The 121,896-nt window shown below is 32.9% G+C and overlaps 2 protein-coding genes and 1 long non-coding RNA gene across 4 annotated transcripts in view; all 3 read left to right on the top strand.

Annotated features, from left to right (window-relative positions):
* LOC145738837 (uncharacterized) overlaps positions 1–2,407 on the top strand; it is a 14,699-nt gene extending 12,292 nt beyond the window's left edge. Inside the window, exon 3 of the mRNA XM_081993927.1 lies at positions 1,780–2,407. Within this exon, the coding sequence (XP_081850053.1) occupies positions 1,780–1,781 (2 nt within the window). The 3' untranslated portion in view covers positions 1,782–2,407. The remainder of the gene's footprint in view (positions 1–1,779) is intronic.
* A 9,682-nt stretch (positions 2,408–12,089) lies between these two features.
* On the top strand, positions 12,090–109,037 carry Slip1 (SLo interacting protein 1). 2 transcript variants are annotated; one of them, XM_081993925.1, is made up of 8 exons: positions 12,091–12,311; positions 91,599–91,826; positions 102,640–102,807; positions 105,238–105,336; positions 105,445–106,106; positions 107,112–107,466; positions 107,520–107,711; positions 107,760–109,037. In XM_081993925.1, the coding sequence occupies exons 1-8, from the start codon at positions 12,291–12,293 to the stop codon at positions 108,066–108,068; spliced, it is 2,034 nt and encodes a 677-aa protein (XP_081850051.1). In that variant the 5' UTR covers positions 12,091–12,290; the 3' UTR covers positions 108,069–109,037. The 2 variants fall into 2 exon arrangements, with proteins under 2 accessions (XP_081850052.1, XP_081850051.1); XM_081993926.1 differs by lacking the exon at positions 105,238–105,336 and having other exon boundaries at positions 12,090–12,311.
* Positions 109,038–111,055: 2,018 nt separating this feature from the next.
* LOC145739150 (uncharacterized) lies at positions 111,056–111,938 on the top strand. The gene is made up of 2 exons (XR_014180906.1): positions 111,056–111,237; positions 111,644–111,938. It is a non-coding gene; the product is annotated as an uncharacterized LOC145739150 (long non-coding RNA).
* The last annotated feature ends 9,958 nt before the right edge of the window (positions 111,939–121,896 follow it).

The raw sequence follows: 121,896 nt of genomic DNA on the forward strand, positions 1-121,896 counted from the left end.
TGGACAGGCTGTATTTCGCTTATTAAGTTTCAACTGTCAACAGATTCGTTTTGGAAACAAAGCTGTATGAAGCATTTGTGAATAATGTGAACATCTGACTTTTTCATTTGAGCATTTTGTTCAAAAAAACTAGGGCAGGAAAATATATGAGGTGGATTTCAGCTACTATAGGAAAAGTGAGTTTCAAAATCGTAACACATCTCACTCTCTTTGAATTCAAATCTTCCATCTAACAAAAGATGTTTTTCCAGTTACAAAAGGCGCACCGGAAGTGAAAAATGCTTTGCGATTATCGGGCACGAGAATAAAACTGTTTTCGGCAAGCCACTTGTTCTAATGACAGTCAAAAAAACGAACAAAAGTTTGAGTCAGTTATTATTTTTGTAATGGGGGAATCAGGACAGTTATCAGATGATTCAATTACACAACTATAATTTAGTCACCTTTCACGTGAAAACTATTTATATCACTAACTTCCAAAGATGATGGATTGGCCGCTTATTATTTATAGCATTGACAGAACAGTATATTAAGAACTAAAGCAAATACCGCATTTTTGAGTGGGTGCCAAGCCAAATTGCGGGGTTGATATTGATTTTTCCGAAACACTCTCGTAAACAGTAAACTCCACTGATTAGGCAATAGGCATTCTGATTACCGAGTGTCAATATTTAAGTTGAAGCATGCTGCTGCATTGATAAACAGGACGCATATATCTTGTTTGCTGAAGATCGGTTAATATGGATGTGGTGGACTATTTAAATGGGGGGACGTTTATTTTAGGTGTTAATGTTTACACCTAATAATTGCCGTTAACAAATTGTATTATACGTCAATTGAAATCTGGCCTGCAATACTTATGAAATAGGGTTTTAAGTACCAATATAAAATTTAAACATGTACAACAAGCATTTAATATAGACACCTTTGTCTTAAGCCAATTTGCCCTAATTGGAGTTATTTTAAAAGTTCGCATAAGGACCCAAACTTTGCGTATTAATTACGGTAATGCCATACCTAAAATTACCAAAGTTTCAAATCTAATTAGCACTTAAAGTTGGTAAACCCGCAAGATTTGGATAAAACTACACGAAGCAGCATCCTAGAAACGCTATGTTTATTTCGATCGGTTAAAATTCTAGACTGGTACTAAAGAAGAAATGCTATTTTTATTGCAAAAACCAGACCCTGGAAATTGAATTAAATCAGACGCGCATTGAAAGCAGTCTCTTCGAAATAAAAACATAAATTTCCGAAATATTACATCGATTTGTAAAACAAACCCCACGTATTTCTTAAATGAAGCAATTTAGAAAAGAAAAAATTACAGAGCGCAAGCTGGAAGTTAGGGAAATTAGGGTTTATGCAAGACTATTTAGTTCGATTTGGTGTAACAAACACTCAGGGTTACGGTAATATAAATTAGCAAATATGTAACCATAACAATATAGTAAACCTACTGGCAGGAAGGGGGGAAAATATCTGTTAGCCAGCCAGAAATACGGCTGCGACTCATTAATATTGCTGTCGGATAATTCTGATAGCGAGTCCACGATTAATGAACGAACTTAAAAACAAAAATGCAAAAATTTATTTGCTCCAGTTCTGGGGGTGTACATTATCATTATTAGACATGCCCAAACGTCAGCTAACTCAGACAATACTTGTTACAAATTATCATACTTTGAACAATGTTTTACATGAAGTAAGTTTGGCAAATTTAGATTATGTTACTATGTTAACTGCAATTCATCAAAATGATATTAGCTTTGTTTTCAGGATCCAGTATTACTACAATACAATTAGTTCTAACCAGAAGCTGCCATCAGAGCCACTAAACATCGACCACTAGTTTTACATACACATTTATAGAATACTTTATACTGAGTGATTTTTTAACTCAGTGTCAGGCAGAGGAAAGATTAGGTCAGTTTAAAAAATAAACTTAGGTTGAGAGTTGAGTTATTTAAAGAACTTCAAGGAGTTTAAAGTTTCATATTTTTTAAACATCAAATGGGAAAGTTAAAAAAATCACAGAAATTTCTCAAAATGTCAAGAAGTTTTCAAACTAAAATTTCCTGACGATTTCTTATACCAGCAGCAGCGATGATGGCAACAAATTGACATTTCTTGCTACAATGACAACAGGCAAAACCAATGGTTCTCACCTTTTGTTCTAAACGAATATTATAAAATTGGTATCTTATGCAGAAAACCAAAAAAGTCCTCTAGTTCTTTAAATAATTGAAATCGTTACCAGCCTGTTTGACGCTAAAAAATCACTCTCTAAAATGGAAATTAGATTTAATTTGTGCTTTTCAACGACTGATTGATTATTCAGACATTTTTAAGTTATACTTAAAAATTTGGCTAGAGAAGATTTTGTAAAGTAAATAATTAAAATCTGGTTTTGTTTTTGTTTGTGAGACTTATAGTCCATTTAAAAACTAGGAGGAGTGATGAAAATCCCTAGATTTGATTTGTGAGTTGGAGTGACAATGACATAAGTTATGATCTAAAAATCACATGACATCATAATTTTAAAATCACATGGTGGTCACGTGACTTTTGAATTTTTGGATCCAAAATCACTCTTAGAAAACGGCTATGATTTCTGCTGTGTAAATCATACCGCCAACTGACCAATCACATTCGATCATTATTGCCAACCAAATTCATATTCACTCCTTCCAGTTTTTAAATAGACTATAGGGCGCCACCTGTGCTACCTTACAAAGGCCGTAAGTTTTTTGAGACACTCTGAAACTCTGAAACTCCAAATTAAAAATACTTATTTAATAATTAATTAATATACTTATTAAAAATGCTGTAACGTATTTTCTTTAAAAAGCGGTTTTTGAGATATTTGTATCTAAAAAAATGGCGTTAAGAACTAAAATAACTGTATGAGTAGTTATAGTCGAGATAATTTTGCAACATTTGTTAAATATATTTTTATTCAAAATTTTAATTGCTGAAATCTCATATTGACTGTTGTTGTATACTAGAAAAAAGTTTCTATTTTAGTTTTTAGTGGTTTAAATTATAAACATGACGCCAATTTTGTAAATCCAAATATCTAAGTTAGTAAATAAGAATTTTTAATTTAGAGTTAAATACAAAGTGTCTCAAAGGTTTTTTGGGGTTTTAAATATGTGTAAGGTATCACAGGTACTTTACAATAAAAATGTATTCTGATTTTAATTATTTATCCTAATAGCTAAATCTTCAAGCTAAATTGCCATTTACTACAGTTAACTGCAGTAAACTTTTTAGGTGTATATTTTCATGGAGATCGAATTGACAGAAAAATTGTTTCTTCTTATTCAAAAAATTCGATGAGCATTCATCTAGATTGGTACAAAACAGGGTTGTTTAAGGTGTCTACACTATTTACGCTCAAACATATATCTAATAAAAAATGTATTGTTAATGAATTTAAAAATATATATAATAAAAAAATAATGCATTAATTATTACTAACCAAACCAAACATAAAATAAAATCAAATAAAAATATTTTTCAAAGCCAAAGCCTCAAGGGGACATCTTTATCATTACCTTTTAGTATGTCATACAGAATATCTCATCATGTCAAACACCTGCGGAAGGTCAAAATAATACGATTTGTTTACAAAAGTATTTTTTATTAATGGGCTTATTATTAGAGAGTATCGGGGCTAAAAGAAGCCTGGAATAAACCGAATTGAAAATCTTTTTGTAAAGCATTTTTGTAATATCGTCTTACTGTAGATTAAACTTTGGAAGAATCACTATTTTCTACTAAAAACATTAATTTTGTATATTCTTAATATCGCGATATTAGTCTGAAAGTAGATTAATTACACCAATGTATAGACAAAATTGTTTGCAAAGTTCTTCTTAGTACTTTGAAAATCAATAAAAAACCAAATAGTAGGTTTATTCATAGAGCTGAGAGTTAACTGTTTTACTTTTGTACTTTATTACTAAAGTTAAGTTATTTTTTAACAAAAATAAAGTTATTTTTATTGCTATACTATTTGGATTACTTGAAAGCGAAATAAATGTTTTAAACTGTTTACTTACATTCCGCTTTAAACTGCATACATTTTGCTCATTTTTAGAGCCTCGGCTCAGAACTCCTAGACTCCAAACACGTAGTATAGTGATCGAAAGCCATCGTTATTTTGCCTTCTGAAATTCCAATCATGTATTCCTTCGAAAGCTGCTGTGCTGCTTTGATGTTGCCACAAATTGCAGCAAAGTTAATTTAGGTAAGTTGCTGTAATATTTATCTTTAAACCGTCGATTTACAAGTGATGCAAGTAGTAAATTTGCTGCATATTGCTAGTCACTAAAAAATTACAGTGTATACAGATTCAATTCTGTATAGTAAGTTTAAATGGATATCGGACTTGCAAATTCTTTAGAAACTTTCTTTTTACGATTTTTTTCCCGCAACTGGTTAACGGTTAATGGAGATTTACGCCGAAGGCATTAAATTGTGCCCGTATCCCTATAGGTGTTTAGAGAAAAATATATTGGAAAAGGTTTAGTAAGAACAACTTTTACAGTCCGAATTTAAAGCCTTTCAGAGTTACACGTTGAAAAACCTGAAACTTTAATATTTAACCTGCCCAAAGTGCTTGTAACCTTATGTAATTTCTTAAAGCTTTATCCGCTGATTATGTTTGTCATTGCCAGTAATTACAGTATAAAAGATATAGGTGAAAGCGTGAACAGGAATAATCAGCATTGCAAGCAGCTCAATTATTCGCTCTCTGACCCAGTTAATATATATATTTTACGAACAGACTTTTTTACTAATAGGTTTTCTTAGTTGCAGTCAATCATAAACAATTGGACTTTCAATAACGTCGTCTTTGTCACAACTCGACGCTTAATGTACGTTCCCCAGTATCCTGTAAGTATGGCGCAAGGCAATTATGAGAGAATCCCTTTTAGCAATGCCTATAGAATGCAAAACCAAGGTTAAAAGAACAAAAGCTACTTTGTACTTTTACAATATCAAAGCTGCGTACAATACTTTATCTCAAGCACTGCCACTCCAAAGTGAATAATTAGAAAATGTTCTTACATTTTGCGGAACACTGCTCTTCATTTCATACACGTTTCTGCAGGTTTATATTTATTGTTAGAACATGTCAGTACACTAACAATATAAATGTAAACAAAGGGTAAATCTATGCAAATCACCTGTGATGTATCGACTCAATAAATGTCAATGAATCATAATATTTTTTGAAATGTTTTCTCGATATAGTGTGGGGAGCTAATCTCTAACAACCGGCGAGTTCTTATCAGAGTTCATTCTAATGACCTAATTTATTCACCCATAACATTGCTAATTCAAGCAACAAAAAAAATAACTCTTTGTTGAAAACAGCCCTCTATTTTCAGTCCCATTGCCTTCCTTAGTGTTCCATTTAAAGGTTTTACCACTTTTACTCGGTTTTACGATAAAGTCGACAGATAGTAAGTAGTGTCTGATAAGAACAAGCCTGATCTCCTTGTTGCGGAAAGATTTTATTACAGACGCACTCAAAATGACACCGATTTCCACAAGGGGTTGCTCGATATACTCTGCTTGTGGATTTAATTGAAAGTCGAAAATTTAATTCACAAGATCGTTACGATTACATAGTTAATATCTCTCCAATCTCGCCTCCAACCTGAATCTAAATGAGACAGTATTCGCAGTGGACCTATTAAGTTGCAAGTTTTGTTCAAACCTGAAACGTACCACTCGCGAAATTTAAATTAGGATTTTGTCGTTTAGGTTGTTCTATTCAGTTTGCAGTAGGATTTTATGAGGGATTGATAATTGATACCTCTACAGAGATTTCGAGTTTTTGCCTTCCAAAGTTTTTAGTTCAAGTTTTCCTACTCACTTAGTAACTCATGTCATCATACTGTGTAGTAATTCACATCATCATTTTGCTTTGACAGTCACACAGATTGAGGAAATTTTGACAGTTTTGACGTTTGTGACAGCTGTATCACTAGATAAGAACATTATTTATTTAGGCAGTCATGTGACAACTGTCAAAATATTTGTTAAACAGCTAGAAACCACGTCTTGTCTCGAATACCGTAACGATACTGTTGTAAGCTGTGGCTCGTGCAAATTATAGCTCAGATTGAGCAAATTTTGACAGGTTCGACGTTTGTGACAGCTGTTACATTATACTAGAACATTATTTGCTTACAGTCGTGTGACAACTGTCAAACAGCTAGAAACCACGTCTTGTCTCAGGTCTCGAATAACGTTAGAAAACTGTTCAAAACTGTGGCTTGTGCAGGTTATAACTCAGAATGAGCAAATTTTGACAGTTTTGACGTTTATAACAGCTGTCACATTATACTAGACCATTATTTGTTTAGATAGTCACGTGACAACTGTCAAAATAAGTGTCAAACAGGTAAAAATTACAGCTTGGCTTGAATAAAGTAAGAAAACTGTTCTAAGCTGTAGCTTGTGCAGGTTATAGCTCAGATTGAGCAAATTTTGACAGTTTTCACGTTTGTGACAGCTGTCACATTATACTAGACCATTATTTGTTTAGATAGTCACGTGACAACTGTCAAAATAAGTGTCAAACAGGTAGAAATTACAGCTTGGCTTGAATAAAGTAAGAAAACTGTTCTAAGCTGTAGCTTGTGCAGGTTATAGCTCAGATTGAGCAAATTTTCACAGTTTTTTTTTTCACACACAGTTTTCACGTTTGTGACAGCTGTCACATTATATTAGAACATTATTTGTTTAGACAGTCACGTGACATTTCTCAAAATGATTGTCAAACAGGTAGAAATTACAGGTTGGCTCGAATAAAGTAAGAAAACTGTTCTAAGCTGTGGCTTGTGCAAATTATAGCTCAAATTGAGCAAATTTTGACAGTTTTCATGTTTGTGACAGCTGTCACATTATATTAGAATATTATTTGTTTAGACAGTCACGTGAATAATAATTGTCAAACAGCTAGAAATTGCGGCTTGTCTCGAATAAAGTAAGAAAATTGTTCTAAGCTGTGGCTTGTGCAGGTTATAGCTCAGATTAAGCAAATTTTGACAGTTTTGGCATTTGTGGCAGTTGTCACGTTATACTAAAACACCATTAATTTAGACAATATATTGTCAAACAGCTATAAAACACATCTTGCCTCAAATATACCGTAAGAAAACTGTTCTAAACTGTGATTCTTACAGACTCTAGCGCAGAACACAGACTGACCAAATTTTGATACAATATTCTAAATTCAAAGAAAAAATTTATATTCTAGTTCAGCTGAATAAGAGTAATAAGTAATTTTTAATTTATGTCCAAATGCCAAAAATAATTTCCTAAAAGAATTAAAGAAGCCTGAACATATGATTACTTACTGATTAATGAATCACAATGTTTTTATAATTTAATTCGAAATATTTACTAAACTAATTTGCAATAATGTTTGATATAATTTTTTGTTTGTTAAATAAACAATTATTATACTTTTTTTAAATTCTGGTAATATTTTCTCTTAAGTTGTTACGCATCAAAGTAAATTATTACTGTTTCGTGTGCATTTGAAGACACACAAAGGAAAGGCAAAACCGGTCAATATGTCCACAAATTATCAACCCTAAAATACTTGAGTCGGTGAGTACCATGGAATAATTCGGTAAGATAACAGTTTTCTTGAAACATTTTTGTGACCTGAAGATAACTTAAATAATGGTTGAAAGGATGGGTGAAAAATGGTTTATTTACCATTTTACCTATCCACGAGTTATGGTCAAATTGAAACAGTTGCAATATATTAAAATGATAACAAACAGAAACATCGGACATTCAAAATTAGTTACAAGATTCTCGTCCAGTTTTTGAGATTTATATACATACTATACTACGTCAAAATCCACTAATTTGAAGAAGGTCAAAAAATGCTATTTTTACGCTTTTACAAAATTAAACACTGTTTACATTCAATACTTCTTTTCTGGATTAAGGTCTCTTCCTTTCTTTCCTCCAAAATATTCTCCGCACAAGCCCATTTTAGCTTATTTTCGTTGATTTCCTCGTTTATCTTTCAATCAGCATCGTTTTTTACTACTAAATCTCTCTACTTTGGTTCTCCATGTCTATTCCATATTCCAAAAACTGCCAGTTTAGCCACTGGCCTACTATTTTATTATAGTTGGATGGTTTTATTTATGTTTCAGTAAGAATTTGTAATGTAAGGATTATATTATTTTTTGACCAATCAGACAATAACTAGTTTGTAGGTTAGTACAAGTTATATTAGCAATTCAATTTACACATATTTTACTAAATTAAACTGTCATTCCTGGTTTAATAAAGATCGATAACAGTAAGAAATTTTTGAATACACATGAAATATGACCTCAAACTCGAACTTGAAAATACCAACATTATAGTGGTATCAACAATTAGCGTCTCATATATTTACAATTGCTGACCTTTCAAGATATATTTTATTGTGGTTTAAACAAATAAAAGCTTATGACAACAAGTCTGACAAAACAATACTGTATTCTTTAATTAGTTGCAACAACAAAACTATTTCAGGTGAACTGCTGTTCTTCCAAAACTTAACTGCTTAGAAATTCGGTGACATATGAATTCTAAAAACAATCGTTACCAACAGTGTTTCCAAAAAATTGATTTAAAAGATAATCATAAACTTTCACAAACCTAAAGTAACCTTGTTGAAATTTTCCGTGAAACCTAAAATTTAGTTTTTCCCTTTTTCACCAGTTAAGATAGGAAAAAAGTAAATGTGCATGTCTGAATCGTTAAAACCGAACATTACGTAACATTCAGCTAATAAGGAGCTTTTGTTTCCCACTAGACTGGCTGTTGCAAAAGCTCGCACGGTCTTAATTCTACTTCATTTTCTTGTGGTTCAACTTTAGTTTTTGTTAGTTTAGTTTATAGAGTAACGGCAAGAGAAATGGATACCATTAAGAAAACTTCTGAGGAGACTATTTTGAAGTTCGGATACTTTTCCAAATACTGTATTGGTGTACGAGGCGGTGCTGAATTACAAGCAGTTTAAATTGTCAAGTTTTGTCGTGTTTTAATGCAATAGAGAGTAGAGAGTATCAACAGAAGTTGTGAAGAATACCAACTTTGCCTTCATCTACTACTGCAATTATGAATTGCTTTAATATGCTCAATTGTAAGCTTTGTAAACTTTGAAGTCAGTTGCAGTTTCATTTACTAAACAATTTAGCATAAGGATTACAAAGATAAAGTTTGGAACATTACCTACTTAGAGTTAAAAAAGTTACCTCTATACTGTACTCATAACATTGAGAAATTGGAAATTTTTGCAATATTGCCTAAGGATCATGTTTTTAAATATTAATTTGTTACCAGATTTTGGTAGCGTAGCCAGACTGACATTTTTCCAATTTATTACCAAATGTTTCCAATATTGCCAAAATGACATCTTTCACAATTTATGACTGAACTTTTAATAACTCAGTTATTTAACAGACACTGATCAAAAAACAGTTTCAAGGGCTACAAATTGATATACATTCATGAAAATTTTATTTACCAGAATTTTATCCAATAATAGTTCAATAACTGCTTTTTGACGTTCACACTTGATAACAAAGATTTTCACAACAATGAAAATTTTACTTTTCACCTAAAAGACACAAATCATTTGAAAAACTAAGCATTTCAAATTTAAAACTGTAAGAAAACTGTGTTACACTGTAATTCTTGCTAGGCAATCACGTGACCATAGTCAAAATAACTGTTATAAAGCTCAGAAACACGTTTTGTATCGAATTCTGCAAGAAAACTTTTATAAATCCTGATTTTTGCAACTTTTGAGCACAGTTTGACAGTCAGAGATAAAAATTATTGTTTTAAGCACATTTTTGGAATTGTCATTAAATTTCCTATCCAATAACCTAAAAACACTACAAAATTTAGGACAATTTTTTTGTGGGAAAATGCACCAAAATTTTGTCCAAATGAAGGTTTTTCATCGCCTACTATACCGACCGCCGCATGAATTGAGAAGTGGTTTTTAGTAAATATTTCAAAAACGGTTAGAAAACTACAAGAGTGCAGAATTGTTCCTAATAGACCACTAAACCAAACTACGTAACGGTTGAACTTCAATACAGTTGCCTGTATACAGGGTGTGCACAAATTTGTTAGTGGATCATTCTTTTTGCTCACCCTGTACACAATTTTTTAGATACATTTTTTTGCTCTACACCACTGAAAAGAGCAGTTCAAGACGAATTTTTTGAGTGGTTGAACCACCCCGAACTTCCAAAAATAACCAAGCTACAGGGTGTTAAAGTTTTGAACTAATTTTCGGTAAAAAGTGCATCAAAGTAGTTGTTGGAAAATATCTCGAAAACGGGTAGATTTACAAAAAAAAACACTTTAGAAACTCCAAAGTTCTTCTCAAACAGTCGAAAGCCTTGCAAAACAGTCTAGAAGTTTCCAAAAGCTTTTAGAACGCTTTAAAGGCTTCCAAATGATCTTCAATTAAATTTCAAGACAGTCTAAAACCTTCCATATGCTTCCAAAGCAGTTTAAAAGCTTCCATAAGTTTCTAGAACCGTCTACAAGGTTTCAAATTCCTTAAAAGCAGTCCAGAACCTTAAATGCTTCTAAAGTAGTCTAAAAAGATTTCAAAACACTACAGAATCTTTAAAGTGCTTCTAAAACAGTCTCAGGAAGCCTTTCAAAACAATCTAGAAGCTTCCAAAAGCTTTTAGAACAGTCTAAAAGATTCCAAATGCTCTTCAACTAGTCTAGATGCTCCCAAAAGATATCAAAACAGTCTAAGCGTGTAAGAATTTCCAAATGCCTCTAAAGCATCCCAGAACTTTCAATATGCCCTTAAGACTGTCCAAATGCACCTTAAGTAGTTCAAAAACATTTTTCAAATTAGCCATTAAATATGGTCATTAACACAGACAAAACCAAATGTCTCGTATCATCAAAATAGCCAACAAGATGCAGACTGGAGATTGACCAGTAAATTGTAGAACAAGTAAATCAGTTCAAATACTTAGGAGCTGAGATAACAAGGTATGGAAATCTACAGAATGAAGTCAGAGAACAAACTATGAATATCAGAATGCCTGAGATATATAGTGTGGACAAACAAATACTTTAACATAAACAGTAAAATAAGAGTATAGAAATCGACAATCAGACCTGTCATAATGTATGCAGCCGAAACAAGACCAGACACATTGAAAACATTACAAATGAAGAAGTATACACGGAAAAACACTACAAGTCCTTAGACAACAGAGCGAGATACAGGACATGGAAGGTGGGTAGGACAGAGAAGAAAATACTGGAATAAACACGTAAACAGAATGGAAGACAACAGACTGGTAAAAATTGCAAAAACAAACAATCCTGTCGAGAAGCTGGAAGACGCTGAAAAGAGAGCTGGACATCAACGTCCGAAGAGGCATAATAGGATGGATGATACCTATATGGACATCCATATTAGAAAAAGAGAAGAAGAAGAAGCGCTTTTTGTCACGATTTTAGTGCTTTTTAATGCGGACTCTAATTATAACCATTTCTTAAGTTCTGATTATGATTATGTTTATCTAATAAACAATGGATGCTGTAAAAAATGCAAAGCAAACACCAAAGCTTTGAGGTGTTGTCTCTCGGAAATAAAGAACATTTCCATAATTATTTGTTTAAAGTAAACTACGTTTATAAGTCCTTTTGTCGTGTGTGTTAAAAATTCTCCAAGCTCATAAAATATCCGCATATGAATGACCCTGCATTGTTTTTGGTACACTTTTAGAACTGCATGTAAATGTATGTCTAACGGTTAAGTTCATTATCAGTAGTTAATGCGTTTTCTAAAAATTTCACAGGCGCAAGTTTTCATGACTTGAAAAGTTGGATGCAAGGAAAAATTGTTAGCAACGGGTGAATAAGAATCGGTTGATAAAAGTTGAAAAGTGAGATGACATAAGTTCCAAGTATAATGATAGTTCTTGTGATGTACGGGCACATGCCGAACGAATGCGTCCCCCAAAAGCTCAACTTTGTGCTTGCCTTGTCAGTACAGACCTGAAGACTACTCAGTCTCGTTGTGGCGGCCAAAAGCTTTAGATAGCGGAGCTAAAACGCTCAAAGCGGAACCGTATTTCGCGTTACGGCGCGGAAACTTCCGAACAAAGCTTTATTTGAAAGCACTAGCGAGCTTTTAAACAAATAATTTGTGTACTTTTTCGCTGTTGCAGTCAAATCCATCGGCTGCTATTAGTGTATACATGGATTTTATTATACTTAAGGTAAGTTTTAACTTTTAAACTTCTGGTGCGACCTTTTGGCATTCGGTTTTTTTTTGAGCTTTTTAGTGTGCTTGTACGGTAAATCTGGCATAGTGGATTCAGCAAAATACACAACGCGTGGTTGTGTCTATCTCGAAAAGGTTATTTACTCCTTAACAGCGTCATGCTGCACTTACAATCCGGTCGGTATCAATTTGACGCCAAAAACAGATCTTGCACTGCCGCATCATAAAGCAAATGTTTTTCTTCTATTAAAATACACTCGGCTCATTTAGATATAGATCATGGGTGGCCTTCCTATATTTTATCCACACTTGGATCTTTAAGAGGTATAGGCTACAGTGGTATCATGTTTTAATGTATGAAAGAATAACAAAACATACTCTAGGTCTAAAATAACGCTAGCTAAACAATTATTTTCCAGGGCAATGCGATATTCGTGTAAAACAATTTCAACTACAGTAGTAATTTGGTTTTTATCGTTTCACGTTTTTTTTTAATTTAAAATTATAGTGCAGTGTTAAACAGAGTGTGCATGCACTCATGCAAAACGTCTTTTTTATGTGAGTTAAGAACAAATCTTTGTAGTGGAAAAAATACAATTTAAATGGGGTCCGCCTAAAAGAAATTAAACTATTGGATAAACATCAACGAGACAAATGTAGTCAGTGTTTTAGCTGGAACCTGGCGTGTGTTTATTGTGCTATATTTATTTTGGTAGCGGGCATGTTCAGTATTCACCAAGAAGACATGTTCAATTTGTTTAATCTACGAGTTAGATGAAAAGTCGATGTCTTTTTAATGTTAGTTTTCCGCGGTGTGAGTAAACTTGTACTTAGCACTCACACATTTTTCGATGTAGTTATTATTATGTAAATTGCATGCACACAAAACGAATATATTGCACCTAATGGAGAATTACATGCCCCAATTAAAGAGCAATTTATATCATCACGTTTCCAAATTGTTTTGCGTTAAATCATCCCCAGCTATCCCGCATAACTTTTCTACAAAATATAATCGCCAATTAATTTATCTAACAATGGGAAACAACTATTGTGATGCCGCATATTTGATATGCAACGCGGCTTGCCCATATTTAATTGAATGGTTTTATTGCCTTCGTGTACATGCCCGTGACAGTAAAGGCACTAAAATTCCGAAACATGACCGTAAACTCCCCTTGACAAAATCTACCTGCCCGACAATAAATTTTTCAAAATACCTCAAGTAAAATGTGCAGGGTAATGGCACAATTTACATAACCAAACAATTCAATAAACGCGTTTCGACAAGCCGAAAAATGCCGACATCTTTGAGAGCATTTTACCAACACATTCTCTCACCTCTTTGCATTTCCACGATCCATTATTTCACAGGCCCAAAACAAAGTCGTAAATTATCGGGAAAGTGCAAAAAAATTAAAAAGTCTATCAAAAATGCGACACAAGAAATTGCCGCTAAGATTTATGGCTTCCTGTATGCTCCTTGCATTTTTTACCTACTTGCTTTTTTTTAAATTGTTGAACATGCTCTTTTATACAGGGTGGTTCAAATTGATTGTTAGGATAATTCAGGAGTGTAGTCGAAAAGTGTTGAAAAATGCTCCCTAGCGGAGATAGAGCACCTTAAAGGTGAGCCACTAAACTTTTTATTTTTAATTCCTAGACGAAATAAGTTACTCAAATGAAATTTGGCATGAATGTTCACCATTTTGATCGTTTAAAAGTTTATTCAGTTTTTTTAAATAATCTGGACAAATACGTGGGCTGTTCAAAAAGTTTGACAGCTTTAAATTTCTTTAAACTGTAATTTTAGATCGTTCTAATTAGGGTACATGTAATAGCCTATACTTTTTTCTAAGAAAAGTTTGTCTGAACATGTCTTTTTATTTTGCATAGTTTTTCAGATACCGTCATTTTTATACGCTAATCCATAATGAAAAAAATTAGTATCTGTCCAGATTATTTTAAAAAATTGAAAAAAAACGCCAAATTTCATGAATTTTATTTTAGTTTATTAATTAAGATAATTTTTTTCTTGGGGCATATACTTAGGGCCCGCTAGCTCCGAAAAGGGGCACTTTTCAACCATAGTTTATATGACACTTTGGCGTTTATTTTTTATGTGCTTTCTATCCTTCAAGTATCCTACAATCAATTTGGACCACCCTGTATACTTTCTGTTTAGGGATTCGAAAATTCGATAGTAACGAAAGTGTTTTTCCTGTAAATATTACAATAATAATTCACACTTATTCATTAGGTTTGTTCTAAACAAATCAAAAACTGCTTTGCACGCATGTTACGTACGCAAAACGTTTGTTCAAGCCCGTCTTTAATAGAAAGTCGAAATGATAATCCAAGCAAATAATATGCTAATGATGTGCAGAAATTTTTGCATATGCACATATACAGGGTGTTCCGTTGCATGCTTTGTTAGGCTAAATAAATGGTTCAAATTTATTTTTTTTTTATTTCTTATATATATTTTTTGATTATTTATAGGTATAATAATGGACTATGGAAACATGTTAACATGAAACATCAATATCTTGAAAACGGTTCAAAAATCAGGTTTGACATTATAACTAATAAACTAAAAAATATTCCTTGATTTTTAAATTAATTTATTCCATAGTATTGCCGCTTACAGTATGCACATATACAGGGTGTTAAAATTTCGTTAATGTTTTATTATATTATATTATCGAAACTACTAGGAATCAATCAAGAATAAATCAATTCATTCATCAATTTTCAATAATTATTTTTAAAATAACATTCATTATTTTCTTAGCTTTCTTTACTAAAATTTTGATATCTGTCTATATGTAAGTTGGTAATATGCTTATAATTTCACGTAACTTTTTGATAACGCCCTGTATATTTTATTTCAAAATTTACTAGTGACAGAATCACTTGTAGTAACCGGAACACATTTTTAAGTACATTTTTGAAATCCTCATTAAATTTCCTATCCAATAACTTAAAAAAACACTAAAACTTCGGTACAGTCAGGGAGAAAAGCGCTGTCAAAATTTAAACTGTAAAAAAATGACGGTTTAAGGAAGTCTGCGAAAAAATGGCTTGTAAAACCCACTTGTAGTGACCGGGTCACATTTTTAAGCACGTTTTTGGAATCCTCATTAAATTTCCTATCCAATAACCTAAAAAACACAAAAACTTCGGTACAGTCAGGAAGAAAAGCGCTGTTAAAATTTGAACTGTAAAAAAAATGACGGTTTAAGGAACAGTCTGCGAGAAAATGGCTCGTAAAACACACTTGTAGTGACCGTATCACATTTTTAAGCATATTTTTGGAATCTTTATTAAATTTACTGTCCAATAACCTAAAAAAACACAAAAACTTCGGTACAGTCAGGGAGAAAAGCGCTGTCAAAATTTGAACTGTAAAAAAGACGACGGTTTAAGGAACAGTCTGCTAGAAAATGGCTCATAAAACCCACTTGTAGTGACCGGATCACATTTTTAAGCACATTTTTGGAATCCTCATTAAATTTCCTATCCAATAACCTAAAAAACCACAAAAACTTCGGTACAGTCAGGGAGAAAAGCGCTGTCAAAATTTGAACTGTAAAAAAAAGGACGGTTTAAGGAACAGTCTGCGAGAAAATGGCTCGTAAAACCCACTTGCAGTGACCGGATCACATTTTGAAGCACATTTTTGGAATCCTCATTAAATTTCCTATCCAATAACCTAAAAAAACACAAAAACTTCGGTACAGTCAGGAAGAACAGCGCTGTCAAACTTTGAACTGTAAAAAAATGACGGTTTAAGGAACAGTCTGCGAGAAAATGGCTCGTAAAACCCACTTGTAGTGACCGGATCACATTTTTAAGCACATTTTTCGAATCCTCATTAAATTTCCTATCCAACAGCCTCAAAAAGTCAGGGAGAAAAGCGCTGTCAAAGTTTGAACTGCCATGAACACGGTTCAAAGTTTAAAAGAGAGTCTGCGACAAAATTGCGCATAAAGCTCACTTAAGAGTGTTAATTAACATTGATTTTATTGCGTTACAATAAAAACTAATAGGTACCCGAAAAAAAATATTGATTTATGCGTTTTCCTCAGAAATTTTGAGGTTATGTTAGAAAATTGGTTTCCAAAAAGTTACAAAATAAAATATTTCAAATATTTGGCATGTTTTTAACAATACTGTAAAAATAAAAGATCCATTTGTTGCAAAAGTAATTTATTGCGTTTTTTCAATTTTTGGCCATATTATTTTATTATTTTAGTAAAAAGTAGATGTCAAACGAAAAAAAAGAGGGCTTGCACAAATTTTTACAACAATTTTCTGATGGAAAAAGTTTATTTGAAAAAACAGCGTTTTTGACCTAAAAACATTTTTTTATTTCAAACAATTTACATTTATTTGAGACACTGAAATATAACTTTACCAGGTTTGGTTAGAATACGATTGTTTTGTGGAAATGAGAAATAAAAAGCGAACAAATCTTGAGGTTATAAAGTGACCATTTTGAGGTATGTGACCAGAATGAAAATTGTACACTTTTTCAATATCTACAATGTTTCTATTGAACACTTTACTTTAGGAAGTTTTGCTGCAAATTGCATTAATACGATCACAATCCTTGTTTACCAACTGTCATCTACTTTTGTACTGTAAACTGACATATGTCCAGAACAAATGATAATCGATTTTTTCCAATAAGTAAAAACGTGCCCTAACAATATCCAATTTTCAAAATCATTAAAAAATATTTCAAAGATGCAGGGTAAAAGTGCAATTCCAGTTACATATTACAGCAGATGCAGATCCAGTTACATATTACCCACCTTGTATATGCAAAAATTAAAATACTACACCTGCCAAGTTTGAGTAAGTATCCCATCAAAAGGAGAAAAAAAAAGATTGATAAGAATGTAAAACTTTGACCATTTGCCATATTCTTTTGTTGAGATGAGTGACTCCCATGTATTTATATATTTCTTTGTGGTCGGAATTTCGAAAAATTAAATTTATCTGTAAACACTTGTATTTGAAGTGAATAAACAGTAGATTAATCAGAACATTGCCAAAGTGATATCTGCCTCAAGACATTAACTAAAACATAACACAGCGGTGTACAACATATTTACTATGAACTATGACCCACATTTCGATTCATCAAGCCGCATCTAATTGACCTTGACGCTGGTGATTTGGAATTGTAGATGAGCGTTCATAACACGCTTAACGGCACAATTAACATTGTTAATCAGTATTTTAAATTCGCAGGGCTAAGGTCGAGCCTTTTGAAGTGGAAATTAAACCGACTGATATTTGATTTGACCAGTTAATCTGGAGCGAGTGTTTTGCATTTTTAAGAAGTGTCGCATAGACAAAGAGCGGCAAAAGTGAGTTCAGAAGAATTTTTATAAACAACATTCAGTCAAGCAGCACCGGGTTTAAAGATAACAAACACACAAGTTTTTTTTTTTGGATAAATATACAAAAAGATTGTTATAATATGTGTTTCAGTTGAAGCTTGTAAAGAGTGGAATAGTTAATTTCTGGTTTATTTGCAAACTAAAATTATCCTGCCCCAGAAAATGCGAGAGAAAAAAAACACTACTAAAGCCCACTTTTTGTCACATGCACACATTAACGTGGCACGGTTTTTACTTTAGAGATTGTAATCTCGGAGGATATTATGCTCGCCTGCATCTCTTTATGTTAGCTATCTGTCTCAGTAGTACTTGATGACACCTTCCGTGAATGGACTGAATGGATAACATATCACATTTAGCTTCCGTCAGTCGAGCTGGAAATCGTTAGCTTTATTCGATTTTTCTTTTGGGGATTTAATTTTGACTGCCCGGGCAATGCTACCCTGGACGACAAAAACTGTCTCGTTATGTCGCGACTTAATTGCTTTTAAAATAAGTTCAGTCCATTTTTCGCAAAGTTTTATGGAGCTGTAAATGGGAGAAGAAAACGTCGGTAATTAGAGTTTGGAGGAAATTGAACTTTCCACACTTAGACAGTTTTGTTGTACTACACCGGTTTAGCATATTAATAGCTTTATCAGCACTACAGAAATAAGCTCCCTATTAGCGCCAGTGTTACTTATGGATTTTGCTCATAAAAGTTAACGAATCGTAATGCAATGTAAGGCTATCAATAATTCTTTGATTCATGGCACCAATAAAGAAGCACTCCACTTGAAATTGTTTTTGATACCATGAAGAAACAAAGACACTTTATGTATGATCATACATAAATATGACATAAACAAAACAATATACAAATTGAAATATGAAAGTTATCGGGGCTTATAAGCCGTGGTTCAATGGAATTTCTTCCTGACGTTTCGTGCACATCTGCACGCATTGACCATAAACTTGTGGATATCACACCTGGCAAACAAATTACATTGGAGCGACTGGGAAAAAGTGGACCATTTAATCAGAACAGTGTTTTTAGCAACGGAGGAATCCAAGTCGCTGCCAATACATACCACAGAGCACATAAGAGCAGAAACTTCACGGATCCTGCAGCGAGCAAAGCCTCCAAAAAGCAGTCTCACCTTTGGAGAAAGAACAGCTCTGAAAACACTGAATCAAGGCAAAAGGATTCTCGTTTTACCTGCTGATAAAGAAAACGCAACAGTGATCATATCAACAACACACTACGAATGGAAAATCGAAACCCTTCTGGATCCCATAAACTACAAGAACGCTTGCCACGTGATCCAACAGCTCGAATACTTAGGACCACAAACCAACTTATTAAAGATTCCACGACTGTTACTGCTGAAGATCAAGAAGTCGGAGGCCCTTTCTAATACACAGCCGGATGTCCACCAGGAGGGACAAAGAGGAGACAAGGACAAAGACAAAGAGAAGAAAAGGAATAAAGAACAAAAAACACAACAACAACTGTCAAATGTCCCAACCTGGCGTTTTATCCACTCTTCTTTTCTCTAATCGTCCAAATGTAAACTTCCTTGGCCAACATATTCGGCCTATTGGCCTTAAAACTGTCAATGGACTTTTGCCGGACATCGTCCCAAGCATACAAATGGCCGTTCGCGCTCAACCAATGGAACACGGCGTCCCGTATTTCGTGCCAACGCTCTTTCACGCAAATGCGCAATCAAGGGAATTTGTTTTTCAACGCGTCCAAACCGAAAAATTTGTCCAGATTTTGTAATTTTTGTAGCACGTAAATTGTCTGCTGTCAAAGGTCATTTTAGTAGACATGTTCATCTTGTTCAGAAAACACAACTTAGACTTTAGCTTGAATAGCTGAATAAATGTTATATTTATTTATTCATTTAACGTTTTCAATATGGCAAAAGAATGATACAATTTGAGAAATGTCATAGAATTTTGAAATGAACGGGAAAGAGAAAATTTATTAATTAAAAACATAGTGTCTAGTGATACGGTTTGTTGGGAATGTTTTATACATGTAGCCCTCGAGCGACTATGAGGCTTTCGATGTAGGACACGGTGCATTTCTAGGAGAAAAGAACGATTTCATTCAGCATAGCGTACCTTTTGCTAAAATTGCAAAGATCTTATCGGAGTCGATCTTCGTGCCCATTGCGCGCCCACAAAATAAAACATTTAAAAATATGGGCACGTAAATCCTTTATAGGAAGGAGCAAAAACGCCAATACCCGTTTTCTTGTTAGTACTTTACGCTATGTCGTTGCGGCCTCAGTCTTTACACGCCAAATGAAAGGTACAACCGAGCAAACCTCAAATTAAAATTGACAGATGAATAGTTTGTTTAATTTACACGGAATGGGTGGCAAGACCATTAACAATCAATCTTCTATCAATAAAGTTCAACGCATAAGTATGGTTCAGTAAAGGTCAGTTACCTTCAAGTTAACTATGAGCTATCCAGCCAAAAAAATTGCGAATGCCAAAACTAACCTTATTCCGCACACTTTACATAACGCAAAGTCAAAATTCTCTTTGCGCGTTGATTAAACTATTACGAAAATGTATCCTTAACATGCACCGACAATTTCCGGACACGTTAGTTCACGACCGGTTGCGTTTCAGAAGACCATAATTAAGTTTAGCAGTGTATAGTCATCACAATGCACGCTGGCGTGTAAGTGGCAAATTTGATTTTGAATTATAGTATCACATATCGTTTGGCATATTTAAAACCACCAATCGAAGTGCGATCACTTATGTAATCTACGCTCATAAAACACGCTTAACTTTACAGATCAAACAAAGTCTTCCAACTTCTTTTACGCCAAATAAAAAAACTAGACAAAAAGGTTAATACCCTAAAGGGACAGCACTAATGTGTCAATAAAATAATAAATTATAGGACTCTTTCCCTTAAAACCGAGCATTCCTTAGAATTCTGTTAGCCAAATGTTGGATACGCTGAAGATAAAGCAGATGCCGTTTTATTAAAATTTCACTAGCACGAGAAGTGATCTACGAGTATTAATTCATTCACCAACTCAACACAACGTCCCTCGTTATTCCAGGACGACGGATGCGCTAATACTATATTTCTAAAGCATGGCTTAAAAGGACATGTGCTGATGGCAAAAGCTCCTTTTTACCATCGATGTGATTTAAAATTAAATTTTCTACCCCAGTAAATTTTGTTCGTCCCTTAATTTACATTATTAGCTAGAACTATCTCTTGAAAAGCCATTTTGACGCCCTAACGATGTGTCGAAAAGGGTCCGTTTCTTTTTTTAGAAAGGAAAACGTTCAACTCAACGGGATCTCGTTATCTAATTAGTTAGCTAGGATATTACCTACTATATTGCGCTATTTAGCCTCCGGATAATTGAATGCTTCAACAGTTACTTACACCTTTAACTATTCCCTAGCTGTAGAATTTAGATTCTACGCCGATTAATTTTGTATTCATTAACATTTCTAGAACATATGTAGTTAATAATTAAGCTAATCAACATCAATCACGATAGTTCTACACCATTTCTAACTGAAAGTCAGAAAGAGTCAAGTGTAATTCAGAATAGTCATTTGAAATTGAGAGAGAGTCAAGTGTAATTTAGAATAGTTAATTGTAATTCAGAAAATGTCAAGAGCAATTCAGAATAAGCAACTGTAATTTAGAAATCGTAAAGTGTAATTTAGTTTAATTTTTAACCTAAATTGTGTTATGGAATTGCCTTTGAATGATCTGAACTTCATTTGAAGGTTTCTGAATTACACTTGAGGGGTTCTGATTTGCAGCTGCTTATTCTGAATTACGTTTGACCTTTTCTGAACTACATTTAAAAATGGTGTAGTGATAAGTTATCAAGTGATTCGTTATTATTACTAGTATTTGCAATAATAAAATTAAAATTGAATAACACTAATAGATTTAAATTAGGCAAGTTTTATTAGCCTCATAAAAATAACACATTTTCTATGATTTACGATTCTTATAAATTAGATGCTACTTGTAGACTAATCCCTGTGAGAAATACCAACAAACTACCACACACAAGTTCGATTTAAAGAAAATACGTGATTTTCTTTCAATATCTACTCAGTAAATAGCCTAAACTTTCCACGTAATTCAATCCATTCCATGTAAGAACGTAAACGATACAATGAACAATTTCGGATGACAAAGTTATGTAGATGAAAAGGAAAATTACCTTTTCAGGCTGAAAACCTCAAGAATTAGAGGGAATTTTTGACTTCAAAGAAAATTTATTATAGCATGTCTCATGAGTTTTTGGATAGACAGGGTATGATGAGAATTTTATTGTTTTGGAAACCTTTAATTATGATTGTGTAATGATTTAAAGCCATTCAATCCTTTAAAAATTTTTGTGATGGGTAAATTACCGGTAAAGTAAATATTTTACTTTATCAGGAAAATTTGAAGGGGAAATTACCTGTAAATTACTGGTAAATTAGAAATACTGTGTTTTGACACCGCTTTTCTCCCTATTTCTCCCTGACTGTACCAAATTTTGTACTGTTTTTCAGGTCATCGGATAGGAAATTTAATGAGGATTTCAAAAATGTGCTTTAAACAGTAATTTTCTAACTCCAAGTGGCTTTTACAGGCCATTTTGTTCCTGACTCTTTTTTCAAACCTTGTTTTTGGCAGTTTAAATTTTGACACCGCTTTTCTCCCTGACTGTACCAAATTTTGAATTGCTTTTTCAGGTTATTGTATAGGAAATTTAATGAGGATTCCAAAAATGTGCTTAAGACAGTAATTTTCTTACTCCAAGTGGCTTTTACAGGCAATTTTGTCCCTGACTGTCCTTTAAACCGTGTTCAAATTTCAGATCACAATTTTCACCAGATCACCAGACTTTCCTTAATAACAAGAAAACGGTGAAAGTTACAAAAAAATTGCAAGAGATCAAAATTATTTTTGATTCCAGTATACAGGGTGTGCAAGAAAAATATGCTGGTACACTATTTTTGTCATCCTGTACGCAAGTTTTTAGATAGATTTTTTTGCTTTACACCACTAGAAAAAAAAGCTCAAAACTGTTGCTTTAAGTGGTTGAACCACCCTGAATTCCAAAAATAACTGAATTTGAATTGAATTACAACATTACATTACATACTACAGTATGCATTTTATATTTTTTAGTACTCCTTTCGATTTCAAACATTTGCATGCAACAAAATTGGTTGCAACTGTCAATTTTCAGAGTCATGTAAACTCACCAAGAAATCTTACAATGCAACAGTTCACCAAATAGAGAGTAATAAACTTTAATTGCATATTCAAAAACCCATATATAAAGGCACAATACACGCATACGTATAACAAACGGTCAATTCTGAAAGCTTTTTGCTAATTATTACATTGTAATAAATGTTATACATGAATAAAACTGAATAGTTGGACGACACTATTGTGACAATGCAGATTCTATTCAAATTTAATCAGTTTTTTTTACGTAGCTTTTACTGTTATTACTTTTACTACGTAAATTTGTTTTTTTAATTTTGTTATAAAATTTGAATATATTTCTTGTTTATTTTTCAATCTACAAGATTTATGTCAGTTAATTACTGATAAAAACTTTGTTAGTTACCAGATTATCAACAAGATGTTATCAGTAATTTTATTAACAAATCAATACGTTTACACTGTAAACAATAAAACTGAGCCACCATCTATACTAAACTGCATAACACTATTTTACCTTAAAAGAAGTAAGTGACCGCCTTTCCACTAATAAAAAGTCGACAAAAAGATGGTTTGCTACAATTTTTCTTTCTGGGTGGAAATTGCAATATATAATGATCAAGCTGCTTAAGCTCTCATTTAATTCAAGCAAGGTTGCGTTTACACGGTTGAAAGCATCTTGAAGTCGAACATGTTAGCTGTTAAACCCAGGGTAAAAAATGTGCTAAAATGCAGTGGAAGTAAACGCCATCAACTTGCATGTAAATGATTAAAAACCGCATTGTTTCAGGGTGTTTTACTGACCAGAAAAATCATTGAAGTCAAATTAACTTAATTAATGATCTAATTTTTAAGTCAATATTCTTAAAATATCCGGAAGTAAACGCAGTGAATAGTGAAAACAATAGTTGCTTAAAATATTGAATGTAAGAATTAATTTTTTCAATCAATATGTCATTCCATCCTGGTTGCAGAAGAATTTTAAATTCCTCTTTAATAATTCTTGCATTTATACGACCAGTGAATAAATTCACATTACTGGCAAAATTACAGAAAAACTTTGATTTATAAGGTTGTTGCAAAGAGGTCACGACGACTTTTACATAGTTATGTTCCTATTGTAATAATCTACTGAGCCTTCACCTTTTCATTTTTGAAGTCGTGTTGCTGGTAAATTGAGCAAAATTCTCGTTAAAAAAAATCAGCCAATCTGGCATGGGAAAGATGGGGAAAGAAGATAATAAAAACTGAAAATTCTTAAAACACCACTTGTTTTTCTTTATGGCAAATGTTTACTACCAGAAATCATTTGGGTTTATAGCGTTACCATGATAATGCATTAATAGTGCGATTAGCCTGTAATTGCGCTTGTGAGAATTACCGCATATGATTAGCTTGAGATAACAGTAAATACCTGTTAAGACAAATAGAGCAAATGGACTTGAGAGTTTTGGCAGTTTTACAGATGATTTTATCTCCTCCAATTTGTAGGAATATTCATTTAATATACAGTGTGGAACAGAATTAGGACTACAAAGCATAAATCCCGTATAATTTTTAGTCTCTGGGGGTTAATAAATTTAATCCGGATTACTCTGAAAGAGTATGAAGGAATAGGGTTGGCAATTTAAAATCGTGCTGCTTCTGTGCGTTTTATTCAGATGTTAAATTCATAATTAAAATAATACATTTATTTCCGGTTAACCTAGCAATGCACTCGCGATTGCAGTCAGTCTATTGCCGCTTCGCTCCAGTTTTGCCAAATAATAGCTGCCTTTTGTGTTGCGGAGTATTTAATTTAATTAACAAACGGGAATATTCTGTAAACGTTAACTTTGAATAGACAACGGAATCAACTGAGATTTAATTTCACCATGGCAGCATTCCATTTTTAAATCATTCTCAAAAACTAGGGAATCGCTTTAATATTATGGCTCAAATAGCATAATTGCTTGACATCAATTCGATTAACTAAACTCGCTCATAATGCTCATAACATATTATCGTTAGTCTGGTGTGTGTTTACTCCGCAGATTGATGTAGAGATTAATTCGCGCCAATGAGAAATCCTGACAACCCTTTTGTGGATAATGATCCTAGTTAACTGCATGACACTGCTTAATTATAATTACGAATATTCTCCGACAATCAAAAGTTGATTTGGGGGCATGATTTGCTACCCCCATGTAAACATGTTTTTTACCAAATTAGGTTAACAAATTGTTTCTTTATTTTGTTATTTGCATTTACTCTATTATGCTCAACTCAATCAAGTTAGGAAGAAACAGGATATCAATGAGTTTGAAGGATATTTGTGGTGTAATTATGCCTACCAATTGTTACTTTTTTAGGTTCAAACTTTTCTTTTCTGGCACAAACTTTTTAATATTTAAGAGGGTCACCAAGAACAGCTAATCCTAAACAATCGACTTCTGCAGTCTGGATCTTAATCTGCACTTGTTTATTTGTTCAACGATAAGTAATAAGAAGATCCAAACATTTAGACAGTTTTGATCTGAAAAGAAAGCAACGGTATGTGTGTCATTAAATTTACATCTTGGTTTGATACAGCTTCCTCGTTCTATATTTGTTACACTGACTAATGCCTATAATCCAAAGAAGGTGAGCGACTGAGGGTTTTAATATTTTTTACTTATCACCTCAGTGTAAATAGCTAATTACGCATGGTTTTCTTTTACATAATGACCCACTTTACGCGCAGTTTTAAGATCGGCCATATACTAACTGCCCTAATCCTGGAGAAAATTGCTTCCATTGTTCATGCAGTTTTAAGTAAACGCCAGTTCGTCTTGATCTAGATTATCATCTGCAATAGCAAACACATCAGGTAATGCTGCGGAAAGTACTACTTCTAATACTAATAATAATTCAACGGAAGTACTCTCTGTCCCAGTGGCAGTGACGACATTAACTGTAACGTCATATTGAAGTTTGCTTATGCCTTAGATTTGTTCCAATGAGTTGCGTTTAATATATATAAAATCTCAAATTTGAGATTTTTGAGCCTACCAACAGCGGCCATATTGCATTTTGCTCACTCAAAGTGACCATTTCTACTACTTTGAAACTGAGGAATACGAATCTGACGTAGCCATTTTGCTCTAACTGACACGGTTTTGGACATGATCTTAAAATGATGGCAATTTTCACAGTTTTTACGGCTGGCACTCTTAAAAAATTACATTTTGACAAATGACCCTCCACGTCTGAATTTTACCAGTTTTCGAGATATTTATGAAAATATCCGAAAAAAATTATCAAGTTTGACGCACTCTGGCAGCCAAATGGTACATGGTAGCTTGGTCCGGTCAACGTCACCTGACAGCCTTTAGCTTATTTTTGTTATACAGGATGTTTCAAATTAGAGGCTGTCTGCACAGATTACTAGACCGCCATCATTTTGGTACTATTAATTAAAACTTAGTACGGCAAATTTTTGCATTGGAAACGTGATTCTGCTCAAAACGAAAATAATTGTATTTGTAATATCAACATTACAAGTACATACAACTACACAAAATAAACACTAAAATCAATAAATTGAAATTACAGCAGAAAAAAAATTGCATTCAGGAAAATAGTCAAAGCACCCTCCGTCCGTAAGTCATTTGACAGTTTGTCACGTGACACCGATTTGTTTTTTGTTTTTAAATATGTTGATCACATAACAGAGTTTCTGAACTTGGAACATCACGAATTTAAAAAATTGTAAATGACATACGTCAAAATCAGCTCATCTCGCTCAGTTCACGTGTAATAGAAAAGGAATGACAATTCTTACGTCACTGCCACTAGCACTGGAACGGACTTTATATGTGTAATAGGAGTAATGTAACACAAGCCTCAACAAGCAAAAAAACAGATGCGCCATTTGTTTTTGATAACTGTAATGATTTGTTTTGATAACCATAAATAATTATTTTATCACTAAAAATTAGATAACATGTTTTAGTGAAATTTTTTTGTTACATTATTAGTATTTTTTAATAGCATAATAACCTATGATTAGTGCAAATACGTTGAAACTATACTTTCTGTATAAAAAGTAAAAATGTGTTTGATTCAGTATAAAATCCGATTTTGTTTGATTCCCTTTCGATATATTTTTTATTTTGTTTGATGAAATAGTCACGTTCTACTAAGTTTATGTAAACAAGAGAATTTTCAGTAACAACAATCAGGGGCTTGATTAAAAGGTTTTTATTGAACCGTTTATTAAAAGTAATCTTGTTAACTGCGTTTTTTTTCACACTCGCTGAGCCTATCAAACCTACACACATCACGGTTTGGAGGGATATAAAACAGCGAAACTAGATTTAATCGAAAATTTAAAAGGCTATTCGGGCAATATTCCGGTTCAATAACTGGAATATAATAGTGAATTTCCTGTTCCTAAATATTATCCAGATTCGTCTCAATTCATCTTCTTATGTAAAGAAAAACCCGCCATAGAAAGACTTGTTCTTTTTAAAAATCGATTTCATAACCATTATGTGTGTGGCCCTTTTCAAATAGATGAACTTTTCGTAGAATGATGAAGTGGAGCTTTAGTTTATCAGAATACCTAATATATCATAGAAATTTTCTATTAAAAATTCCAGTAAAAAAACAGCTAAAAATACCGCAGATGACATTAAAGTATACCATAATTCCTCGAGTTGTTTCTTTTCAAAAAATTAAATTGGGAACTTGGCACAGCTTTCTGAATATAAATTATGTATTCGATTTAATATTCAAAGCGATGGCTCGGTTTTTGCCATCGGGCCACGATCAGAATGTGGCTAGTGGACTGAAAGGGGCAAAGGATTTTCAAAGACTCGAGGGTTGACCTTACGAAATGACCATAGAAGGCCTAAATTACATTCCGTTACGAACGTCCAGTATATCAACACTCGCACTATTATTTGCTTCGTTTTGTTCTAGTAGGGTTTAATGGTCTACCCGGGTCATTAATAAAGGTTTTATGAATTTCCCGACAGTTCTTTTGTCCTTAATTCCGGACGAACTTTTAGTTTCCATATACTGATTTATAGTCCAGTCTCTTTTGGATCTATTAAGCCAATTGAATTTTCCGACACCGGTACTTTAGCGACATTTTCCTACCCCTAAATCCATAAAACCCCATTTCCAATTATAGAGGCGAATCGTTACGGTGGCTAATGCACATCTAAACGCTCATTCTCTGAAAAATTTTGCAGTCCGCTGGGCATTCCTACGCTAAAGAAATTATAACAGGTCACCTACCTGCAAAATGGATAACCGTTTATCTGTCGATTATATTGGGAATTAATGTCATACAAGGCATTTACCTTTATACGCAAGAATTCATATCGGATAGGCGAGCATGCGAGGTTTACTGAAGATAGTCGGGATGCCAATCCAGTCATTTCAAATGGTTAATGATTTTTCTCTATTAGGTCAATAACGTGAACTGCTATTTAATTTGTATTAATTTTATTAAGTTTTTCTATTGCGCAAACAAGTTTGTGATACATTTCAGGATTAGTACAGAGATCTCAAAAACTGTAATCAGACAAAATGCTAAGTCCAATAACTGCATTGACTTATGTTCATGATCTTCATTTCTTCAGATTAATGCAGTGTTCTTGTTTCTGAAAATGAAGAGCCAAAGGGAATAACGAAGAAAGTCTTCTTCTAAAAAAGTTTATTTTTTATTGTTACACAACATAACTCAAAATCGAGATTTTTTGAGTTGTATTGGTATTGCATTAAAGTGCGACTTTCTGTCCAGCCTCAAAAGAATCCCATCTATCCGTTGTTTAGACTTGCTAGACTCAAACAAAAAAGTAATCAAGTACTTTTTTTTATGTGTTTAATTATGTTTCATCTGTAGAATCCAAAAAATAACCGAGATACAGAATTTTGAATTTTGATTTCGAATATTTCGGAAACGGTTACTCGGAACTTAAATCGGAAGTTTTACAAAAGACCAAAAATATTTAAAATGAATGTTTTACCCAGTGGAATAGGCTTACATCCACATAAGACTGGGTCACAACTGGCAGAGCACAAGTTTCAAATTGCCATTTTTCTTTTTATTTTTTGAACATTGTGTATATGTTCAATTGTGTTGCTGTTAGTAGGAGGTAATTATGATGCAATTTTCAAAAAAAGTATAAACAGTCAAATATCTTGGAAACGGTTAGAGTTACAGAAATGTTCAGATTGCAACTGCCAAATTCGAGTATTCCTGATTTTATGATTAAGATATGTTTTGGGACTTCTACACTTATTTGGACGTAGCAATGGCATGATTTTTCAGGTCCATCCAGAATGTCATGAGTTGTTTTTGTTTTCAAACATAACAGCTTACATAACATTCATCAATAGAACGTTCTAGAGTTTTTTTGTAACATTGCAAAGCTTTCCAAATTTTTTAGAAGCTTCTAAAACTTACCAGAACGTTCTAAAACTTTCTGCAACATTTCAAAACCTTCCAGACCTTTGATAAAGCTTATAGAAATAGTCAGAACCTTCTAGAGCATTTGGAAACGGTCATAAACCTTCCAGATATTTGCAGAAGCTTCTAGAATTAGTTAGACCGTTCTAGAGCCTTTGGCAACGTTCCAAAACCTTTCAGAACTTTGAAGAAGCTTCTGTAGATAGCTAGAACGTTCTAGAGCTTTTTGCAACGTTCAAAAGTTTTCCAGATTTTTGCAGAAGCTTCTAGAGCTTGTCAGAACATTGTAGAACCTTCTGCAACGTTTAAATATCTTCCAGATTGTAATAAATAGCATTTCAAAATTGCCCTGTAGCGCTGCAACGAGGGCAGCTGTGGAAAGTACGACTGCACCACTGTTTTATTACACAAATCGAACACAGGTTGTAAAATCATCAAATTTGAGACACCCTGTACATTGTGTATATTTCCAGAGAGTTAATTCAAGAAAAAATCAAGCTGTCAAAATGCAGTGAGATCGAAAATTTAAATTTTCAGAATTAGTAGAGGAAAACATAATTCCAGGTTTGTAATTTCTGCTGCATTAATTTATTGAATTATTATCCGTCCCTAAACTTTAAAAGTGAAAACTTATCTGAGGAATATCATGAGAAAAGAAGGTAGAATGGATTGGCATGGGCTAATGCATAAACTTTTGATACTATTGTCATGTTTGTTTTTGAAAACTTTGTTTCAAGTCACTTTTACCAACTACCATTTGCTCAACTCATTCTTGAGAGCATCAACATATTTAAACTTGGTGAAGAAAACCACAAATTTCAGCCTGATAGTTGAAAAAAACTTTAATCTTTTTTAATCTCCGACCAACTGCTTTCAATCTTCTAATAGGACAACTAAGAAATGCGGTGTCATCTGAAGTAGTTTTTAATCCTTACGTACTGATTTGGGCAGATTAAAGACGTCTTCACCCTTCTTATTTTTTTGAGGGTTCTTTGGCCGTGACTAGAACTTTTGAGTTGATTTACAACAGTTTGTCATAAAAGTATAAATCAAGCTCGTTCCGTTTTGTTCTTACTAATCTTTGCTATTTTTGCGATCAATTAATATTACATTGGTCAATAACGATTAACTGCAGGCGTAAATCAAAACTTTACCTTTAGTCGGGAACCGAGGACAACCGCAATATAATTAGATTTATAAATAGAGCCGTTATTGGAGTAGTCGAGCCGACACCACTAACTTAGCGAAACTAGAACCGAAATTCGTAACAGATTTAGGCCAGATTTTAGCTGAACGGCAAATTTAGTAGCACCCTATTTCGTGCTAAAGGCAACTCATTAGGACACCATTAACTCTTGCATTAGACTAATAATTGGTTTAGATTTATTAAACTGAAACTTAAAAAAGTCCCTTTCGTCGCAGTTAAATTCCTGGAACAAAGAGGTCATTGTAGAACTGGAAGAAATCTCGGGGCTGAACAACATGGTCTTTTAAGGTGTTCACACCAGTAGCGTGACGGCGTATTTTTCTATTAAGTAATTAGGTCAACATCATCTGGAATTGGCAGCTGTCGAAGACATAATTATGTTGTCCCACAGAAAGTGATTCATTACAGCTCCGAGAGAATTTTAATTAATCGATTATTCGCACTTAGTATACGTGTCAAATGGATTATTTCCACTATGATCCCTAATGCATCAAATTGGAATTTTTTAAGCTTTTTGTACGCCAATGGTTAATACACTATTTATGTAAACTAAATAATCCTGCCTCTTTGAATGGTATGTATTTCACCACGAGCTAATGACCCACGAGACGTATTATGCTGTTAAAAGCCTATAAAATGTGGAGAGCAAGTCGTAAAAATCGAATTGAAGGGCATTTTAGTTGGTGTGACAGGAGAAAACTGTCACTCCATGCAATTCCTTTACAATTTATACTCGGATTAGCATTGGTGCATATTATTTGAATTGCTTATTGAACAATGAGCCATTAAAATACTAAAATCAGTAATCGGTAGGGTTCGTGTGTTTGCCTCTGCAGCTAAACTATACGGGCAACACGTGAATCCAATCAATGCCAAGTAGAATTCCAAATTCTGTAATTACTTCTGAAAGTTATTAACTGGTTCAATAATATTTGAACAGATGCTGTGCCGAATCCTTCAGTTATGCTAATTTCAAAGGCGGATGCGGTGTTGCTTGCAAGCTGATTTCAAATTTGCAAATATTTCGCCCGATAGCGCCTCACGATCGTCTTCCAGATGTCTCCTATATTTGCTTTTTTCTCATTTCCTAAGGAATGAAATCCAAATGGGCCTTTTAAGGTAATCCCACCAATTACTGTAACCTTTTAAGTCTCATTTATTTTTACCAATTACCCGATCAACCATTTTAGTATGCAATCTAGACTGGAATCATCTTCCAAAAAATGTTCTACCTCAAAGTATTTTAGTCTAGACCAGTCGAGAGCCAGTGATTTACTTACTATTAAATTAGAAATATTGATTGTGTTAAGGGCAGTTTGCCAACACAATGGGTAAAGTTTTGGTTTTGTGGCCCTAATATATTTTTAACTTCACTATTGGAAAAAGAACTTACAAGAATCCTCAACAAACTTTAACTTAGTTATCTTATTAGTAACTTATTGAGCAAGTGAGACAATGTTTTATAACGTCACAATTACGTAACAAAGAGTGCATTTGGATTTGGTAGGTTTCTTTTAAAATTCCGGTCTCTGCTTCCATTGCCAGAATATATATGATGTATACAGGATGACCAGAAGTTAAGACCTCAAATATCTCGGAAAGCATACACATTTCAGACCACTGTGTAGCACTGAGTGTGCGCAATCCACTGATGATGTCCCATTTGAATTTTCTGTCATTTGGCACTTTGAAAGCAGTGATGTCACTTTTCAAGCAATTTCTTCACGGAGCTAAGATCGCTTCTAACCTCAAATATCTCAGAAAGCAGTCACTATGTAGCTCTGAGTGTCTGCTGAACTAAAAATATACAGGGTGTCCCGTTTGACACTTTGAATGCAGTGATGTCACTTTTCAAGCTATTTATTTTCGGAGCTAAAGTCAATTTTTACCTCAAATTGGAAACGGGACACTTTTTCTATAAAACTTTTTGGGTCACTGTGTATCTTAATAGCTTGTTGCATCTTAGATGAATTTAATTATAATATGGCAAAATGACTTCTATTTAGACTTTTAAAAAAAATTAAAACCAACATAATAAAATTATTATGTATGTCTGGAAAAACAGAATGTAATGACTACAATATACAGGGTGTCCTATTTGAAAAAAAAAGATTTGTGGGTGTGAAGGCGACGATACAAAGTGCAATAATTGCCTGTGGAAGATAAGGACAACTTTAACAGTAAATATCCCCAAACAATACACTTTTAGTAGGTCATTATGTATGTCCTTAAAATGGGAAAGATGTGTGGCATTGAATGATTACATTTACAGTGCAATCTCTTTGGAACATATGGATAACTTAACTGTAAATATACCCGAAACTGTACACTTTTAGTGAAGCACATAGTAGGTCATTATATAGGGCTTGAACAGCCGAATCGAACTACTCTAGAATATACAGGATGTCCAATTTAAAATCTGTGGCTTTGAAGGCTCTGTAGAAGATTTACTGTAAACTATAAATATCTTGGAAACCGAAATGACTCTACCACATACAGGGTATCCAATTTAGAATAACAAAGATGTGTGGTTTTGAATGCAGTGATTACATTTACAGTGAAATTGCCTATGAAATATAAGAATAACTTTAACTGTAAATATCTTCCTAACCATACACCTTTTGTAAAGGACATAGTATGTAGGTTCTGAAAAGCAGAACCGACTCCCAAATATACAGGCTGTCCCAAAATATATACATAAAGATGTGTGGTTTAGAATGCACTGGTCACACATAGTAAATATCTCAGAAGTCTTTAAGTTTCCCCTGAAAATCAGTATCGAATGACCTTAAAATATACAGGGTATCCCATTGAAATTTGAGGAAATACCCAACAATTTTTACTAAGTTTATTTAACATTTTGTAATTGTTTTCTTTCCTGAGAAAAATTTTGCAGAAAGAGATTTTTGCCCCATCTTAGGACATTATTTATACGCTATGAAATGTTCACATTTGTTTTCATTGCTGGATTTTAGGTCCTCGAATTGTACGAATCATCATAAATAAGTCACTTTTAACTAGGACTTGTAGCAAAAACTGTGTTTCAAAATATCCCATCTAATGGATCATTCAAACTGCATCACATCAAAATTATCGATTTTTAGTCGTTGTCACGTTCAAATTACCAAACTGTATTGTAAAAAAGATAGATCGTGTATGCGATTTCAAGCTTTTGATGAATGACCATTTTTGCTGTTTTTACGTTTTTTATAGGAGCAGTATTACACAATTTGGACCAATATTATGATTAAGGGCATTTAAATTTATTAAAATACAGTTATAAATTAAACTGCACACTAATTAACTAAATACTTCCCCAAGACGTAATGGGGGTTAAACAATAGAGCTAAACGTTTAATAACTAAAAGAATAATATGCGGGCTAGAAATAATACCAATTACGTGGTAATTTTATTGAATTGTTAATTTAAATGATCCATGTTGGTCGTTTCGTACCTGACTTTGTCTTTATAATGGTATTTCAAAGGGCTCTAATTTGTGTGGATTAAAAGATTAATTCAAATAAATCACCCTGAATTAAATGTACACTTTGATAAATAGACCTCAAATGAATGGATGGATGTAGGAGGATGGAACTTGGAATAATTCAGTATACAGCTTACATTCATTTGGAAACAAAAGTGGTGTACTTTTTTGTTAGCTAATTTATTAATTAGGCTTTTCATGGCGCCCACTGCATACTGGACTTCCTCAGGAGTTATAGGTGGGATATTTTCGTTATAAATTCCAATTTCCGATAGATTCGCAATGAAAGTTGGTAGTCCTTGGTGGTGTTAAGCAAAATTAGTCTCAAAGTCATTGTCGACTCAGAGAACACCTGAAGATTCTGCGGAAAAGATCCAGAGAAACCCCACCACATCCTGCTAAAGTGTTATGCTGTACACCACAGAAGATTGAACACACTGGGAACCTACCAGCTGACTGTAGAAGAAATACCTCGAAGCTATGAACAAGGAAATCTTGAGATAGCAGAAGAACATGGGGTACAATAGATCTCATCAGGTAGCAGTACATCTGACCATCCAAACCAATACCAACTATCTTAAAATTTCTGCACTTGAAACGTAAATAATAAAAGACATGATAAAAGCTTATCTAACATGAGGTTTCATATCGATCTGGTTGCGTTCATCTACGTTTTAGTGCAAAATCTGTTTAACAACAATGTGTTATTCTCATTTGAGGAAAGTCATAAACTTATTATCTTAAATTTAACTGCGGAGCAGTCATACTAGAAAGTCCTATTAAATTTGATAACAGGCTTTCTTCCTTATCAAAGTCGTAAAAAATAATTAATTAAACATTTTTCAAACAATCCGACAAGGGGTTATTAAGCTTCGAGAATAATAAAAACATATTTAATTTATTCGTCGCCTGTAACAATCAATCTTATGACGTATGTAGGTCGGTATAGCAGATTCCAATCCGAACTTTTACTATTATCAGAAATTTGAACATAAAAAAATATTTTCACTCGATTACATTGGAACCGGCGACATTACAAGAAATGTCATTGTGTTATCGTTAGTTTGATAATGTCAGAGAGCTACTTACTGAAGCTTATCAAACAGGTGACGCTTTTATAAAATAAGCCACAGAACTGTTGTTTACTTTATTTATCAACTTATCGAGCTTACATAGCGGCGTTTCTTTTTTAGAAACGGACAAGTATCGATAAACAACGCGGGTAGTCTTTGGGTATTTTTTTTTTAACATTAAATTTCGTACAGGACTGACAATCTAATCTAGAAGGGAGTAAGTTACAAGACGGGTACTCTGATAAAATTGTGTTGCAACATTTTCCTCAATAAGAGCATGCACCAAAAGCTGTATTGTAGTGTGAATTGCGAGAACGCTGAGCCTAGTAAAAATGAAAAACAATCGTTCCTGCTGCTTATCATTAAACTGAAACTAAAGTACGGTTGGGTGTTTTTTGCAGTCTACAGGCATTTCTTATAATTGGCTGCTATAATAATTTTCCTACAGTTTTTAAATGAATTTTACCATTTAATCCGGTGTGGCAAATGTATATTTAAATATCTCGTACCCTAAAATTCCCAAATGGTAATTTGTGTAATTTAATATTGCATCAGGAATGCGCATATTAATTTTGGGCCCTAATGTGTATCAGTTTTGACGTCAATTTGTGTGGGGTGTCCTTCTACGTGATATGGCACATTTTAAACTTTTATTGGATAATCCCTCTATGCATAAAGGGGATTTGGGTGTTTATGAAGTTTGCAGCAACATCCAATATCCTTTAAAAACAATAAAAGGAAGCTCTTTTCCTTTAATTTCAAGAGCAGAACTTCCTGCCTACGGCTGCATTGAGGAATAAGGGAGAACCTTCCAAGGCAGATAGTTAAGGATTGTCGGCAAACAATTATCTGAAAATGGCAATATATTTCAAAGGCAAGAAAGCAAATGTGTTTACATCGAAGGTGCAGCTTTGCGGGGCTTTGACCCTTAGGGCGATTTAATTTTTCTCTCTCCTGTTGTAAAAACTCTTCTACGAATATTATAGAACGTGCTTGTACATAGTAAAGAAGAAAATCCTGTAGTAATTCAAATAAAATTGTAACCCAAAATAGATTTCTGTTTGACCCAGTATTGTTTATACTTCGCGTTTAGATTACGGAGTTAATGTATTTGAAAGCAGATACAGACCGTGCATATGGCAGGGAGTATTCGTGTTACTGAAAAGGTGTAAATTTGGATGTCCTTCTTCTCACTCTAGTTGCTCTTTTTGTCTTTGATTTGGTCTTGTGTGTTAACATTAAAGTAACGCAGATTGACTGGTTGAAAAACTATTACGACAAAATCCCCGATGTTCGAATAGACGCGACTAGACGTAAGATTAAGGAGCGTGAAATCGAATATTAATACCCCAATTTTGCCGGTTATCCGGAAAAGCTCTTGTCTAAATCCGGGAGTCAGTGACTCAAAAGTTTACGATACCTCTTTTTGGCAAAATGGTATATAAAACGATTCTCTCGGTCAATTCGCTCATCAGCTAGTCCGATAACCCAAATTCTCTTCCTGTTTACGTCCATACGTAATTCCGCTTGATTTTAGAAACCGATACCTTAATTCCTGATTTTTTTTTATTGTCTGAACGGGAAATACAATTAAAATAAAATTTGGGGATTTAGGTTGCAATAAACCGATAAATCCAGGTTTTAGGCAGTTAAAGTAGAAACTGAGTGGAATTGTTTTTATTCAATAAGGCGACCGAATAAATTAGGCGCTTTGTTTAAAGTTCAGAGAGAAAAGCAGGAAAACCCGAGACAATAGAGTTTCGGAGCTTTCAAGAATCTTACTCGAATATTGAATACGCAATATTTCCGATAAGATCAGTTTTATTTTTACACTTTTAAGAAAAGTATTAATTAACAAGTAAAGGATGAATATTAGATGTCACTCTATCAGGAAACAGAAGTGCCGAACCCCGAAGCGAATGCAGGTAGAAAATTTGCATCGAGATTTATTTCACGTCTGCCCATAAATTTGACACGCCCCAACTTTTCCAATTTGGCATGTTTATTTGAGTTGCCACCCTTGGATTTAAATTGATATACGCTTTTTGATAATTAAACTACAACTTACTTCGTTTGAAAAATAAATTGAATTTTTTTCCTGTTTTTCAACAAATTCTCTAAAAAGGTAATATTGGTTTAGTACAGTAGTGGTTAAAGCACACAAGATGTGCCACAAATATGAGGATGTTATTAATGTGTCAAAAGTACTTGAAAATACAGAGTGGGTTATTAAAAACAGAACGGCTTTTGTGGCAGAAACTTGAAACATATTAGTTCGTGAAGACAACTTATAAACTAATTACCATAGAAATACTTCTTTTTTTTTTAAATGGTATTTGTTCTAAATATTGGCGTTCATCCTGGATATAATGACTTTACTAAACTCACAGAGAAATGTGTTAACTGGATGATGTGGAGAGTTCTTCGAGAGATAGGAGTGCCTGAACAACTACTTGCCCTCATACGACAACCGTAGGGCCAAGATCAGAATAGAGAACAAGCATATAATGAGAAAGGCATGGAGGAATCTCTATTGCGGGTAAAAAAATTACAAATCTGAGACATGCAGACGATACAACACTAATAGTTGCGTCAGAAGAGGAAATGTTGGATATCCTAAACCGAGTGGAGACAGAAATAACTGTGGCATTGTGATAAAAGCGGAGAAAACCAAAATCATGATTGTTCCAACACTCTGCAATTGACAGAGGAGAATAGGAAGAGACAACGACGTAAAGAAGAATTGGCGATCATCCTGGATATGATGACTTTGTTCACGGTTAAAAAACACTTTAAGTGAATGTGAAAAAACCTTCTGGCTTTTTGAGGAACACCCTGTATATATTCTGGCTGAAGTACCTACTTAACTACTATACCATTTTGTTAACTCTGGTTTGTTTAAGAACAAATGTAATAACAGATTTAGTTAACAAATAAAAATGTGTGTGTCATATGCAAATCTACTTTGCGAAATTACACAAACGACAGCAATTACACAGGGCTTTTTTAAGTAACACTTACTTCCACTGTAACAACTTTTATTGGCACATACAGCCTGTGGCAATGCAGGTGAACCTAACTAATTTGAATGGTTTATAAATCAGTCGATGTAGCTGGAGGTCATTCTCCTTCATAAATTACAAAACCCCAGTGACTGCTATAAAAAGCATTCATTGATCTAGGTAGTATAAACTGAGGAATATGCTGGTGTTGGTCGAAACGTCGATTTGTTGCGGACATAAATTAGGGTATCAAAGGAAAGCCCTTAACGTGTCCTACGTGTGTTATGTATTATGTCTTACTACGTTAATAGGGCGGTAAGCGTGTAATGTAGGGACCCTTCATGGAGGTTTAATATTAGATGAAATTTTGGGTGATGTAAAGTACACTTAATGGTCTAAGTCCCTTAAGGTTTTTTGTAGTGATGGGTAAATTACCGCTAAAGTAAATATTTTACTTTACCAGGAAAATTTGACCGGTAAATTACTGGTAATTTTTTACTTGAATTGCCAGAAACACAAATACTGTGTTTCTGGCAAGTCAAATTTTGACACCTTTTTGTTTCTTCTTGACTATACCAAATTTTGTAGTGTTTTTTCAGGTTATTGGATTGGAAATTTAATGAAGATTCCAAAAAGTGCTTAAAACAGTCATTTTCTCACTATAAGTGGGTTTTACAATCGATTTTCTCCCTGACTGTTCTTTCAAACTGTCTTTCTGGCAGTTCAAATTTTGACATCGCTTTTCTTTCTGACTGTAACAAATTTTTTAGAGTTTTTCAGGTTATTGGATAGGAAATTTAATGAAGATTCCAAAAATGGGCTTAAAACAGCCATTTTCTCACTCCAAGTAGGTTTTTTACACAACCTATGTTTCTGGCAGTTCAAACTTTGATACCGCTTTTCTTCCTAACTGTACAAAATTTTAGGTGTTTTTTTAGGTTATTGCACAGAAGGTTTAACAAGGATTCTAAAAATGTGCTTAAAACAGTCATTATTTCACTCCAAGTGAGTTTTACAGGTGATTTTGCCCTTTCAAACCGCGTTTCTGGCAGTCAAACTTTGACACCGCTTTTCTCCCTGACTGTACCAAATTTTGTAGTGTTTTGTCAGGTTATTGGATAGAAAATTTAACAATGATTCTAAAAATGTGCTTAAAACAGTCATTATTTGACTCCAAGTGGATTTTACAGGCCATTTTGTCCCTGACTGTCCTTTCAAACTGTGTTTCTGGCAGTTCAAATTTTGACACCGCTTTACTCCTTGACTGTACCAAATTTTGTAATGTTTTGCAGGTTGTTGGATAGTAAATTTAATGAAGATTCTAAAAATGTGCTTAAAACAGTAATTTTCTCACTGCAAGTGGGTTTTACAGGTGATTTTGTACTTGACTGTCCTTTCAAACTGTGTTTCTGGCAGTTCCAACTTTGACTCCCTGAGGGTCACGGTTAATTTACGCCCATCACAAGTTTCTCATAAGCTTAAATACGCTATTATAAGTTGGTTTAATAGAACTTTTTCACTCTAGTTTGGTTTTTGTGTAATTTATACAATACAGTAAGTACTGTTTGTAGCTTTTGATTGTCCAAGAAAAAGCAACAAGCTGAAAGCTGCTTTTCTTGATCAATCTATTGTGTTGAGATTTAAGCAAATGCCGTACATGTAAACTTAGCATTAACTAGACAAAAAAGTAAATAAGCAAAAACAATATTTTGAATGACAAACAATATCTTGAAAAAGAAAACCTAAACCTTTTTTGTCTCCTGGTGTATAATATACTTAACGATTTATGTCAAAAATACATTATAGCACATATGTAACATAAAAATGACTTTAAGCAACAGATTTAATTATTTAACTCTATTATCGACAATTTGAATACAATCTATAAAATCAAGAAAAAAATATTAAAATTTATGGCTGTAGGTTTGTGTGCTTAAGCTTCTTTCTCAGCTTAACATCTCCATGATGCAGTAAACCGTATTGGTTTTACTGGTTTTTTATGGTCTCATATTATACGAAGCATTTACCAAAGATGCGAAAAAACTGCATTCTTGAAAATTATCTTCATAAAACGAAGATAAAATTTATATGAGGCCAATTGGTTTTCAATTGGAACAATTTCGTGTGTAAAGCCAAGAAAATAAAATTTTAAAGGTTGTTAAAAAATGTAAGAAAATCATTTATATTTACCAATTCCTCTGCTTGAAAACATATTACATTTATGCTCTAGTAACTGTACTATTTTTTTTAATTACACTTCTCGAGTTTTTTGAGTATCAATCACACAAATGTGAAGCAAGTATCAAAGGGTAATGGAATTGGCTTAACGACTATGAGATTACAATTTTTTACTAAATTTTGATCAAAGATGCGAAACACAAGAAAGAAGTTCTGATGAAGCCAAATGAGATTTTGATAAATGCTCACAAAAGGAACAATTTAAAGAACTGAAAGAAATTTCCCAAGGATAGGTAACACTAATCCTTTTTGTTGTAACGTTTCGCAGACATATTTTTTTAATCAAAACTGTGTAACCCGACCGAAATGTAGTATAAGAAAAATAATTAGTAACCGTATCTTTTTATTTACAGGTAAGCCAAGAAAACAAGTTTGATGAAACTGATCTGTAATGGAATATGGTGCGTAATAAAAAACCTTTATTATTTTTTTTGTACAATTTTCCGAGACTTATAAGAACGTATTTGAATTTTGCTTCTTTGGCCACTTGAAACCTTTTATATGATTACAGTACTGTTTGAAAAAGAAAAATGTAAAAGTTTCTATGCATGCGTATGCATATAGTTGTAGCATTTTACGTGAATATTGTTTTATACGGTGGCACAAAGAACCAATAATGCAAAAATTTGCCGGTGCAATTCTCCGAGTTTGGAACTGAAATTCTATTTTGTAAATATTCGAGCACCTCTTTAAAATGTTTTTGACGTCTAAAATGTTATGCTCGGTTGCGACACAATACTGTTTGGTGAATTATCAATATTTTTAGTTACGTGAAAATCGTTGATTAAAAATTTAAAAATCGCCCTCGAAGTAGAAGAGAAATAAATTCCTTTGCCTGTTTTACAATGCAAAGTGCTATTTAGTCAGTTGTTGCACCTACAAATTAAACGTAACTAGAAATTATATATTTATCAGTAGTGAAGCAGTGGCATAACAGTTTTCCTAGAGCAGAATAATAAATGATTCCGTGAAATTAGGGCCGTTTCGTGTTGGGTGCCTAGAACAGTTATGGATTTTAATACTACCAGCTAAGTCAAATTAACTGAAAAGCTTTAATTTTCTTCAACGATTAATCGAGCTTTAATACATTTTTCTGGGCTCCCGGTAATAGCGCCTGTAATATAAAGCTTTTATTCTCTCAGACTTTTTGGGTACAGAAATCACGTAAAGCGCAATATTTTCTCCGTCATTTGACGGCAAATTAGCTATTCAACCAGGGCAACAACGTCTGCTTTTATATCCAATTTGCGCGATTTTCTAAGCACAAAAACTGCTGTAGTTTTTAATGGGGGGAAATTTTCAATTTAGGTTCACATTTCATTAGGAAAGAGGAACGTGCTACTTATTACCATAATGTCGTAAAAAGGAAAGGTACTTTTTGTGTCAGGGCTACAGCTGAAGTTCATTAAGGAATCCTCATTTATTTTTTTATCCTTCCGTCTAAATTATAGGTACAACTAATGTTTTAGATGAATTTCTTAACCTTTAACCTTTAGAAGTTATTTTACATTAAAGGTCAGAAGAATCATCATACAGTGGCTCTGAGGAGACATATACATCTTTTCTGCCATTGTCAGATGATTTTTAGCAGTTTTTTTTAGTTTTTGAACCAATTTTCATAATTTTGATCAATTTTTATAAATTTGCTCATTTTTTAGTTTTTGAACCAATTTTCATGATTTTGATCAGTTTTCATAATTTTGCTCATTTTTTAGTTTTTGAACCAATTTTCATGATTTTGATCAATTTTCATAATTTTGCTCATTTTTTAGTTTTTGAACCAAATTTTTAGCAGTTGTCAGATCAGAGTTTCTAGCAATGCCAGATAGTTTCTGACGGATAATCCATTGCGTAACCGTTTACATACAATTGGAGAAAGTTACTGAAAACTTTTCGGAACTGGTTGAGAATCGACATTTTTTTATGTAGCTAAATAAGCTTAGTTCAGATAGACTCAGAACCCTAAAAAGCCTCTTGAATCCTCTTTTACCTGTCACCCTATGTAGTGTCACCCTATAATTTGTTTTGACAATTTGACAGTTGCTACTAACCCCTGCCCTGTAGCTCTTAAAATAAACAAATTACAGGATGTTTCAATATACTAATTTAAAGCCCTTTGAAGTCTGTCAAATAAATCAGTTATTGATAGTTCAAGAGAGTTTGCTCTTAATTTGTGAGTTGCCACATGAACACCCTGTAACTTGGTTATTCTGACAGTTTAGAGTGATTGAACAAAATTTAAAGCTTTTCAAATCCTTTTTTGACTACCCTAATACTCTCTATAGTAAACCTGTCAAATAATTGAGTAATTGACAGTTGATCTCCACTTGTTGTGTTACCACCCTATTTTGTGTATATAGTAAACATGTCAAATAACCAAGTTATTGACCGTTAAAGACAATAACTTGGTTATTAAGTTTACTGTGAATTTATTAGTTGTCACTGTAACACCTTGTAACTCCGTTATTTTTACAGTTACAGGGCGGCTCAATAAACCAATTAGTGAACATGTCAAATAACCGAGCTATTGACAGTTAAAGATAGTTTACTCTGAATTTGTTCGTTGTCACTTTAACACCCTGTAACTCGGTTATTTTGACAGTTACAAATTACAGCTCAATATATTAATTTAAAGCCTTTTGAATCATAAACGGGAACTAAACATTTTACCTAAAGAACTGTACAAATAGCAGCACAGCGCAGGTATCCAGATCGTTTCAGACTCCAAAGCGTCAAACGCTTCTTTGAACGACACTCCAAATGATGGTACCAGGGACTAGAGTTGACCAAAGTTGCCCCGAATAGTACCAGCCAGTACTGGTACCTATCCACCGTCTGGTACCTCCAGAGTTTCCATTGTTGCACTTTTCAATTCAAACATTTATCGCATAAACCAAGTGGTTAGAACACAATTAAATCTACATACACTCTACAACATTATCAATATGAACTTGAGGAATTTTTTTAGGCATTTAATAAAGGGTTTTACAGTGAATTTACTGGATAACATCTGACAATTGTCTACCTGACAATTTCAAAAAATGTATATGGTCCTTCAGAGCCACCGTAAGATCACACAACCCACACAAAGGGATGTCCATTTTATATTCCATTCCTGGGGATCTAAAAATCCTATTGTGGGTTTTGTTACGTATCGAGATTGACCCGTCGAAATGGAAATATCAATAACCTTTTAGAACTTCGTATAAACTATATGCCGTCCGTGCTGTTGCAGCTCCCGAATACATTCTTATCTGAAAAGTTGTGACAAATTTTTATTGGGGAAATGCTCAACCGTTGCTCTGAAATTCGAGATTTCACTCTATTGTAGTCAGTTTTAAGCGTCAAATCGCGAATGAATGATATATGCCTCGTTTCAATATTTTATGCATCCGTCGTTCTAAATTATATTGTTATCAGGGTTCACTGATAAAATTGCTTTGTTTAGAAGCAAAATTGTCGCTAAAAAGCGGAAATTACTATTAATGCGAAAAAATCATCAAACTAAAAACAAATTTCTAGAAAACCATCTGAACGTGCTCTTTACATCAACCAGTTCAGAGTGGCTTGAAATCGAGGTATATTATAAAATCTCTTCGCCTTCACTCGTAAAGGCGTTTGTTATGATTCAAATTAGGCAATTTAGAAGCGAGACACTGTTCGACTTTTTTTATATGGCACATGTTGAAGTCAAGTTGAGTTACGGACCTGGTCTTTTGGGACACCCTTTTGTGTTAAAAATTCGTACTCTAACTAATCGAAGCACCATTTGTTCTTCAATATCTTACAGGATCACCTCTATAAATATCTGAAAGTGTCTTTAAGCAGCCCCTAACCCAAGCATTTATTCCAGACGCATCCAATAAATATATGTTTGCCCATAATTTATGTATTATTTTCCAATCGATTTAGTATCTGGTTTTGGTCCTGATTTGAGTATAGACAAAAAAATATTAAACGGCAGTTAAAATACTTTACCCAAAAGTCTTAACATGTTAAATGGCGTTTCTGCGTCGTTTTAGTTGGATCATTCCCTTTTCAAGTTCGTTTATCTAGAAAGGTTTTAAGGATTTCTCCGATTTCGAATGTCTAATTGCCTGTAAGAATGGGAGAAATATATTCTTCTTTCCGATTTCAGGAAAAAAAAATTAAACTCAGACGGGTTTCCATTTCAATCGCTCGATACCGTTTAATTATATAAAATCAAAAATTAGACTGTGATAATTGTTCAAATCCCTTTGAATGGCCGTGGCACTTTTAGAAATGGCCAAAACGAAAAGAAAATTTGAAATAAATGGATCGTGTCTAATTTAAAATAACGAGGGAATTAAAAAAGGCAAAATGAAAAATAATTGAGTGTTAACCTCGAAGGCGAGTATTGGTAAGGCCAGTCCCCGACTATTACGGATATTCTTGGTCGTTTTGGACCGAAATCGCGAAAGTTCATATTCCTGATCAATTTTCAGTTATTGCAGGTTATTCCGTTCGAAACATTTTCATATTTGAGTTCCTCAAAATCACAAATTAAATGTGAGTAATTTCATTTGCATCCGCCAATAAATCAATGCAAAAATACGTTTAGTATTCAAAATAAATTGGTTTAAAGTATGTAACCGGAAAAACGTTAATTTTTTATTGATTTGTTTGTTTATTTTTTATTAATTTTGGATCAGATTGCGTTACAATTTAGACTATTTGGGCCTGTATGAAGTGAAGTATGAATGCAAAAATATATCAAATTTGTACCAAAAATCAAACGTTTTTACGAAACTTTGCGTTTCTTGATTAGATTTAAATTGCTATTAAATATAATATCTCCACCTTTAATTTTGACTTTTCACTTGTTGTTGTCGAAAGTTTTTTCAGGTTATAGGATAGGAAATTTAATGAGGATTCCAAAAATGTACTTAAGACAGTAATATTATTACTCCAGGTGAGCTTTACCGGCTATTTTGTTCCTGACTGTTCTTTCAAACTGTGTTTCTGGCAGTTTAAATTTTGACACTGCTTTTCCTTCTGACTGTACCCAATTTAGTACGATTTTTTAAGGTTATTGAATAGTATATTTAATGAGGATTCCAAAAATGTGCTTAAAACAATCATTTTTTTAGTAGAAGTGGGTTTTACAGGCGATTTTGTTTTGTCCGTGACTGTCCTTTTAAACTGTGTTTCCGACATTTCAAAACTTTACACCAGTTTTCTCCCTGACTGTATTAGGTAAATTTTATATGGCTTTTTAAGTTTATTGATTGGGAAATTTAATAAGGATTCCAAAAATGTGCTTAAAACAGTCATTTTCTCACTCCAAGTGGATTTTTCGAGCAATTTTGTTTCTGGCTGTCCTTTCAAACAATATTTTTGGCAGTTCAAACTTTGACACCACACACTGACACACTTTGACAGCACTCTTCTCCCTCATTATACAAAATTTTTTAGTATTATTTCAGGTTATTGAATAGGAAATTTATTGAAGATTCCAAAAGTTTACTTAAAACAGTCATTTTCTTACTCCAAGTGGGTTTTACAGGCGATTTTGTCCCTGTCTGGCCTTTCAAACTGTATTTCTGGCAGTTCAAAGTTTGACACCACTTTTCTCCCTGACTGTACCAACATTTTAAGTTTTCTTTTTCAGGTTATTGGATAGGAAATTTAATGAGGATTCTAAAAATGTGCTTAAAACAGTCATTTTCTTACTACAAGTGGATTTTTCAAGCAATTTTGTTTCTGACTGTCCTTTCAAACAACATTTTTGGCAGTTCACACTTGGGCACCACTTTTCTCTCTCATTATACAAAATTTTGTAGTATTTTTTCAGGTTATTGAATAGGAAATTTAATGAGGATTCCAAAAGTTTGCTTAAAACAGTCATTTTCTTACTCCAAGTGGGTTTTACAGGCGATTTTGTGCCTGACTGTTCTTTCAAACTGTGTCTCTGGCAGTTCAAACTTTGACACCGGTTTTCTATCTGACTACCAAATTTTGTAGTGTTTTTTCAGGTTATTTAATAGTAAATTTCATTTTTTAAAACAGTCATTTTAAATTTACTAAAACCAAATTTGACTTGAATCTGCAAAAGTGAGAGAGAGATGTATGAGAGTTATTTGGACAATTGTCACGTAACCGTCTTGCTAAATGGGGTTCTAGAACCACGTGACAACTGTCACTAAAGTCAAAACTGCCAAACTGTGTTCAAAAGTTGCAGGAATCAATGTTTAAAAAAGTTTTCTTATACTAAAAAGGTACTTGAGATTTACTACAGTTATTTTGACAGTAGTCAGGTGACTGTCTAGCTAAATTATCCTCTCAAACCACGTGATATCTGTCACTAATGTCAAAATTTAGAAAACAATTGATGAAAAAATTAAAATCTCTATTTTTTAAGTATAGTTTATATAGCAAACTGTTATTATTTTTCGATGTAGGATCGGTCATTAAAAATTTTCGCAATTATTAAAAAACATCCTGTGTAATTATGTACAATAAAATTTGTTTTGATCTACCGTTTTTTGACCGATTATTCTACCGGCATAATAATAAATATTTTGACTTGGCAACACTGGCTGTGCGCAATAGGTTCTTTACAACGTTGCATTAAAAAAATTTAGTAACAATTATTTACGTTAGTTATCAAATTTAAAGGCAAACATACTCTAACTGACGGTTATTTCACTGAAACTAAAATTACTTATTACTTAAAATTACTTTGGGATATACAGAGTGGTTCTTAAACAGAACCCCCTATTTTTTAAACAATTTTAATATTTAATTTTTAATTAATCACACAAATTTTTTCATAAAAACATTACTTATTATTATGATGGAAAACTTACTGAATCGCCTTTGTTTTTGTAAGGAAAATATATATTAAGAATATATTTGGTACAAACATTCTACAGGGACAACAAAAATGAATTATGCAACTAAATTTGCGTTAGATGCTACAGGGCCTTCAATTTTTTGACTCATTCGATTAAGAAATTTCGAATTTTTAATTGGAACACCTTGTGTATCATTCTATTTTCTGATAGCTTTTACAAATTATTTATCTTAACTAAACTAAGTGACATGTCAAATAAGTAAGTTTAAGTTGTGTTGCAAGTGACGTACAAAAGTAGAATAATTAGAGATTTCTTTCGAGAGAAAACCGATAAATGTTTTATTTTTGTACGCCACTTTCAACAACAATTTAAAATATTTTTCAAGACACAGACAATATTCAGATTTTAGTTTAGTTAAGATAACAAAAAACTAAAGTAAAAGTTAAAAAACATAACTAAAACTCAAATTATTGTAATTAGGTATATGACACTTAATAAAGCTGAAGGTGAAATAGTCAAGATATATTTAAAAAGATTGAACGCAATGTAGCATCTCAAAATGTATTAAAAAATATGGAATTCTATTTAAAAGAACTAAGCTCTGTATAGAAAAAATAATTTTAAATTGAATTCAAAATTTTCAGTTTTTTTTCACTTTTTTACTGTTTTAATTCATTATTATGAGTATCCTTTATACTGGAAGTTGATAAAGCAAAATTAAATTCACCAGTAAATGTTGAGAAGTGTAAAACATGCAATTAGCAGTGAGAAAATACGTCGCTTAAAATTATTCATCTCGTTTTATTGTGACACTTATTACCCAAAAGAGACTGGATAAAAAAAGTTTAACGGTTAACTAAATTTTGTCACTGAAAGCACTATTTGTTCATTGCTTTTAATAAAAGAAAAAGTGGAAAACGAGTACTGTTTTACTGCTGTATTACTCGTTAAAAAACTGGTTTTAATTATTTTTCGAAACAAAGGTCTTAACAGGGCATTTTATAAGCAACAATAAGACCGAATACGAATCGCGGTAATTTAAAACCTCTAAATGAGCCTCTAAATATGTGTCCCATGTGTTTCTATAACACGTGGTATAAGCCACTTTTACCTGGCTTTATTTTTATTTTAGAAGGGCCTCTGTTAGCAGGTGCGTCCCTTAAATAGTACAGGTTATTGGTTTTAATGGCAACCGCGATATTTTGCCTATTTTATGGCTTATTGTAGGGTGGAAGGTTGGGTATCGAAAACTAGGAAGTTAACCGCAAATGGCTGGATGTAATAGAAGAGCTATAAAATATATAGTTGAGAAACCTGACAAAAACAATTAACAATTTAATTATAATTTATAAGCGAAAGCCCGAAGACGTCGTAGTCGTGAGGTTTTTGCATTCTTGTTTACTAGAAAAGATAACTCGTTTTACTGGTGATAAATTTACTGTGTAGTATGATTGGCAAGCTGCCAGTTCCGAAGCGGCAAAAGCGTGCACTATTTGTTTACCTAATTCTTGAAGCTCATCAAACCTCACATATATATTTATGTATGTCGATCAATCTGGATAAATAGACACAGCGTCAATCTCGATTTATACTTAATTTTCCCAGATTTATCGTATTTAATTAAGCTTCACACGGATTTTAAATTCGTAAGGAAGCCCACAACCAATTTAGTTAATAGCAACAATATCACGTCACCTTTGTTATTTATGGCATGCTTAAGGGACACGTACGACGGTGTTAGAAACAAAATTTTATTTAATTATCAATATTGCTTCCTTTCATAAAGGATGAGGAAATATTTTACTACCAAGCTGGCTGTAGGTTATTAATCAGTTTATATGAAGGAAAATAGTCGGCAAATCGACACTCTCTGAAAAAAACTAAATTCATACCCATTCACTAACATCCAATGCCCATTTGACCCTATCATAGAAGAAGAATTTATGGAGCCAACGTTCAAATGATTGTCCTCGAAGGGATTCTTGGAGAAATTGTCTGAAATGAGTTCTTTCTTAGGTCCATGTCAATTGTTTTCTGTTCTGCATCAGCCAAGGGTTGTAAAACCCTCAAGGGGACTCTAACCATAAATTTGCCAAACAAAAATCACTTGAATATGTTTAACATCGCCAGATTAAACAACTGTACATGTTTTGGCCATTTGAGGGGTCTGCTAATGTGGTCAAGGCGAAAGGTCGATAACAGTTTAAGTGGCTTCGTACAGAATACAACTTAATGTTGTTTTGCGATTATTTTACATTGATTATATGGTTTTGTTGGGATAGTGCTTTGTTGTCTATACAAGGAAATGCATTGTGTTTTGGTTTGCTAGCTTTAGTCGACTTGTATGGTATGTAGATTACACTGGTCTTCCTAATACGTTAAAAATGTGGATCTGTTTGAATGGTGTTACAGAATCTATATTACAAACTTATAGAGTATATGTAAAGGTGAGATGGAAGGAAGGTTCTGTTGTTAAAGTTGGGTGGCAAAAGATTTACATCTAAAAATGGCTGATTAAAATTTGGTCAATAGTTTTGCTATTTCTGTGGCACTTAGTTTAATGCCAATGTGACACTATAACAAATGTTTTTGTTGTAAAATGCACCTTTTTCAAAATATCTGATATAACAACACAAGTCTTTAAAGACATGAAGGAAAATGTCAATTTGGCATTTAACATAAGTCATACAACTAGTTTTTAATAGTTTCTTATCTGTCAATCTGTAGTCCCAATGGGTGTCAACTTTCTAGTTTATAGTAATATGTATCTCAAAAACTACTAACTTCTGCATTTCCTACATGGATACCCTGTATATAGTTTTTCCTACATATCAGGCGAAGAAAAAATCAGATTTTCTGGTTATATTTGATAAAGTATGAAATTTAGTTATTTTTTATCGCGTTAAAATACGATTTCTTTCAGTGTATGAAAAACAGAAACAAATATTTCTGATAAAGAAAAAAAATACAGACAAGTGCTAAGTATTTTGTTGAAATATACATAGTGTCTCGATTATGTTGCTCAAAAATAATAGGTTGAATAGAAGATGCTAAAATATGAGTAATCCATGAAATATGTTAAGAATTAATTTAATTATTCAGCTAATAATTATTGAAAATGAACCAGAATTTCAAGACAGATTGACTAAATTGTAACTTATAATTTATTGATTAAAAATGACAATGTTGATGAACAGAGGGCATCAAAATATTGATATTTTATAAAACATGCTTTGATAATATGTTGCTGATTTTGAATATACAATTTTTTCAAGTTTCTTTGATGGTAGTTTGACAAAAGTGTATTTTTCCAGATTTTTGTAAAATTCTTTAAAAACAGTCATATATTGTATGTTTGCTGTGATGAAATTTATTTTGTCTTTGATAATCACTTTTCTCAATAAACACACTTTACATCTCCATGAAACGATTTTTGACAGGTGGGACATCTGTTTATTCATCCTACCACGCTTTAGGTTGATAGTCAAAAATAACGTAAAAAATAACGCTTTTCAGTTTTATGAATCAATATTTGACTGTTGTGACACCTGTTTGGTCATTTTTCTACGGTCATGGAAGTATAAAGTGATTTTTTGTGTCTTTGATGAACACTTTGCACGAAATGTCCATGAAACGATTTTTGACAGTTGTGACAGCTGTTTATTCATCAACTGTCAAAATTACCTCCAAAAAGCTATAAACCACGTTTTTATTTTGTTTCGTAACGTTTCATCAAATTATCGGTAAAAAATACGCTTTACAGCTTTATGGATCATAGGTTGAACGGTTGTGACACCTGTTTGGTTATTTTATATTGACAGTGCAACGTCAAAATTGTCAAAATCATGTCATGGAAGTAAAAAGTGATTTTTTGTGTTTTTGATGAACATTTTGCACGAAATGTCCATTAATCGTTTTTTGACAGTTGTGACAGTTGTTTATTCATCAGACCACGGTTTAAGTTGATAGTTAAAACTGTCAAAATTACAAAAACAGCAAAACTGTGCTAACTGGCAACCATGCACACAATTCGTTAAAAATCGAGATTAGTTAGGTCACGTTTGTTTCCAATCTGCGTCCACTAAATATCTGCGTGTGAGAAAGAGAGCGCAATATCCCGCAACTAATCGATTATCAAAACGAATGCAGTTTGAAAACGTTAAAACTGTCAAAATCAAGTCATAGAAGTATAAAATAATTTTGTGTGTTTTTGACAAACACTTTACTGTGTAAAAGCACTACAAATCTCCATGAATCGATTTTTGACAGTTGTGACAGCTGTTCAGTTTCTAACCTAGCTCAGTATAACATTAAAACTGTCAAAATGACATACAAGAAGCTATAAAATACATTTTATTTTGTTTTCTGACATTTCATTAAATTTTCAATTAAAAATATACTTTACCCACTCTGATGAATCTTTATGGAGCTGGTATATAGTTTGTTTTCTGGCTTATTGATGTATCCAAGATACGTAATTGATAGTAAAAATACAATCAGTGTTAACCATGAACACCATCATAAAATATCTGTGCCTTAAGTATACTTAATTTTTTCTAAAATAGTCAATCTGTCAGATTAACTACTTATAATTCATTAGGACTGTATATGGAAAAATTGTAAGGTTAGGTTGGATAACAAAATTAATTCTGAAAATATTTTTAAACTTGTTTATAAAAAGAATTAAACGACAAATATCTTCCATTAAATTTTGCACCTTTCTGGTTTTACCATTGTAATATTTTTAGAAGAAAATGATTTATTTTCAGAGTCAGTTAAAATTGGTGTTATAATCATTTTATTGTGTTAATGTCTTGCAAATTGATATGTAAATAACGACGTTTTTTGAATATAAAGTGATCTCATGAATACACGTAAATTTATGATTTGTCCATTGAGATCGTAGACTATAAGAAGATGTATTTTGTTCCAAACTAATAGTTTTTAGGTCAGAGTTTTTAATTAAAATTCATTGCTGTAATGAATGCGATTGTCGATTTGAAATAAATTTGCTTTATTGCATGCAATAACAAATATTATTGTCATACTAAATCATTCATAGATTTGTGTTTTTCTATTAAACTATAACTCTCGCTATGTCAGCACTGAAGCTTCATTGAACTGGAAATAGCAAACTAGAGTTTTCAATGTAAAATTCATGATTATATGCCTTATTCGTTTTTGGAATTTCCTCGTTTTTTGCTTTGTCTTATAAATCTTGCGTTTAACGTGACCTGTTTGTAAATCGTATGTATAAAAAAAAGAAAGGAGATTGAACCAATTGCAGAATGAGTTTGTACTGAATATAAATTTTTACGAAAAATGTCTTACTGTTCTGTAGTTGCTTAAAACACACTTAAAAGTAATTTCAAACTCCATACCACGGTCTTTGCCACCGTTTAACACCGTCAAAATAGTTAAAATAAAATATAATAGAGACTTGATTTACTGGTTTGGATATGTGGTGCTAGATTCGCCCTTCTTCCATTATTATAAATTTTGGAGTTGTTTAAAGCCGTCATCGAGCTTGTCGTATGGTGATGCCGTTTGGCGGATCTAATTTAGCAAGAGTTAATACTGTTTATGAAAGTGTGAAGCAAGGCAAGTGCGTAAATTAATAACTTTGAAGACAGTAGCGAAACCACGTTTAATATTCTGTTAAAAATAGAATAGTTAGTCACAATAAGGCTACAATTTACGAGCAATAACGTTGGCTACAAAACTCTCGTTTTAATTTATTTGTAAGATTTCCTTTTCTGTTTTTGGGTTAACCTGGGACTTTTGCTTTTATTGCTCCGGCGTAATTTATGAAGTGTTCAGAGTTATTACTTAAAACGGAGCGAATTTTGGAACTCGTCGAAATGTAAATAAAATTTCTCTTCTTGAAGAAACAAGCAGGAAAGTGATTTGTATGGAGATTTTTGTCACTGATTCCTGCGATATCTTTGCGGTCTTATCACCAATGAATTGACATTCAGCTGGTTTCCAGTACATAAAATCTGCGATTCATGCCGATTAACTGCTTAGCAGTCTTATATTGTTATTCCAATTTGTTATTCATACGCTGCCTGCAGCGTTCTCACTATTATATTTATCATACAAAAAGTATTTGAATATCCCCGCGCGGAAAAGGTAACCAGCTGGGTTTTTAGACCGTATAGGAAATGGACAATTATTCTTAAAGGTACAGTGAAATTAACACGTCTGGAGTTGTACCATTGCTGAATACGGATAGTGACCATGACGCCAATTAAAATTCGACTTGAGCCGAGAATTGCACCACTCTATCCCTAAAAGAGAAGTTCAAGGCGGTCAACTATAAACAGAAAACAGACGACAGTTTCACACCCACCGTTTTCGCATCATCATCCTACTCAGATATTTATCAGTGCTTTAATTCTCCATTTTACCTCGAATACAAGACACCTTTTTTTTGTTCAGACCAGCCCGACAGCTCTCAAAAAGTCCATATATATATTTGGATTACTTCTTTAATCGAGTGTCTTTGCGACATATAAATTTCAATTAAAATAAAAAGAAGTAAACTAAATTGTGATTTAAACTTCCACCCACCATTTGAGAATAATGCATTTCCAACCACATGAGGGGGTTCGAAATGAAGTTATTAAATCAGGCGGCAGTCGTCATTTCAGCATTTTTTTTTTGGGCTTTTATTTCCAGTATGGGGTCTATTTACGAAAATGTCAATGATAAAGCTGGGCGCGGACAAAGCAATTTCAGGTTACTGTTGCCGGATTTAAGCAGGAGTTAAACTTCCACACAATAAATTAATTTTACCGGAGCTTAGATTATTAATCGATGGATTAGTAATTCCCTCGTTCATCTAGAAAATTATACGGCCTGATTACAGTACCGAATTTTGATTTACGTCCCCCCAAGCTTTACGTTCTCCATTATTACTTTCTTTATGGTAAATAAGGAAAGCTCTTAGTTAACACTTTACGGGCACTTAAGGCAATTAAAATATGATTTAGTACCCGATCTAATTATATGAATTATGTAGTAAGGGGTAGATAAGGAAAACAACGAGATAAGGGTGCAATTTTCTTGATTTATGGTTTTCATTTAATACCATGATATTTCTATTTATCAAAAAAACTCTCTTTTTTATCGGGGGACCAGAAATATTTATCCAACAATTTATAAGGATGTGTAGTTTAATATCATTTTTTTCTATTTACTTAAGGGTCAATAGGGGTAAATCAAAAAGGTTGGAATCATTGGTAATGAAGCAGAAACCTAAAATACTGCCAGAAGAAGCCAGAAAGTGATTTGACCTAATTATTACAAATTTGCAAACGCCACAATCAAAAGTTTGTTTGCCCTTTTGGTAAATCTGTCTCTAATAAATATATTAGCAAAATCCAACCCACAAAAAAGGGTTATCTTGTAAAAAGCATCAATGAGCCAAACTACCGGACTAAAACATCTGTTCTTTAAAATCAGACCGGAACCACGCCAATTCCGGAATTTACTTAATTATTTAAAAAATTACATACCAAAAACTAATGATTTTAATAGAGATGAAAATGGTAAATTATAGAGAATGTTCTGGGAGAATTTTTATATATTTCTGGTTTGTTAAATTCTCTGTAATTTACTCTCTCTTTTAAAATTATTTTATTTATCGGTTTTGAATTACTACAATTAAAACTGACTTAAAAACTCTTTGCAAATCATAGTGCACAAATCAAAACAGCATATTTGTTGCATTCATTTTTGTTAACAAACTATTAAAAAAAATCGAGTTTTTATGATATTTGCAAATGTCAACTATTGCTCTCATTGACATTAGTATGATTAAATATTTACTTGGTTATTATATATTTCGAGAGGGTTTAGTTCAGGAGACCTCGTTGGCCACTCAACTTATTTAATAATAGTTAATTCAGTTTAACCGCGTGATTTGGATGTAAATTCAATATAGTAAGTTAGTTAGTTAAGTAGATTTCAAAAATGTTGTGAAAAAAATTGAATGTCATACATTTTGTAACGCCCTGTATATTTAATTTTTTCTGACAACAGGGTTACCAGATCCGTCAACTCGATTTCCCTAGTGAAAATAAAAAGTCCCCAAAAATTTTTTTTATACATAATATTATTTATTTTTTATTTTAATGCATTTTATCAGCCTTTCTATCTGTTTCCATTTCCTTCAAACTGCCACTTTTCTTCTATTTCTTTAAAGATAACAGGTTTCCTGATTTGACACGTGCCAACTTGGTTATTATGACAGCTAGAAGATTCATTCAAATACCAAAATATTGCCCGTAATATTGGCCTTCATTTAACTAAAAACTATTTTCTTTTAAAAATCACAAAAAACCGAGATATTGATTGAGAAATAGAGCCGTGCAAGTGAATAAGTTTTATTGAACATGCTATAATTTGACAGCTGCTAACTTGGTTCCTGTGACAATTAGGAGGTTAGTTCAAACGTCAAACTGTAGCTTGTTATTTTCGCTTTCTTTTATCTGAATACAATTTTCTTTAAGAAATTACAAATAACCGAGATATTGACTGGGGAATAGAGCAGTGCAAGTGAACTAGTTTTATTAAAGATGTTATAATTTGACAGCTGCTAACTTGGTTCCTGTGACAGTTAGGAGGTTAGTTCAAACGTCAAACTGTATTTTCGCTTTCTTTTATCTGAATACAATTTTCTTTAAGAAATTAGAAATAACCGAGATATTGACTGGGGAATAGAGCAGTGCAAGTGAACTAGTTTTATTGAAGATGTTATAATTTGACAGCTGATAACTTAGTTCCTGTGACAGTTAAGAGATTCGTTTCAATGTCATAATGTAGCTTAAAACTTCTGCTTTCTTTCGTCAGAGTTTTTATGAAAAACACTTTTTTCTCACGAGGTTTCTCATAAATTTAAACTGTCTCCCAAAAAGGGGTGATTTTGAGTAGTCCCCAGTTATTCCCCTGATAGGTAAATATTTTTTCCCTATAAGAAAACTCGTTGAAAAAAACGTTGAATTAACTATAATTTGCTAATTTTTGATATAAAAAGTGATTTCACTGGTCTTTTAAAACTTATTGCTATTTTTTAAGATAGAAGTAATTTAGCGAAAGCTGCAAGTTGAAAATAACATTGAGTGATCTCCAGCTACGACAAAAAACAGAAATTTTGTTCAAAAGTCCAAAAAGTTATTGGAAAATTTGTATTGGTTAAATATATTTTTCTTCAGACCAAAAATGTGCATATTCGAGATATTTTCTTTGTCTTTGACACATTCTGTATGATTGCGACTTCCTTCATGGCAAAAAATCAGCTTCCTAAGATATATTTAACATTTAATTTATTTTTTTAATTGTCCGAAAATTTTTATCGCTTTAATTGATTCCTCTTGGTTTCAACTTACATTATAGAAACATGTCGAAAAAAGCTTGAAAAATCACTTTCCCCCCATTTGGTTCCCCCTCCTGAACTTATTTTTGCCCTAAATTTTTTGAAAAAAAACATTTTATAGACTAAATCGAAGTTGCTTTACAACTCTACGGGGTGAAAATTTCCCATGTCCATTATGCTACTAACCAATTTAAAATCTGAAGGTATTTTTAGATCATTTAATAACATTTTCTTTTTAAATCAGTTACTATAATAAGCTTACACACTAAAAAATGACAAAAAATATGAAGCATAATGTAGTAATAAATGTGAGCAGCTCACAAAATATGAAAATATGTTTGAGGTAGTTTAAAATATATGCATACCATCAGCTTTAACTCCCAGAAGTGTGCTAAGAAATTAAACTAAGGAAAAACTTTTTCAACAATGCTCCTCGAGGCGACCCAATTTGCATCTTTATTAAGCTTGTTATTTAAACGATTCTTTCCTTATTTGTCCCAAATCCGCGTCAGCGTTATCTAAGTTTGATATTTTTTAATGAAAGAAATTTTCTGAAAAAAAAGTATATTCTCAAAAACGAATTTTCCCATAAATTTCTACTTCTTTGAAATAACTCGTAGTAGTGAAACCAGCACTCTTCGCGATAACAAAATTAGTTTTCTACAAAACTGTACATTGTTCGCATGGAGTTGGATATAACTCCGGAACAATTTATTATTCCGAGGTTTATGGTGCAAGTTTCTGTAATTAACGTTGTTTTTGCGACACTTAGAAAGAACCTGCCTAGTTTTTTTATTATAATTTAATTAAGTTTACAGCAAAACTTTATTAACAAACTATACTCGGAGAAAATGAATTGGCTCCCTTGAGTCATTCAGAACGTGGATAAAAAGTCACTCCACACAGCAAAGAATAAACGTGTAAAGATTTAATCAACAGCCTTTAATTGGAAATAGGAAAATTGCGGGTCAAAGTTCGCAGCAATAATGGATCTACTTAACGCAGATAATTCTCTTTCGGAATGGATGTTAATTTATAGAGTCTGTAACCGTTAAGTTTACTTTTACATTCGGTGTAATAAATAATAAAGAGCTGTCGCGTAAACATAATAATTACGAAACCCTCGAAATCTACTAATAGAGTAAAGGAATTTAATTAAATTTGACTGTAGAGTCTGAAATGCATCCAGTTTGGGTCACTCGCCAAATGTTACCTAAACACATGTGGCGTGGCGGTTTACATTCCGGACCTTTTACTAACTCAATTTTCGAACTGAATACAGAAACTAACTGAAATTTAACTTAATATTTAGGAGACTAGATTCAATCTACTTACTTAATTAAGGCTTCTACGAGACGATGCTTTTGTCCGGTCACGTTAAGTCAGGCTGATTGCTAAGTAAACATCAAACGTAATAAATATTCTATACAGACATCCTGTTAGTTTTGGTTAAATGAGGTTAGCCTCGGATAACTACTCACTTTTGACAATAACTACAGATTGCACAATTTCTATGCAAAAACCATGTAGGCAAACATCCATTGTTTCGCTGAGAAAACTGCGTAAGACAGTCACAATAAAATATACTATTTATTTGTTATGTTTTTCAACTCATTTGATTCAGATTCAAATCATGTACAATGAAGAGAATATTGATAAGCAAGTTACATATGAAAATATAGTAAAATATTCTCAATACGAAATGTATAAGCAATCAAAAATCGAAAAAAAAATCTAGCTTTATTGGACAAATATTATTCAGTAAGAACTAAACGAGTTATGAAAGTTTAAAATTGTGCAGTGAATTTACGGAAAAAACACTTAAAAGCATTCTTATAGACCATAAAATTCCCAACAATTACTTTTTTTATTTTTTTTTCTAACCTAACAAATAACCGTGTTAAGAAGGCTTAACTTTGTGGGGTCACTTCAGCATTTTAGTACAGCCGCAGAGTTTTTGCTCTATATGTTCTTAAGGAGTCACTTTACAGAAAAACACATTCAAGCAATCTTGTAGAGCTTAAAATTACCTAAAATTCCCTTTTTTAAATTTTTTTCTATCCTAACAAATAACCGAGTTATGAAAGTTTAAAATTGTGGAGTCACTTTACGGAAAAAACACTTAGAAGCAGTCTTATACACCATAAAATTCCCAACAATTACTTTTTTAATTTTTTTTCTAACCTAACAAATAACCGTGTTAAGAAGGCTTAACTTTGTGGGGTCACTTCAGCATTTTAGTACAGCCGCAGAGTTTTTGGTCTATATGTTCTTAAGGAGTCACTTTACGGAAAAACACATTCAAGCAATCTTGTAGAGCTTAAAATTACCTACAATTTCCTTTTTTAAATTTTTTTCTATCCTAACAAATAACCGAGTTATGAAAGTTTAAAATTGTGGAGTCACTTTACGGAAAAAACATTTAAAAGCATTCTTATAGACCATAAAATTCCCAACAATTACTTTTTTTATTTTTCTTTTTAACCTAACAAATAACTGTGTTAAGAAGGCTTAAGTTGGTGGGGTCACTTTAGCATTTTAATACACCCGCACAGTTTTGGCTCTATAATTCCTTAAGAAGTTACTTTACGGAAAAAACACATTCAACCTAACCTAACCTAACAAATAACCGAGTTATGAAAGGTGGGCACTTAATGGATTTGCAAAGTATAACTTCAAAAACCCTACCAAAACTTCAAACATTTTGGTGAAATCTGGGAACTTGTTTAAAACGCCTTTAGAGAGATTACATATCATTTAAGGGTTGGCAACACTGGTCATGATGATATTAGTATCGCGACTATACTATATCGGGTAGATGAGCTATGCTTCACACACATTTATGCTGATATTTTGTAAACTGTAGTACCCCTTGCTTTATAAAGTGCCCAGATTAAAATAAGGTGTCCAAATAGGTACCAAAATTATTTTGACCATCTCCTATTGACAATCCTACAGCAACATATTTTTTTTCACTAATAAGTTTGGGGTTTTTAATCCACATAACGTTTGATAGAAATGCTGTGTCGTCAGCTTAAAGGTTGCTGAAATCTACAGGCATTATCGAGTATTTATATCAATTAAACACAATGGTTCACCATTTCATTGTGTTGTGTTTTGCTATTAAGGTAGAAGGTTATTAAAATTGCTTGTTGACAGTTTGCATGATTGACAGTTAAAAGCCCAAATCAACCAATTTTCACGGAAATCACCAAGAAAATTAATCGTGTGATTGAGAACTTGTTAAAAGAAAACAAATTAACAAAAACAAAAGTGATTAGTAGTTGTATTTGGATTAACTGAGCTTTTACAATAGTCAGGTGGTCGCATGCCAGAAAGATAGATATTAAGAACTAAAATGGTTCTTGTCAGATCGCATGACTTGACATTTATAGGAGGAAACTTTATACCTTAAACGGATTCAAAAAGTTTCGGAACTAATAAAGAATCGGGAAATGTTTGAGTACTTTTACGGCACACTTGACACTTTCTTCGGGAAACGCTAACTTATTGCGGGTCATTCTAAGTTTGGCACGCATAAAACTTGGCAATTTTACTTTAAGGAAGATAAATTCATTCTAATTTCAATGAAAGTTTCTCACGTACAATTCAGCTCGCCACGTAAACATAGTGACATTTCCGATGGGACGGACATACATTTTCTCGCAGGGTGCTTTTATTCAACTTTTCTCTCTTTTTGTGCATTTGCATGGATTGTGAAGTAGTTTTTTATCGGTCCGTTCGAACGTTTTAACTTTAGTGGTTTGAAGCAACACAATGAGTTACGTTTAGAATTAGATTTTTTTAGGGGATCCATTAGAAGATTTACATAGTCGCTAAAATGGAAATAAATAAACAAGAGGATTTTGAACTGTCCAAAGCCCTTTCTGATTATCCGTGTCAATGGGCAGTTTTATAAATCCTGACAATTTTCTCTCTACATAAAAAAGCTATAGCGTTTGACTAAACTAAAATCCTCTATCAAATAAAACTCTTCTGTTTCATCTCGCCAACGGTTTTAGACACTAAGTGAAAATGATCCGTATTTCGTGTTCAATTTTGAAACGATTCGTTTCAACGTAATAAATCATGCTGTTGAAAAAGTTGACTGAAGTACACATTTAATTAACGTTGATGTGAGTGCTGTTGTTAGCTTGATTTATTGGGAATTGATATCACCGGTCAGTTCATAGCAAGGAAAGGATTAAAATCGCTTAATTTGTTAAATTGTTCAAGTAAAAGTGAAGTCATGTCATCGAAATTAATTACTGATGGTTGGCTGTGCAGTTTCTGTTATTTCAATTCCAGTGTTGGTAAAAAATTGAATAAATTGTATAATAACATCAAAAGGAAGGTATAAATATTGATCCTAGTTCTAGTTTACTGTATAAAACAGTTTTTTTTAAATTTAATATATTAAATTTACCGTGACCGGTTATTTACTGGTAAGGTAAAAGTGTGACAGGAAAATTTACTAATTTTACCAGAAAATTCCAATTTGACCAGTAAATTTATGGGTCTGATTGAAATTTGCTTCAAAAACATAATTTTTCTGTTATGGCTGTCATGAATTTCATTAGTCAAGTCATGATTGTGCTATACTATTACTATTTTGACATTGATGCTATAAATAGTATAAAGGGTGATCAAAGAGAATTTCAAAGGTTACAAACTGATATATTAAATCACTCTGTAACTGTACAAATAATGGAATTATTGATGTTAAAGTAAAAACTGATAAATTTGGGTTACTCTGTCTTTATCTCTAAATAAAGTAGTTAATTGACAATTTTTCTACAATTAGTATGTAAAGTGAACAGCAGAGGATGTCAGTGGCTAGAAATATATTGAATCCCCCTGTAACTGTCAACATAACCAAGTTATTGGCTGTGAAAGTGGAAACTATCAAATTCACTCAACTTTCCTTTCTTTTTTATTTTTTTTATTTATCACTAAATAAACTTATCAACTACTGAATAAAAGGCTCTTTTGATTTGTTATTTACTGTTTTAGAGATTTTGATTTATTAATAATAAAATAAAACTTTTCTGACAATGTAATTCTTGTACCAAATAAGTCAGATAAGAAGAACTTTTTTATGAAAATGTAGCCTTTTTGTCACTTTTCTTTATTACCTCATGTTTAAATTATGACAAATAATAATTTTTTGAGATAAAAATTACGCAAATCTGATCGCGAAAAGATATTATGTATTAATTATTATTTAAAAAATGTGTGATTTACCAGTAATACTTGTTTCGAAAACTGTGTTAAACTGTAATTCTTGCAAATTCTAGGCAAACTTTTCACAGTTTTGACATTAGTGACAGGTATCACGTTGTTTTTTGAGAATAATTTAGTTAAGCAGTCACGTGACCACTGTCAAAATAACTATCATAAATGTCAGAAAAACGTTTTGCATTGAATACTGCAAAAAAACTTTTCTAAACCCTGATTTTTGCACCTTTTGAGCACATTTTGAGAATAAGGGACAAAATTGCTTGTTAAACCTACATAGAGTGAGAAAATTACTATTTTAAGCAGATTTTTGGAATCCCTATTAAATTTCCTATCCAATAACCTGAGAAAACACTGCAAAATTTGGTACAGGCAGGGAGAAAAGCGGTGTCAAAATTTGAATTGACAGAAACACAGTTTGAAAGAACAACCAGAGACAAAATCGCCTGTAAAATCCACTTGGAATAAGAAAATGACTGTTTTAAGTACATTTTTGGAATCCTCATTAAATTTCCTATCCAATAAGCTGAAAAATCACTGCAAAATTTGGTACAGTGAGGGATAAAAGCTGTGTCAAAGTTTGAACTGACAGAAATACAGTTTCAAATAACAGTCAGATCCAAAATCGCCTGTAAAATTAACTTGGAATAAGAAAACGACTGTTTTAAGCACATTTTTAGAATCCTGATTAAATTTTCTATCCAATAACCAGAAAAACACTGCAAAATTTGGTACAGCAAGGGAGAAACAAACGTTCAAACAAAATGAACTGCCAGAAACACAGTATTTGTAAATTACCAGTCAAATTTTCCTGGTAAAGTAAAATGTTCTTTTTCGGTAATTTACCCATCACTAAGTTTTTTTGCTGATTACTTTGATAATGTGTGCATGTTTAGTAGATAGTTTTTTGCTGACATTTTATGTCAATTATACAGGGTGTCCCACGACGAAAGACCTCGATTGATATTGGAAAAAGTATAAATAGGAGAGTTTTGAAAATTTGGTAGGATACTGATGTGGACATGCCCAATCCAACTAAAATATTTTCAAGATGGTTGCACTTCCGCTTATACCGGAAGTCGATCACAACTTTCTTATTTTAAATAGAACACCCTATATATTATTACATATTTGGATTCCTCACAAAATTCTGACCAACTTTTGTATAGAATGCCCTATGTCTATCTCTAGCCGCTTTCGAAATATTTGATGTTTTTCCAAAAAAGTGACAGTTGCAACGCTCAACATATTTTTGTACTATGTTAAAACCGTATTTCATTTTGCAATGAAACTTTGGGATATTGTAAATAAAGGATCGTTTTATTAAACTGAGGATGCGTAATGACTCATTTGTATACAGGGTCGTCAAAAAAAAATCATAAACTTGCCACTAAAAAAAATGAAAAATCTCAAGTTTTTTAAATGGAAACCCCCATTTTTTATGACGGAATCATTTTGAGCATTAAAAATTACTATAAGTTTCAATTTACTTGCCTATACCTAAATCCAACCCATTTCGTTTTATTTGAGAATAAAATTTTTTTTATTAGGCTGCATGCTCGGCTGCATGGTTGGTACTCTAGTTGGCCATGCTTTTGACACACGGTGATATTGGAGACCTGCAGGGCATGTTAATAACACTAGTTTTGAGTGTTTTGACAACTGCAAATATGCCGTCGCGGTTACGTTATTCAAACCAAGATTGCTTAAATCTGTTTATTATTTACGGAAAATGTGATAAAGTTGTGAGTAGAACATGTGAGGTATTTGCCGCTCGTTATCTAGAAAAACCAAATCCATCACCAAAAGCTGTCAAGCAAATAATTGAAAATTTTAAGAATACGGGATATGTGAAGATAAAAGCTATTAAAACAAAACCAATTCTTAATAATACAAATGTAGAAATTGCAATTTCTAACCAACTTTTGTGTACAATGCCCTATTCCTATCTCTAGCCGTTTTCGAAATATTTGATGTTTTTCCAAAAAAGTTATAGTTGCATTGCTCAACATATTTTTTTTTTTTGTTATTAACATGCCCTGCAGGTCTCCAATATCACCGTGTGTCAAAAGCATGGCCAACTAGAGTACCAGCTAATTCCAACCATGCAGCCTAATAAAAAAATGTTTATTCTCAAATAAAACGAAATGGGTTGGATGTAGGTATAGGCAAGTAAATTGAAACTTATAGTAATTTTTAATGCTCAAAATGATTCCGTCATAAAAAATGGGGGTTTCCATTTAAAAAACTTGAGATTTTTCATTTTTTTTAGTGGCAAGTTTATGATTTTTTTTTGACGACCCTGTATACAAATGAGTCGTTACGCACCCTCAGTATAATAAAACGATCCTTCATTTACAATATCCCAAAGTTTCATTGCAAAATGAAATACGGTTTTAACATAGTACAAAAATATGTTGAGCGTTGCAACTGTCACTTTTTTGGAAAAACATCAAATATTTCGAAAACGGCTAGAGATAGACATAGGGCATTCTATACAAAAGTTGGTCAGAATTTTGTGAGGAATCCAAATATGTAATAATATATAGGGTGTTCTATTTAAAATAAGAAAGTTGTGATCGACTTCCGGTATAAGCGGAAGTGCAACCATCTTGAAAATATTTTAGTTGGATTGGGCATGCCCACATCAGTATCCTACCAAATTTTCAAAACTCTCCTATTTATACTTTTTCCAATATCAATCGAGGTCTTTCGTCGTGGGACACCCTGTATTGTTGGGGCTGTGCAGACTTGTATTATTGAGCTGGACTACACTATAAGATATGTAGCTAGAAATAAATTAAGTTAACAACCATTAGAAAGGCGGTTCAATTGCAAACTCGGGCTTTTGTATGAAACAGGAAACCATCATGTTCCATCATTATATATTTCATAAAAATGGTTTTCAGTGAAATACAGAATTGGAGAACATCAAAAACTTTCTAAACCTCGAACGTGAGTTATCTTTATCTTTCATCAAGGGATTCTTTAATTAGATAAAAAAGTATAAAAAAGTGAGGAAAATACAAATTTAAAAGATTCTATTTAAGATGTACTTAATCTAGCCTATCTCTCAACACAACGCTAGACGGAACCACTCGTCTCTCTTTAATCATTTTAACCGATTTTTCCAGCAATATTTTAATTTTCAGCTTGGAATTTGATTAGCCCTAAGTAGATTAAAGCGCAATTTAACAGTCCTAGGACTTCTCTGTTCGAGTTGTGCCATCACGGACTCAACAAAAAAATTCATTAGATCACCCCCAGGGTAAAAAAAGTTTCAAGAGACGGACCACCGAAGTAAAGGACACCCCGCGGTTTCCTTACAGGACCATATGGCATTTTCTCTGGGACTCTATTGTGATATTTACATTGTTGCGATTGCGAGGGTCGCACACCCCAAAGTTCCAGTTTTGTTATTTGCTTTTAAAATTGCCGACTATTTGACAGCTCTGTCAGCCTGTTTATTTAGACCCACGTACGAAACGAAATATGTTAAGCACTTACTCGCTGGGGTTTTTATGAAGTGAGTTAACAGTTGTTAACTTAATTAGTTTCACTACAAATGGCTTCGAAAGTATTCAGTTTCTACCATTTAAAGTGTTTCGGTTTGTTGCTTGTTTATACAGTAGTGGACATACGAGGTTTTTCACATTTGGACCAGTAGTCTGAAACTAATTTTTAATACCTCGGAGCCTTGGTGCTTCGCCACTGATTTGTTTTCCAATAGAAGTTGTTTACTAAGTACTGAAAGTTGTGAGCGAAACCGTGTAAACTGTGCACACACGAACCAGACAAAATGTACACACAATTTGTAATGAAGATTTCATTCAGCGGAATATTCGACCGCCGGTGCCAAAAATAACCGAGAGATATTTTAAAGAATGCCACAAATGTTCATCGGAGACACGCCGCGGATTTATTTTACTCGTTTTTAGGGTTAAACGTCGGAATTCCTGGGCGATTCCCAGATTTTTCTGTCTGCTACGGTTCCTTAAAACACCGACTAATACGTATCTATTTGCGTTTTCTTGTCAGGCTTGCCGGGTAATTAGTCTTCAGGAATGCCTATTGAAGAAATGATGTACAGGCTGAACTCTCTTATATTTAAACCCACATATCTTTTATATTCTCTTTTTTTTAAAGCTGAATAATTGAGTAGGTTCATTCTACAACAAAAAAACACAAAATATTGCAACCAAAAACATACAAACTTTCATTTAACACTTTCTGTAGAACAAAATTCTAATTAAGCTGATACAGTAGCATTGTTTTGGTTTTTAAATTACCTGCCCATATGATTGGAATTTGTATACAAAGTAATACTTTCGCATTTCCCTTCCCACTTTTTTACATAAAAAAATGCTATCAATCATCTTCTTTCACAGCTAGTAGAGGAATTTCCATTACCGGTACTCTACTTTTTAATAAGAGTGCTATATACAATTACCCGTCTCGTATGATAGACAAATATCAAAGACTTTCCGGCAAACTCATTGACTTTTAGGGAACGGAATATTGGGCTCGATTTCCACGATAAAAGGTGTTAACCTGACTTTGATTTATTGAATGGTTTTTGCTCATCCTTTTATAGCTCCGGTATGAAAAATTAAACGTATCTGAAATGACGGATTTGCTAAACTTTACCATCTTTTTTGAAGATATATACTCAGATATATCTATTGGGAGTTGTCGAACTTTACTGCCTTTCTTTCAATCGGAATCGCTCAATTTCACGCTGCTCCCAATTGAAAATCGTTTAATAAAGCGGTTCGAGTATGAGCGTACGTTGCTATGGAAGTTTTCCAATGAGATTTTAATTAAAAATAACGTAGGAACTAAAGGTAATATACAAAAAATTGCCGTTCCTATGAGGATAGGTTATTAAAAATCAAATTTTCTTTTTCACATTCAATATTCAAGTACACTTCATTCGCTAAAGCTTATGCAATTTTGCACATGTAATAACATGGATTAGTGCTTGTGTTCGTTAACAACCTTTATTTGTTTAAATATTTTAAATTCCCAAACAACTGTCTATCACTAATCATTATTTAGATAATAAATTCAAATTGAAGACCCTTGAATTAGTTTCTATTGTTTGGACCAATTAGTCCTTGGTTTACACAACGTCAGTGAAACACAGTTAATAAGATTAAAAATTTATTGATTAGAACAAATCAGCCTATATTTGTTTTTGGTTACTTTATAAAATTACACAATTAATTCAGCAAACAGAAATTATTTCATACACTGCAAGTACTAGTTGGCATGTATGTTAACGAATAATTCTAAAATGACATTTTTATAAGATGAAGTGTCATGGCTTCTAAGCAGCTTTAAGTAAAAATAATACAGCTGAATATATTGGAAAATGAAATTATTTCTAAATTAACATTTATTTATTTGGTTATAATCCCTACAGAAATATATCCAATTATAAAATAGGTCGTTAAACACTATTATTAATGAATATAACAAATACATAAAGTAACAAATTACAGCATTACTGTAAATCTACATCAAAAATATCCACCGAAAACTACCAGGGTCGATATTTCAAAAACTTCAACTCAAATTTCAGGGTTTAGTAATTTAAAGTAAGTTTGGCAGTAGTAACATTCAATGACAGTTTAAAACGTTAAATTTGACAGTTATGACACTTTACAGCGTGGCTTATAGTTAGCGTGGCTCAATAAAGCTCTATAAATTTGAAATTTGTGAAGCTAAGTGACACTTCGATATGTTTCTTACGTCAACTGTCAACTGTCGAAACTGATTCAGTGTCAACATACAACTGGAATACGCAGATTAGTTGTATTTTACATTTACACTGGTGAACGGTTTTCGACAGCTGTCACGTGACGTAAACAAAGTGTCAATCTGTTTTTTACCGTCAGAACTGACAAATTTGGCTTCATGGAGCTGTAAACACAACTTACAGTGCAAATCATCAAAGAAACACATCTATTTGGCATTTTATACTGTGGTGAGTGAGTTTTGACAGTTATGACAATTGTCACGTGACGCAAGCAAGGTAGTAAAGTGTTCCTTAACGTCCCAACTGTCAAATTTTGCTTCATAAAGCTTTAAGCACTGCTTCCAGTGTAATTCCTCAAACTGGCAATTACATATTTCTAATTTTATAGTTCCTGGACACTTGTGAACGAGTTTCGACAGTTATGACAGTTGTCACGTGACGTAAGAAAAGTATAAAAGGGTTTCTTAAAGTCAGAAGTGACAAATTTGACTCCATGGTTCTTTAAACACAGATTCCAGTGTAATTCCTCAAGTTGGTAACTTTATATTTCTAATTTTATAGTTTTTGGTGTTAAGACCAGTTAAGACAGCTGTCACATAACCTAAGAAAACTTTAAAATTGTCGATTTTTATGTGCATTAGTCTTTTCCTCTTTATTTTCTTGTATTGGCATTATGTCTAAAAATGTATTTCTTAAAATTTTCCATCTTAATCATACATATTACAGTCTAAATTAATCTAGGAGTCAAAAGTAACTCCAAAATTCCGCATTTCTGTAACACAACACTGCTCCATTAATTGTTTATAAATAAAAGGAATATAAGTGATTCAAGGTTAGGTTAGGTTAGGTTAAGTTAAGATACAGCCTTTGCAAAATCTGTCTAAATAACATCTACTTGACATTTCTTGTCTTTGTTGCTACGTTTTGAATTGTCTGTTATCGTCAATAATTGTCAGTTTCTGTAACAAAATAATGCAATAAATTTCGTTAATTTTTCAACTATTGAGGTTAATTTCATGCATCACTTTGACAAATCCCAAATATTTCGTGATTACGACAAAAATGCATTTTGAGTGTCCTATTACTCCATTACTTCGCCGTAGCGAGCATGGATTATCCGGGAAAATAATGATCGAGCATTTTCCATTTATAACTGAAAAAGTCGATCGTCAGAATAATTTTTTGCAGAATCGTATCACAATGCTTCTTGTGTGCGGTTAAATAGTGCCAAGCTTCTATAATTAATGAAATCGAGTTAATTGGTTGTTCAATAACGGCGACGTATGTATTATTAGTTAATTAGCGAATATCGTAATTAATACTCGACGTTTGAATAGAAGGCGCAGTTGGATTGGATTTAAATCGAGGTGGTTCCCTTCCAATTAAATTTCTATACCGAAAAACGCAGTTAAATGGTTTAAGTCGATTTCACAATTGAGCTTTCCTTAGTAAAAGCTCTCGGCAAGGACTGAAAGTTATTAAGCCGTGTTAGGAAGTGAGGGGAAAGAAGATTGAAATATAATTCGGATACGCGATACTGAGGGGGTTAGGACCAACATTAATATTTATATAATTTCGTTTTCGACGATTTTGGAAAGGGTGATTTATTCGATCTAACCGCAAAGTGCTCCCCTAATTGACCTGGAGTTCCGTAATCCTTTCGATACTGAATAAATATTTGCGTTAAACCTTTCTGGATCCCAATTCTTGAAAACAGGGAACCGAACTTTCAAGAGAGGTTTCTATAGAATGTGACAATGGCAGGTTTGTATCATCTTCTGCATGCTTCTCTCTTGATAACTACCTTCTCTCATTTCAAGAATACGCATCCTGAGGTTGAAATTTCACGGACAGGAGAGAGAAATGTAATATTCTTACATCTTAGTACATTAGCGGGTTGGAAGCGCATAATGCATCGCGCTTGCTAAGGGATGAGTTTTCAAAGGCGCAACTTAATTAAGAAGTTTTTAGCTTCTAGTTAGCAGTAGCACTATTACTGGTTTTTCACTGCATCGTGTTAACCGTCTCTGAAAAACTTCCCAGCTTTTATCATTTCGTACGTTCGGGAAAACAAAACTTTTTCAGAATTAATTTTAAGCGTCCTGAGAACAGACAGACGAGTGTCAAACATTTTTCGCTTTCCTACTTAATTGCATTATTCAGAAGCATTTAAAAACATTCTGCCGATTAGAACCGTTTCTGGCATTATCCAAGTGGTAAACCGGAATCCTAATTAAATTTTTTAAAAGCCACGTATTAGCTCGCTTCACATGCCTAGTTAGTTTAAAAAGAACCTACACGGGCATGTGTCTACTTTATATTTCCCGGCGCTCGTTTTGCCTTTAATAATTTCCACCAGTTAATAGGTTTACACTGTAATAATGCCTAAAGGGCTCTACACACTCTTAAAATTAATATTTTTAACTGGGATGCTTTAAAGCAAAAAAATGCATTACCATTTCAAAGGTTTAGTTATTAGAAATAACAAATTTTTAAGAGCAATATGGTGCCATAGTAACAGAACAGAGAAGGAAGTAAAAAATCTAATATAATTTTTAATAAAATTAAAATTACTAGTAGATACAAAGTTTAACATACCCTACGCTAGTAAACTTCTTATAGCCCATCATCAGTTTTGCTTAGGGATTTAACCTTGACGCTTGGGCCATAATATACCTTTGTGCAAAATACACCATTTTAACATTGTCTAACATGGGTAATGGATGGTCATATATGAAACAGTAATGGGATAGATAATTCAATTTGGGACTTGGTTCGCTGCGCTTCATATTTCTTTTGGAAGCTATTAAAGTTAAAACATTACAACCTTTAAACTGCCATTTTGCTCCAATTTTCTCGTGTAGATTTAACAGGAAGTAAAGATTAAAAAGCTTTAAATTTAAAGTTACTTTTAAAAGAATTGTGAAGTTCAGTGAGCCAAATGTTTCCAATTTGATATATCCACACTGTTAAAGTATCATAAATTTCAACCCTAAAAGAAAAGAATTAAGGCTTACTAAGAGATGTTAAAAATTATAGAATAATTCGCACCTTTACCAAGATTTTGCGAAATATCAGTGAAAAATATATTCCCGTTTTATTGACAAACACTCAGTGAGTATTTATATGGATCGTTTACTTAAAAAGCTTTTATTTCATGGATAGACTGCTATTCGAGACAGTTTTTATGGATTGGTTTAAAGTATTTGCATTCCTCTTAAAATTTTATGACAGGCGGGCTTCAAGTTTTGTTAGACTCGTCCACATATTTCAAGCACTTACTTGATTTTAATTATATTTATCATATTCGATCATTGCATGATGGATTTATGACCTAGAATACTCTGTGTAAGTGTTTAGGTGGACTTAAGTTTCAAAGATTACTAAAATGGAGATCAGCCACTGATTTGAACAAACTGTATAATCTTCTTGATTGTAATGTGTATTAAATGTAACAGATTAATCATTTTAATTCAGAATATTTTTTTTAAATCTGTGTGGAGTTTTAAGTTGTGTTTAGAAGTCCTAATAGACAAGAAGCAGACTCTCAGCTGTCATTGCTCAAAAAGTCCAAAGAAATTTCCAAATTTTTGACCTTTAAGGACTTTACTTCACTGTTTTTAGGTTAGGTAAGATTAGCTTAAGTGATGTGTCTGTTTTTACAATTAGCAAACGCCATTTTGGTACCTGACATTTTGACATTGTGTTCCTCAAGTCCCGTGACTATTTTACCTTGTCACTTGATTAGATCTTGAAATTGTCAATATTAAAAGTCCAAAGTTTAATTGATTTATTATAGTCACGTGACAGTTTTTAGGTTAGGTAAGGTAGCATAATATATAAAATAAGGTAGCTTGAAATTGTCTGTATTAAGACACAATGCTTAACATTGATTTTATAAGATCACCTAACTTTAAAAGATTTTTAATTGGCAATTGTTAGGTTAGGTTAGGTTGTCATGGGTGTCTGTTTTTAATTTATGTCTTCATAATTATATTACTATTACTTTTTATGAATATACTAAATTTTGTTGACTTCGGTGAACTTGAAGTAGTGGTTGCCATATCTCAAATTTACTAAAAAATACGTTTTTTGGAGTATTTCGAATGGTTTTCCTACTAAAAAAGGGCTTCTTGAGTTCCCCTAAATTTTTTTCGTCTGGTCGATCTTCCAATATCTTGGTTGGTTTCATTCACAAGATTTTCACTCTGTCGTCGTTAGTTTTCTATCTTTATCTCTATTTGGTGGCTTGGTACTGACGAGGGAGGTAAATCTATTGCTACAAAAAGAGCAGGTGAGGAACACACAGCCCATCTTCACAATAAATGGAGGAGGAAGTCTTATTGTGGAAAAGGCTGTGTGAGGAGCTAACGAAATTTACGGACCATAAATCAGAATCTGCTTACATTTTTAATCAACAACTTTTCAAAAAGAAAAACATTTCTTTGAACTGGAAGGTTAGGTTAGGTTGGTGTAGTCTTACGACTTACTGTAAATTACATTTAAACAATTGGAAAAGCTAAAATTGTAAAAGCACGTCACGTGTCATCGTGACAATTTAAATTTGCAGCTGGCATCACTGTAAAATTAAGTTGAAACTTGTCAACAACAGTCACGTGACCCGGTAAATGTCATCTTTTACCTAAAAAAGTCTGTAAATTATATTTAAGCAGTTGGGAAAGCTGAAATTGTAAAAACACGTCACGTGATCGTGGCAATTTAAATTTGCAGCTGGCAACATTGGAAAGTTCAGTTAAAATTTGTCAAAAACAGTCACGTGACCCGGTAAATGTCATCTTTTACCAAGAAAAGTCTGTAAATTACATTTAAGCAGTTGGGAAAGCTAAAATTGTAAAAACACGTCACGTGATCGTGGCTATTTAAATTTGCATCTGGCAACATGTAAAGTTAAGTTGAAAGTAGTCAACAACAGTCACGTGACCCGGTAAATGTCATCTTTTACCTAGAAAAGTCTGTAAATTACATTTAAGCAGTTGGGAAAGCTGAAATTGTATAAACACGCCACGTGATCGTGGCTTTAAATTTGCAGCTAGCAACACTGTAAATTTAAGTTGAAACTTGTCAACAACAGTCACGTGACCCGGAAAATATCATCTTTAACCTTAAAAAGTCTGTAAATTACATTTAAACAGTTGGAAAAGCTGATATTGTAAAAACACGTCACGTGATCGTGGCAATTTAAATTTGCAGCTGGCAACACTGTTAAGTTAGGCTGACCGTCATGTATCAAAAAATGTTTTTAAAAGTTGTGAGGATGAATCCAAATGATTATTTTAGGTTAAAATTCGAATACCACAATTAAAACATTTTTAAATTCACAACTGATAGTAAAAATTTACAAAATGAAGTAAACATTTTACCAAGTCACAGTTTGGCCTCAAAATCTAAATTTTGTACTCACAAATTGTTGTGTGAATGTGTTCAACATGGCTTTGGTTAAAAATAGATGAATTAAACTTTTTAAAAATGGCAAATTAACCAGAGTACATAGTGTCATTTTATGTTAAATTTTGAAGTCTTAAGTAAAAATCACAATTCTAACCTATTAAATAAAGTGGTCAATTTTGCCCTTTTCGTCATATTTGACATTTTGTGAAAATGCCCCTTTTTATTAGTTGAACTAAAAATTATAATTTCAACTTGTTGTCACTGTAATAAGGTTATGTATTCTGACAATTTTTAGTATCTTTATCAGTTAGAATACAAAATTAAGTTAAAAGTAAAAAGTTATTACGAAAAATTCAAATTGTATTTTGAAAAACTCTGAAAATTACTTAAAATTGGGTTTTTTCAAAATTATCATGGTCATTTTCCAAAAAGTTATCACATCAGTGGATAAAATAAATTGTTTCTTCCTTTTCTAACAAACATTAAGATTAAACATAGTTTTTTATACATATACACACACACACTCAGATCAGGCCTTTATTGGACTAATTAGTGAGTAATCTGAGTGAGTGTAAATTTAAAATGGTCTCTGAATTCTACCCTCAGTATTATACTGTGAGTGATCTTCAATCATGGGATTACTACTTCACTTATTAGTAAGTTTTCCATTTATATAAGATGCAGTTGCAGTAAATTAAAGAATTTTTGCTAAATCAAAACTGTTGTTATTGAGCAGAGAACTAAGTTCCGATTTGCATAAACTGGAACTGAGCCAAACCAAAATTTATGGTTTGAAAACAACTGGCTAAACCCAGCTTTGTTCGAGTGAATTAAAGTGTACGACACAACCCTAGCGCTAATAAGACGAGTTTGGGATATTCCAAGGAGTAATCATTTTTATTCCGCGTGAGTTGTTTTAATAAGTGAGTTGGGAAAACACGCCTTCAAAGTGTTTACACTTAAGGTGTAAAAACGAGTTGGTGGCATTTCTTCGGGGAGTGATCAAAAGAATTTACTCGTTGTTGGTAAGAAAGATTTTCCGCACGATGAGTCCTCGAATATGTCGGAAATTCCGTATAATTTTCCCAGATGCGCGTTTTCGACGACGGTGTGAAACCTAATGAAGCAAAAGTGATGCAATCCTTCATGGCGATGCCATCGCCCGTTCTTTCCTGCATTAAATAGCAGGGGAAGCACTACATAGTCCCTATGGAGGAGAAGAGTGTCGGTTACTTAAAAAGGGAACTTTTAAGTAGGCAACAAATCATCGACCGAAAATATTTAATTAAGTTGCACAATGGGCTTTTACGATTCAAACGGTTATTGACAGTGCTGAAACAAAGAGGTTATACAATGCGCAATAAATTTACGGCCATTCTCGGGTTCGCATTGTTTTACAAGAAATACATTAAAGTTGGTTTTCTAGCTAGAAATAAACTCATTTAAAATTTCACTTCCCCTATTCGGCATGTCACGACGCGGAGAGAAAGCACGGCAGGAAAATGTCTACACGAAATTCGAGCAAACATCCCGCACAGCCATTCTGAACATATCGAGGGGTGGTTTTTCCCCTTCACCACTTCACACCTATGAAAAAACATCCGTATAAGAATTTACAGCTTCGTAAGCATAAAGTCTATTATGCATCCAAAGTTAAGATACGAGTAAAGTGGACATTATTGAGCGATCCCCTGTGTAAGCTTATACCTGATGCGATCGTTCATTTATTTCTCGGGAAAATAAATGGCTTTGGCTCCCCTTAAGAGATAAATAATGGTACTAAAAAGTGTTCTTTTGACCAAATTAGGTCTTAATTTGGATTGGCGCAAAAACAATGACGGACCAGAACTTGCCAGAGCTTCTCTAATTTATTGCGTTCTAATAGATATTACTAGGGTTGAGTGACGTCCAAAAAAGAAAGCTAAAAAGGTAATTATTTAACGTCGATAACTAGTCCTGAGTCCCGTTTTCAGTGAAACATTTTGCACAAAGAGGGATATATGAATAGCGTCGCCGCTTTATAAACTGTTTGGAAATAAATCGCGATTAAAAGAAAAAAAATCGTACAGGTGTCGCATAAATTTACAGAGCTTTGACATTTCGTACAGAATTTTTTTAAAACCACTACAAACCCATAAATAATTTGGAATACCGACGATTTATTTTGTTCCCTTTACAATGGAAACACGCTATTTAAACTTTGGGGGAAACAGATTTTCCCGACGCGTTATTCACACCTGCAACCTGCATTTCCATCAAAACGTTTCAAAAACATTCTACTCAATTTGCGCATTTAATGGGATACAGTACGCTCTGTCGAGACCGTATTTCTTAATTTTAAAAATCCCACTTTCCTAGCTGTCAAATACGACGTCTCATTTAATAGAATGCAGTATATAGCAATTTTCCTTCTCGACTTAATGGCCAATTCATTTCACGCTACGCCCAAAAATTTTCACACAAAATTATTGCTGCGATATCGACGGATGAAACGTAAGTAACCAGCAAACTTCCCTATTTCATATGTCAAGTCCAGAGTTTTCGAGCTAGGACTGTCCATTGACATTAAACCGACTAAAATATGATCACGAAGGGCTCAGCCAACAATAATCTCTGTTCGAAACCGCGGTTATTAATCATTTCTTTTCGTTTTGTTGACGGTCCATGCTTTAAGAGCAATAATCAATAAACATGATTTGCGAATGCTTTATGTTGTTTTCAGTTCGAGTTGTTCGACTAGTGAGCACGTTATCCAGGCAATACGCTATTGCTTTCATCGCTCAGGAATATCCTGTATTAAGTTAAACCCAATTCAAAATTTCTCTAACCGGCTTATACTCCATGCACACAAATTCCAACACTGATACTTGGTAACTCCCATTCTCAGTAGATAAAAAGTTACTAACAGTACTCAATGTTTCCAGAATCACAGTTCAGGATTTATTTAGGTTAAACCATTTATTATTATTTATTTAACTTAACCCTACCCGCTACCTTAAGCCCTGCCAAAAACTTCCTAAACAAAACCACTTTTTCCTTAATTAATCTTATTTGCAGAACTTTAAGTTAAGCTTGACTTATAGAATGACACAACATAACGCAAGCACAACACAACGTAACACAACAGTTTCCAAGTCAAGTTTCAACTTTTGTGTTGTGCTTATGCTATGTATCTGTGCCTAACCAATCAAAATAAGTTATTTTTATGGTAAAGAAAAAGTCTTTTTTGTTGACATAATCAAATATTATTCAACTGATAATTTATGGACTAATTTACTTTGTGTGATTTTTGATTTGTAAACATCTTCTTCCACCATGTTCCTCCATTCCACTCCACTCCAACCACCTTATTTCTCTTATTTTGTTGTTATTGTATTGAGAATATCAAAAAGCACATACCTCTGTCATTCCTACCCAAGAATTTGCCAAAGAAATCTATAAATTAACATTCCCAAGAAACTAAGTTATGCTGTGATTGTGTTCTGCTTATTTTTTGTTCTGTCAATCTAGAAATCTAGCTTTATTATTCTCCAGTCTTTGATAACCTCAATTTTCAATATGCTTTAGTGTCCAAAAGTGTATAATCAATGTGGAGAAAAAATATTTAGTCTAACGCTCTTACAGCTGAAGACTAACCTAAAACCATGCTAATCAAAAGCTACTTAGGCTGATTTTCTGCCAGAGTCAGGAAGTTAACAGACTTCTCTCTCCATATCATGGATAGTATTGAAACTTTACGCAAAATGATGAAGAGAACTTCTGCATTAACGCTCTTGGGTAACTATACTAACCAAAGGCTACTTTTAGGCTGATTTTCTGTCAGAGTCATGAATTTAAGAGACTCATCTCTCCATATCATGGATAGTATTGAAACTTTACGTAAAATAACCAGGAAAACTTCTATATTACACTATAAAAAACAAATTCTTCATTATTTAATAATGCCAACAATTTTTAGTTCACAAACTCAAAATATACCTTAAATTTCCTGAATAATGAGTGTAAATTATAAGCGTTAAGTGGAGTTTCTCCGAGCCTAAATAAACACAATTAATACACCTTGTTGAAAATTATTAAACTTTTTTTTATGACCCTAAAATATTAATTAAATTCTCTTAAAATACTGCTGTGATTTAATAATATCGATCAGCAAGTTGTAATTGGGTACCTAAAATTATACAACACATAACAAAATTATTAATTAAATATCTTATAAGGAATACAGTTGAGTGACTTCATATAAAAATCTACTTTGAAGCAATTTACAAATTAATAACCTTAAAATTATAAATAAACTGCGATATTTGAGTGTCAAATTAAACTTAAATAAAAGTTTCGGTGATTTTAATTACACTAATTAATTATCTTTTTTATATAGATATACATATTTATTTTGACAAGTTTTCGGCAAAGATTGACAGTAAAACCGTATTCATTTTAACGTCACGTGATAACTTTCAAAATAATTATTGTGATTGGACGAAAAATCGGTTTAGTTTAGAATATTGCAAGAAAAGTGTTTAAAATTTTTTTTACAGTTTTAAGGTTAGTGACAGTTGTCACGTGACACAAAAACGATATTTCTGTAGACGGTCACGTAACAACTGTCAAAATAACATTTTTGGACCTGAAAAACCATTTATGGTAAATGAAAAACTAGCGATAGGTTAAGTTTTGAACATTTGATAGCATATAAGCAGCATGTTCAATCCAACAAAACATTTTAAATTTTATGACACCTGACGGTTTTTTCTGGAAATAGGTATCAATGCATCATCCTGTATATTAATTTATTTTTTAATACACCGATTTCAAATATTTGTTATGTATTATAACCTCTATTTTCTGCAACGGTTTTTGAGATATCGACGTTTGAAAAATGACATTTTCAGATGTTGGACTACAGGGTGTTCCATTTCAGCTACGCAAGTTGGTACTTATTTTCAATATAACTGGAGGTGTCATAACATTGAAAATATTTTAGTTCTATTGGACATGCTGACTTTACTGTGTTAACAACTTTTTTCATCGTGGGACACCCTATATACTACTACACTTGTTGGTCCCCAATTACTAGTTTTCATTAATTTTTTACTATGGGCATTTTACTGCTATTTAAATAATGCTTTAATATGACATGTTTTAAATGATTGTCTTTGCTAAACAACTTTTTTCGTTGTCATTCAGTGCTTTTAAACATATTCACATATTCATCGACTTTCAAAGTAACGTCTCTCAGATAAGACAAGACGAATTATTTAGAATTGAAAATGAAGCAAACTAATGGACTTTATCGAGAATCAATAAGTGTATTGAGTGTCCAAAAAAAGTAATAGTTGTTTCTTCGTAAATCATTATTCTGGTTTGTAACTCATTGGTAACTAATTTAATTTATTATTTTATATGCCGTTATATTACAGTTTTGTATATCTATATATTTGATTTACTAGAGCCTTACTCGATCTGTATTAAAATATGTCTAACGTATCATAGACGTAATACAATAAGTATTTTCTTAGATTTATATGTGTATTATGACTAAGCGCCGATTAAATATTACAAATAATAAAATAGTTAATCCTTGATAAAATTTCAGGCTTAAAAGTTAAAATCAAAACCAAAAACATCAAAATAATTTATTTATTTGACGGATTTGCCGGATAATTTATTTGAACTTTATATGATACCCAGTGTTTTGCCTAGTTACTTTGCAAAATATATTATCTGAAACTTGCCTAAAAGAACATTCTTATTTTGATAATAGGCAGAAGAGTGAATGAATAACTCCTGTAACTTTCAAAAAGTTATTGGCTACAACTCATAAATGGATTAATCAAATTTGAGAGAGGCAATGATTGAGATTCTATGGAAATTCTTATATTCCGCACTTCAATGCAACACCCGGTATACAATAATATTTAAGATACCCAGTATTTTAAACAAACTCTGTAGTTTTGAAAATCATGAGTAATTGCTTCATTACAATTTCCTTCGGACCCCTACAAGCCGGTTTGACGTTCATTAACTTATTTACTTCATGATTGGGTATTATTTTTAGCTAATTTTTGTATGTTTTCTTTCGTCAAAATTATTCGCTTAAATAGCTAAACGGCAGAGAGAGAAATTTAGAAATCCATGTAAAGATGTGATGCAGGAAGGAAGTTGGAGTCAATATTTGTTCTGTTGAGATTCCTAACGAGTTTATCTTTCATCTTTAAAAGATTCTTAAACGAAGTAGTATACAATATCCAGAAATCGGGACAAGTGAAATTTTGACGTAACATTCCGGGGAATAAATTTTTATTAGAAATCCCGGCCTTTCCCTTTCTATAAAGTCGATACTCTATGGACATTTTAAGAAAGTTTCCCGAAATTTATGACTTAACTAGAAAGAAGTCTCTGTGTTATTCAGTTAGCAAGAAGTGATTTGAGGGCCAAAAATTTTAAGACTTATCAAGTTTTATGTGGACCCCGACTGTTAATATTTACGACTAATCATTGAGATTTGGGGAATTTGTAAATGTGCGGGTTCGATATAAAGTTCCGAAAGTGAATTATTTTATTGGGGGAGAAAAGAGAAAGACTGAGAACTTTGGAGCTGAAAGTTGCAGTTACATTTGGATATAATAAGTAGCAGGTAGTTAAAATGAGAAATTAGCCTGGAAATATTTTGTGGCGTTAAAAGCGTAACAGTTTTTGTGTTTGTGCTTAGGGTAGAGCTGTAGTAATATAAGTTAGCGAGTTTTGCAATTGCGTCTCGACGCATTCATTAGTTCGCCGACTTTGTGAATTACATAGAATTTATTATAGTGTGTCGGTACTGCCGCAAACACTTAAGTTTCGTCATAAATGTGAGGAGTTACGACTTTCTCTAAAAAATATTTGCTACAGCGCGGAGTAAAACCGCTTTAGTACCAATAATGCCCCAAGCCAATTTCTAAATATAATTCCAGATATACGCGTTCCTTCCTGCATGTGAAGTTTATTACGCTCCGTCCTCGTTCACATATGCTTCACACCTTCTAACATAAAAATCCTACCGAGGAAAAATCGATAAAACTGATTACGTAAAAGGGCATAAATTTCCAAAAGGTATTTCACCTTAGACCGACGGACGGCCGCTTTAACTACGGACATTTATTAATTTCTAGTTATCACAATCTGATAGAGATCAAACGTTTCACAGTGATATATTAAGGGCTCGCTCCTCAGTCTTTTTATGTCGAACTTACTTTGATATATGAACGTTTAGATAGGGCGCAGTTATCGGAAAAACTTGTCGGAACTGGAATGAACACTTATTATTAGGGTTTAGCTATCGAAAAATTGTCGATTTAGCACCTGATTTACCGGCAATTTTGACAAAATGCTTAGCCATTTTTCACAATTTCATCTAGAACATAAAATAGATGGCGGATTGTAGTCATTCATGAATGAATTACGACCAATTAAAACTTTTTATATTTTGGGTGAACGTATTAACAGCCCCGATGTTAATAACCGTCTTATTTTTATCGGAAAACTTTTCGGCAATCACAGAGGCCGGACAACAAAAAGATCTTAAGAGTTCATTTTTATTTTGGGCAAAAAACTGATTTAAAAAGAAACCGTCAAAAAGAAAATTTCTTACGAGGATGCTTTTAACGTCTGAAAGGAAGTCGTAATACCTTTTAAAAAAATAGAAGGCAAAATTATATCTATACTAATCCTGAGAACGAGACTGGCTGTTTATTGAAGAACCCACACAATGGGAAATGAAAAATTGATTCCTAGGTATAGAGCCGTAACTGTCCTATAGAACAACGAACGTTTAAAGGAAAAAGATCACGTCCATCGATTTCCTCAATAACAACCATTTGATTTCACGAAGATTCCGCAGCCCGACTTCAAATTTTTCCTTCGTGGCAGCAAATGTATGTTTTAATGAATGTCACGTTCGGGTTATTTTATTTACTTAAAATAATGCCAGAAGTGTGAGAGCGGAGCACAAACCACTTTAACGAGCCGTATTATTTTTGCGATAATTCTCTCCCTCTTATGTATTTAGCTTTCGCTCCCGCTGCTTGACAACCATTACTATTAATACGAAATCCCAACAGAACCTTCTGCTCATGGAAATGATTAAAATATTAGCGCCAGAACTTTTCCCAACCCCTACTCATTCATTCGATTTAACCCTCCAGCTTGATGGTGCTCATACAACCCTAAATAATTAACGAACTTTTTCATTTTCTTCAGTTTACTGGACTGCGCAACTCTATATGACCAGTTGAGACTAGTCACCACACACGCGCATTTAACTTATTTTATTTCCTTCCTGGAAAGTTTCCGAATGGGAAAAGTTGTCACAAAGTGTGTGTCATGTCACCAAGTTAAGTCTGTTTTTTCTAGTGTATTGATTTATAATAGTTTTTTTGTCTTTTTATCATGCGATTCCTAAAGTTGGTCTAAGGTAATTTTGTCCACGAGGATTTACGGAAAATGGTGAATTATTAAGAATTTTATTTTACAACTGTTCTGAGAATTTTAAATATTTTTTCTTAATTAATTTCATAATAAGCGTTCATTAACGTCAGAACTGACAAATTTGGCTCCATAAAGATGTCACGTGACCCAAGGAAAGTACTAAAATATTCCTTAACTTCAGAACTGACTGATTTGGCTCCATGGAGCTGTAAAATCAACTTACAGTGGAATTTCTCAAAGAAACATCTATTTGACACTTTATACTTTCAAGTCCCTGGTGAGTGAGTTTTGACAATTATGACAGCAGTCACGTGACGCAAGAAAAGTACTAAAATATTGCTTAACGTCAAAACTGACCAATTTGGCTCCATGGAGCTGTAAAGACAACTTCCAGTGGAATTCCTGAAAGAAACACATCTATTTGACATTTTATACTTTCAAGTCAGTGGTGAGTCAGTTTTGACAATTATGACACCAGTCACGTGACGCAAGGAAAGTACTAAAATATTCCGTAACGTCAGAACTGACCAATTTGGCTCCATGGAGCTATAAAGACAGCTTACCGTGCAATTCCTCAAAGAAACACATACATTTGGCACTTTATACTTTCAGGTCACTAGTGAGTGAGTTTTGACAGTTATGACAGCAGTTAGGTGACGCAAGGAAAGTACTAAAATATTCCTTAACTTCAGAACTGATCAATTTGGCTCCATGGAGATGCAAAGACAACTTACCGTGCAATTCCCGAAAGACAAACATCTATTTGACATTTTATACTTTTAAGTTACTGGTGAGGGAGTTTTGACAGTTATGACAGCAGTCACGTGACGCAAGAAAAGTACTAAAATATTCCTTAACGTATGAACTGACCAATTTGGCTCCATGAAGCTGTAAACATAACTTACAGTGGAATTCCTCAAAGAAACACATCAATTTGACATTTTACACTTTCAAGTCAGTGGTGAGTGAGTTTTGACAATTATGACAGCTTTACAATCAAATTTATAAACATATCGAACGCTCCCCTGACGAATGACATTTCTGTCATAAAGCATAACCGCTGACGTTACCTGTTTCCTATTGGTCAATAGTAAATTTTCAACTGACAGAGAGCCACGGCCTTTTTAACTGTCATGTTCATGATATTTGACTATTTTTTACCCTTTAACCATGAAAATTGTCTAAAATTGCCGCAAATAGTCCGGTAAGCCAATTTTCATGATATAAAACAAGTTTCAATATTTTGCTTTTCAAAATTGAAAGAGATTACTGAAAACGTCGATTAAGTGAGTTTCCATGATATTGGGCTAGTTTTCAACTTTTAAAGTATAATAGGATAACTAAAAATAGCCTGGTAAGTCAATTTTAATAAATCTTGTCTAAGGTTTAACATTTTGATCTTCAAAAGTCCCAGAATCTCCGAAAATGATCTGGTAAGTGAATTTTCCTGATCTTAAACTATTTTTCAATGTTTTGACTAAACTGGTCAGTCAATTTTTGGGTGAAAAATTGTCCGGAAGCTTGATTACAGTCAAGGTAAATTTTGAATATATTTACTTTGAAAATTGAATTTGAAATTTAAAAGTAAATTGATGTTGAAATTTAGTCAAATATGATAAAAATTGATTGACCCTTTAGTTTACTGGACTGCGCATTTCCGTGTGAGGAGTTGAGGCTAGTGTCTACCCATGCGCATTTCCTTTGTTAAACCAAACACAACTTGTCCCACTTCTTTAGGCTCACATTTTAATTAGATTTAGTGGCAAGCGAAGCGAAAACGCCTTAAATTAAAACATTATATTAATTAAGCTGTCGGGGGTTATTTTTTTTAGGTTGACTCTGCAAATTTTTGGTGGTTAACATGCAAGTTAAACCGGATGATAAATTGTAGTTTATTTTTACAGCTCTATTACTCGCCTGATGAAAGTGACAGATACGAAGTTTATCGAGATTGCTTTCAGTTTAGCAATAAAACAACATAAAAGTAACTACCAGAGGGAATACAGGCTTGTTAACGCGAGTTACACTATAGAAGATATATTTTAGTCCACATAAATTAATTTGATATAAGTTCATGCGGCCGGAACGAGACCTTTGGGCCACATTGCCAGCGCCTAGACCAAATTATTATAATCGAGCCCATTTAACTTAGAATCTCATTTTATAACAATTTTTCTTCAACCCCCTCACATGGACCTTTATGTTCTCATACTGTCGAGTTAATAAATCAGAGCTCATTTAAGCGACATAATTCCTGCGGACTCGGGAATATATCAATTTACAAAGTGGCGTTCTACTTTTAATAAGTTTAAGGTTATAACGACCTGACAGGGCGGCTCATTTATTATTAATTGCCCGAATACACAAAAACAACTGGGCCCCAGCAAAGTTCGTAATAGTATCCGGTTTCCCAAACAGATGCAATTTAGCTCGTTCCCAATTTTATTGTGTCGCTATTAATTAATTAATTAATGTCAAAGCTTACTGATGCCACTCTATAAATTTGTAACGAAACCTGTCGTTACACCACCAATTTGCGTTTCACCGATTTATTTAATTTCGTCTAAAATTTGTCATTAATTACAATTACCGGCAATACCTGACACTATTCCATTCGGAACAACTTGTTTTACAGAAATCTACAGAATTTAATTGGTTCTTGTAATTTAAAACCGTACAATTTTTCACTTTGTCCAACCTTTCGACAATGCCATTCCATATAGCATTTCCTCTACTGTTTATAAAAGTAAATGCTATTTGGAACGCTTTTACGTGTTTGTAAAATGTTATGTGTTCTGACACACCTTTAGTTTCACCAACCTGTTGATCATATCAAGTGTGATAGTTTCAGTGGGATTGTTAGTGTTTATTGAACTGAAAAGTCGTTTTTCTTGTACTGTTACAATACTATTTCTGTAATGATGTTAACTTAGGTTAAGGTTAATTCTAAAACATTATTTTTCAGGCATGAATGGGTATTAGTTATAAAATTTTTTTCCCAAATAATTTGTCCCAATATAATATAGAATCCAAAACAAAAAAAAATTGTTCCTAATATATTTCATTCTGAAGTAGTTCTGAAAATTAGAGAAATATATTTTTCTCTCAATATTAGAGTAACCTCTATGTATTGTAATTTTTTATTTTCAATCTATAAAAGAAAAAATCTACTTTCTTGTATATTTCAGGCATTTTTATAGTGAACAACAAAGTTGTGGCAAAATGAAAAGGATAAATGAGTGTCTATGTTTGTTTTCTTTTCCACTCCTTATGCTATGTTATAATATGTTTACCAGTTACCTAGGACATTGCATACAATAAGCAATGTATACTATTATTAGAGAGCACTTGACAACATTGCATGAATCCGTCAGCTGTCAGTCACAGAGTGCAGTCCACGCCCACAAGGGTTTTAGCTCTTATATTTTGTACTTTAGGAGTTTAGGACTGTGTTTACAATACACAGGATATTTATTTAATCCAATTTACTCTCTGCAGTACAAATTTCAATGACAGTGTTCACTGACAATTCTCGTGACCCTGAAACAAACCGTTAATTATTTTTTTCAGGAAAAGTAACGCAATTGTCAAAAAACCAGTCAGGTCACCAGTTCTAACCTAACCTAACACAGTTTAAAAACTAATTTGATGTGGAAATTGTCAAATAGTCACGTGATTTTCAATTTGTTGGCTTTTGCTTTAATTAAAAAAAGCAGATGTCATTATGGTTGACATTTGCTTGAAATGAGCCACTACCCTAACGGGTTTTGCCATAAGAACTAAAAATAGTTTCAAGCGAAACTGGACCACAATGCCATCTTTTTCATTACTAAATAAATTTAAAAAACTATACATTTTTTCAAAGAGATTTTTCACGCATGTGCAGATTGTTGTAAAAGCCATCTTCAGAAGGTTTAAATATTGAATTTCTGTATGTCTCACAAAGTTTTAGTTAAAGCAAAAACTACATATGTCATTATTGTTCAAATTTGCTTGGAATAACCCACTGTTGTAATGGGTTTTGCCATAACAACTATAGTTTTAAACAAAAATGGACCATAATGCCATCTTTTTAATTACTAAATAAATTAAAAACTAGACATTTTTACAAAGAGATTTGTGCACACATGTGCAGATTGTTGAAAAAATCATCTTCAGAAGGTTTAAATATTTCATTTTAAGTCTTGAAAAACTCTGATTAAAGCAAAATAGCAGGTCATTTTGGTAGAAATTTGCTTGCCATAACCCACTGGTGCACAGGAGTGGTAAAACTGAAACTGGCTATAGAAATATCCATGTAACAGACAGAGAAACATTGCCAATTAATGTAGCGAGACAAAGATGGAAAATTTATCAGAAAAGTAAGTTTGCCATGAATTTTGTCGCGGCGTTGTCACGTTGTCACACACAAATAGATTTCTACCTAATTATTTATGTTAATGGGACATTCTTAAATTCCCATTTATTTAATTTTAACGCAACACTATAATGCCTTATACTCATTCTTTCTATTTAAAAATAAATGCAGAAACCAAAGCAAACAGTAAACGCCCATTTGATGAAAGAAGTAGGAATGTACAATAGGTCAATAACAAATTTGTAGAGGTACAATAGGTCAATAACAAATTTATTAATCCATGCGAACGGCTGGCAACACTGCCACAAAGTTTTTGCCTACTAGACTTTTTTTCGGATTTTCTGTCTTTGTTTCGCGCATGCAATTACGTTTCTCTGTCAATTACACGGTTTTTCGATTTGCCAGCAAAGAAAAACTCGAGAGAAAGTCTGTTTCAGTCAATTCCACCGTCAAAGTTATAAGGTTTTTTCCTTCTGAAGTAGGTTGAATGTAAAGTGTAGAAGGTAGTACATAATATTTTCTGTTGTAGCAGTTACACACTCATTGTATGTAACATTCGTGTGTAATATCCTTCTTATAACACTTGTTATGTACAATTAAATAATAGTAAGTGTAATACAAACTTCAACTGAGAAGTTTTTAGCGTTAAGAAGTCAATTTAAAGCTCGAACAATTCAGTTAGTTTTGTAATAAGAAAATCTTAAACAAGGTATACAGTGTCAAAAATAATTATTAGGTTATTATAGGAAAAATTGAGAGAAAAGGAGCTAAACAAAGATAAATAAAAATATATTGTTTCTAGTATGCCAGTAAAAATCAGGAGCAAATTATGTTTATATGCAACATATGCCCTTACAAAATAATACAAAAATTTGAATTATTGAAATTAACTTTCCTTTTATTGGAGAGCCTATTATATATTATACATTATTTGATTTAATTTGGTAATAATCGCTCTCAACTTATGAAGAGGCATATATCAATGGGAAGAGAATAATTATAATTCCAATAGACATAATATAAAATCAATATTAACACTTCAGGGCCCTTAGTTATTCTTAGGGGTATTCATGCCTTAAAGTACAGCATTAAGAATCTACTTAGTCCGCGGACAAAATTAATTAATGGAGAAACAAGGCGTGGATATTACAGAGCGGAAGTTGAGACGCGTTCCCCCATTTCAGGAGGCAAGATTTCCATAGGAGCAAGAATATTTATGTAAATTGCCAGCATCATTTTGTACGCAGGTGTCTTTATTATTTGTAATGTCTTTCAGAGCGGTCCGTTTAAACATCAGTCATTTTCCGGGATGGTAGAAGAAATTAGGTTTATTTAGCGAGTTTTTCAGTCAGTAAGTGGGTCGTGTTTTACGATCAAAAGCATCTAGAAGACTGTCTCAAGGTAAAGCGCCCTGAAATCCGGAAAATTTATTTTCATTTGCCGTAGAGGCAATATACCTCCTAAGGTGTGAAGAAGTTATTAGAGCAGTTACGGTGATATATTCCCTTAACACAAATACTCATTTGTTGAGACTTAACGTTAAATGAGGGTGAATCCTTGAATTAAGTTTTTAACCCTGAAAAATCTTTTAAACTACTTCTCCAGGCTAGGTAATGGATGTTTTTCATGGTTTCACACCTTATCGCTAAATACATACTTTTATATCGCAAATGATATTTATATGGCATTTAAAAGCGAAATAACACATCATCTGGGTATGTTGTATCGTATTAATGCGATTAGGCTTCCTGAAATTAAATTACCATAATTTCCCGATTTTATGCAGTTTAGGAGGCTATAATGCCGCTCTTGAACTTTCTCGAGTAGTATTTTTAGGAGATATACTAAAGCATAATGGATTTAAGCCCCCCTATAAATTTAAAAGCATATTAGGAGGTATAAGGTTAAAGCTTTTTAATTCTTCGGTCGGAACTATTGAGACTCATAGTGGGCATTAATCAAAAGCTTTTCTTTCTTAATATTTAACGCAATTTAAGTTTTCCTAAGCGTATTTGACACCACCAAGTTGGCACTATAAATATGTCAACCGTGGTAGTTGGGCGCGACTATATATTTCTGTAGACAGGATGTTTATTTACAACTGTAGATGTAAGTGAATTATTATAGTAAAAGTTTGGGTATTATATTGCAGTTGGACCATATTAAGGGCACCGTCTATAAGCTGAAACTAATTGCTTATAAGACCGCTTTTGATAACACATTTACCAAGAACTGCAAAAGGGACTGCGAGAAAATTAAGCTCTTTCAAAAATCCTTAATTTCTTTGATGTGTACGGCTCAGTTTTATTTTCGGCTCAGACTTAATTTAAGGCTGTCAACGAATAGAATTTCTGTGAATATAGGCGACGATCTTTTATAAAAACACCTTTTTAATAAAATTTAAGCCTACAGGAATATTCAGGCGGGAGTTGACACCTGTAACTTTTAATCTTTTTTAAACTGTGCTTCAAGATACTAAATGTCGGAGTAGTCATAGAAATTTGAAAGACGGTGCATTTATGATTAATTTTGCTTAATATTAGAGAATTTTTATAGGAGACTCAACCTTTGAAACCTTGTCGCCATGAATAGAAAATACATATTGTTACTGTAGAAATTACTTAGTGCATGACCAACATAATATTAGAAAATAAGCCGAAAATTCTTTCAGATTTATTTCAAACTAAAGCAGAATAAACATATTGGCTACAAAAAAAATTGAGAAACATATAAATTACATCTAACAGGTTGTCACAAATTCGTGTGTAAGCATAAATTTCTCCAAAACAGTAAGAGATTAGGCAATTGGGTATTTAATACCCTCTTAGAACATTCCAATTATTTCCTTAGATATCCAAAAAAAAAAGACATTTTTATGAGATAAATAGAAGAAATTTTACTATTGACATTTGACATTTCGGTTTTTGGTTATTGCCATCAACTTTCATCATTTTTTGTTGATGAGATAATGATGTAATTGACACGACAATAATTAACAAGAAATGTAATTGACACTTTGTCATTGCAATTTTTTTTCCTTAAAAGCATGACAAATTGTCTGTTTTTTTAGTATCCATCATCAACTTTTTTTAATTACAACCCTGTACTATTGGTCCTGATTTAAATGTTGTGCTACACTTGTTTGTTTATTTAAATGTTAGGTTAGAATTCGAAAAAACTCTGACTGTTCCTCAAACTATTGTAATAAAATTAATATTATTAATTCTCTTGACATTTGTCATTTTCAGTCTGTTTTTCAAAAATTTTCAGAAAAAAATTGATTTTTGTGGAACTTTTAGAGTCATCCAAGATAAATTTGCTATTTTAACACTGTTATTAAATTTTCATACATTTTCAACGTTGTCAAAAAGTAAGTTTTTTCAAGGAAATTGATTCTCTAGAATTTCTAGACTTAACTAATATCAATTTGCATTATAAACTGCGTTTTTTTATTGAAATTCTCTGGAATCATTTAAATTGATTCTCTTTAAGAAGCATTTAAATATTTTAGAGAGAATGATTTTTTGGAACTTTTAGAGTCATCCAAGATTAATTTGCCATTTTCACACTGTTATTTATTTATTTATTCAAGGTTTTTAAAAAGTGAGGTTTTCTTAACGGAAATTGATTTTTTAGAATCATCTAAAGTCAATTTGCAATTTTTAATTTTGCCGTTTTTACCCTGTTGTTTATTTGTATATGCAAAAACTATGTAGCTTAACAAAAAGTAAGTTTTTTTTCAAGGAAATTGATTCTGTAGAATGTCTAGACTCAACTAAGATTGCCAATTTCACACTGTACTCCATTTAAAAAAAAAATCAAAAAAAGTGCGTTTTTTAATGAAAATTGATTCTTTGGAATTTTTAGAGTCATATAAGTGCAATTTGCAATTTTTAATCTGCCGTTATCACCGTTTTTTCTATTTTAAAAATTTTTCAAAAATTGCGTTTCTTCACAGAAATTTTGTCTCTGGAATTTCTAGACTCGTCTAAGATGAATTGTATAGTTGCTATTTTCATACTGTTGTTCCATTTTCAAAATTTTCAAAAATTTTTGCAATTTTTATACAGTTTTTCCATTTTCAAATCAATTATCAAGGTTTTCATTTTCACGGTAATCTCTGTAATTTATAGACTCATCTTAGATCAATTTGCAGTTTTATAGTTGTCTTTTTCACCTTGTTATTCCATTTTAAAAAATTTCCAAAACTTTAAAAAGTAGGTTTTTAATGAAAAATTTTTAGAGTGATCTAAGAACAATTTGTAATTTTCAATTTGCCATTTTTACACGCCGATTTTCACCCTGTTATTCTATTTTCAAAAAGTGTGTTTGTCCATGTAAATTGATTCATGTAAGATCAATTTGCCATTTTCCGATTTTTGCCCTGTTTTTATTCCATTTTTAAAAATTTTCAAAATTTTAGTGTGTTTTTCAAAATGTCCTCCTTGTAATTTTTAGTTTGCCATTATCACCTTGTTAGTCCAACTTAAACAATTTTACAACAATTTTATTTACATAATTTTAAAATTATATATTTTAATAACTTGGTTTGATATTTCGGACCTGCTTACGTTTTATCGTTTGATCCAAAAAAGTCACTAAACCTCAAAGCCACTTTTGGCTAACAAGAACCCCAATTGAGTTCATACATCTTTGAAATTTTTGCATGTGCAGGTCACGTTCCAGTATTTTCAAATACTGCAATAATTGGCCTTTAACTACCATTAATGTAATTGAAATGGATTTTCGTCTAGCTTTCAATCTAATAACTAAAATGTGTGAATATGTTTCGATGTAAGCGGACAAGGTTTAATAAAAAAGTGCTAATCTCATTTAAATCAAAATTAATATATGCGGCTCGTGTACTTAGAGATAAAGCTTTATATCCACATGCGGGAGAAGGCTAATTTTAAATGCAAATTTGTGCCGGATCTTTTTTCTAAGCCGCGTTATTTATTTAAATTTTTTTAGGTTTTTATTTTAAAGCGGAATATAGGGAATCGTTCCCAAAACGCGTATTTTATTACACCAGACCCCAGATGGTTAATTAATTTTCCGTCCTTGTCGGATGCCATCCGAATTTTTTAGTGTTAAGCAATTATACCAAGATCTGATTACTCCCTATTTTGTTATTTTATATGTCAGTTTTATTGTTGAAACTTTCAGGTTTTCCATTCCCATCTGAGGGCAAACTTCAAAAGGAAATAAAATTCTCCAATAATTCTATTATTTGCGCTTTTATTCCCTTCGTTAGGTTTTCATACAAACCTTCGGTCGAAACGGAATTCCCACCTGATATAGGTTTCCTTTTGACACCGTGCAATTGCATTTTCGGGTTTTCATTCAACAAGTCGAAGCTCGAAGCAGCATAGGGCACTCATTGATATACATAGTAAGAAAGCCATTCTAGTAATAGAAAAAAAAATTGCATCCAAAAAATTGAGGTAATAAATCTGAACAGCAACATTACCATGGTCTATCAAACGTTTTAACATCGAAACTAAGTTTCTGGAAGCTGCAAACTTATGCAATTAAGTTAAATATGCTAAAATGTCTCGGCTGAAAATATTCTCCCATGAATTTTAAAGTCTTCGAAACAAATTTTATGGAAAAGGTGTGCGTTGTAGTGGAAAACTTGTAAAACGAAGCCTCTCAACTTTTCAAAAAGTACGATAATGTTCCAAGAACCTGCTTTACGGTTTCAACAAAAGTTATTACAGCTATAGATTTCGTATAGGGTTTGAATTTTCAATTAAACGATGTGTTACTTTACAGGTGAACGGTACGGATGTAAGCAGTTTTCCTCACGAAGATGCTGTCAGGGCATTTATGACAGCGCAGGAACCTATTGTAGTGGAAGTAAAGAGGAGAACCACTGGGTCTCCTACTCAAACTAGGGACGGTTCCAAGTATGTCTCTACAAGCTGTCAGACGGATATTTGTGGAATCCAATGGATAGATGACAATACAATCGATTGTTTCGCTCACGACATAGATTTAGAGGTAAGTTATGTTTATGACCCTATTATGGTATAATAAATAAAGGACTAACTAACGCTCGTTTGTGTACAAAGTAGTCAGTGGCGGCTAATGAGGAAAGTTAAGCTTTTCCATAAAATTACCGGATGGAGTTCTAATTATCTGATTGTCTTAGAGTTCCTAGACAATATTGGTTTTTGAGATGGTCGATTTTTCACTTTTTAATGACAGTCACGAGCCACCACTGCATTTAATATTGCCTCGCATCATTAATAGAACCTAACGTTTACCTAATTTTAATTAATGCTTAACCAGAAACTGTGAAGCGTGCTCGGGGTTAATATTATCATATTGCCGTTACTGAATTGGTTTTTTTTTAAAGATTAAACAAGACTGTGACAAATAACACGAACACAACTCTAGTTTAAAGACGCATTTTGTTCTCAGAGCTAAAGTTTCCCCTCTTTCACAAAACTCTCCGTTCTTTTTTAATTAACCGTTACGGATTCAGCCCGGAGCAACGTCACGATATATCTCCCAGTAATTTAGTTTGCCCGGCTTTACAATTGCGAACTATTATCATAGCTAAGAGCCAGGACATATTTTAAGAAGTCGGAGACATTTATTAAAATTTTCATACACCTGGAACCTACGCGTTTGTTAAAACGAGTTTTAATTTCCCTTTTTTAATTCAGTCGTTTGTACCTAGATATTTTTCCAATTACACGTCCGCTGACTACTTAACATATTTAGAATGACAGTTTAACAAACCAGAAGCTACTGCAACTTGACTGTAAGTTATTCATATGAAGTTGAAAAAATAACTAATTAAAATGGAGATACTTGTAACCAGAACAAATTCAATTTGAGTCTCTGCCTATGCAAATTTTTTTTTTCGTTACGTTTAGTTACGATCAAATAAGGAAACATAAGAAGAAAATTGTACATGTAAATAACTTTATTGTTAGTTTAAATAGAGCTTTATCATGACTTCAGAAACAGTATTTTCAGAATACAACTCGAGAATATCCAATGAAATGTCCTTTTCATATCACTAACTGTTATTTTAGTTTATTCAAATTCTCTAAAACTTCCCTATAATGAAATTGGTTTAAAAATGTGATGTTGTTTTAATTCCTATACAATACAATAACAATTTTTAGAGAAATGATTGTTTAGTGACTGACAGACCTCAACTACCATAAACCACCTGGTGTAAGAAGTGCTTCTTTGATTTTAGGACATAAAATACGAGTTTTAACTTGTTTTTTTGCTTTTGTACTCTTTAAACTAAACCCCAGTTTTTGGTACGAGCATTAGCAAAAGTAATGCATTTAAGTCTAGAAGGTAAAACTATTTTAAAAAATAAAAAGTGGCTTGAAAACCACTAAACGCTGTTTTTAGTTGTTTTGCTTAATAATGCTTTTTTTGTTTGATGTCACATTTTAAAGAAGGTTTCAGGTGCTGTAAGCATTTCAAAATGTGTAATTAAAGACAAAAGTTTAAAAAAAAAACTAGCAAAATGAGTTTTCCAACGGTATATAAACTTTGATTGGTTGGTCATATATAAGTTTAAACTTAAACGTTCCAAGAATTGATTTAAACCATCAGAAACCTCTGGGCCATTTTGAAAAGTGCCCGAAGCTTCTACAAATGTCTTAAATCTTCCCAGAGTTGTTTTAAATGGTCAGAGGCTTGCCTCTAGCACCATTTTGAATGTGCTAAAGACCTCCTGAGAACTTTCTGAAATATTCCAGAGCCTTCTACAACTGTCTTAAACTTTTCCAGAACTGTTTTACATTGGCAGAGGTTTCTAGAACCATTTTGAAAGTTCTATAGACCTCTAAATGCTATTGTGAACCTTCTAAAAAGTGCCATAAGTCTCTACAAGTGTCTTTATCCTTCCCAGAGTTGTTTTAAATTATCAGAGGCCTCTAAAACCGTTTTGAATATGCCAAAGACCTCTAAATGCTATTGACAATTTCTGAAAAGTTTCTTAACCTTCTACAACTGTCTTAAACATTCCCAGAACTGTTTTCAATTTCCAGAGGCTTCTAGGACCATTTTGAAAGTTCCATAGACCTCTAAATGCTATTGTGAACCTTCTAAAAAGTGCTAGAGGCCTCTACAAGTGTCTTAATCCTTCCCAGAGTTGTTTTAAATTGTCAGAGGCCTCTAGAACCGTTTTGAATATGCCAAAGACCTCAAAATGCTATTGACAATTTCTGAAAAGTTTCTTAACCTTCTACAACTGATCAATTTCCAGAGGCTTCTAGGACCATTTTGAAAGTTCCATAAACCTCTAAATGCTATTGAGAACCTGCTTCACCCTGTATACACATTGAGTTTGTAAATCGACAAAATTTTAAACTTGCAAGGAATATTTATACACTTTATCAGCATAGAAATACATTTTTAACCTTCTAAACAACCCCCTTTCCCATCATCGACTTATTTGCAGTACTAATGACAATCAAAATATTCCTAGTTCAATTTAAATATAGACTTTTTGTTGCATTTTTTACGAGGTTCGACAAAAACCATCATAAAAAAACGTCCTGTGTTTTAGACTGTGTGTGACATCTAGGAAAGAGCTGGTTGGGTGTAGGGGAGATCGATTACAGGCAAAAAGCTACCCTCATAATGTAAAGCTTTCGACTTTTGAAATAAATGTTTTAAAATGTGTAATAAATGTTTTTTATATCAATATTTTAACAGTAAGCAACATTGTTTGTTATACACTGAAAAATTAAGTTCCTTAGCCAAGCACAATATTTTCTTATTTTCACAATATTTAAAAAAATATGGACTTAGTTTGGTTTTAAGTAGAATAAGTTTTATTGAAACTAATCAAACTTACTTTTCCTTAAGTAAGTTTGCTTCAAAGAAATATACTTAAATCAAATATAAATTAAGCTATAATTACTACTTGTTATAAGAATAGTATAAAGTACTACTTGTTATAAGAATGCTCCTAAGAAATCCATATACTTAATATTTTATTATAATCTTCAAATAACACAGATATTAATTACATACTTAAGGCAAGTACTTAATAACCTCTCTATCTAATTTTTAATCTAATTTTTATAACGACTGCTATACCATTTCTTGAAATTTTATCACTCTGTATATTAAAAATTTAAATCTTTACGACACATGTTTATATGATTTTTTTTAATGATTCCTAAATATCAGCATCTCATTAAGGGATAACCTGTACATAAATTAATAATTGATTACAAACATTTCTGTTAATTTAGACAATATTTGGAGTACCTTTAGTTATTTTTTGGCAACCGACATGGACTATTGGAGGAGATCCGCCGGAAAATCAAGGATGGAAAAGGTTATAAATGCGAGAATAAGAGAAATAATGGGTATCGAACATACGATCCTTGACGATATCACAACCCAACAACTTATATGGTTTGGACATGGACCGAATCCCAAAACAGGTATTACTGTGGACACCAAAAGGAAAAAATAAAAGAGGGAAACCCCAGAAGCTGGCGGGAAGGAATAGACAATAAAATGAAGGAGAGAGAACTACCAGATGAACTATGGTTGAATAGAGAAGAGTGGAGGTTAGGTGTGTGGAGGACATATACAGGGTGTCCCGCGAGGTAAGGGACAAAATTTCACTACATGTTCTTTAGGTGAATTCTAGTCGAAAATGTCCTATAAACATGGGTCCGCAAATGCTCTCTTGTCAAGATATGATTTTTTAAAATTTAATAGTGTTATTATGCCGGAAACTATAATTTTACTTAACAAAAAAATTAGTACTACTGTGAAAAAACATGTTTACAATAATTGTTCAAAGTGTCCACCTTCACATTGTAGGCATAGTTTAGCCTTTTTAATGATGAGAAGAATTTTTTCCCAACACGGTGGTTATTTTAGGTCGTCAGCGATATTATTAATTTCACGAAGCAGTTCAGCCCTGGTATGTGATTTCTCTACATACTCTAAACCTCTCATATGTGCTTAATATACTTCTTAATATACTAGAGATAATTATTATTATAGCATTGTACTTTTTGGCACGATAACACTATTAAATTTAGAAAAATCATATCTTGGTAAGGAAGCATTTGCGGAACCATGTTTATAGGACATCTTTGACTCAAACTTACTTAAAGAACACATAGTAAAATTTTGTCCCAACCTCGCGGGACACCCTGTATATGGCAAAAATAAATCAGTTGATATCTACTGACTGATCGCTTATTTAGCCTGAACAATTTCTGGGGACATACTTAACACGTTCATCATGTTGATGGTATGGTTAACTCGATTTCGGCAAAAATTGACAAATCGCCTTCACATAATCTAATAATTTAAATCTGAAACCTCCTTGCCATTTACTAAAACATAGATAGATAGACAAACATTATTTTCGAATGGACTGAAGGGACGCTGTAATATGATCTGTACTCTTCCCTATCAATCCGTTGTCAAAGGTAGTAGTAGTTGATTTCCCTGCAGACGCCAAATAGGAATTACGTCCATAAATCGATTTGTCTTACGATACGTAACTGAACATCGGAAAGTTCCCTCGTAAGTTGATACGCTTTTCTACTCCACCAGGAAGAATCTATATTAATTATCTTCCGATGTTTGTTAAACGTCAGGGTGTATCCTTATCACTTTAAGGTAGAAGAGAATATTGTTTATTAAAATATTAGCTTAAGGTTTGTCACTGTGTTAGTTTGATTGATGCAGGAAATGATGGAATAAAAAAAACAAACTGCATTGGATAGCTCGTTAAAATTTGAGAGAGCTTTTTTAATCGAAAAACTTTCGGACAAAAATCTACTCATTTTCTCCGCTGATATTTCATCGTATAATATGTAATTCCGAAACTTTTTCCATTTTCTCTGGCTCGTCATCTTTTCGTAAATCTCGGTATAGGAAAGGAGCAAATCGCGAAATAGGTTTAATAAACTATTTTTATACGGTCCAAATTGTATATAACGGAAGCGTCGAGAAGTAATGTGGCAAAAATCCAATAAAAAACACCGTATCCCTACTAAATATTAATGATTGACGCACTCTAGGGACGGGTTTTAGGGTATATCCACCTGACGGTCAGAGCAGCAAATAAAAATAGGAAAAACATGATTTTCCAATGTTAACCTCTAAAGGGATATCGTAACCTTTATCCAAATACACAAAACGATCAAGATTTTAGCTCTTGAACATATTATTACAAGATGGGATGTTTGACCTTACTTTGTGGTGAAGTGATACAGAGAGTTAGTGCTTGCTGAATCGATTAGAACCTCGGGGAGTTCTGCCTGGACAAATTAGAGATATCAAACTGATTTTCTTGTTTACCTCGAGCTACTACGGACGATGTATTTATAATTAAGGAAAACGATAAAGCCAACAAGATTATATCTGAGTATACTGTCGTCCTAGTAACGTAAAGTTAGATGGAGGATTTTTTCTGACATTTATTTATTCGAAACGCGTTTGAAATGATTGATGTCTCATAGAAGAATTGCCTGTAGAAAATTGAAAAGCATTAGTAGCTCAACGTGGCACATAGTATTGTAGTTTAAAGAGGCTAACGATGCATACACAAATACTTCGACTAGGCCTTTAATCGTTCATAATAAGTTAACAATTGGTTGTTAAAGAGACGTTTTACTTCCGGCAAGTTGATGGATTTTGACTTTTTACTTCGGAAAGTAATAGGAACAATAATTACCTTTCATGGTTTACGCTTAATGCGCTTTAATAGATTAATTCTGATATAAATTGCTTTCAGTCGCTTTTTTCTACATTTATCACGAGATTCCGCAGCTTTAGGTTTTGTTGTAGGTGTTCGATCGTCGAGATATAATCGGTCAAACTTTTCTCTTTTCAACTAGACCTAGTTGCCGTAAAAGTTAATTGCAAGCGCCAGCGGCTGAACGTTTGCGGGTATTTTTTACATTTTTTTTCCCTGTAAATTAACAATTTTGATAACTTGCTGCCTTGCAGTTTCACAATTTGTTTGCAGTCTTAATGGAAACCGATTATGGCAGTGAGAAAGTTTCTGGCTAGGTCGGAATAAATCATCAAAAGGCCGCTAATAGCTTTAATAAATCAAAGTTCAAGCCATCGAATAAATCGGTTTAATACAATATACCGAAGGACTGTCATTTATCTTTGGATGTCTCCGGTTCCTTTGGGCCGATGACAATAAATTACTAATTAAAGAACTGTTTTAATAGCGGAGGTAAGCCTGGCATTTATTTACGATTTTTTGTCTTAAAGTTATCTTTCATCAAACCCATAACTCATAAATGCGTTTTCGACACCTTGTCTGAATAACTTATATTGGATATTTTATTTCTGACCCGGAACCATCTAATCATGTATGTTGCTTTTAAAACACTTTACTTTGTTCCTCGCACGATCGAGCACTAAAAACTTTGTGACATCAATTTCTCAATCCTTTAAGAGGTTTATCCCGATGAGATAACGCAAATTTGCATACAAACTTTGTGCAGTGCTGTTGACGTTCCTTCGTCGGGTCTTTGTTTTCCTATGCGAGGCTGATTGAATGTTGGTTGGCTCTGCACCAGGTCGATAATGTACTTACCACAACCTTTGCTTTTTTCATTAACACTTCTCGCCTTCTTTCTAACGTAAACAATCCCCGTGTCAAATTTGAGTGTTTATTACCCCGCATTTTAATTCAATTCTTTTCCAGAATATAAAGTATTTTTTTGAAATCTTAAATTTACATTACAATAACATTGTCCTTATATTACACCCTAGTGGCATTTACATGGTAGTCAAGCTTTTCTAAACAATCTATTAATGAGCCTATCACACCAATTAAAAAATCAGGAGTGATGTAACTTGATAGAAATAGAAATATATTAGGATATGCAAATCAAATTGAGATAAAGAAAGAATTTTCTTTTTATAACTAATCAAATGTAGTTTGGTTTAAAAGTTAAGCATTTTAATTTAGTGTAAAACGTTAAATGTACTTTATAGCTACATAAGTTAAATTTTGATATGTAACTTGTCTATTTTCAAGATATTTAAATCTGTCACAATAGTGTCAAATACTATTCTAAACTACAAAACCTGCTTAAAAGCACTGTTGTAATTAATACAGCTGTAAATCATACTAAATGCTTGTTTATAGTTCCATGAACAGAAATTGGACAGAAGTAACTGTCTATTGTGAATATGTTTCCACTCCATAGCTATCAAACTATAAAACATTGATTAAAGCCAGTAAAATCATATTCTTTATGAATACAATTTTGACAGGTATGACATACAATTGTATTGTCGGACACAAAAATAGCACGTCTATTTTGTAAAGTAATAGTGGTAATTGTAAACTACCACTCCATGAAGCTATAAAACTACAAGCAGTAAAAGCACTGTTATAATTAATACAGTGGTAAATCATCTTGTTTATAGGTCCATAAGTCCAATAAGAAATTGGACAGTCGTGCCGTGTATCTGTTCATCCAGAGCATTTTTCAATCGTGGAAGCTTGGAAACTATCAAAATCTTTTCCATGAAGCTATAAAGTGACAAAACTTTTTTGAAACTAGTACAATCTGTTAATATTCACATTAAATTTTAGAGCTTCATGACCAGGATTTTTGACAGATGTGACGTAAAGCTCTCTTCTTTGGAGCTAATTCCATATGTCAAAATGCCGCAATACTCTATGAAGCTGCAGAAGTGAAAAAACACATGCTCAATAGCAATATAGTACATTTTATAGGTTTATGAGTTGAATTTTGCCGAATTCAGATAAATTCGATGTGTGCTATATTTTAAAATTATCTTTCTATCACTTCCGGTTTAACCGGAAGTAGATGTCAACTTGCTTCTTTTAAATGGGACACACTGTATATTTTTGCATTATTGGATTCTGCTTGCTATTTCAGAAACATTTTGGATGTAATATAATTTTAGTGGAATAACCTAATCAATTAACAACGTTCCTAGAAAAGTTATAGGTCGTTTTACAGAGGACACTCTGAGCTCCAAATTCGTATAGAAAACTTGTCACAATACCTGTCAAAATAGCTGAGTAAGAAGCTGTCCAATTTTTGAAAACTCAGGTATGTCTCAACTTAAAACACTTGAAGATATTCTTGAAATAACCCACTTAGTAGATAATATTTCTGGAGGAACCATAGGTCATTTTAAAGATGACACTCTAGGCTACAATTTGGTGTAAAACTTGTCACAATACCTGTCAAAATAGCCGAATTACGAGCTGTCAAACTTTTGGTCCTATATTTTAAAATGACGTATCGCCATAGTTCAGAAACAATTTTGCAAAATGTTGACACATAGTTGAAACTTTATGCTTCTGTCTTCTTTCATGATTATAATTATGCTATCTAAAATTTTGAAGTTTGCCAAAGTCAATTTTTTGTGCTAAATTTTCAAGCATTTTCAGACATATTTAATAATAATTTACCTGTATTTCTAAAAATTTCATTAAAAAAGAGACATCTTAAGCCTATTTGTTCCATTTCAAAAACATTTTACAAAAGGAACGATAAAGTAGGAAGGAATAACAAAACAAAAATAAAAATATTAGTGACAAAAGAAATGAACGGAAGAATGTAAAAAGGTAAAAAAAAATGATAAAATGAAGAGGAAAGAATAAACAGATAGAGAGCGAAAGGAGGGAAAGTAAATAAGCTTGATAAAAGAGCAAGCAAACGTATGATTTTTGAAAGTGAAAGAATCAGAAACTAAGTCAATTAAAAATAATAGAAGTGAAATAAATGGAGTGATAAATAAAGTAGAGACAAACTAATAATTAGAAAACGGGTAAGATAGAATGGGAGAAAGAGAAAGATGACAAACGCAACTTTTTCTTTCCTCCTTCTTCTTTCAAACTTTCTTTTTCTACATTCATAAAATTTAGGACCAAATAACCCATGATGAACCCAGATGTCTTTCTCTCGATCCTAAAAAGAAAATAAGTTGTACCGGTGGTAGCACTACTTTCTAAAGATGGCCGAAAAGATACCTGAGTAAAACCGTAATAAATTTTAAAGGGTAGTAAAACATCTGCAAAAACAAAATTTGTCAAAAATACACAGTTAAGTTTAAACTATGTAATGGCGACATTTCAAGAGCAATCAATTTCAAATTACTTAACAGTGGAATTGGGTTAGTTTGAAGAATTTACTTTTTAGAGAAAGAGTGAAAAGATAAACAAGATAATTTGTCACCAAACACGTGTTTGATCTTTTTTTTTGCAACTTTATATCAAATGTTTATATTGACTAAATAAGCTTAGAGTCATTGCCAGAAACAATAATGCATAAGTAAGATTAAATCTTAGATTTACGGGGTTTCTTAGAAGACGTATACGAACAGAATAAGAAATTAATAATACACCAGTCGTTTCAGTTCAATTCACATAGAGTCTAGCAAATTCTAGACAGGCTATTCTTCTCAGAAATCAAAGGTTTTCTTGGCCTTTTGCTTATAAAATTAGTCTTCTACGAACTGTGCAGTGATGTTTAAATTTCTATCATAATTCTAGGATTTCATAGATATTCACCGGTTGAATTATATAAATGTCCACCAATGAGATTGCTTTCAGTTCCCTACAATATCAATTTATTTAAAACGGTTGTCAACAACACAATTAGCTTTCAGTCAAAAAGGATTTCTCATAGTAACTGTTTTTCATTTTCCTTGCTTTGCTTTTGTCCACTTATTGTAAATAACTTTCCTACAACTATCCTTTCCTGTAATGTATAAAAGAATGTCATGTATAGTAGGAATACGGAAGAAGACTATATCAAGAAATCTTTCAATTTCGTTGGTCGTGTTTTTGTTGTAAATCCATGGAAATGGGAGAAGCCGCAAACGATGATATCAGGTTGCTATGCGGTTATCAATTTTTTTTTTCTAAATCAATTATTTTTCTAGTCCGTTTTTCCTCGTGAAATTTGAGTGTTAATTTAGATTAGACTAGACTGGGAATGTATAAAATATTACCCTCGTAGATCCAGTATGACAATTCAAATTACTGCGGACCTAATTTGACTTTATAGTATAAATATGCAACTGGAAAAATTAGCTAGGGAGTTTAGGTGTCAAGTGCGTTGTAGTTTGTCATGGGACATTCTAATTACTGTCCCACATTTCCGGCTTAATCGTGAATTTCCAGGTCCGGATTAAGTGATATAAGCGCTCTAGTGTAAGGAGAGCAGCGAAGCTTAACTCGTTTAATTAAAATTTAGTCCATGGCTGTCTACAAATTAGCATTGTGTTTGTATAACCATTACGGCACAGTTTACTTTTTGTCGCACATTAGCTGACATTTAAAGGGCATAATCCATTAAATGTTTTGTTCAAAATTTGCGGCTCATCTAGAGGATTGGCCGACGACATACCTCCAAGGGAACATAATATATCCCCATGTTTGCACTTGTTTTAGTCGTCTTAGTACGGTTGGCGACGACGCGAGCGGATATGCATTATAGCTTGTTTTTGCCTCTGCTTCTATGATGATTGATAGATAAGATCTCAGAGCGATGGACTGAACCTGCAAGATTAAAGACTCCATAAGCTACTTGTAACGTTTAAATGAGATACAACGTCGGACAAAGATATCAGTAATAAAGCAATTTATTACACTCTCCCCACTGAAAATCGTCTTCAATAAGACGGACAAAATATGTTATTTCGATATAAAAAATTATCTATTATATGACAGATATATCGGCCACTGGCTCCCCGCACATCCCCATTATCTCTTTCCTTATCGATATTGGGGAAGACAGTTTATTTCTCTTAGCCTTTTCTCCAAACTTTTCTATTGTTTCAGGAGGTGACATTAAGAAAATGTAGCAGTGATGAAAAGTTAGGACTTACAGTGTGCTATAGTTCCGGTTCGGAAGTGGATACTTGTACGGAAGTGTACATTCGAGACATTGCACCTCAAAGTGTAGCAGACCGAGATGGGAGGTTAAGGCAAGGAGACCAAATTTTACAGGTAATTTTTTGGTTATTGCACTGCCTGTCACGTTTGTTCTGCAAAGCTCCGGCTCTCATCGAGATAGGGAATGGATGAGACTTTTTCGAGACAAATAAATAATTCATATTGCGAAGTGAACACAGATACGTGAGTCTAATTACGTTAGCTTCAACTGCACTAGAGACTTTGCCTAATATATTTTCAAGACCATCAAGGTGTACATGCACCTCGAATAAACCTTCGCTCAGAGGAAAATCCGATAGATTTTTATTTATTGAGGTCCGAGGAAATAACGTTAGCGTGAAAGTTAATATAAAATGTTTATTGGCTCCTTGCACTTTACGTGTTTTCCGAGTCGGCTTTATATACATTTGGATCGTGTCTCCTGTCTGTTTTATCGCCGACAGTCTCACTTACTAAATTTTATCTTGGCATGCCACACATTCTGGTTGCAAATGAAAAAAAAAACGGGAATATAATACCTAATCTCTAAAAAGCTACACTCGATGCGATCTGAGATATGCAAAAATCCGAGGGAATTTTCACCCATTCAAATTGCAAATCCTAGTGTGAAAAATCTTTTATAACAGAATGCGGGCTCCGACAAAGCGAAATTCTCTACATACTTTGCGTATCTTTTTTACTTCTCGACGTAAGCTCAAAACGTACATAAAACACATCGAGAACTAAGAGCTTCAATATGTTGCATATTTGATGCCGATATCGGCCTCTTTCAATAAATGCTTTCAGTGTTGCCAACCCTTAAATGATATAATTTTCCTAAAAGCGTTTTGGAAAAGTTGCCAGATTTTACTAAAATTTCCCAGATTTTTTTTAGGTTTTACTTTAATTTCACTTTCTTATAATTTGGAAATTTTGACCCTGAAAAGACCGTGAAGAACTCATCAACTCAACTCATGCTATACCCTAGAGAGTGCCGAGTAATGCAACAAAAAATTACCTTTATACCTCTATTAGTTCCGGAGTTGTCACAACTGGAAAAATGAAACACCTAGAAAATTCACTTGAAATAATTTAGAACTGTATTGCTTTTGAGCATGTTTTTGTTAACACTTATAGCTTCATAGTAGTTTTTGACAGTTTGCAGGAACTAAGCTTCAAACAAAAGAACTTCACCTCACATCTGTCAATAATCCTACTCATGGAGCTCTAAAAAACATTGAATGTTAATTTTAAACAGATTTTACTAGTTTGAGTTATAAGATTTTGACAGTTTCCAACATTAATATTGAAATATGCTTAAATAAACCGATACACTCAGGGACTAGACTATAAAAAAACATTTTTAATATGATTTACAACTGTATTAACTATAGCAGTACGTTTAAGCCGGTTTTATAGTTTATTAGCTCTATAGATTTGATTTACACAGTTGATACGTTTGTGAACTATCAAAATTGTATTCATAGACAAATAAGCATTAAATGTCATTTGCCATGATTGTACTGCTTTTAAGCAATGTTTTATAGTTTTTTAGCTTCACGGAGTGGTATTTGACGATTTTCAAGTTTATGACAGATTGAAATATGCTCAAAATAAAACTTTACACATTACGACTGTCTAATTTATGCTCATGGACCTATAAACAAGCATGTAATATGATTTACAAATGCAACAGTGATTTTAAGCATTTTTTTGAGTTTTATAGTTTCATAATTTGACAGTTAACAACAAGTATTAAATTGGAATTTGAAAAAAAAAAACACTCAAAAAGGCTTTTTCCAAATATCGTGGTTCGAATTCCCCAGAGGTGGGGATTTTTTTTCCAGACCTGGCAACACTGGAATGCTTTATGCTTTATACTCGAGCCCTTTAAATTACTACCCTACTTGAACTCAATGTTTCACCATCTTTTTAAAACGTTCAGCGATTATTATGCAATGCTTTCCAAATTACTTTCATATCTTTACTTTAAAGCCATTTGTATTTTGGCTCATCAATCAAATTTCTCAAGAGCTTTATTTAAACGTGCTCAGTCAATTAAACCAATTTACATTATAAATATGACAAATTTTCAATCATTCTTAAAAGAACTTATGGTTGGTTTTCCGGAGTAATTGTATAAAGTTCAAAATTCAAACAGAAGCTACAACAGCAGAAACAACGATTGATTAGCTTTTAAGAAGAAGTTACTTTAATTAGTTGTTGTTTTCTGTTGATGTAGATAGATTTTCTGGATCTTAATACAAAATGATCATTTCTGAGAATGTCGCTATTCGGGAAAACCAGCGAAATATTAACTTTGTCTTTTTGTTAAAGGTGGTTGAGGTAATAGATCTGGAAACCACTTAATTTAGAATTTTGACATTTCCTGAATTTTCTCTCTTAAAAAAGACAATTTCAAATTTCACTACTTTTACTAACTTTTAATAAAAATTTTGAAAACTACTTACAAAAGCAAAAAATCTAATATTGTCCTTTCCGTAGGTTAACGGAAAGGATGTAGCAAACAAAGAAGAGACAGAGTCGCTTTTTGCCGAAAACAGGAAAGCCGTTACATTGTTGGTCAGCAGATGTTACAATAGGGTAAGCACCTATATACCAAGGTTGCAAACATATTTCATTGTATTTATCGTGAAACGCCATCCAGTGGTAGCTTTTGCAACTAACTGAACATATCGATTTTTGTTTCAGAGCGAGGAATACTTGGACGCAGAGCCGATAGATTCGCTCACATCTCCAAACGGGAAGAGCGCGGCTTATCAAAACAGTTTGATAGAGCAACTAGTGCAGCAACAGTCGGAAAATCAAAATTTACCTAAGAATGAGGTTCCAGGCCCGAAAGTTCCTTCGCACTTCGTCCCAGATAAGCTCAATCTCACCAATTCGTTAGTACGGAGCAAAATGGACTCAATTAACCAGGAAATCTCACAACTAGACTTCAGGATGCAAAATATTGCTTTTAAAAGTGACAAGCGCAAAGCACCCCAAATACCCCACATACCTCCTCCAGAATCTGACACTGAACACATCTACGAGACTATTCCAGAAGACTCAATACTCGATGGTGAAATAGAACCGATATATTCTTGTCCTTACGAACCTGGAGATGACAATATGATAGAGCAGTGGCTAAAACTACATCAGGAAGGAGTGTGGGTTAAAGATGTTACCAATGACGTTGAGGAGAAGGAGGAGAAGAAGCCGATCAAGGTTAAAGCTCCTAAGAGTAACAGCAGTGGAGAAGAGCATGAAAACAGCTCCAGTGCTTATAATACTGGAGGATCTTCCAATAGTAATCATTTAACTTTTGAACTTACTGCAACCCAGGATTCTAAGCAAAAGAATATCTACAGGTAATAATGTCTGAAATAAAGTATTTGTGGTAACTTAGCTTTAAGTTTTAAAGGCTGATTCATATTAGAAGAAACTACTAAATGCAGAATGTATTAACAAACTCAGATCTTGATTATTTCTTGAACACTGTTATGTCTCCATTTTTTCTGAACCGTCATCACCTCCTAATTGGGGGAAAGTTGCCTTCTTTTACTTCTCTGTTATTCTGTGCTTGTTAAAGAGTCAAATAGAAAGTAATAACTCAATAAGTTCCGTGTATGTCGCATCTCTTTGAATACTTAATCAATCAGGTCAATCGTAGTCGATAAATTATTCAATCTTGAATACTGTTTATAATAAATAATCTCCTGTATCGAGTTTATTGATACATTATTGAATTTACTGAATATGTTATTGAGAAGCGGCGCCCCGTTAATCTTTTCATTAATACTGCCAACATTTTTGCATAATAATTTATGTTACCATCTTCCTAGATTTAAATTATGTGGTTGATTAAATGTCTGTGTGTAATAACCAATACAGTAACTCCAGTATCTGTACTGGCTAGTGACATAGATATAGTCTGACTGTACACTACCTCGTGACATACTGAATGAATACAACTGTTAAATGTATCATCTAACATCTAGCGATCTATTTGCCTGCATAGAACAGTAATTAAATACCCACAATGGTAAATTTCCCGATAACTATTAATATAACGTGATAAGTAAAACAGTTCTTACAATTAGACTCTATGTTAGTTTACTGGCGCATTCATCACGATAGTTAACTTTCCTTGCATTCTTTTGTTGCAACAAGATTTAACTAAGACACATTTTGACAAGCCCAGAAATATTCCCAATATCATGATATTATCTCTAATAGTACCAAAACAGCACATGAATTGAAAATAGCATCAGTTGGTGTAGACCTGGTTGTGGCAGATGAATTATGATACAGTTTAGGAAAACTTTTTGCGCTTAATTTTAAAATTATCATCCTAATAATTCCATGGTTTTCAGGTCAACTCTGATACTGTGCCCCCTAGAAGAAAAGGAAGACTGCATCAAAGAAAAAGAAGCAAAAACCACCTGCGAATCATGCAAACGACAAGCTGTTAAGACCAAAAAATCCAAATCCAGTTCGAAAATTGTCAGTCCTTCTTCACCTACTAGACGAGTGGGTTTAAGTCCTGCTCATGTTTTGTCAGACACCATGTACACTAACGTGGCTAATCTTCAACAAACCATGCTTCTTCAGCAGCAACTCTTCAGGCAAGCTTTGGTAGCCCAAAACCCTGAGATGGGGAACGCAAAACCTACATCCAGTTTTACTGCTCCTAGTCTCAGTCAGTACCAGTTCTTCAGTGGCAGTTTGGTAAGGTTTGCGTTTTTATTAAAAACTTTGTGACAAACTTGAATTGGTTGCAGGGTTATACTTCAGCTCATCAGGACAAGAATGTTGAAACGAAAATGGAATGGAAGGTGAAAAGGCGACCAGATGGTACTAGATACATAGCAAGACGACCAGTTAGAAACCGCATATTAAAAAACAGAGAACTAAAGATTTCAGAAGAACGAGCTGGGTTGACCACTGAAGATGATACTATTTCTGAACTCAAGGTAATTTTAACTACATATTATAAAAACAAGCATAACAAGTATTTGTAGATTGGACGTTACTGGACTAAAGAAGAACGCAAGAAGCATTTAGAAAAATCTCGTGAGCGCAAACAACGACAAGAAATTCTGACTGCTTCAAGACACATCGAGGAAATCACAGAGGAACATAACATGAAATCCAGTTCAAGGAAAGTGGCAAACAACATAGACAACACAGCAAAAAAACACCGGACAAAGTCCAGGCCTCATAAGGAAAAAGACGGACATGACACTACACAGGATGTTATTGGTCATGGACAGAAACCACCCCCAACTAATGGGAAACTAATGGGGCTACTTTCGGTTACTACTGTATAAATTTATATGTATGTAAATAATAATTGAAAGGTCTGGATGTAAATTGGTTTTCAGTTGGGTAAGCTTTCTTCTTATCTAGTTCTCTGGGTATATACGGTATGATTTTTATATCACCACAAACACCTTAAATGTCAAATCTGCACTTTTTTCACTCCTTGTAATATATAATGCCTTTTAAAATATTTTAACTCCCATAATTTAATTCAAAATGTGATGTTTTTACCTTAAGTGTACATATCAAATATTATATTATGTAAGACAGTAGATTATATTCTATTGGCAAAAAACACTGCAAAAATGCTTACGAAATAATGGGACTATCATCTTGGTTGAAGAGGTGGCTGTATACATAGGGGCATTTACTAATATACTTAATGGAACAACATTCGATGTCTATCTTAATGTAAACTATAATCCCGATTAAGTGTTACGTAAGTACAATATATCTAACTATTAAAGGTTATTTAAAACGCTTTGACCGCTTTTAAACAAACGGTAATGGGACTGAAAAATCAGTAAGACTTTAAATATAAAATAGTTTGGCTAAAATTGAAAGTTTAACGGATGAACATGTTTTACATTCTCATTACTGCTATAATTGTTTAAATATACGTATATGTGCTACCCAAAAGGTTTAAATCAAATGTATGTGATATTATTTAAAAGCGTTGCTGTGTAGGCAATAACTGTATTACTAAATCATCAGCATTAGAAAAATAATTTTGATGATGATAACGACAGAAAACCAAACTGAAAAATTAAGAATAACCAAAGATAATAAACAACACAGAAAGCCGGCACTAAAACCTTGTACATACACAACACATCGTGTATTTCCATATATAAACTAAAGATATGAGTCGTTTTGTTGCTTTTAGAGACAGCACAGGAATAGAGCCAAATCTAGTTCCACCTATAGTTGTATATTCAATGTCCCATAAGATAAAAATAAAGAATTTATTAACTGAAGACATGTTTTTTTTACTACCCTCTGTAACAACAAGAGTAATAGTTGCTAAAAAACTATAAATGTGACAATAGATTCGACTGTGCAGTATGTGCACAGTAGGTTCAGTTCAGTCAGTCAGTAGTTTTTACTTAGTTTGGCTTATTCCTCATTATTTCAAATTATGCTATTAACACTACAAATTTTCAAAGGATAGTTACAAGAATTCTTGACATGTACTGGAGGAAAATAGTCTAAAAGGAACTGCAGAGGGCGTCTATTAGTTAGGCGACAAGACTCAGAAGGACGTATGGAAAAAGCCTCTAAGAACGTCAAATCCACGTTTTTTTAAACTTGTTTGCTTAATATTTGTTAGGCCAGTTTGTTTAATTGGGTTACTGCTAATCAGTCCAGCATTTGCTTGTCGAGAGATCCATATTCCGTAGGAAGTCTGTCAATGTTCAGAGTGACTTTAATTAATAAATTAATGCCCAAAAAATGCCTGATTTGACGCTTTAAGATTTCATGTTATGTTATACAGAGAAATTTCTATGAATATACTAGATCCAAGGTGGAAGGACGGTAATAAGTAATTTCCTTGTCTATGCAAGGAAGTATAGCTTATTACTATCTTCTCTTGTATTGTCTTGGCAAAGGAAGTCAATACTTCTACGCTTATATCGTAAACAATTAATCCGATCGAAAAAGCGAATTGAACTAAGGAATATTATTAGTACATTTCATATTTTTTGTATTATTAGATCCGTTTGGAACATCCATAAGGATTGAAATAAGATGATCAAGCAGAAAGATATGAGAACATATTACATGTAGTGAATCTGTAAATGGATAGATAGACCATTACAAACAAAACACGGAAGAATTATCATTATTTTTTAATTAGAAATCAGACGGAACTATTTCTGTTGAATAAGGTGAATATGGTTGCAACCCTGGGTATCTTCTCTGTATGGTGAAAGGAAATTTGTGACAGTCCTCTGCTGTACAGGGTGAAGAAGTTGCTTGTTTTTATATGGAAACTGCCAGAACCATTAAGAAAATGCCAGAAATTTAAAAATCAAAAAGACGTTGTCGGGTATTTTTTTAAGGTTTTTTGTTGTCTTGTAGTTGTCAAATTTGTAATTTTTGACATTTCCTGTAAAGTCCCATGTCCCATGCCAAGTCCCTGTAACTTTGTTATTATTTGAGTTTGGTGAAAATAGCTTTTACATTATTTTAAGGCACTTTTTTACGTAGATTACGATTATGTTAATATTATTTTTATAGATTCACTATTTATTGAGTTATATGCACTAACCTCTTTTTTAAAAAGTCATATTTTATTTTTATCCCCTATTTTTTTGGTTTTTATTTTTTTACTCGAAAACGGTGCGTCGTAGCAAAAAAATAATAAATGGGTTTTATTTTTAGAATTGAACAAAAAAATTCAATAATAATTTTTAATTAATTTATTTGACACTCTGTATCTTCATTATTGTTCATATTTCGAAAAAACGCCAAATGAAAAATGAAGCCCTATTCGCAGGGCCTTCCTAACTTTGGAGTCACCCTGTATATTTTAACAGTAAATTTTATTTTCATCTTTCATCACTTTTTGATGGGTAGTAAGACACTTTAGAACGACATCTGTTTTTCCAACGTTGAGTAAAGGGAGTTAAGCAAGCTTTCGATCCAGTTAGCCCAATATCACATTAGTTTTCCAGGTAGATTTCTAAGATTTTCCAGGCATAACGTACAGAACAGTCACTAGATGGCTAAACCATATAACACTCCTATTTTTAAGGGTTGGTACCACAAAGATTAACATAACAAATAAACCATATTGCTATACAGAAATTGAACTGCAATAACAATGCAGTTACACAGTGGATTTTTAGGTAGTTTTCATTTAGATAGGTCTGTGATTCATTGATTTTAGAGTTCATTCAGTCAGATTTGTTGATGTAAACCAAAATTATTTACATGGTACCCTCCTTTTGCTATGAGCAAAATTATAAAATCAAATTAGAGCAATACCTACAAGCTTTATCATTAACACTTCCTTCGAATTGAACATTAAGATAAACATTATGGCAACAAGAAATTTTTTCAATACCTTGTCAGCAGTTCTATGCATTATTCGTAATTCAATCAACATTCAGTGCTTTAACTTCAATAAAGTGACCCAGCAAACTTTGTTTTCATCCAAAATGAATATCAAAAGTAAGTAATTTAGTTTATTTGATTTTTATTTTACTCTTTTGGGACATCAATGTTAGACCGAATTAAATACTCGTTAAGAAAAAAATATATTTGCTCGGATATCAAACAGTGCCAACTTCAGCACTCGAAATCGAATAGCCTTAGATAAAAACAGTTTTCCCGAGGGTAAACCATGGGTGACCGCACACATAAGGGCAGTTCAGATAGTGATCAACCATTAGAATCCAAGCATATATTCAATTGCCAATAGATTCAGGGAGAGCTGAAAGGCTGGCCCAAGGATTATGTGGCGGTTTGATATCCTTTTCCGGCACGTTCATTAATTATTCTCGCTTACCTAAAACTCGATTTTCCCCCGAAATATTTAACGATAATATTTTCTCTGATGGATTCTCTTTTTTTCCAGTGGCTGTGTTAATGATATTCCTGGTTTTCTTCCTAAACTTCATTATCAAACCAAGGAGAAAGTTTCGTCAGGCAGTCCGAAATAGTGATTTCTTCGAGCCGACCACCACCACTACAATCAGACCACTACCACGAATTTACCAGGATGCACCCATGCCTGAATTTATCCCTCGAAGAAGAAATACTACAAAGAAACTTAGATTGAAAGCTCTTCCTTTCAGAAAAAAGAATTGAACATGTATGCAAACTTAATATGTTATTTCTTCAATAAATTTGTTCTTTAAACGTTTTTAAAAGTTATTTTTCATTCTATTGAATTTACTGGTGGTATTATATCAAGTTAGTTATTTGACCTAAAAATATTCATATCAGTTTCAGTTCACCTTATCATTAAAGTATATTTTTTAGATCGTGCAGTTTTCTGATTTAAGAAAGTTAAAGAACTATTAAATGTCTTGGTATTTTTTAAAACTAAATCATCAAATTGGATTGAAGGAAAATATAAGCTAAGCAGACAAACCAAAGTGCCACTTTTTATTAAAATCAAGATTACAAGTGTTAAAACATAGAATCCACCACTTTCTAGGAATGGATTTAGGAAGCTGCTGTTTACAGCGTTTTCTCATGACCACATTTTGATAATCACAAGATTATTTTCCCGAAGCGCTAAATTGTGACACCCTGTACATATGATATCAACTACAGGGTAGATCAAATGGCTTTTCAATCTAAAAATTTCAATTCCTCGTCTTATCTGGGTAAGAAACAATCCCCAATAGTGCATCGAACTGTCTACTAATTAAAATTAAAATCCTGGCTAAAATAGAAAAACCATTTACTTACACTCAGTGTGAAACATTTTAGAACTCTTTGTGATTGGGCTACCATTAAGTCGAAAATGAAACAGAATGGAAAATGAGAGTCTTAAGTATATACGACGGAGGTTTAACTAATGATTACACAACATACAACAAACAGTGTAGCAATAAACGAATGCTGCGCTGAGAGCTCAGCAAAGGGTCTAGCGATTGCCCTTCAAGGCAATTTAATGTACTGAGAAGAGAAGCCAAGAGTGATGAGCAAAAGCTCCAGTGTTATCTGGAAATGCAGACAGCAGGATAAAGAAACGGTTCTTTTTAGTTTACAAAGAAATATTAAGTTAACATTTTTTTAAATTTAAGAGAAAGAAAAATATTTGAAATAATTTTGGATGTGAAAAGTTTAATAATAAGGGAAATTAATTTAAAATGTCAATTAGTGTGAGAATTTTTAAGAATATTGACAGGGCCAGATTTAGGGGGGTTGGAGTACATTAATGAAGTCATATTAATAAAATATCGAGTTAGTTAAAAAAACAGTTTAGTACACTCTTTTTGCCTTGTGACTCCTTAGAGAAATTTTTAAGGCCAAAAACACCTTAGTACAATTTTGTAGAGAATAAAATTTCCTTATTTACAGAATCCTGAAGGTATCATGACCGTTTTTTAGTTTTAAATTGATACACTGAATCACGTGACTATTGGTTAAAACAAATAATAGCTGTTTAACAAGAAGACAGTTGAAAAGAGAAAGCGAATTAGAGAGAGATGGACTCTTCGTTGAATATCAGGAGTTTCATTGGTTGGTCATTCAGGTTGTTGAAGAACGTTGCCATATCTCAGACCACATCAAATAATAGTTTTTAAACATCAGTTTAAAGTTAATAAAGATTGATATCTTCCAATGATTAAGAGGCGAACTTAAAACACAAATGAAATAAGATAAGAGACAACCGGCAACATGTTTCCTACCAAAGGCAAACCGAAGTCAGCCAAAAACTTCACCCCAACATTAAAGGAATTATGCCGGCTGTCCCTTCTTGTTAAATAGCTATTCTTTGGGTAAAATGTCATCCTTAATGTCACGTTTTTGACGTTTAAGCTGATATTTTTAAAGTTACGTAACTCCTTTTAAGGTAAAAATAGTAGCGTGACTATTTTCAATCATTAAATTTAATTTTAAAGGTCACGTGGCTCTTTTTTTTTAACGTCAAAACGGATCCTTATGGTCACGTGATTTTTTTTAAGATTAAAAATGGATTTCAGAATGTTTTAAGTATAAAATTTAGCACCCTGTGGTGAGTAAGTTAAATCGAGCACTGACATTAGAGTGGTTAAAGTCAAAGTTAAAGAACGTGGAAATGTTAAAAGACTTTACAATAGGAACTTTAGAGATTAAGTATATAAACAAACAAGTTCAAAACTGAAACTTTTTACGGTCAAAATATTCACTCTGGTTTAAAACGATGCAATTTTTCATTTGAGAGGAAAACGTTAGGGCGCCTTCTGCAATCTTGGCCGAATTTATACTTTGTGGAAATGATGATGGTAAGAACTTAGTTTTGAAAAGATTATAATAGAGTTTTATGCAAGGAAAATTATTTTAAAATGACAGTCAAGATGCTTTTGTTCATTTATGATGCTTAGAAGAGATACAGCCCGAAAGATAAGTTTAATGTCCGAAAATGGACACGTTAAAGGGAGAAGGAAATTCTGACAAACTAACCGCTTCATTTATTATTAGATATGTATCCTCGACGTCTTCATATAAGGGCGTCACGTTCAAGATTCTATGAAAGCGTAATATAAAGGATTTTCAAATGGCGAGTATCAGAAATGGGAAGAGCATCTAAATGTGCAAATATGTGTATCCTGTTGGGGGTTTTGAGAAAAAACGACCAGGAGAAAATATTGAAGTGGTCTTTTCAGTAAAGAGTGCTGTCGTCGTTGTAAATTGCGATCATTTTACCACCTAATAAATATCCAACTCAATCAATTTACAGGAAAAGTTTGACCTCGGTGGGTTCCCTAAAAGAAAAGAAAATTCCATGACCTATTGTGTTTATTCTATCCCGCAAAGCTGCCTTGTCATGTGTTGTTTTTGTCCCCATTGTTTGCAAAAAGACGCACTTTCTTTTCTAGCTCCTTTTGTGACATTGAATAAATCGCAAAAGCCTAACGCTGATAAGATTATATGGCCCTTATAATAGGCCCGGTTTTGTTTTTCAACTCGAACCGTTAATGGATTTTTTCCATTGTCGATGAACTAACTTTTTAATTTGGTTCGGTGACAAAACTCATAGTACAGCTACAAACTCGATAGAGAAAATCCACAATGCGTTCATTTTGTCTGGAGGTTTTAGTTTCTCTTATCTCAGTTCCGGACCTAAGTATAAGCTTTTAAAAAAATAGGATTTGTCTAAGCCTGTAGTCCGCCTATGTAAATGTGATTTCAGGCAGTGCAATCTGTAAGAAAAATATGACGCCAATTTTCTAAAAGATCTCTCAAAATATTTAAGTTACCTACTACAGCTATCATTGATTGGACGAACATTTAAACTGCGCCTGCAACTAGCATCCTTTTTCTATTTTTTCCATTTTGAAAGAACCCGATCGTGCCGATTTACTGCCTTGAAAACGCAAATTTGTATAGAGTCGCTATATTAAAATATCTCGTTTTATTAGTTGTTTTTCAGTTCGGGTTTGAATTTCAGTATTAAAATCTGGTTTCGTTTTAATCCCAACTTTGACCTAGCTTTTAATCACTATTTTTTTTTGTAAATTTTATTGAGCTCATTGATGTCAGCAAAGAAATCTTCTTTCATTACTGACGTGGATCAAAATCAAAATTTAATTACCATTTCTTCTTTAATATCGATTTTTTTTATATTATATTGCCGTAAAGGCAGATGCATTTTCCGCGCAGCTGGGATATTAAAAACTATTTTCCTTACACTTAAAACAAAGTTATGCTTATGTAATAGATTTCTAATGTAAAATTTCTAGTTCTAAGCATTTTCAATTACTGTTGTGAAAAATGTGTACGTAACATGACTTGAAAAGTAGTCAAACTCGATGGAGCTAAAATAGTATGGGAAATGTTATGATTTTCCCTTAACCAGCCTTTTCTTAAAATCGTGCGGTACATACAAACGTAACGGGCAGAGGAAAATTATAGTCCAGTATTTTATTTTGCAGAACTGCGCGCTCTATCCTAAAGCTACAAGCTAAAGCACAATTTAATAGGCGGAGTCTCGGCATTTTTATGGGGGGTTAATAAATTTTTTTCACGCCTTTTCAGGGATATACGAAATTTAGTTAAGCTACTTTTTTTGTAACAGTAAAGTAGGCGTTTATATAATTACGAGAATTGTAAACCTCCATTATTTGTATACAAATAAGGGTTATTCCTATTCCTATCCAGCACCCTAAAGAAGGGTTGGGTAGACAACCACCTTGCCTCCTAATTTATCCGCTGTTATTTCCTTAATAGCAAATGTAGATCTGGTTTAGACGTCATCGTGTTGTCACGATAAATAAGTCAATCCCACATATTACGTCCTTAGAGGAGAATATTCTGTAGTTTATTAGTGTGTAATGTTGATTATAATTTGCGGTATCAAGGGATTTCATAAAGCAATATAGAGTCGTTACACACTTTTACAGAAAGAAAGATTACCTAAATAACGGTTTTTCCTTTTGGAAAATCTGGGGCTTTTAAACTGACACAGACATTTATTTTAACCTCCCCCAAGTAAAATTTGGATTTGATTTGGCTAACTGTTATAGAGCACCCGTTAATTTCATGACAAATTGCGTACATCAATCGGAAGTGTGTAAAATGTACTATATCTGTTGGAAATTCACCAATGTAATTCCGTCAGTTTAGGAAGTATATCAATCAATCACAATAATACTGCAACAGTTCGAGAAAAGGGATAAAAATGTAAAATCTCCCCACTTGGACTTCTGTTTTTGATGTTTTTTGATGGATGTCGATGTATTAGCCTGTAATTTCGTTTATTTAGACTGGTGATATATGCATTGTTTCAGAGCAATTTTATTGTTACATTACAGGTATGTATGGAATTTAATTCTTCTTATCTCTTATTTCTTTCTTCTAAAATATGTTTGCTATTTGAAATCAATTAGTTAGTCTTCTTTTAGAATTCCTGTTCATCATTTCCTTAGAATAGAACTTCAGTCTGCTTTAAAATATGTTTAGCATTGCAATCAACCAGTTTGAAACTGTCAATACTATAAAGGCTAGATGACATATATCAAAAACACAGTCACGTGACTATTAAAATGTAGTTTAAACGTTGAAAATGTGGAAAATTAAATTTAGAAAGTTGTAAAAACTTAAATCGTAAAAGACACACCACGTGACTTTGATAATGCAATTTTAAACTTGGACACATTTGGACCATAAATTCCAATATTAGTCAAATAATTCAATTGTTATAGTATTTATGGCAACAACACTGTTACGTTTGACAACTACAAAATATAAAAAAAAATCTTGACAACCGATTGGCATATGTCAATTTTGACATCAGATTCTGGCAATTCTGAAAAAATTACTGCAACTTTGCTAATTTAAACTATGCTGTCAGATCAAAATTAACGGAGTTAGCTATTGAGTAAAATATAAACAATCTGGGCAGAAAGGCCACTAGGGCCGATAGCCTTTTCTTTTGTAGAATAAAGATTGTATATATATATATATATATATAAACAATCATCCTGTACAGAGTGTCTCAAATTCGATGGTTTTACGGGGTATCTCCAAATAGATTTATGACAGTTATTTTTACAATTGTCACGTGACCGTCTACCTAAAAATACTGTTTTAGAATCACGTGACAAATGTCACTAACGTCAGCACAGTCAAACTATGCTGTAAAGTTGCAAAAGTCAGGGTTTAGAAACGTTTTCTTGTAGTATTTGATATAAAACGTGTTTTGAGATGTATGACAGTTATTTTGACAATTTTCACTTGACTGTGTAAGTACTGTTTTACAATCACGTGACAACTGCCACGAATGTCAAAACTGTCAAACAATGCTCTAAAGTTGCTAAAACCAAGGTTTAGAAAAGTTTTCTTGCAGTATTTGATATAAAACGTGTTTTTGAGATGTATGACAGTTATTTTGACAATTGTCACGTGACCGTCTAGCTAAACGCAGTTCTACAATCACGTGACAATTGTCACAACATTTTGGGTGATTTTAGGACTTGATTCGTTTTCAATTTTTTTTTTCAGCTGAGAAACACCAAAATGCTATTAGTGGCTCCAAGACTCTTTTCTGATCCTTGAAAAAAGTCACTAGAAGCTTTCAAACAGTTTTTTGCAGCTCAGAAACACCAAAAGGTCAATGGCAATAATGTCTTTCAAACTGTCTTCTGAGTATTGAAAGTATTACAAAAGGTTCGCTAACGGTTTTTCCAGGTCAGAGACACCAAAATGGCATTAGTGGATTCTGGTCCTTTAAAATGTCACCAGAAGTTTGAAAACTGTTTTCAGTTGCTTGGATTCTCAAGGTTGAGAAAAATATTGGTTAAGTTTGAGGTTATACGCCCTCTAGCGGCCAAACGGTTTAACCTCCCAATCAGATTTGTCATATCTTTAGAAAGCCCATTTCATTGGCTATTTATTGACGTACAATAGTTTATATAGTGTGGACCAAATTAACGAGTTATTTACGATTGAATGAAACACTGCACTAAAAAAGGAGAATATTAACCAACCAGTGTTGCCATATCATTGGAAGGCCCATTCCATTAACTACCCACTGATGTATAAAAGACTACACAGAGTGTACCAAATTATAGCGAGTTATTTATTGATGAGTAAAATACTGCATCAAAAAAGTGAAAAAAAAAATTGGTCAACTTTGACTCCCTCTAGCAGGGAAACCGTCAAAACAATTAAGAGGTCATATTTTTTAAAAATCTCATTTTATAGGCTATCCATCGACATATTAAAGTCCTTACCATGTCAGTCAAGTAAGGAAGGTAAAATTTCAAACCAAACTGCAGTGCATGAAAATTGAACATAAAATATTGGTCAACTTTGACGCCCTTTAGCAACAAAACGATTTAACCGGTCAAGCAAAGTAGTTATATCGTTGGAAAGTCCATTTCATTGGCTATCGATCGACATATAAAAGTCCATAGATTATGTGTCAAATAAGATAGTTATTAACGATTGAATGAAAGAGTGCATGAAAAGGTTTAAAAACGGAAATTTGGCAAAACGTGTCACGTGACACTCCAAACAGTTAAAATAACGGTATTGTTTGCATGTGTCTTGTGACTTTGACTTAACAGAAAAGTAAAAAAATTTAGAAAAAGCAAATCGAACGTTGAAAATACCTTATTATCAGAATAGGCAATATTAGTACTAAGTCTTCATTAAGATTTTTTGAACATTAAGATTTTCTTTTCTGAATAAAAAAATAATCTTTACATTCAAATTCAAATTTTTATCAAGAAAACTTATTTGAATTAATTGTATACCAGTCTGACTTTATACAACTAAATTTTTCTTTAAAATATGTGGGGCTTTTGAAATCAAACCCACAATCTTAAAAATGTTGGCCAATAAGCCACTCTTTTTTTTTTTGACTTAGAACTTAATTCTTCTTTAAAATATGTTATGTTGAGTACTACTAAAATAAGTATAATTTAAGTTAAATTAATTTAAATTGCGCTTTAAAGTAGCCAACGAACAACTGTTTTTGAGATATTTCATTTCTTTGCCACTTTATATAAAGAGATAGCAAAAAAGTTGAAGATCCAGAATTTTATTGTATTCTTGCTATATAACTTTTCAGATTGTTCGGGTATTTTCCATTTTAGTGATATAGCCCCTTAGCGGTGGATTCAGAAACTTTTTTGACAGACAGACAGAACAGATTTTTTGACACCCTGTATAATGTAAATTTCTGGAATGCGTAAATATAATGTATTTAACATTTCTCAGGTATTTCATATGGAATCTGAGGACGATACATTTTTCTTGAAGCCACAAAACTCGATACTTCCCAAGGTAATCAAATTATGAAGAATGAACGCAAAAATACACGACGTGAAAACCTCAAAGATGATTCTGGGGAATTTAATATAAGTATTTTTAAAATACGTAGGCAAACAGAAATTATCAAGCGTAAAGTTTAAAAGTATTGGAATAGTAAATGATGAAGAGTAAAGTAATTTAAAATGTTCCTAAGTTGAAATTCTGGTCTGTTATGTATGGAATTCACGGTTCTAAACTATCAAAGTCGGTAGGAAAAATCCATTTGCGGGGAATTTGTTTGTTTATTCTTCGTTTTATTTTGTAAGAAGAATAGTTTGCTCAAGATTGATTAAAGCTTAGTAACTACTGCGAATACTAAGGAGCCAATGTTTCGATTGAAAAGTAGAAAAAAAGACAGTAGAAACTCTGGGTATTAATAATAAATAAATCCGGTCGTACTCTCTACGGCTTTAATAAAGGAAATCTATTTCCTAAAGTTTGGCTTCTGACTTAATAGGTCGCCCGTTCATCTTGGCTAGGAAAATCCCCGAAATCATTCTAAGATGTCATTAATCTTGAACAATATGGTTTGCAGACTAAACCCAATGTCAAAACTATTTTAATCTATAGTCTTACTGGGGTTGTACAGTTTTACTCGGGATAAAATTAGCCATCCAGAAGCTGATCTAAAAGGCTATCCAAAGTTTTTTAAAATATGGCGGTATATAGATAGGTGACTTTGAAGGATTATGGGCTCTCGCCGACTTGTCTGTGTTAATTAAATTCGCGTTCCAAGCGTTTTTATTTTTTAGACTCTAAGTCCTTTCCTCTTGAAATTTTACAGGCAAAATAATATCAAAATTTTGCAGTGGTTGCCTGATGAGCAATTTTATCCAAGGGATATTCAAAGCCTTTTAAAAACACGACCCAACTCGTAAAATTGTCGGGCGCGCAGTTTATCGAGTTTGAAAATTAACACAAACTTGACATGCATTTGAAATAACTTGTTGCCATTTAGAGAAAAGGGTTGAGCTCTACATTTAAAACGTTTAAGCCCCGTTCTTTGTATTTTGCTCTCGGGGCTTGCCTGATGCGACTTTTCATTTGGGCTTCGGTGTGATTTAATTCGAGAATTTAAAATAAAATTAAGACTGGCCTGGAAATGCCGCTAATTAGCTTTTTTGGTTCGAGACTCGGTTAATTTTTTAAATAAGCAACCGCTTAGTTAGAGTCTGGTTTCTTTTCGTCGAACAAGAGTTTTTTTTACCCATAAACCACAAGCGCCCTTATCACCGAAAAATGCATTTCTTTGCATAGGTAAAGTCCCAGATAACCGGAATGTACAAAATATTATTTTACATATAAAGTGCTTAGATTTTCCGGTCCCGAATCCGATGAAGCGTGCACAGAAATATGTTGAAACGTGTGTTGTTTATTTACCCGTTATAGAGAATGTCATATTCAGTATATTCGAATATGTGTAAGGAAATAGGCATGGCGACACTAATAGAATCGTTTTGTTTCGATATTGAGATAGATCAGCCAGCTTACGCACGAAGAAATTGTCAAGATTAATTTTCCGAGGAATCTAACCAACTTTCATCGAATTTCTATTTCATAAATATGGTAAACAACGTGTTACATTATTCAAAGTGTACCACATTAAAGAAGTCGCCTGGAAAATTTTAAGTAGCTTTAGGAAAGGCAAAACACAAGTCGAAGATAAATAAGCCATTGTTTTAAAAATTGTTACCAAAGGAAAAGTTTAATTCCGGAGATTTGTTGTCATCAGAAGTTCTCTAAATCACGACTCAGCTACGAAACGAATGCCGTTTTGCCGCTCTGCAAAAACTCTAGGAACTTGCTCGGACTCGTCTCGATTAGCTAAATAATAAATTGGAAAAGTTGCGTTGCATTCAAACATTTAGTCTCATTCAGTGGCTGTTGTTTATTCAGAAGCAAAATGTGGCCAAAATATCTATACAAAGAAAATACTCTTTTCTTCCCTTTAAGTAAGACCCTGGCTCCCTTTTTTGTCAGGTTTAATTTTCTCTTTCTCAATTGTTTCGCCGATTTTGAATGGAAATATTTCAGTTGCGTGCGTTTCCATTTACAACCAATTAATTAACTCTCGAACAAATATTGCCTTGGGATGGTTTAACCCAAAAAATGTTCGGATCATTTGATATGCCAAGTTTGATGCGTTGTATCTAAAATGAGATTCTCGAAACAGATTTGATGCAAATAGATTCCATTTTTCCTCGCTATTGCAGCCTTTGTATTCTAGCTTTTGCCTGCATTGTAATATGCTCATATAGCAAGGGGTTTAAGTTCGATCCAATTTGATTGAATACATTCTCCTCATTCGACTAACGCCCACTTTCTCAAATAAAACAAAATTTAGCTTAAATTCAT

Source organism: Ips typographus, linkage group LG16 (assembly GCF_016097725.1).
Source record: "Ips typographus isolate SLU linkage group LG16, UJ_Ityp_2.0, whole genome shotgun sequence".
Lineage (NCBI taxonomy): Eukaryota > Metazoa > Arthropoda > Insecta > Coleoptera > Curculionidae > Ips > Ips typographus.

Excerpts from the sequence above, each read along its gene's own strand:
- Slip1 (XM_081993925.1), top strand. The coding sequence starts at position 12,291 with ATGGATTTTATTATACTTAAG. Across the intron at positions 91,827-102,639 it reads CTCACGACATAGATTTAGAG|GAGGTGACATTAAGAAAATG; the intron begins GTAAGTTATGTT and ends CTATTGTTTCAG. Across the intron at positions 102,808-105,237 it reads AAGGAGACCAAATTTTACAG|GTTAACGGAAAGGATGTAGC; the intron begins GTAATTTTTTGG and ends TCCTTTCCGTAG.